Raw genomic sequence first — 141106 nt, 5'->3', positions numbered from 1 at the left:
AGTTTAGGAGGCAATCTTCTAAATTCATCATTCCTGGATTTGTAGGCAGAGACAAGGCTGACATCATTGAAGTCCAGTAACTTCTTCAAATCGGCAATGCTTTTTGTGATTTCAGAAATGGTCTGTGTGGTTGCATCTTCCTGTTTGCTTAAGACAGCCAGGTGTTTGGAGTCTATTTCATTAAGATCAGATTTTAGTTTCTGTATTATGGTGTCTATTTCGCTGTGCAAGTCTTCTCCATGTTTGTTGATTGCTGTTGTCAGTTTTTTGGAGTTCTCATTCAGATATGCCTTTTGTTCTGAAATACTAGATGCAATCTCTTGATATTTAGGATAAATGAATTTCTTAAAATCTTGTAAATCTCTCTGTAAGAATTGTGTTTTGTTTTCTAAAGTTTTTAAAATGCCAACTACATCATGAGTTTGGTGTTCCTCAGAGGAAACACAGAGTTTACAAATAGGAATGTTGCATTGTTCACAGTAACGTTCACATATTTTTGTTGAATGTTTTTGACATTTAGGAAAAGATCTCCGATATTTGGATGGCACCACTTTGTGTAGTTTGGATTTATCAGACAGATGTTTCTCCTTACAGTCTTTACAGAGATGCATTTTACAAATGACACAGTGTAGAGGGGGGACCGGGGTCTCACAGAGATGACACCGTTCCACATCCTGGAGGCTGTACTCAGGGTCCATGGTCAAACAACTTCTTCACAACTGTGGACTATTCTGAAATTAAGAGAACAACCCTAACAATTATAAGATCTTTTTTCCTATCATTATCATACAATCATGCCAAACTTAGCTTCCTGACTCAACTATAATTTGAAGATGAGTTAAGCGAAACATTTAAATATGTCATGAAAGTACTCAGTTGTTTAAATTACTGGAAAAGATAAGATTGAAAAAAAAAGTGTTTATTTTATTTTTTCAAACAATGATTTCATATGCCTAAAAATGCATGAGTTACGTTAAATATAGAATGAACATTATACAGCCCAATAAACATTTTGATGATATAAGCCTTATATCATTATAAGGCTCACAAATTCCACTATAGGGTTTTTCAGCCATATACTTTTTATTTTCATTTTGAAAAGGTCACTGTTATGTACATTTATCGATTTCTGCTCCCATATGACCTAATTAGTGGCCAACTTTTACAACCTTTTCTAAAACATTTTACTGGATAGAGTATGTGTGGATGAAGAAATTTTTCCTGCAAGGGGACAGGGATAATGGTTAAATTGATTACTAAGGAAAGTGGGAGGGGTACAAGGTCTATTTTCACAACTTTAACCTCTGTGTATAAATTTAAGAAGTTAAAACTTCTGTGTATAAATTTCAGAAGTTATAACTTTCAAGAAGGGCCCAGACACTCCCCTCCGAGACTCCCCTTCTAGAACCGTCCATGAAGCCCACAGGAACCTGTTTCTGCATTAAGAGAGCACCAATGACTTCCTTTCATATTTTCAAATTTTCAATTAAAGTCTGGAACCCTGGAGTTAGAAGTGATTAAAAACACTTTGTTCGGCACTTGTGTGTACAATTTGCATCCAAACCCCTTATCTTTATAATATATTCATCTGAGGACAGTTTTTGAAAGAAATTTATGTACATGTTTTCATGCTAGAAATATTTTTAGCTCACCTGAGCTGAAAGCTCAAGTGAGGTATTCTGATCACTTTTTGTCCGTCGTCCGTCTGTCTGTCCGTCCGTCTGTCCGTCCGTCTGTCCGTCTGTCTGTCCGTCTGTAAACTTTTTACATTTTGAACTTCTTCTCTAAAACCGCTTATCCAATTTCAACTAAATTTGGCACAGAGCATCCTTATGGGAGGGCGAATATAAATTGCAGAAATGAAAGTCCGATCTGTATTCAAAGCGGAGAAAACCTTGAAACTGTAGAAAAAGGGGGGTGCATTTTAAAAAATCTTCTTCTCAAGAACTACTGATTCCAATTCAACGTAGTTTAGCATAAATTATCCTTATGGGAAGAAAAATATAAATTGCAAAAATTAAGGTCTAATTCTGTTTCAAATCTGAGTTATTACGAAAATAATAATAAAGGAAAGGCGTATTTCAATCAGTTTAATAGCTTCGGATTCAGCATCCGGTAAAATGGGTAGACAAGACTTGGCCTGGGCAAAACAAAAGATTGGCAGTTATTAATCTGCCAATCTCATTAAAATTTCAGGATATTTGATGGACCAGTATATTTGTATTTGCTGTAAATATTGCTGCAAAATAATGCGTATTTGGAATTGACGATTGCCGATCTGCCCCGGCTTTTATTTTGCCACGGCCCGGGTTTGCGTACCCATCTTACCAAGACTCGTATTCCATACATCTAAAACGAGGTTCTTTGTTTAAAGCAGCCATGACATTATACGAAAAAGGGTCGATCTGACTATGATGAATTTGCTTGTTGTGCAACAGTTCGCAAATGAAGGGAAATTTTTGAAACATGCAAAATATATTGGTGCCGATTTTGTGAAGTAAATTGAGGCTAAATATTTCAATGCATTGACAGTTTTCACACATGACGTTGGTGTTATCTTGTTCTGATTTTCGTTTCGTTTTCATTATTTATGCTTTGTAACCTGGGAACTATCGTCTGTATTTCGTGATTTTTTACGTATCAAATCAAACAGAGACTTCGGTAAATCAAACAGTTAACTGTTTACCTGCGCAAATTAAGCAAAATTTGATGTATCAAAAAAGTACTGAAATACAATTCATTCTATCGGTAATTCGGCATTATATTTTGCGTAATGGTAGATTAATGCAATATGTTTTGTTGAGATGCTCGGCATTTTCTCGAGTTTATTCAGTTTAAATAGAGTTTGATATCGCTGTCGGAAATATGTAGGTATAAACATGTACATGTATATATATGATTCATTTCGAAAACATAAATTGTGTTCTTTATTTGTTATCGTGCATGTTTCTTGTGTTTTAATTGTTTACAATTTCTATTTACTAACCATATTTGAGTGTTAAGCTTCGAATTATAAGCAAGATATAGAGATTTGCTCACAATTCTATGTTTGTACACAGATCTTAAAAACTAAAGATTAAAAAAGTAAAAAAATTGTCAATATTTATTAAGAACATTTTCAAAGTCTCTTCTTCCAGAAACCAACTTTAACAACTTATTGTATTGTAAACTTAACCTTTTTAGCTCACCTGAGCCAAAGTCTTCTTCTCAAAAACTATTAGGCCAGGAAAGCTCAAATTTGAGTGGAAGCATCCTCAGATAGTGTAGATTCAAGTTTGTTCAAATCATGGTCCCCGGGGGTAGGGTGGGGGCCACAATAGGGGGGTCATGTTTTACATAAGAATATATAGAGAAAATCTTTAAAAATCTTCTTCTCAAAAATATTTGGCCAAGAAATCTCAAATTGGCTCAAATTGAAATGGAAGCATCCTCAGGTAGTGTAGATTCAAGTTTGTTCAAATCATGATCCCCGGGGGTAGGGTGAGGCCACAATTGGGAGATCAAGTTTTACATAGGAATATATAGAGAAAATCTTTAAAAATCTTCTTCTCAAAAACTATTAGGCCAGGAAAGCTCAAATTTGAGTGGAAGCATCCTCAGATAGCATAGATTCAAGTTTGTTCAAATCATGGTCCCTGGCGGTAGGGTGGGGCCACAATTTGGGGATCAAGTTTTATATAGGAATATATAGAGGAAATCTTTTAAAAATCTTCTTCTCAAAAATATTTGGCCAAGAAATCTCAAATTGGCATGTAAGCATCCTTAGGAAGTGTAGATTCAAGTTTGTTCAAATCATGGTCCCTGGGGGTAGGGCGGGGTCACAATGGGGGATGAATTTTTATAGATAGAGAAAATCTTTAAAAGTCTTCTACTCAAAACTATTAGGCCAGGAAAGCCCAAATTTGAGTAGAAGCATCCCCAGATCATATAGATTCAAGTTTGTTTAAATAATAGTCAAGGGGTAGGGTGAGGCCACAATGGGGGTGAATTTTTACTTAGGAATATATAGAGAAAATCTTTAAAAATCTTCTTTTTAAAGAATGTTTGGCCAGAAAGGGTTTAAACTTGTGTAGAGGCATCCTCGGGTAGTGTAAATTCAAGTTTGCAAAATCACAGTCCCTAGTGGTAGGGCGGGACCGTGATGGTGGTTTGAATTTTTACATAGGAATATAAAGAGAAAATCTTTAAAACTATTCTGGGAAAGTGTTCGGTTCAAAACTCAGTACTTAGTGCGAAAGCAAAGGTTATGCAGATTTAAGTCTGATGAAACCATGATTCCCTAGAGAAAAATGGGGCCATGAAATGAGGGGGGGGGGGGTATATAGGAATAGAGAAAAATCTTCTTACAGGTACAACAACAAAAGGGGCTTGGTATTTACCAAAAAATTAGAGGTTGATAAAAATTGGCAGATTTTCATTTTTTTAAGCAAGATCTACTGTACTCAGTTGTCAAGATATTTTGATACTGTAATGCTAATTTGATCAGATTTAAGGCAATTGTTGCTCAGGTGAGCGATGTGGCCCCTGGGCCTCTTGTTTGAAAAATATCCGATATTCTTAAGGCTACATTCTGTTTCAATAATAAATCTTCAACAGTGTTGAAAATAACTCTTTCAGTTATCAACAAATGTACATCATACAAATGATACAGAAACAGAACACTTGCTTAATTGTCAGAATTATTCTGCTGTCATGGAAATTTGAAATTTAATGATATATCTTTTATACTGATATGTAATAAATACAATACCCGTTTATGCATACATTGGACCTTTGCCAATTATTGTTATTGTGCTTGTGCCAATAAGATCTTTGTATTTATTGGGGGATTTCGTATTTTCTTATCTTTTAACAGCAGCTTGAACAGTTCTTAGAATAAACAAGTCAGAAATATTTACATTTTTGGACCTCATATGTACATGTACAAGATCCCTCAAGTTTTCTTTTACATATTGATCGCAGCAACAGGTGCTTGTGATTAAAGCCTTATGTAACATAACTAAGGTTATTATATAAATGTAATCCGATATTAATATCATATTCATTCCTAATTAACTTGTGCTTTGTAAATAGAATGTGCCAAAACTACAAACCCCTCTAACATGGCGATCACAGATATGATATTACTTCCTGGTCTGCAGGTTACCGTCGATCGTTTGCTTCGGTAAACACGTTTAGCGGGGTAAAGAATGTGGGCGCTTAAGATGTAGATTCGGCAGGAATCTGGGCGCACAAGGAGAGTGAAAATTTCATCAATTAATTTGAATATTTTTCGAATTATAACCGTTATTTGGTTTCTGTTGGATGTGGAATGAGTGGAAAAATATTTGAAATGCTAAAGGTTTTATTATAATATGGGTCTAAATATAGCAACACGATGCAATTCATGCAAAATCCTACTTATTTACAACTGTTTTTAAATGATTTTGTTGTCTCTGGGTCTTCTCTCCACAAATTTGAAACGTGTAAAGGTAACATATTTCAACATTAAAAATGTCGCATTTTAAAAAAAGATGGAGAGATGACCCAGAGATGACTAATTATGTACTTTTCAAATTATTTTTTGAAGGATAAAAAACAAAGTCCATTGATATGACAGTGGTGTTTCAAACAGTACTTTATAGAGCATATATTGACAAGTCTCCGTGGCTCAGTGGTTTCGTCCTGGATTTAGTGAATACATACATTCAGTGTTTTGGGTTCAAATCCAACTGGTGGTCTTTTTAAAAAAAATAAACTTTTTTGTTTTAAATGTATGTTATTATAACATGATGTTGAATTATAATATACCGGTATATTTAATTTGTTTTTATTGATTTCTAGATCTGCTGTATGAACACTATAAAAAATTCTTTTCTTATTACTAGTTTTTTAGGATAACACAATATAACTTCATTAAATAATGTTTTCATTAACATTTCCAACTAGTTATCGGTTTACCTCTCATTGCCATTTTTTGAAAGCTTTGTGAGTTTTTTAATAACCGGAATAGCCATGTACTTCGACTCTCAACATAATATATTTTTGTTGAAACCTGTACATAGCCTTTCGAGGTTATAGACATTTAAATCCCAATTGATTCGTGTCGAGGATTCCTGCAAACTTACAATCTTGTGCGCTCACTTTCTTTGGCACCTAACAAACTCGGCCCTTGTAGTAAGAAAACATATATTTTAATGTTATTGTTGACTTTCATCGATGTATCTCATTGTCGCTTGATGCAATTATTTTTTAGAGTAATTTGATGCGACAATGATATGACATAAAGCCTAGATAATTGATTTTTCTCTCGCCAATTTAAAGCACGACCTCTGGTGAGAGAATTATGTAATAAAATTACGTTATCATATCGCATCTTATTTTTTTTTTATTGTGCTATATTTATAGATATAACGTTTTGTTTTCTAAAAATAAACAATATGAGGTTATTTTGAATTTCCAAAAATAAGTAGTTAATCACACAAAATTTACATGCTCAAAGATTCCTGCAAGTGCAATATGCAGTCTATACTTCTATATTTACAATGAGGAAATCTATGCGTATTTGATTATGTATACTAATTAGTATGTAAAATAATTTATTAATTGTATAGTTAGCACTTGAAATAATTCTGAATTCAATACAAGGCGCATGATATGGGACACGTCCATAGTGTGACGTACTTCTTTTTGAAATATAAAACAATACAATCGAGAATTATGTCATAATTTTGTTCTTTCTCTTTTCCCTACATATGCAGCTGCAACAACATATGTCTAGGTCCCTATAGTTATAAATAATCTAATCACTTTATTGCATACAATGTAGTATGTTTTCCTAATTTGGTTCTAAACTTCATGAATGCAAAAAGGATTGTATACATTTATAACTTAGAAAACTTGTCAATAAGCACTCAAAATATTTGGGCCTCAGAATTATTTGGAAACCCTACATGAAGAAAATCCTTAATCTTATAGGAAACTAATAGACAAGCTGCGAGGTATTGAAATAGATAACGTCTCAGAAGCAGTTGAACCACCAACTTGGGTCTCCCACTTCCAAAATCTAAACAAACCAAAACCCAAATTTACCAATCGTCAAATACAACTAGAAAATATTCTTGCAGAACTAGCTGGAAAATTTTTTAGCATACCTGATAGTCGCAAAACGATGGTTGAAATATCAAATGCTATTTCAAAATTAAAACGCAGGAAAGCTCCTGGTTTAGACAATATCTCTAACTACATATGTACATGATTAAATGCGGTTAAACTCTTTTATTGCTATCATTTCATAAGTTATTTAAAGGTTGTTTTACTTTTGGACATGATCCTAAACTTTGGTCTGCCGGATACATTACTATAACATCTTTTTACAACAATAATAATATTCCTGACCCAAATAATAATAGAGGCTTTACTGTTACAAATGCAATTAGAAATTATTTCATTACTGATGATTGTCAGATGGGATTAACTCGAAAAGCGGGAACGACGTCAGACCATATGTATATTCTTCAGACAATTGTTGATCAGTATTGTACTACTAAGGATGGTAGAGTGTATGTCTGTTTTGTTGATTTTCAAAAGGCTTCAGTCATAATCAGAAATAAAACTACTCAGAATTGATGTAAGAACAAATTTTCGTAAAGCTATCTAAAGTATGTATTCATCAATCAAATCTTACGTCAGAACAGAACTTAAGATCACAGACTTTTTTCTAATAAAAATGGGTGTAAACAAGGCGACAAATATAGTCCCAATTTATTTAGATTTTTTTATCTATGATCTCCCCAAATATCTACACTCATCTGCTGATCACGTGTTTTTACACTCAAACCCAATAAATTGCTTGATGTATGCGGACGATATAACTTCATTTTCTACATCAGCAAATGGTTTGCAACAAAAGCTCAACATCTTGCAAAAATACTGCAATGATTGGTGTCTCAATAATAATACATCCAAAACTAAGATAATATATAGTTTTCAAAAGATCAAGCAGACTCTCAATTTCTTAAATCTTTAAAAAAATCTCAATTTAACTTTGCTTATGTTGAACTTGAATGTGTCTCTGAATACAAATACTTGGATGTATCATTCTGTTCCTCATCATTCACAAAGTAAAATTATTGCTGCAACAATGCGGCAATATTACAGCAACACATTTTTGCTACCAGAAACCAGATTTTTAGACTAGTGAAGTGTTGCCGCTAGCTGCAACAACTTCTGGTAACATTTTTGCAAAACTGTTAGAGTTATTTCTGTAAAAAATTATATCAACATGCACCTAGAATATTGCCACTAGCTGCAACGACTTCTGGTAATATTCTGGCAATACTCACTATCATACTGCCAGAAATAATTTTCTGGTAACATCTACATGTATTTGATCATTTAAAGTCATGAACTAATTAATTTATACATAATATATATTTCTGGCAATACTGCTCGGCATCATATTTGATTTCTGCATTTAAAATTATAACAAGCTGCATTCCAGCTCGAAATAATTCGTGTTAAATCTTCTCTGATCAGAATGCAAACATGCATTTAAATTAAACCATGTACTTAATTGAAAAAAAATAAATGCATAAGTAATACAATAAAAATTTCATTTTAATTTTTCTAACAATAATAAACATTTGAATTCAAGAAGAAGCCGAGCAGTGGAGGGGGGTTAACAAATTGTCAATTATTTAGATATGATTTAAATTATAACACCTCAAATTTTACAAATTCAGCACAAGTCTAAAACTGTCAATTAAAATTGCATAAATTACTTTTGTATATTTTTCCCCCCAAAATAATAATAAGTCGAAAACATTAAATCTAATAAATAATTTATGATTAAAGTCTTATTCTAAGAAAGTCTTAATTAAAAAATGATATTCCATTCAATCGCATATAACTATTATGCATGGTTACGATGTTTCACTATAAAAGACTGTTTGAATCAACCACCCCCCCCCCCCCCCCCAACTCATGTTTTACGTGAATACAGACCTGTCTGTTCTTTTGTAACGGTATATTCTTTTTTATTAAGTTAAAATATCAGTATCAGTCTACTTAGACTTGAGTATCTAAACTGCTCGATGCATGTTGAATTAAGAATTTTCGTATGCTGTTTGTTTCCACTTTTACTTTTGTTTCAATGTTAAGTTACGCGCGCGTTGATTGGTCGATCAAATCGCTAGCCGCCAATTTTCATATTCGATGCTGCCATGTTGTCTGCCATCACTGAAGATGATAAAATGAATGAAATAAGGGAATTATCTGTAAACAAGGTTAAAAATTACACTGTCAATGGAGTATTTATCTGTGAAAAAATCAACGGCTGAACTGAGGACGAATCTGAGTGAATGAATCGAGTGTCGATACCCCTGCACCATCTGCATGAGCACGTTTTTGAAAAAGTAAGTTTAGCAATAAAAATATATTCATTGAATGGCAGTTTAAACAGGTTTGTTATAAGAATATAAACCATAATATTGCGATCTACCTTTATACCAATGGGTTTAACACTTTTTACGACCCATGCGCGGATCCAGATATTTTTTTCGGGGGGGGGGGGGGTCAGACGGTTATTTGAGTTTGCCAGGGGAAAAGGGGTCCGAGGCATATTAGTGGTAATTTCATAATGTTATTTAAAGAAATTTTAAATTTTGCAGGGGGGGGGGGGGGTCTGGACCCTCCTGCCCCCCCCCCCCCCCCCCTCCAGATCCGCGCATGAGACCAATCCTAAGACAATGATGACGTAATTTTTTTAAGATTATGGAGAGGAACATATACACAACAGTGCTTAATTCCAATGTGGATATTGTTGTGATATTCTGATAGCTGTTTTTGTGATTGTTTATGTGTGAAATCAGAATGCCCACGAGGCTGTCCAAAAAGGATATTTGGAATGCCTAGGACGAATGCCTTGATCAGTCGTAATACAGCAAGTGGTTGTGCAGGACTTGTAAACTACCGGTATATGGTTTGAGCTTTGCTTACGGTAAACTGTGAACTTTTGTCCATATCCGTATGTGCGCGTTGTGTCAATCAAACTGCAATACATGTTTATCTGCAGCAACAAATCGTCACTGATCGGCTGAGTACTTTTAGTCAAGTTTCATCATGATTTGTTCATCATATTTGTGTTTATTGTATTTATAAAATGTGTTGAATTTAAAGATTATTAATTTTAACAGGTGTCTTTTATAAGCATGTTGAAATACCAGTTTCAGATCTTCTTTAATATTGTGTAATCACAAACTGTCTTGTTTCATTTTCGAAAAGTCCAAATTTAATGCAAAATGTTTGTCTTGTTGTAACCTTTTTGCATCTGTTAAAAAAATAAAACTGTAATGGCAATTATAGAATTTTTTTTCATTTTGGTTGTAGATTAATATAATATACATGATTGTTTTACTGTATACATTTATTATTTATAAATATTGCATTAATTGTACCATTGATGCCAGAGCACAGAAAATGCATTGAACCAATATTTCTGCAATGTCATTTTTCTTATGCAAATGTATTGCCAGAAAGGTGTTGCAGCAAAATTTTTGCCGTAACACTTTTCTGGCAATACATGTATGGATTGCTGCAACCTCAAGAAAGGTGTTTTTGCAACAATATGTTGCGGCAAAACTTTTACGGCAACATCTTTCTGGTAATATTGCCGCAATCGCATTTGCATACAAAAAACGTTACAGCAGCAATATTGCCGCAGTGTATTGCCAGAATGTTGCTGCAATATTGCTGTAATAATGCCAGAATGTGTTGCCAGAAGGTCAATATTTTGGTAAGGGCAGGCTCATTCTCGTTTGCTCAAAAGCAGCTTCTTTGAAGCTCAAACTCTGCATCCGAACATCAAAACCAGATTCACATTTTTGATCATACTATGTAACCTATTTTATTGTATGGAGCGGAAATTTGGTGGTATTTTAATCTATTTGCAAGAAAATTCATATCCCTGGTTGTGCAGTTGACAAAATGTATTCCAATACCACGGTGTAGTACCTATTGGTATTGGTATTGTTATATGTAAAAAAAAAACCGCGGTCAATGTTTCTCTTTGAAATTATAAGGCTACTAGCTGAAAAAATGGCTGAAATAGTAAGTATGTTTCTTCGCACATTAAACAAAATGCCCATGTACAGTAATCAAACATTTTAGCTTACTAGAGTAGTTGACAACCCTTACGGAACAAAACACACATTTTTAGAGTAAAATATCAGTTATTTTCTACAAAATAAGGAATTTACATATAAGAACATCATATGTTACCAACTGGAGTTATATTATCATAATATTTTTTTGGCAATTTTATCTTAAATGTTTAAAGGCCAGTATATTGTTTTCTCTAACAATTAAATACATGTATTAAAATGAATCGTGCCATGGTTTTCATCTCTAAAATTCATGGGTGCCAATTTTATGGATTGCAAGATTTTATCAAGTTTTTCAGGTTTATGAATTCACTTCTATTGATAAATGATGAATAATGGTTAATTTGTATAATTTGTAATCCGTACCTTTCAGAGTAAGTATCCTGGGGAGAATGATTTCCGTTGTATATATTTAGAATGCTCTGAATGACACAGGTATCGCTCCAGAAGAATTCAAGTAACTGTAACTATCTAAATAAAAACTCCAATATACTACACGAATTTACAATACATCTTCTTTTTTTGTAAACGCTTCCCCTAGAATTGTGAACCGTTGTTCCTGGGGGACCAATGTTCGTGGCTTTCGTGGGTAGCCCTTACCCACGAATGTTCATCCCCACGAACATTTTTACAAGCATTTGTTTAAATAAATATTTATTTACAAAAATGAACTTGCCACAAACGAAATTATTTCCCCACGAGCTAGCCTAAGGATATTTTGGGGTACCCAATACGACTCCATCGAATAAAAATGATTCCACAGTAAGATTAAGCTAGAATATTGATATTGCAACCATATTTTAGTTTTCATTGCGAATGTTTTTGTCTGTTTGTTTGTGTATAAATTACAGCGTGTTTATACATGTTATGTTTTTTTAAAATATCATATATTAAATTGAACACAATTAACAAAATACAGGTAAAAGTATTGAGATTTTTTAATGAAAATTTCATATGTTTAGCCATTCTGGAAATATATAGCATAATTTGGTGCTTTTTAATATTTTGAGATGACACCTACTAAAAACTAGACGGTAAAATTTAGTATTTTTTTTCACATTTAAGGTAGAAAATGATAATACTATGATCACATAATACAATAGAGGAGGAACATCGCTATAATAATTGCAGTAGTTTTTTTTATATCTGCTTCGAAGTGCAGAAAATGACATTTCTTAAATATTCCTATTTATAGTAAATGTACCTGTATTTTGAGATGGTCCCTAAATAGAACCAGATGGTAGACTTTTTAAAACTTCGCAAAAATGCTAGAGATTGTGTTAAGTACATATGGTTAAACAATACAGATTTTTTTTTTTGCTACTTGAGTTTTTACGCAGAAAAAAAAACAAAAAGTTAATTCACACAATTAAAAAAAGCAACAAAAAACAAACAAATCGGCCTCCTTAATTAATTATTACCAATGACAGTGACAATGACAATTTCTGACAAAAAAAACAGTATAAAAACAACCAACAAATAACCTTTATTTTTATTTATATACGTGTGATAGATCCGTGCACAAAAACTCACACAATTTTCAAGAATTCATTATAAAACATTTCAAAAAAAGGAAAGTAAAAATGTACGTGGAATTAAAATAAAAAAAGAATGTGTATCGATGAGCGTCGCTTTCAGCCCTTGGTGATGACGCAGTCACCCTCCACGTCTATCCCCACCACATTCCCCTCCTCGTCCAGCTTGAGATCCGCCTGGTTGACATTTTTGAGCGGGTTTGAATTGTCTCTCGTGTTTTTGATCACCACGTTTTTGAAGTTGCCGGCGTTGTCCGCCACACTGATCTTGAGGGTGTGTGCGTCCAGGGGCGTGGTTGTCCTATTAATGGCGAACTCCACGAAACCTGGTAAAACATTGTTATATAGCCAATGTATTTAGTCGAGTATTTTCAATCATTTATGATATAAATTAACGTTATAAATTGTTCTCATAATAAAAATATCTGCCCATATCTAATAATACATAAGCTATTTATTCTTTATTAGGAGAAAATTAAAACGTCAGGCGCCTGTGTTGCAAATATAATTTTTTATATGAACATACATAAGAGCAAAACTAAAACGTTAATTTCTGTGTGAACCTTTTAACGGGTCAAGAGGTCATATTTTTGACGTCACAATGATAAGTATAACAATGATAAAAATAGTAGCAATCTTCTGAAAAGCCCTTTGCTATACATATGATTCGATCCGTCTCTTCTTGAATCCATTTGTTGTAAATTTTTAAAACTATCATTCCATGTTTTCACTTAAACCATTAATATACATAATTTTTAACATTTGATCAATGTTTTGTCCCATTGCAACTATCCATTTTTTATTGTTAAACAGCAATCTCAAATAAATGCCAAAGCACCTTGTTAAAGTGACATAGTGATCCCAAAAGATATTTTACTTTTTGGTTAAAAAGCTTCTCATTTCTATTCTGTAAAACATTCCTTTTCAGAGGCAGCCTATCATTTCCATCGTAACGTGACACAAAACATGACTTTGCACTCCACAGCCAATCAAAACAGCGCACTCCACAGCCAATCAAAACAGCGCGTTTCAATAAAAATATAAACCTTATATATTATGATATTTTTCCGTGATTGTATTGTCTTACCTTCTCCGCGGTCAGAAGAATTCACTTCCACCCATTTCGTGTCGTCCAGATTGTGAATAAGGCTGACCATTATTGTTTTCACCACACTAAAAGCCTAGAAAGAGAAAGGAAATCAATGTTATTTGATATATCATAATCAGAACTACGATCACATACTGTACTAGTATTCTGGTACCTCGGCACTACACGGGGTCCGTGAATACCCTAATCCCCCCCCCCCAAGAAAAAACCCCCACACACAAACACACTTCCTATCCCTCTTTCCTTACACTCGCGAAGTAAACACACTTCCTATCCCCCTTGCACTTGCAAACATTTCTAAAGTGAATTCTAAATGTGCAAATCATACAGAAACTTTAGACAGTAGATCTATGTATGATTAGTGGTACATGTATATTAATAAGCAAAAATAAAAAAGATAGCTAGACTTGCAAATATATAAATGTAAGATACATGTACAAACAATCACCGTCTGAGACAGAATGGTTTTGTGTACTAATACATGTCTGTACTGATAGACTGGCAGTCAGAGACTTCTTTGCCTATAGTCGTAATTTCAAACGCTTTCGCCAAGAAATTCGGGATATTTGCATTGAACAGACTGACGGCGAACCAGTCCATGGTATTTTTGGCGTATACTAACGATTCCACTCTATATTCAGAAGTGTATTTGTTGTATTGTGTGAGTTTGGGGAAAACAATTCCAAGCAAGACACGTGATTAGCACTGACAGTTTTATGTGCGTCTGTCTGTTTGCCGGTTTCTGCAAATCTTACATAATTACAAAAAGTAACGGTCTTGATTACCCACACGTGTGTTCGATAAATCAAGCCCTTACGATGATGAGTTTAAATTAGATCCCCGGCAAAACTTTGTAATGCCGAGGCGCTGATAAAGTGCAACCTGGTACAATTCACACAAAAAAACTGAAGAATCTCAATGACTGTCCCACCCCCAATAACTCTCTCTACTCGAGATGGAGAAGTGACATGAGTCTAAATTCACTCCCAGTTACTCATCATTATGTGAAGTGGAGTAGTGAGACATGACGGGTGCTGTAGCTTGTCTATTGCAGCGACTCGGGGCAATAACATTAGGTCTCTACAGTCGTTGACTTTTAACATAATCTCTACGAAAATCTAGTAGATCTGAGGGGGTTTTTCAGATAAAGTTGTAGAAGACAATGTTACGCATCCAATCTTCAAGAGTGACATCTGACTTCGTGAGATACCGCGGTACATCACCCCTTACTCCAGTAATATACGTCCTCACTCATAAACCAAGATCTCTGACCCATAGGTCACTGACACTTACCATTTATATAGTAATTCTCAGAAAGTAGGTCAGTATAGTTACATGTATATGTCGTATATCCCATAGGTGCTACACCATTTAAGATCTTTAATTTAGTTTATCACTGAGTATGGAGGAATGTTAGAAGTTTTATGTGCAATTTGGAATCGATTCTTTTTTTTTTTCGTGGAAAGAATCTTTTTTTTTTACCTTTTTTTTAGGAAGGAGGGGATCAACAAACCAGTATACATGTATTTGAAAATATTGATTACTAGTAAGCGATTTGATAATCTTTTATAAAAAAAAAAAAAATTGGCATTCAAAAGATTTCATTCTCCGAATCTTTCTAAATTGCAAACATCTGGTTGAAATAAGGACAAGTCTAATTCAATAAAGAGCACAATATATCTATTCGACCCTGAACCTGTCGGAAGTTATTTGAAATATTGTCTGAGTTCTGGCAGATCGCATCTATAACTTAAAATAGACATATCCATCGGAATCTTAAAGGCCGAAAGGTTTAAAAGCGCATTTCGCCTTGAAATAATAGCTGGATGATAATATCTAAAGGAAGATTTTTCATAGCAAGGTTTGACTTTTAACGTTGTGGAATTTTCAATTAAAACCCAACGTGGTTTAATTTTGTTTATATGTTTTCTCAACTTATCCCAATAATCCAATTAATCCCTACCACAACATTAGTTAACCCAATCGATATCTTCACGTTCTTTTAATTAAGAAACAACATGGATCCATTTCAGAATGTTATATATATGTATCAAGAAATTACGAAGTTTAGAATAGTTTTACAGACGAATTCGAACAAACTCACAACAATCGAAAATACTACGACAAGCCTTACAGCACCACGTCGTAGTAAAACAATTGTATAAATGTGAAGGGAGAGGGGGGTGGGCCTCAATTAGCGGCGAGTTCCAGGAATACCGATATCTTGTGTGATTGTTTTACTTAACCCGTCTCCCCCAGGAGGTTTGTACACTATGTGTAATGAATTTGAAGTGTTTAAGGTCGCCTACTCACTTGAAAAACTATACAGAAAGATGGCTGCCTGTAAGATGATGGATGCCTTGATGAAGCGCGCTCAGCCTCTTATCTGTAGCCCGCGTCCCTAGTAGCTTTACACCACTTATCAAAGACCAGTAAATTAAAATTCAGATACAGAAAGATAATCCTGGGGCGTGATCTGGTTTTAATCAAAATTTACAACTCACAATGTAGATAACTTTTTTCAAGACTGGAAAATTAAAACGAATGAGAAAAAAACCATTCAAATTTCACCCTACTTCCTTAATCTACAAGTTTTTTTAGAAAGCAGAACAAAAATTTTATTTTCATTTTAGCAACGGATAGGATATACCACATGAAATTACAAAATTATATAGCTTGTTCGTTAAACAATACGACTTCTTGTGAACCAAATGACATTTGAAACATTTGAATCACTCACATTCCAGTGCCCCATCCCTAAGGATATTACCGTAGAATTAGCAGCACTTAATCAAAAAGTTTACAATTCATCTCTATACTTATATTGTATTGATTGTTTTGGTAAATACATCTTACCTGATTTTGAAAAAGAAAACCCACTCCGTACAGAAGTGTACAATGCTATGACTTAGACACCACCGGGAAACAATGGAAATGGACGCTCAAAATCGCTGTTTACTTAGAGGCGTCTAAAAATCGCTACAGTCCGTCAAAGTCAGGAATAATAACTCCAGCGATCGCGGGTATTGCGTCATTAGACGTTTTGAAGGGTGCGGATTGGCTGACAGCGTATTCATTCAAGACATGCTACACGTGTTTAGAATGGTCAGCGTGCGAGATAAGCAGGGCTTGATGTACTATTATCCGGCGGGTGAATGACATAATACTGAGTAATTCCCGTGCTCTGTTTTCATTTGGATTAATAATCAGCATCAGATGGGGTTTAGAGTAGTATATTTACATATGTAAATACAGAGGCCTGCATAGATTACAGCTCGTTTTAGGGAAATCTGTTACGTAAACCCATAAGCAGTGATAACGATCCCGAAAATATATGTCAGTGATGAAGGTGTGCGAAAAACCTGGGGAGGAAATTGATGTGTGATTGATAATGAGGTTAGCGGGTCGTGTAACGTATATGAAAAAAAGAAAGAAAATGTTTGATGTGGTTATAAAATCTTCCTCGTGATATCGGTCAGACGTACATAAATTGAAAATCATTTTTTTTTTACAAAGTAGCGTTTAGATGTTATTCTTCCATAACTAACCAATGAGAATGTAGGCTGTTCTGTATATGAAATAGTCGAAAAAATGTGTAAGACGAAGTTAAAAGACACAACATTATTTTTTTATGCCTGTAATCTGGTGTAGAGCAGAAAAGATAAAAAGTTTTAATTACTAATTGTGAAAAATTAGAACAGAAATTTAACGAAGCGATCGGTTTTTATCTCAATTAAAACATCATTTATATACATATTTAAATCTTTTTAAACTAATTACGGTTGGACTCTACAGACTATGAGTTCTGGTCCCTGAGCGACATGAAGCTTAGACAAACTCACGTGTGAGCCCAGTCACACCTTTATATACTTATTACTCTTTCTGAGATGTCTATTGCTTTGTGGAGGCCTGAATTTAGTCAAACTAAGACACACACAGGACCGCTAGAATTTGCGCCTTCACCAGACAAGAGCGCCAAAACTTAGGTGGAAATCTTTATTATTTTATTATTTATCATGACTTTTATTATTGTTATCATCTTTTTATTTCACATTAATATAAAAATATATGAACGACTATTGTGTTCACTTCTCTTGTAATATCAATCATAAACACAATGCAGCTACACACGATACGCTTAGGAGTAACAGTTATAATTCTTTCATGCATATCCATTATATATATTTCATCTTGATATCTAACTACTTTTAACTAGTAGGATACATGCACATGCAAAATACTTCTTAATCACAGTTTGATAAAGTTTGATGGTCAAGCTTAAGTCTGCTCTGATTGAAACTCGAATCTTCGTCCACGCCTGTCGGGGACCCCCACACTGACATGACCGGTATACTTCCGCTATTTTCAGTACTTCCGGTAACTAATTGTAAATATCCCACCGTCAGTATTAATTGGTAACACCGGGGGGATTGAGACTGGAGCAAAATGTCGTTTAATTATCTTCAGAATTCTCGCCAGATTCCTGCCGTCACAAGAGACTGTCATAATCAACAGCATTCCCATAACTGTACATCCGGCGGAAGTGTAGAACACGGGGTCAATGGCCGACATCGCCAGGGATAGGTGGCCTGTATAATAGATCAACCCCGCCCGTAAACAACGTTTCTTATAATTTAATTATGCAATGTGCAGTCACGAATTGAGGAAATTCTCAAACTGTTTGGAATTTAGGTACCTGTATTCATTACCTTGGCTGACACCATTGAAAGCGACGTTAATGTTGTCGTTGTTTTTAAATTTCAATATACGCGTGTCAATCTCTGCGCGAACTTCAAATTTTATTTTAATTTTAAAGCGAGACGCAGTTTTCTTCCCTCGACGTAAAAGGATGACATCGCGTGTTCAGTCGCAAAAAATATACAAAGGTTATGTGCAATTTAAGGGTTATACAATGTATACACACGTATATAGTAAAAACAAACCGAAATACGTACCCTATTACAGCTGATCTCCTTCAATATATACAAAACTAAGGTATAAAGCCCTTCCAAGTTTTAAAAATGATTGAAAAGAAATAACAAAAATATCAAAATATTATTATATAACATGTATTGAAAAATAACGCACGCATGAGTGGTCCCCCTAGAAGGTAACCGGTCCCTATGACGAGGTAGTTAGTCCCCAGGGTGCTGGACAACTTGTCTACTCCAAACAGGTCTATTAATACAGGGGGTGTGATGCTGATGAAGATTCCTAAAACCAAAAAATATACCGAGCAGTCCTTGATGATCGCATTTTAAAAAGAAGCAAAAAACAAAAAAAACAATTCAAAATATAAAGCATTAACATTCCTTACCAGCTGAAAACCCAAACAACACAGCCCCGACTGACAGAAACAAAATGTCAGAAAAAAGTGGAAAAAAGAGAAAGGACACCGCGTTCATAGCAAAAGATACAGACAGAAAAAGGCGTCGTCTTTGACCGGAAGTGCTGGCGAGTCCCGCCATGATGAATCGGGAGGCAAGGTTAGAGATTCCGCTCACAGATATCAAAAGTGATGTCACTTCCTTAGAGAGTCCCGTCTTTGCGTTTTTGACCGGAAGGAACAGGAAAGGGATCCCATAGGCCACATAGAGCAACAGATAGGCCGCACACACCCCCGTGTACCGCGCCGATCTCAGAAGTTCGGGGTCAAATACGGTCCGGTAAACTTGCCTCATTATGGCCATTGCATCTGAAACGATTTCGATTAACTTGATGACCGATGATTTGATAAGCTAGGACCTTCAAAAAATTTCAAACAGAGTTTGGAAATGGTATAACCTACAGTGGCGACATTAGTTTTCTTAATCAATTTTCGTTGATTGAGTATACTAGTGTATAAATAGTGCCTGTTTAGGAGGGTAAGAGTTAAAATCGACACCCCGAGAAAACCGTTGTCAACCGACGCGAAGCGGAGGTTGACAATGGTTTTCAAGGGGTGTCGATTACAACTCTTACCCTCCTAAACAGGCACTTTTTATTTTATTATACTGAATGTCTTAATTTTCAAAGAAAACTTAACTACTTTTACATATGAATGACGTGAATTCTTTGGCGAACCGTACGCGCATAGTTTACGCGCATGTAACAATTCGTTGTGTTAGCCGTTGCCAAGTGTGTTGCTAACGCTGAGGGTAATAGAACGGATTATCAACTCCGTCTAAACCAATCAGATTTCAGTTTTGAACATGAAAGTATAATAATGATTTTTATCCATTTTTGGGGTACCATGATACTACTTTAGCATGTACATTGTATCTACATATGTAAGATGTGATTTTCTGAGCAATGTTGTACAGGTATGAGGAGTACTCACTTGGTTTGCTGTTAGCCAGACTGACGTCATAAAGGATTGAGAACATGATCCCGTGACTGTTTAGGGCAGATAGGATCAGGAAGGTTCCGTGGATTCCGTACGTTTGGTTCAGGGTTGTAAAAATATGCGGAAACAAAACAATACCCATACCGCCACCTATGACGCTGATAATAAGCGCCAGGGGGCGCTTCTTGTCAAAGTATTCGCTGAGGAGAATGTTTGATGAAACAACCATTAGACTGAAACCTATGCCTGTTATTTGAAAAAATAAGTCAAGAAAAAAAATTAAGTTTTAGCATGCATTATCGTATCGAATTTTGTAAATTTTGAAGAACTAAGCAAGATAGCGGACCCCGTTTTAACTAAACGTCTACCTGGGAGAACTCCTGTACAGAATACGATTACCGGAAGTGATTGTGAAGTCGAGGCTACAAAGAAACCGAGGAAACAGAGGAAAGATCCGCAACAGGAGAGCAGACGACAGGAGAAAAATTTAGTTAACGCCGCTACAACTGGAGCTGGTAAGACAAAACACAGCGAAGGTTCTATAAATCTGCATAATACATGTATTTTGGATAAGGGTTTTTTATATTGATTTCTACTGTTCTAACAATCGGTGAATTAAAAATACTGGCAGATATGTTAGCAAACGTCTTTAGTAATACAAATTCAACAAACCCCTTTTATCTGCTACATTTCAACTCATAAATAAACCTAGATAATACGTGTATTATTAACAAAAACATTATATGGTAAAGCAGCTATTATTAATATGGGACTGATTTTACCTAGACCCCAGCCAAGTCCATTATACAGAGCATTGATGGCCGACAGGGAAGATCCGGAATCTTTGAACAAGCTACTTAGTTCCACCTCCACCAAACCGAGGCAGCTAGCGTTCCCAATGAACAAGAAGAAGGCCGCGGAGCATGTGGCCACCACCAGCCAACCGTGGGTCGTATCTTTGGACACTTTGGGTGGCATCCGAGACGTAGTTTACCTGTGTTATTTGGGCCCCGAACAACGTTATATACCTGCCTCAGCACTTGTTGTTACCTTTATACTGAACGGAGTTAGACTGTATGGTATCCACTAAGGGTCTAGTGTGGTTGTTTTATTCATTTTTAAAGCACCTGCTATATAGATGTGAACAGAATAGAATAGAATAGAATAGAATATATGTAGAATAGAATAGAATGTATTTCCAAATTAAGGTCTCAGGTGGCATGACATAAAACAATAATGATTACTTACTTGTAACTTGTGGGCTCACAGTTCAGTTTGTACTCGTTGTACAACAATATATGTATGTATGTATGTACGTTAGAACTAGGAATATTTATTTACGAAATGAACTCAATGTCTACTCAAGTTATACGAGTATAACCTAGGTTGGAGCAATTTGCGCTTTATATCTGCGAAGCGGATTATAAAAAAGCGTAAATTGCTCCAATCCAGGTTATACTCGTATAACTTGGATAGACATTGAGTTCATTCCTTATAATTTAATTTTCTGTAATTTACTGTACAAATTGAGTCCGTTTTACTTTTAAAAATGATGTTAATCTGTTCAAATTAAAACGTAACGTCAAGCGGATTAGTACGTTTTTGACGTTGGTGCATTGTGACGTGTCTTGTGACATGCAAACCAGGTTATACAAATTTAACAAAAAAAATTCTATCCAATCAAATGCCGCGTTTTAACCAGAATTACATTTTAAACAAACATACTAAATTTTATAGTTATTAACAAGAGATTTATTGTATCATCACTTGTAAAAATAAACACAGAAAACTAATTAACACGATACAAATGTAAAGTAATTTATTGGAAGACGTGTAAAATGTGTACAATCCAACCATGTCATAGAGACTCAATAAATTAAAAACACAAAGCATCGGTATAAGGGTGAGAGTAAAAATGTTTTGGATTGGCCAGCTTCGCCAAAGTCACGACACGTGATCAACTCTTGAGAACGACGCAGTCGCCGTTCAGGTCGATGCCCAGAATGTTCTTGTTGTCAGGGTCAAGCTTGAGCTCGGCCCGTCCCACGCCCTTCAGGGGGTTTTTGTTGGCCAGGGTGGCAGTGAGGGTCACATTTTTGGCCTCGCCGTCGTCGTCCGTAATCATGAAGCCCAGGGTACTAGGGTCCAGCTGTTTCGGGTTCCGGTTGATTGAATACTCAGCGTAACCTGGTGAAAAGTAATTTTGATGTATCAAAACAGTATTAGTGAATATAGTATTTTGAAATGAAAAACATTCGGGGTTGCTCAATTTTCGTGGATTTTGTGTTAATCTCTAACCCTAAAGTCAATATCCCAGACCAATTATAAAGAAAAGCTGTGTCCATTGCATACATAAGCACATTCAATTCATTTAAACTCAACGAGCTTTTAAAAAAATTATAATAGATAAACGAAAACAACATTAATATGTCAATGTTCTAATATTTAATCGCACATTTGCAAAAATGATATAAATATAAGTAATAAGGAATCATTCTTTGAATATTATGAGGTGATAATCTCGGTCGGAGTGTGGTCAAACTATCATTATGATAAAGCCTTTCGGGCTTTATTAGATTTGACCACAACCCACAAAAAGTATCACCTCATAATACTCAAAGAATTATACCTTGTTCCTTAATTAAATATCTATTTAAAATTAAGTACTGTTCCCATGATATAGAAATTTACTTATGGTGCATTGAAAAATGACAAATCAGATTTTAAGCTAAACTAATATAATAATGAAGTTCGTAATTTTGTGATTTTAACCTTTTAATCTAACCCTTAGTCAATACTCGACCAATGTCAGTTTCTATATCTTATCACTTGAATAATATTCTATTCTGAACATTTTATTTCTACAGAATTATAATGTACAGGAAGAACAGTGTTCCGGATATGATCACACTGCCTGCCGGTCTTCTAAAACAAATTAACTTCCGGTTTATAATTGACCTTTGACCTACCGTCCCCTCTGTCGGCGACCGAGACTTCCGCCCATTTGTCTTTGTCAAGGTTGTCAATCAGAGAATCCATTACTAGGCAACACAAAAAGAAACAACATTGAATGAGATTAGTAAATACTAGACGTCTTATGATGGCTCAATGGACGTTGTCATTTTTAGAGTGAATCGATCTTCTTTAGAAGAAGAGCTCTATAAAAAATATCGGAAAATACCCAGATTTCAAAGGTAAAGTATGTGTTTTTCTCTATTTAATAATACTTTATAGCTTAACAACTCAAATCTAAGTTTTGGGAAGATCTGATGGTTTATTTGTTGATATCCAGCCTCTTTAATATAAAGACTGAAAAGAAAAACGGTCAATTTTTCAAAGAATGCATTAAAAAAACATGTGTTTTTCAAAGCAAAACAGACATTTCATGAAAAACCCTATCTGCTGTCTTTAGTATATGAAGGTAATGTGTTATATTTTTATCTGAAGGCAATGTATTCAAATTAACTTTAACAAAGAATTGTGCCATTATTGTTTGAATCTAAGAAACTGTACAACATAATTAATCTGAAGGATTATTCGTACTACCTAATGAGTAAAAAGCAATAAAAGTGAAATTGCTATTTATAATTGAATAACTAAAACGACATTTGAATTTAACCAATTCTTTTTTTATTTCTTTTTAATCGTATATTCAATTTGATTTTTTACATTCAAAAATATTTTACCATAAAAATGGTTGACATTATCTTGTGTTTAATGAGAAGAGTGGAATTATTGCTAAAACTATCTCTGTTTTTCCCCCCAAAAATATTTTTTTTTAATCATATCATTATTCTGTGACTCACAAAGAAATGGTATAGGAAAAGATTCATACTAAATTATTCTAAATTAGAAAAAATAAAAATTATCACAAACTTCACTAATCTTAACATATTTTTGCAATTTCAAGGTAAACTGGCTCAAAGAGTTTTCCCCCAAAAATTGTCTTGATTTACATCTATCTCAATAAAAAGAAATAAAAAACGATTCGAACACACGTGCGTGTCTTATGAGCTGAGGCAGCTTTTCCCGCCATACGGATCAATGATGCGCGTGACTCAATGATCAGCTATGTACACCGTACAGATTGGAAATGTCAAAGTCATGAAAGTGTCTGCATGCTATGTTAATATGTCTCACAACAACTTATGATATTTATCCAGCTGCCCCCCCCCTTTTAGAACACCCACCAGTGATGATGCAATCAGAGCTGTACACAGCTGTTTACTCAAATTAACCCCATCCCCCATCCCCTCAAACGAACTGTTACACATAGATTCCTGTATTGTTTATTTATATGAGTGGTCCGAGTAGTCTGCTGTATTTCATAATATTGACAACCCCCTCTCCTCTTTCCTCCCATAATATTGACAACCCCCTCTCCTCTTTCCTCCCAAACATAATTACAAAAACATACTCTCATGGTTAAATAGAAATGTTTGTGTGATACAATCATTGCGACATAAAGTTAGAATTCTTGAGAACGAATAGCGGTGAAAAAAAAAGAAATAAGATAAATCAGTTCGTAAACTTTAGGTCGACTTCAAAATTTATTCATAACTATTTTCCTATCTACTAATAAAGATGAATTGAATAAAATTTTAAGTTCTGTTATGTTTTGTAAATTTTATTTTTCGACTGTCACTAAATGTACTCTGAAATATTTTACACTGTCATGGAGCATATTTATTACTATGGTATACTGGATATTCTAAAACGATGCGCGGGGTACAGGTAGGTCACCAAACTATAGGCCGATGATCCCCAGTCTGGCGAAATCTTTTGGTCATTTAAACGACAAACGTAATTTGGGAGATATTGATGTAATTAGAGAGGTTGATTTTCAGCTAAAAAATACCACACCGTTCTCTCTCTACATGTAACCTTCCCCAAGAAGAGAAACAATCTTTAATCAAATTATGAAACAAAGTCTACCCTATCACCTCCACCCCGGGGAATAGCGGATGGGGGGGGGGGGGGGGGCGTCATTTTACAACAGTATTGTGATGATAGAGAGGCCGATGTGGCCTTCGAACAATATGGATCTTTCTACCATTAGAACCATCCTGGCATATGTTAACATCTTTTGTTGATTGTTACAATTAGACTAAGGAATGGAGCGCACTTAATTAGCTAATCAAGGGGGTGATGCTAGTTGCTACTCCAGCGTTGTGAATGGTACTCCCAACGATGTAACCTCACGTGTAAATAATGTAACTACACGAAGGAGCGCGTGCGGAGTTACAGCATTACGAGGATCAGATAGACTAGTTGATTGCAATGGATACGCTCCATTCAGCAGGGGGCAATCATGTCAGGGATAATTGTTATCAGATTGGAAATGTGGAAAATGAAGGTCACCGGTATACAGACAGACGGTGGAGACTAATGTGTGTGTGTGTGTGTATGGGGGGGGGGATGCAGCAAACCCATCAGTGACAGATGTCAATCAAACAGAGAACATTGCTATCTACTTTAACGTTTTAATTTATGGTGAACCAAAATATGTATTAACTCTTGCAATCCCTTCCACCCCCCCCCCAACAAAAATGATTAAGCATTGATTGATTTATGTTTTTCATTTATTAAAGTTTTGAATTTTCAAATATTCCTCAATATATAAGCACTTCATAGGCACACAAGGACGTGTTTATATCGTATAAACGCAAAACGAGACATCGACCTCGGGCTCGGGCCTCGCTCAAAGAACGACCAATTTTCACCTCTGATGTCAAGCAACTGTCGGATGTACCTTTATCGCCTTTGTTCTAGTGTTGGCTTTAGATTCGTTTTCTAGCTTAGACGTACTTAATCTTATTTAAACAGAGATCTGGAGATAATGATATAATTATTTCTATAAACACTATATTTGGCGGACGTAAACTGATTTAAGGATTTTCATGTTTGCAAAATCTTTAGATATTTATTATTCCTATAATCAAGAGGTATTTTAGTGTTTTGTAGGGGGAAAAAAGAAAAAAAATCTTCAATTCAAATAAAATTTAATTAAAAAGTAATACACTTATTACATTAATCATAAATGTCTACAAAACCAATGATTCAAAAGCGACTTTGTTATATACAGTCAAAAGTAAACTATGCACAAACTGCAATTTACGAGGTTTGAAAATTTTCAGTTATCTCACGAAAAGATGACACAATTTATTTGATATGTAAAAGCAAAAATTTTATATGCAATTAGAAATTAAATGAGTTATAATTTATGTTTTTTCACTTTATTTTCTAATACATATCTTTTTACATAAATAGATACTCCCTAGCCACTAGGCACACCGACTTGTCGCATAAAAAATATTTCCTAAAATTGATCACACAAAAATAGAAAAATCATAAATATATTAAATATTGTTAAAGTTTCTAACTTACTGTGCGCTATTCGGTCCTTATCTCCGGACTGATACCAGTTTGTTCGTCAGCTAGTCTGTAACAAATAATTTCTGTCTCTGAATATATAGCCTCCCTAGGATGAAGCCAAAACTAACACAAACAATGCTACGGAATAGAACATGAACACTTGTAGAAACTATACGTGTCGGACACAAACAGGCCCTGGACGTGCGAAGACTCTGACAGTAACATCGTGCGCGTGCAGTTTGAGAGGAACGGGGGTGAGGTGTCTTCAAAGATAGGTATCTAAAAGGCACCTTTTTGTACCCATCGGGTATATAAAGACAAAAATTCGACTTAAAATAAATGGCCGTTTTCTTTAGAGAGAATAATTTCATAAAAATTTAATGCTAAGACATAAACGAATGCTTTTTCAATTTGTTCAACATTTGTTACCCACCTCAAGTTTGTCTGAAGACAATACGATGTATAGTAAGCATATTCACAAAACGTTTAACAGAATGGTGTATGCTAACAATAAATGATGCAAGCATATAAATTGATGTTTTCTTTTTCAATTTTTGAGTCTCTTTAAAATTTTTCCATGAACTTGCATTAGTGTGCTCATTTGAGAATACTGGGCCGAATAACTGCTCTTTGAAATTTGTTTGACTTTGGTAAAGTGGCTTTTTTAAGCTAGTGCTTGAAAACTGATATAACTGAAGTATATACATATTAGAAAAAATGTTGCCTTTATTGCATCTGTTGTTTAAAATCAAGCATACATAACTTTCAAATAAGTCAAATTCTTACTTTGAGTACCGCCATACATATTTCTAGGTTAATTACTGGTAGATTCTCAATACTGCAACACTGAACCAATAAAGAGGTCACACCTGTTTATCTATAGCTACCTTTTACCAAGAATTAGATGGCATTGCAACATGCACGTCAAGCAATTCATGAACAAGTGCATAGTTTCAAACACCATTTTCCTAACAAGGAATTTGTAAGCATGTTTGGTAAAAAACCAGTAATGATAGGTCAGCTTTAACGGCCTTTTAGCTTCTGAGACAAGATGTTCATGTGCTTCATATGATTTAAGCGCATAGATCTCGGTCATGATGATTGACCAAAAACAAAAAAATCCCACGCCGACAATTAGTAAATACCGCGCAATGTCTTGTTGCTCTCTATGAATTTCTCGACTTGTTTGATATACTCTTATAAACAAATATACACTGACATGAGTGTTTCTCTATTTTCTTTTCTTCTTCATCATCAAAATAAATACACTGTTAGCTCACAGCTGAAGACTCTAAATCACTCCCTTCCTTTCCTCCTCCCATTCTCTATTCTGATGTCGGATTCGATAACAGATTCAAAGATGACATTTTTAAGTTACAGCTTTTGAGTCCTTTTTGATTTCGTCGTGATTAGATTTTTAAAAAAAAGCAAAACAGATAAATATTTTGTCGAACACATAAGTCTACTTGAAATGCTTTGAAAATCAAACGTTTCTCTAACCCTGTTACGTAACACTCCGGATATTTACGGATATCAATCCGTCTAATATTCGAGTTTTGCCTCCGCCGAATCAGATGAAGATTGTTCGAGGCTGCTTTTCTGTTGATACCCAGAGTCAGGGCGGACCAATGTGTATCAGACAGCCATTAGATTCCCATTCTTCATTTACTCAGATATAGAATCAATTATGTAACAGGTTTTGTTAGTAATTGCACGGATTGCTGATATCGGGATAAAATGATCGCCTCCCAGGATGTGGTAGATTTCATTCAAAGGAATCAGAGATTATACTTACTTAAAATGAAGATTCAACAGGAAATGGGAATGAATTACAGAAATTTTATTAAATTCATAGACAAGGTATTAATCTAACACCCCCCTCTCCCTTCATGAGCAGAAAAATACGCACAATATACATTTACTTTAAATCAAGAAACAAAAACTTACAAACCGCCTCACCACTCTCTTTCGGAATAGAGAAGACATGCAATTTTAATTGCAATCTTTTTGCACCCTCAAATACAATTAAAAAACCCATTTTTTTACAAAAAAAAACACATATTAGCCGCTCTTTAAAAAAAATTATAATAAATTAAAAAAAAAACGAGAACAATTTGCCCTAAAACTCTTAACTCGACCTTAAAATTTTATTTTACCTTATCAATCCCATACGCCTGTGCTCACAAACCAACAAAAAAATATAACTAATAAAAAACCTGTTTATATGTTTGTCTTTCTAAATAAATCCCATGTATCACACTTTGTACAAAAAAACTTGAACTAGTATGAAGAAGAATGGCAATATTACAGGAAAAACGAAACAACTGAATTAGAAAAAAATAGATCACAAAATACTATCAAATAGTTAAAGATAGACCAATCTTACCCGTAGAGGCGGCCTAGGGTGACTGACGATCTATATTCCTACTCCCGCGATTTTTGTATAAGAAAAGTATGCGTGTGGGGTTATCCCTCTGAAAAGCTAAATTACAGAACTATTAAAGAAACAGCGTCATATCAAAAGATTCAAACTCTACGAAAGAGCAGCAATTTGTCTGCGTATCACAAAACACGATAAAAGCCGGATTCCGAGTCAGAAAGTAAACATGCATGACAACAATTTTGATTGGTTTGTAGATCAAGGTCCTGGCATAAACCAGAATCCTCTGTTTTGAAGGCGTGCAACAATATTCCTTTCACTATATGAAAAAAAAAATGTTTCTTGGCAACTGAAAGCTAAATTTTGCTTTTTTTTTTACAACCTTTCTGGTACAATCTCATTAATCAACTCGTAACACACATACAAAACCTTATTTATCAATCACATGGTTATTTTATTTCCTTTCGAGAATATTTAACTAACACGGAGAGGTCATCAAATACGTTAAAGGATGAAATGTGCTTGAAACTCTGAGCAGTGATGAAATATTTTTTATTGTTGGAAATATTGTGGCAAATAAAGAACCTTAGTTTGAAATTACCGAGAGCGTTAACTCCTGGTCAGATTAAATCGGAAACTTATGCGACCTTTATTAAAATAACGATAGTTTATAGTTGATGAGCTTGTTATAATGAAGGAACAGTCGATACTTAATTCAAAGTAGGTGTCAGCTGCGACCAGGAATTGAACACACAACCTTTCTATTTAATACAAGGACGAGTTTATTTTTTATCATTACATCACTTGTTTACACACAACAGATCCATTCGACGGTATATTTTTGTTTGTTAGCTTTGTTGGTTGGTAATTATGATGACTAATAAAAGAACCTGCTGAATGTAAGCGTCCGGATCGTCATTTGACTGGAAACGAACGGAACGAGAGGAATTCACACAGACACATTAGTGATGGAGTTATGATTAGAAATAAATACTCTCAGACAAATGTGGGTATCAGATAATAGGTTTCAAGGGCTGGAATGATAGAAAAATGCCATTTGTCTGGCGAATACGACACACAGCATTAATAATATTTTCCTCTTTTTTATCAATGAGATCGAGAAAGAAAGACCCTTGTTATGTTTTGTAATAAAACTAATCTCTGTTTATTATAAGGTAGGTTGTTTTATTGACATACATAAATAAAACTGACGATTATACAAATCAGTTCGAATTCATGAAATTTTAGAACCATTTTCATCTAACATGTTTCACAATTTCAAATCAAAATGTTATGTTTAATATTTACATTTGATTATATAAGCCGATTTTCTTTCTAGAACGAAAGTATAGCGTTATGCAGCAGGTGCCCCAATCGATGACGTGTTACTCAAGGCGTAAACGTCATCACTGGAGGGCTTCTTCATCACCGGTTTTTGTATACTAAGTGAATGTCGGACTTTGGTGAATAATAGGACCGCGGCCCCAAGGAACATTGCCACTCCTGCCGTGTAGAAGGGAAAGTCGGCGTTTTGGACCAGATCTGAAACGACACCTAAACAATGGAAATGACGAAACAGTGAGACAGGCACGAGAGAGAGAGAGAGAGAGAGAGAGAGAGAGAGAGAGAGAGAGAGAGAGAGAGAGAGAGAGAGAGAGAGATATCAACAACCCACGTGTACACTGTCTCCCTTAAACTTACATAATTTTAATTTACTTCGACTACTTTATTAATCAAAATCAACGTATTCGTACAAATAAAGGTAATAACCTGTGTTCTGGGAATTAAGTTATAAAAGACTTTCCATTCACAACAGATGTTGCTTAGAAATACCGATTATTTTCTTTTCTGTTTGAAGGCTTTAATATGACCACGATTATGAAGCCTCATTAAAAACCAAAGATAGTTAGTATAATTTTTTAGAATTTCAAGATTTATAGTACATGCATACTTGTTAAAGGGCCAGCCACCAAAGAGCCAATCCCGAAACTGAAGTTACTGACCCCAAAACTGGGAACGAACATCTCGATCCGGAACAAGTCAATGAGCATGACCGGAAGCAGACTGTACAGGCAGCCTACAAAATAAGATGAACACTTATTGCCACTTTCAACTATTTTGTTAATGATTATATTTTATAGAAAAAAAGTAAAATTTTAATTTTTGATGATTAATGTAAAGTAAATGTTATTTCCAAAATGCAGCATATCGTTCATAAAAAAGTAATGATAAAATACCCTTAACTTATTTTCTAAAATTTGGTTTAGATGATATGTATAGTAACATAAAAATATATATTACGAATATAAAGTGTAGATTTTTTAAGAATTAGAAAAAGAGATAAATATATGCTCAGAAAGATTTTTTCCCACTGCATCCTATACAACAACATACATTACAAGCAACAAGTACATCTCGGGGACCAGTGATGTCTATAACGCCCTGAAACAAACCTAATGATTAGATTCATAGCGAGGCATCAGATACAACGATCATTTGTTTTGAAGAAATGGAATATCAGAACGTTTTACCAAGCGAGATAATTCATTATGTTGCGTCACGTATTTGATATATTTATTTTCCATACCTGTTGAGATGCCAAACAAACAACTACCAATGATAAAAAACAAGGTAGGAATTAGCAAAGGCATAGAACGCCATTGATGCAGAACAAACTATGGATGCCGTGATGAAAGACACGAATCGTCTGCGCCGAGAACTCCCGGTCAGAATCCCGATCCCGACTCTTCCGACTAGACTTGTAAAACCAATGGCCGAAATCAACATGGCGGACAGTTCTAATGAGAAGCCCATGCGTATGGCCTTCAAATGGAGAAACAGGAAAGGGACTGTGTCGGAGAGGCCAAACATCAGGTGTGTTAGAGTTAAAGATATTGAATGGGGAGATCGAAAAAATGCCTTGTCCCAAACCGCCTTCTTTATTTCCATCATTATCGTTTGGTCTTCTGAAAAAGATTTTAAAGACACTTCGTATGATACTTCATGAACGAAGACATTCATTGTAGCTGGAGCGATTTGTATGATACATGCATATGATAACAATACCATTTCTGACTGGTGGCTTTTGAATTTGCCGGTACACAGCCCCGCACACGATACCATTGAGGTAGAGGGAGGAACAGAGAAGCAAGGTTCCCCGAGTTCCATAAACTTCCAGAAGGGCAGCGAAAAGGACCGGAAACACGATGAAACCGAGGCCACCTCCGGCCATGCTGAGAGCCATAGCGAGGCCGCGCCGTTTTTCAAAACAGCTAGTGACCGCAAATGTGGAGGAAATCACCATCATTCCTAAACCCAGTCCTGTAAAACCAAGACAGAGCAAGTTATAAACCCAGTCCTGTAAAAACAAGACAGAGCAAGCCAGCCACTTAAAGTAGTTTGATAATTGCACTACGTCACAATATGGATTTAACAATTATATTGGTTTGACTTTTGAATAGTGTTTTAGATGTCCGACAATGTTACACAAACCAATGTAAAAATGACCAGTTGTCATGGAAACGTATGCACAAAATAAGAGATGAAAAATGATTGATGTTGATAAGTAAAATAGAAAATCGACATTACAACACGTGTAACTGTTGTAAATTGATACATATTTCTTATACACAGTTTACCACGCAATCATTACATACATTTAATTATGCTTTTATTGTCTTTCTTTTAAAAAAGTTTCCTCCAAGTTCAGTTAAATTTTAAACACATGTTAGGTATTGTTGACAGTGTAAGACATGCTCCTTAATAAATACATATAAGGTGTACTGATGAATTGTAACTACATGTACACGAATTGAGTATTTTCTTTAAATGGGCATTTTGGTTAAAATAAAAGTTTAAAATCGAAGATTTCTAAACTTATCTACAACAATCAGATTGTTATAGATATTAAGTTTAGAAATCTTCGATTTTAAACTTTTATCGTAACATTTTCCCCCTTATTCATTTTTATTCGTTATTATTTGAAGTATATTTTGAAATTCTCTCCATTTGTGTATATTTTGTTTGCTTTAAATTTGAACGCCCATTAGACCCCTTCTTCCCTTAAAAAAGATTAAATACACTATTTATTTATTTATTTATTTATTTACATACCTACTTACAGCAACACGTGCTATAAGTATCAGTGTAGTTTGTAGAAGTACATTGCTACCACAATATTGAACAAACTACTTTGTCGATTATTGTAACTGTCAGTTCTATTTCGAACAGCCACGTGAATTATTGTACATAATGTGTAGATTATCGTTACCTGGACAGAGTCCTAAGCAGACGAGATAAACAGGAAGTGATCTGCTGAAAGCCACCGTCATGAATCCAGCAAAGGTCATGACCCCGCCAGCAGACGACAGGACGCCGCACGTCGTGAATTTCGTCATAGCGGAGATAAGTGGCGCTAAAATATGAAATAATCTTTTAAAAAATTATTTGCCATTTAACCCATTTTAAGAACGAGGTCTTTCGGCAAAGACGAGTATAATTGATGATTGAGGCTGCGTTTGCTGTGAGCGTAAGAATATTGATGACGTTTCCAAAGCAATATAAAATACTCTTGAAATGAGTATTTACAATGTAAGCTACGAAACCTGAATAAAATTGGGAAAAAAACAAATAGTTTACATGCCTAGAAGCAGAGGGACTGCGTTAACCAATGCCCCTGTCCACTCTAGCCCTGCCGATCCGTCTTCCAGTGTTTTCTCCAGCTCCGCTTGAATGATACCCATACAGCTTCTGGTTCCAGCGAAAAGGAAGTTGGACAGGAAGCTAGCAATAACCACCATCCAACAGAAGCCGCCATCTTTGGTTCTGTTTTGTGGCCCTCCACCATATTTACCCCTTGTTACAGTCTCCTTGATCAAGACCGGATCCGGATCTTGGTTAATCACTTTCAGACGTCCATAGTCCTCCTCGGAATCTTTCGCGACTCCTGACTTCGCAAATCCGGTCTCTTCATTGCTGATACAAAAAACAGTCGAAATAACTTCCGGTCCTTCCATTTCCGGTTCTTTGTTTTCTCCATGTCGATTAAGATTTTTCTGGAGAGATTCATTAACGATTTCTTTTTTGGTCTCGACTTTCAGGACTTCGGACTCTTTACCCATCACCTGCCTGTGTGGTCACAATAAGTGCTGGATTACATGACGTGGCACCAGATTCTTCAGTCATTATATATCCAAGGATCGTCTTAAGTTCGAGGACAAGCATTTTGTTTGTATCTATTTGGCATGCCGCTGAAGGGATATATTAGGTTCATGAGCATGAACGGCGCAATGGATAAACTACGCCTCAGAATAATAAACAATTCGTTCAGTTTCTTTTAAAAATTATACATTTATGCAACATGAATTATTTTTTCAGGTCAGGAGCTAAGTTGAGTAAAAAAAACCCATAAAAATCCAATCGGATTTTTTTTAAACCCATCAACATGAAATTCTTCGGATACACCTGTTGTAAACAAATTGCAACATGCCATCCGAAAAAAAAGAGGATGAATAATGCTATTCAGGTCTTTGCTTTTGTAAAAACCATTTTTATCAGTAGCTCCTAAAAATATAGACGAGAGTACGTTTACATCTTTCAAAACCAAATAGATTCATATTTTCAAGACAAATGAAACATATAATAGCATGCTTTAATAAACAAAGCAACAAGTTTGACATTTGTCTCGTTTTTTTTAAATAATTACTATTTTGCGATATAATCAATTTAAAAAAAATCCTCCATCTCATGAATTTTCTCTCAAATATAAGACTTAACTTATCTTTCCTGTTAACTTATATTAAGGTGGCTCTATACACCACTTTTTGATGACGCAGTACGCAAAAAAGTAAATCTGGAAGCATGCAATTCCGGTACTGGCTGATTTAAACTGATGCGAATTGTATGGGGGCCGCTCTTTTGAAAAGTTTGTTAAATGAATAGATTTAATTTGATAATTGGAAAATTCATTACCTACAAGTAATTTGGTATGTGACAGCTGCACGCTGTGTGGTATTATTTATCGAAAATAAAATTAAGTATAATTTTTTAAATAGTTTCATTCCCATCATCGATATGTTACACCGTAGCGCATTGGGTTTGGGGGTTCACTACAAACCTGTAGGCCACGAGTTCGATTCCCGTTGAGAACAATAAATTTTTTAACTTTTCAAAATTTTATAAAACGTAATTTTTGGTTGAATACTGTGAACAAAAATTCGAAACCGGTGAAAATATTTCAATCATAATTTGAATAAACTTTAATGCACACTAATATCGACACCTTAAGGGGATAGGAGGGTTGCTTTGAATTTCTCTCAGGTTGGGATACATAAATCCTAGAAGCCTAGTTAATTTCCCCCTTTATTTGATTGACTTAGTTTTGCATTAAAGCGAATTTATTCACTTATACAGGCCTATAATAAAATATGTATGTATTTATCATTCTGACATTATATTTAAGAAATTTTCTTCAACTCAGAAATGAAAAGTCCCCAAGGTGTTTGGGCCTTGGGACTTAGGAACGATAACCCTTACCTGAGGAACTTTCATACCAAATAAAATTTAAAATATTTTTTGTGTTTATTTTGAATGATTTTCATTCATTTTTTTTTATGTCACATTTATTTAAAAAACATTTTCTTATAACATCAAGCAACTTTTTCAGATGATTTGTCAACAGAGTAAGAAAATATGAAAAATTATGTTTTGGGGAAATACTAAAAAAATTGCAATAATAACATTTTTTATGGTAAAAAGTGTAATATTTTTTTTATGTGTCCGAAGGAACTATCCATCATATGACAAAAAAATTCTCTCAAATTGTTAATTGCTGTCTTTACAGAAACACGAAAAAACTTATAAAAATTCTATAAAAATACCTAGAGTATCCCTATCATCATTTTAATATTTGATAAGTATATGTTTTGTGGTCTTCTATTGAAAATTGGAATAAACTGTGGGTGTTTTGAGCCACCCTAATACATTAGGTTGTACTCAAGAGTGATCTCCCATAATCTGATCAAATAAAAGATGTATCCCGTTTCCATCATGTTTATATGCAACTGTGAATTGAAAATGCAAAAAATTATTTTTTTTAGGTCATATTCCCTTCATGTGATGAACTCTATGTTTCTTTACAAAAGAGTAATCAATAGTTGCAAAGGCGTCGAGAGCAAATTGATTGGGGGGGGGGGGGGGGGGGCGCACTCATTCGATTGGATTGTAAGGTAATTTGGTGTGTTATAGGACCGACGATATCCAAATATATAAGCATTCAATACATTAATTTATATTCATATCATTTATTTGTATGAATTATTAATTTTGTATATCGTCACTTAAAAGCCATTATACCTACTCTTAGTCTGGGATATGAAACATACATGGAAAAGCCATATTTACATGTTCTTTAGTTCGCTTCCGCGACCAAAATCTGGTGCCAGAAACTTTGCAGAGTAGTTCATAAGTGCATATCAAAACGGTTATGTTAGTCTGAACGTTTCATTTAATGTTATACTCAAAGCGCGTGATGACGTTATATTTGTGCTCACGGCGCATAGATAGGCTAAGTGTATTTGTCCCCTTCTGTTTGCTTTGGATATCTGCGACTTTCAATTTCCTATGAATACACTGAATGTAAATATACCAGTATGCATTGACTTAGTCCAAGTATATACTTTTCTTAGCTGGTAAATTTTATTCCTACCCCCACCCCCCCCACCCCCCCCCCCCCAACCATCCTTTTTTAATAAAAAAGAGTATTATTCCCCTGTTCTGAGAAACCAGTATTTACAACTGTTCTGTATGTGTTGTAATATCTTTTGCCTCAGGTTAAGGCTCCTTCGTTATGTACTAGATATAACCGACCGGATATCTCCGGATTGAACCAAACTTCCAACACTTCGTCCTTGTGAAACTCGTTCAGAGTTGACTACATGTTTTTGTGGCCGTGCATATATTGTGACTTGTTTACGGCATACCTTTTTCTATTTTAAGCTTTATACATGTTTTATCATTTATCAGAGTAAATTATTTCTCTTAAAACGCAACTGTTTAGACATGACACATCACGTCCTTCAGACGCGGGGTGCTTTTTTTTCTTTTCTTTTCTTTTTTATTGTTCCAATATTCATGTGTTTGATTTTATATCTAAAAATTGTACTAGATTAAAATTACTGCCGCGGCTGTAAAAAAAATGTGTTCAGCTTGTGTAGTGCTGCCGCCCCCAACCCACACATATTTTGTCCTCCATGACTAATAGAACTGTGGCATTTTATTGTTAAAAGGCTTTAATTCCTGACAATATTCTTTGAATATCAGCATTGTAATAGAAGATGCTTTGATATTGAATAAATCAATATTAATGGGGTTTTTTTTTTTAGCTTTTCATTATGTTTAAACCATGTTTAAACCTTTTAAAGGTCTGTGGACATTGCCTCTCCAGCTTTTTGGCAAGAAATAAATTGTTACTACTCCTTTTATCTTAATTAAACCCCGTCCTCTTCCACTCACACAATTATAATCAGAAACATCTTCTCCCAAATATTTCTTTTAATTAAAGTTATCACCCTTCCATTTTATAGTATTTCAATCATATGTTCAGGCCCGACCCCTCCCCACCCTTACATGTACATGGATGTATTTTAAAATCCTTGTTCCGGATTGATTTCTTAAGTTTTATCGGCGTTCTATTTGATCATTCTGAAGAACTGTATTTCCTGATTTGGTGTATGGGTATAAATGAATAAATTTTTTATGAGTTTTTTTTTTAAATAAAAAGAACATTGTAAAAGTTCCCGGATATAGATATATTTCCAAAGAGATTGCTGTGGTATTTGTATGTCGTATACACATATAAATATTGCCATCAGTGATAAATGAAAGCAAGACTAAAGAAAATAGTAAAGATATATAATATATCATTAAATTTGATGGAAAACAAATTTTTAAGCACTTATTTGGTCCAATTTGTAATATCCTCTAGCATTGTATAATTACAAAAAAAAAGGTTTTTCTATACATGTTTTCTTGAAAAGAATTTATATCAGATTTCATTAATGACTGTAAATGAAAATCTTATTCATCCAGCTTTTTTTTTTGGAATATCCGCATTCTGCGAATGCTCTTCATTAAGTGCATTGAGGTTCTGCAAGTCCGCGGAAATCCCAAGTGTGTATGGAAGACTTTAGCTTAGTATACATAGTTGATAAGTAACCATTCAAAACAAGCCAAAGCGAAACAACTTGAGATTGTGAAAAACAAGTTAAGTTCAGCAGATTGTCGACATGTTCTGTGGTTGGCAGACTGTCGACATGTTCTGTGGTTGGCAGACTGTCGACTTATTCTGTGGTTGTCGACATGTTCTGTGGTTGGCAGACTGTCGACATGTTCTGTGGTTGGCAGACTGTCGACTTATTCTGTGGTTGGCAGACTGTCGACTTATTCTGTGGTTGCAGACTGTCGACATATTCTGAAGTTGGCAGACTGTCGACATATTCTGTGGTTGTCGACATGTTCAGTGGTTGGCAGATTGTCGACTTATTCTGTGGTTGGCAGACTGTCGACATGTCCTGTGGTTGGCAGATTGTTGAGATATTCTGTGGTTGACCAGCATTCTGTAGCAGTGATTCACAGGAAATATTAGTTGTAAAGATCGGAACTAGAGAGTGATCAGCCCCCCCCCCCCCCCCCCCCCCCCGGAGCCTTTGATTCCCTCTGATATCAATAATCTGTCATACTAACATGTAATTTTACATTATTTACATGTTCTGATGTTTTTTCTTCCGAATGCATTTCTTTTATTTCATGTTCGTATATCATAGGTTTATTTTTGGAAATTATATCATTTTTGTAGTTTATGCCAATTTATATATTATTTATATGTTGTTTTTATGCTTTTTATAACATATAGTTTAACTTTTATTTTTGATATGACTATTTTACGGATTATTTTTCAGTCAGAATTACATACTTGTATTATTTTTTGATTACATATTAGGGTGTGTAATTCATTTTTAGATTCGATTTGATTATCTGTTAATTGCTTGTCGGATTAATAATATCTAATTACAATATTTGTTGATTATTAGTGTCATACTATATTATAATCATTTGTTGATAATTTCTGATCATGAAATGATTATCAGTCTATTATTTGGTTATCATATGCTTATATATTTATTGCTGGATGGTAACTACTTAATGTTCCTGATCTAATAAAATGAAACTACTTTATCCTTTTAGATGATTGGAGCTCCCAAATAATAGAATTACGTCACTAGTTTTCGACTCCATTTACGGTAAAGAAATCCAATATCAAATCATTATTTCCTGATTTCTGTCAGTCATAAGCAAGTGGAAAACCTGTTATTAATTGAACAAATTTTATTTATATTCGGACTATAATTGATGCGTGATCAAAGAGAAAAATGCAAGGGTGTTCGGTGCATGGTGAAACTACCCTCTTTTATTATTTATGTAACAGTGTATGTGCGATTTCTACACAGTCGACTGATGTGGGTGTGAGGGATAACAAAGAAACAACGATATAAATCTTTATTTGTTGCGGCCATGTCTCCAATATATATATTTGTTTTTTTTCTTGAACAATATTAATGGTTGAAGGTTTGTGATTTAAAGACAGAAAAGAAGTTTCGCATAATTATAATATGTCAAATTTTCTTGTGGTGAGGCAATTGATAAATGGTCTTATTTAATTCATCTTTCTTGTTAAAAAAAATTGTTCTAAAAACAAATACATATAGCTGAACGAAGAAAGGAGCGGATTGACAGTTTTGGACAAAGGTTGTGTCGTCACGTGGAGAGTCACCGTAGTACGATACAGACATTTTCCAGCCAAATAAATAACAAGGTAAAAACAAACAAAAATACATATTGTGTTATCGTCTTTTAATTACTCAAACTTGACACTTGAATTCCTATTGGAAAACCTTCAAAGCATTAAGTTTACAATGTAGATTTAACATTTTATATCATGTCAATCCCTCCTAATAAGTGAGTCTTACAATGCCACGAATCGTTTAAGGCAAACCCAAAAATATAACAATGCCATTGCATGAAATAACACACAACACAAATTGTGTATAACTTTCCAAATGCACACACAGAGTGTTCGATAGAACATGAACCTAAGCGGCCGTCGGTCCAGTTTCCGCCATGGTCACGACAAATACTTCCGGTTTGGGGACTTCTGGGAGTATGTGCGGTACTTTGGGTGTCTGTGGTTTCCTTTCCGGTAGATACAGGGAGAGGGTGAAGAGAACCAGGACCAGGGCGCACACCACGGTAGTGAAGACGAAGGCGGCGTTATCACCCACCCTCCGACAGACCGCCTCTGTCATAAAACAAACAGGGACAACTCAATACCACGATTACGCAACAAATAAATGGGGAGAAAAAACCCCCAATAAAACGAGCTCAAATCTGAACACTAGAGGGTTTTTTTTGTTGGAAATGACAGTTGTTGTTTGTTGGGTTTTTTGTGGGGTTTTTTTGTATGCGAACGTTAATTGTTTTCAATTTTAAAGGGTATGTCAAGGCAGTTAGATTGATTTCATATTAACTGATAATTTTAAAAATGAAAAAATAAAATTGAAAAGTATAGTGCCTTGGTTTTAATCTAAACGGTGAAATTCAATTTGCAAATATATTGGGATTTAAACCCAGTTACCACACTGCTTATATTTGTATCATTTGACAATATACTAGTACGATGTGTGCCTAATGATTTGACCCTGACCTGCAATAGGGATTCCCACCAGCGACCCGATGCCCTGCTGTAGGTAGGCCACCGACAGGCCGTTAGGGAGGTTGTCGATCCCGATCAGCCCAATCAGGAAGCTTGGAATTTCCGTGTGTATGATTCCTGGTAAACAGGAAATTTGACAAACTAAGTGCACGGAAACAAGGGAAATTGAAAATTCGCATGCCGTATGTTGTGAGACCAATGACGTCATAGAAATTGTTCTGAAAATGACGAAATCATGTTTTTTAAAAAGCCCTACTCACAATGAGTGCTGTAAAATAAGGTTTACTTACGTAACAAAACCAAAAACTCAATCTGAACTTAATGATACGAATTTTCTTTCCTACTGACTTCCTATTCACTCAAAATTTACTCTCGGTAACAGTATGTTGAAAGCTGAAAGAAAAGAAACAGGGAAAAATATTTCTGTCAGTGATCAGAGATAGTCCACGTAAACTGACTGCTGTGCTGGAAATCAGAATTTGTTTTAAATTTTACTTTTTTCAATTTTTAATGTTGCAACATAATTGTGTAATGGATCAACTTACAATCCAAGGAAAATTCAAGCAATTTTACAATTGATAAGCGTGCATCAATACCATTAGAAATATTTTCTTTTTTTTTTTAAAAAGGCTTCTGAAATTGTCATGGTGAATTTCATTCACTCACCAGAGGTCGTATTACACAAGCTCTACTTACACCTCTGTCAACACCAGAAAATAGTCTGTCACGTGATCAAAACGAGCATGGCGAGCACATGGCACTGTTGATTTGTTTCTCGTGTACCATCAGCTTGAATACAGGATATTAATGGACAAAGACTTTGTTAGCAAAACTTTGTTTTCAAAAATATGTCAAGCTGGATCATGTGATCAGAATTTTTACCTCCGCAAAATAGTTCCCTTTTAAAATCAAATTGAATAAAAGTATTACAGATTTAAATTGAATTACTTGCATTCATATTAATAGATAGAACAAGTAAATACATCGATTTTGAAAATATTTTGCCCATCACTTTCGATTGTACAAGAATTTTGTACATCGGTAGTTAACAGAGCAAAGCGAAGCTTGTGTAGCGCGACCTCTGGTGAGCTATAGAGTGGATGTTTGCACGACACAGATTTTTTTTTTAAAAAGTCGAGAAAGATTAAGCATTAACTTTCTAAAGAAATTTGCCACATTTTTTGCTGTATGTGAACTTTACCTGCGCATGATCCAAATATTGTCGAGCACACCATGATTAGCGAGTAGGAGCTGGTGAAGGACACCGGAAGTAGGGACAAAGTCGATAACACCATGACGACAAGGAAAGCTTTCTTACGAATCAACGGAAACTTCCCCGACATCCATCCAAATAATATCCTACCAACCGAACTTCCGGCTCCGAGAACTGTTATAAATAATGCGGACGACTGCTCCGAGAACCCCGTCTCCTCGCCCTTGATTGGCAGATACGTGAAGGGCACTGCGTAAGCGATGTTAAAGATAAGATGACCTGTCACAAACATGACGAAGGTGTACGATTTGAACAAACTAAAGTCAAACAGGTCCCCTAGGGAGAGGCCTTTTTCCATGGATTTTTCTAGAACAGATTGATTTCAAATTATTAATAATACTGGAACCTGTGAAAAAAAAAACTAGGGGAAGAATTTAGATTTCTCCTCCGTCTAGGCAGTTTTCGTTTAATAAATCATAAAAATCAAATTCCAAATTTTTTAATACTGAAAAATAGAACTTTACACTATTTTTGCATAAAAGTAAAAGAAACTATAAAATAACGATGACAATAAATATAATCTTTGTTACCGTAAATTAAACTCTTGTATTTCCTTAAGTTAACTCTGTGATAGAAATATATCTAAGCATAAAACTGAGACATGTATACGTGTCTCACTCTGAGATTGAGTCCTTGTTGGTATAGTCAGTCCAGAGAAGACCACACTGTTCATACAGATGGCGGATACGATGAGGAAGCTACCCTGGAGTCCAAAGGTCACGTGTAGATAGACATAGAATGGCGGGACACTGACCATGCCTACCCCCACCCCCGCCAGACACATGCCGTACGCCAGGGGAAGCATCTTCAGGAAGTATCCCCTCAATATCATGATGGAAGAGAAGGAGATTAGATTCATACCGATACCTGTTGTTAACAAATCAGACACAAATTTGAAATGAAACCATATACTAGACTAAGTACTAAATACTTAGTCTAAGTTGATCTATGAAGAAAACAAATTTAACTTGATTTTAATAATGTAAAGCCCCAAACGAAAACCAAAAAATCAAGTGGTATTAAGAATTTAGGCACGATATGTAAACCGAAATTCTGTTGTTTACCAGGAAGTATTCCTAGACACAAGAAGAGCACCGGAACTGACGAAGTGAAGGCTGCGCAGAGGAATCCCAGGCTCATTAGTAAACTTCCGGTGATGGCAAGAATCCGACATGGTATAAATTTCGTCAAGATTGATATAAATGGTGCTAAAATGTAAAAAGAAATATCCCAAAACAGAGCAAGTTTTAAATCAGGTAAATCAAGTACACATAAATGTACACATGGTACCAAAATAATGATGTAATCATTTTGGCACTTGTAAAGATTAATCAATACATGTAGGTAGATCATGAATGCAAAATGCACTCAAAATGGAGAACAAAAGTCACAATGATTTAAATTTTCTTTAAGACTAGAGGAGATGGGTATTGAACAAAATATTCCTACAGCTTTAAACTTTAACATCATTTGGAGAGGAATTCGAATCCAAGAACTAAATGGAGAGAGAAAGGAAGGAAACATATAAGAAAGAATGAATACTTGTCAATCACTCACAGGACATGGTACACAGTCCAATCATTAGAGAACCAATCCAACCAATCACAGACAGGGTATAGGAGGTCTCGCTGACCAGCTCCGTGTGGATGATTCCGACTGATCCTTGAATCCCCGCCATGATAACATACTGGAGAAATAGGACGGACACGACCACCCACCCATATCCCCCCTCCAAGGGGACACCACCGGAAGTCATCGCACCGCGCTTGCTCAATCGAATAAATCCAGGTAACGGACCTATTTCTTTTATAGACGTCCTGTGCACCCAGGACATGCTTTGAATATAGAAATTTAATTTTAGGTAGAGAAATGTAGAAAATGACTAATTTTTAACCTTAAGTTGTGCTTGTTTTTTTTCGTGATAATGAGAATAGTTATGCGTCAGACATGAACTACACCCAGTTATAATGCTTGTACCTTGGTACGACCTTGAGGCAAGTCTAAATAAGGTGTACATGTACACCATAGAGACATCTTGCATTGTTAAGAATTAAGAATATAAAACATAAATTGAAGTTAATTTGCTTAAATTCTACATGTCTAGCCTCTTTTGCATATCGCTGAAATTTCACAAAGTTTCTTAATTCATTAAAAAATACTTCTTTTAATACCCCCCCCCTTTAAATGAACGGAAACTCCTCTGTACAGTAAAACCTTCAATACATGTGTGTTACATCGTTTTCTTGATACATGTATTGCTTGAATACTCGTTATCATGTTTTACAATATCGAATATCACTAACCGTTCTTTTGACAAACTGACCATGATGACACTAACAGTAGTAATGCATAATAACGGCCATTTATCCCGTAAACAAATGTATACACATCATTACCGTGATATATTTTTCTATACAATTTTGAAATTTCGCGGGGGTGTTAAGGAAGCATATGGAATCTGATGCCACTGTCACCAAATTTTTAATCCCTCAACTCAGTCCTCAACTGAAATACTCAAAACAAATGTACATATATTTGAGGTCAAAACTCAGACTTGAGGTTGAATATTCACTTGAGGAAACTTGGTGACGACAGGGCCTGAGTTACATGTAATTCCGTGAAATCACAAATCTTAATTATTATGTACATATTCAAATATCTAAGCAACGAAACGTAGATCAAAAACAAATAAAAAATACTGAAGACAATTTTTTTCCAGAAATTAGTTTGTATTACGTAGATTTACACATTGATGACGTCATGACTAAAAGTTGAATGTCGTGTGAATTTGATCGGAAAGCATTGTAAACATATTCAAAATATAACTAATCTAAGAACTCTAATAAAGTATTGTGGTGTGATTTATTGAGAATTGAACATAAGAATACTGAGGGAGATGTTAGTTAAATCAATCATTCGCTAAAAGGTATGTAAATTTGCTTTTATTTCTCGGCCAGGCTTTCCTCTGTCGTTGTTTACGATATAAAAATCCAACTAGAACAACACTACCCCGTATATATTGAACTTGAAATTTTATACGTTTCGTTAGTTTGATCAATGCTTAAATTGAAAAGTGCTGCTAGAATCCCAAGTTGTGTGTTGTTTTGATGCAATTTGCCGTTTTCCGTGCAAACTATATAAAAGTGGGGAAGGTTTTACGAGAACCGGATTAATAACTTTTTAATGAGGAAAACACAGGATTCTAGCAGCGGTTTTGATTAAACTGAGATGTTTTGCTTTCAATTGGTATGTTTATTTTATTTTTTAAACCGCGGGGTAGTGTTGTTCTATCTCATTTAATGTTAAGGAATATACGTAAGCTATTTATAGTTGTCACGTGATAATGCACCAATGTGGCAGTAATGTACTACCCGATTTTATTGCACTGACATCTATTTTAAAGGATAACACTAATTTTTTGATCTTATTCAAAATAATTATTTAATTTCACGATTTTGAATATAACAGTCAAAATAAGACGTTAAATTGTCCATATGCTTCCTTAACACCCCTGCGTTTTTCTGCAATGCTTTGTTCTCTTTGATTATTCAGAATAATATTTGATGTACTCAGTAGGATTTTTCGGGATAAGATCCTGGTTGCAATTGCTAAATTGCTACATGAATCTTTTGAATGGAATACACCCAAAACAAAACCAAAAATGATGTATGCGTTTCTTTTATAACGGTGGTATTATAACAGGCTTGGTATTGAAATTATAGTGAGATTAACAAGAGTCCATGGGCCACATTGCTCACCCGAGCAACCGCGTATTTTGACCCAAGTATATCGCAAACTAGCTTTACTTTGTATTATACATGCACCACTAATATATAGTGGCATATTTTAATGCACATTACTTTCCAGTAACATAACATATCAACCCTTTAAATCTATATTTAACACTTTCTGTTGATGATTCTTTCTTAGCCATCATAGCTAACCACCAAAAGTTCCTTTTTGTAAACATGTACAAGTTTTATTTTGACTTATATCTGTTGAATCCTGTGTCGCCTTCAAGTCTCTAGGGAACACGTGATTAAAATAAGAGCTAACATGTATTTATTGATAAAATAATCATTATGTTAATCATACTAAAATGATAAAACAGTAGACCATATTTAATATCTGTAAGCTTTATTTCGTGAGTTAAACTGGCTGCCAAGATGCAGCCGAAGTTTACAGTAACTTAAGCGGCCGGGGTCCCAACAGGTTCAGGTAGGTCAATCACAGAAATGTCAATAGCCTCCATATTGGATTCAACATCCGGGATCTTTTTGACGTTATCGTTCGTCTGGAAGAAACCTTCCGGTGTTTTCATGCAGTTACAGACGACAACTAAAGCAGACGACACGAACAGACAGAACCCCGCCACGTGGAAGGCCCATTGATTGTCGCCTGCTGCCTCGCAAACCAGGGCTGTAAGATTTAACGTTATATTAGAAACTGAGATCCACATCAAAATAAAAAATTTAGCTTCTGATTGCAAATACATGTACTTAACAAGCTATCTCTATGCATTCGTTGTTTTCTTTCTCTCTTTCTCACTCTATTTTTAATTATCCTTTATTTATATCTCACTCTTCCGGCTTTATGTAATATAAATAAAACAATGAAAAAAAACCATTACATGCAATAAACACTGCACGTTAAGTACGTGTCACGCTGCCACCTACCGACTACTGGGACCCCTAGCATGGAGCCTATCCCGTATATAAAGTAGATCAGACCCAGGCTACAGGCGAGGAGGTCGGTCCCAAACATGTCCACCACCAACACTGGAACGAGGCTGTTAGCGGCCCCTGATATCAGAGAGGATAACAATGCAAAAGCTATCGTTCATGGAGAATACAGACTAAAAATATAGATTAATAGTTACCGAAAGTGCAGTAAAAAATTGCAAAATATTTTACCCGTTAAAAGCATAAAGACCGCTCCTAGGAACGCCAGAGTGACGTACGACTGCGCAAAGGGTACAACATTCATGACAATACCGGAAAGGGATATAAACAGAAGCAAGAGCCAAGGACGTGCACGAGGCAGATTTCCAGCTATCATTCCAATCAAGACGCGCCCAGTCATGCTGGTAACCCCAGAAATCGACACCAGGAGAGCAGTGAGCGGAAGGGAAATTCCCAACTCTGTTGCTCTCAGTGGAATGTACGTAAACGGAACGGAGAAGGCAAAAATATACAGGAAGTTGAAGAGAAGAAAGATGGCGAACTTCCCCGATTTTACTAGTTTTGGATTGATGATGCCCTCCATTACTGTTTGGGTGGGTTGTTCTGAAAATAAGACGACAAAAGAATCTGCCACATCATGTTTTATTCTATGTAAATCTAATGTTACTTCGACAATACCAATTCTATGAAAAAATAAACATCTAAATGTCTTTTTGGTAATACATGTGACAGATACCAGTTTTAAAACGATAACATTAAAAAATACATTAATTATGAATTAGAGAGGATATTGTAGGTCAATAAACTTTCACGGAAATAAACTTACGGACATCCCTCTGACTGGATCTGAGAAAGATACCCAGGACAGCGTTGTTCAGAAAGAGGCCGGCTGTGATCAGAAAGAGGCCGCGGAGTCCGTACATCTCCAGCAGCAGTGTGTACACGGGAGGAAACACAATCATCCCGGCCCCCACCCCCGCCGTACACACGCCCAACGCTAGGGGGCGCCTCCTGGTAAAGGTGTGGCCAATAACCACTACTGTGGCAAAGGTAGAGATCCCGAACCCCAGTCCTGATAAATATAATACAAACCTTATCACCGTGTGTTAACTTTGTCCGCATTTGTTACTTTAATAGGACACGAGAGTCGTGTCCATGTTTATACCTTATATATATATCTAATTTCTACGAAATTATCGTTTTTTGTAAATTAATTTATTTTTAAGAATTAAAGACAGATTTGACGGATGATTTGTTGACCAGCTAGCCTCCTTGACAAACATGTCTGTATAAGTACAGGTATTCTTACCGCTTAATACGCCCAGTCCAAGATAGAGGACAGGAAGTGACGTAGAGATGAATCCAAGGAAATATCCAGTGCTGGATAGCAGTCCGCCGACCACTGCTAACGACCAGTAGCTCCAGTATCTCGCGATGATCCCAACGAATGGAGCTTTTTGATTTAAATCAAAGAAAGGTTATTAATTTCTACTTAAACCAAAGTTAAAACAGAAAATTTCATTAGTATAGCTCCTACAATACCCCACCACTGTCTAAGCTAAAACCGATGAAGAGAGAACCGATCCAGGACAGAGTCAAAATTTCCGATCCCGTTTCCCGCTCCAGTTCTATATATAGAAGTCCGAACACACTGCTGATACCGCTGCTGCAGAAGTACATAACAAAACCGGCCACGACGACCAGCCAATTCCCGTCTCTAACCTCTTTGTCAACATCTTTTGGCTTTTGAGTTTCTGAACATTCGCCGTCATCCTTCTCAAACTCTTTCTTTCCCATAGAAGGGACGTTATTTAGAGTCTAATGATCTACGGACGATCTCCCAGGTAACTCTCTTCTGCTTAAGCTTCATGTTTGTTTCATTTTTATATGTTTTTAGGTTATGCATAGGGATGGTACCGGTGTGCGCGTGTTGTATGCGTATAAAAAGTATATACTGATTTTGAACTCGGTTTTAGACAAAGAGTTTCTTGACTTTTGAAGTGTATTTCTTTATAAAGAAGTTGCAGACCGGTACATACCGGTTTTATTTGCGAAGTTCATCTATTTTGCTCTTGGGGTAACCAAACGTTCGCGGTCGTTCGTGCGTTTGCATTGATATCATATTACAGAGTAGACATTGTAACATACCTGGGATTTGATAAACATGAATTTGAAAGGGACTTAGACACGTTTTGAGCACATAACTTTTAATTTTATTTTTCCATTTTTAATGTTTGGAATGATTAATTTAGGTAATTTATAATGCTTTGTCAAAATTTGAAAGTCAAATTTTGAGTTATAAGCAAAATACAGAGTTTGACATTCTTTGATTTATCATTTTGTCAAAGAAATGGTAATTCCATACATTACATTACTTGTAAACAAATATAAGACTTGAGCTTTGTTTACATAACATTGAATTCTTATATCTCTCTATATGTTGATTGCTAATTTTTCAAATTTTGATCAATCGTTTAAATTGCGCAAGTAAACAATTTTATACATAAAAATTGAAAAATATTATTTTTATCTAAGTCCCTTTAAATGTTAAGCTATTTTTTTGATCAGTATTTAAAAAAAAAAAGAGGTGTGGAAATGAAAACAGCAACTGTCATGTATATTAAAGTAAATTCATGATCATATTCAGTTCGATACAGAACATATCAGATACATGGACACATTTTATACATGTCGCTAGAATTAAGAAATTCAATTGTCGTTGCTATTTTCATAGGCTAAATTTATCTCCTTAAGAAGGAGATCTTTAAAACAATATTCAGAATTCAAAGCTAATATATTATATTGAACTTTTCTTTACCAAGTACAAGTTTATAGCTCAAAACTTCAGTTTATTAATATAAAAAAAAATTAAGGTAGAACTGATGGTTAATATGTTGATCACACAGCCTCCTTAAATGTTGACGGGTTAAAAAAAGATGTACTATAGTCTGTTTTTGCTTCCACCACTTTTTGTTGATTTTTGATTAAAAAAAACCTCATACCTGTGAAAGAAATGCTGTTGAAATCGATAAAACGTAAAATATCTAAGATATCTTCATCGACAAATTATCATTTTTCACTCATGAAAGTTCACAGGAATGAAAATAATTTTCTTACAGAGATATATAATGTGAAATGTTCACATCTTTTCTCCATTCGGAACTCACTTGGAATACCTCGCACTATTTTTTAACGTTATCATACGGGCTTAATCATGGCTAATGCAATGCAAAATCCCCGTAGACTTTCTTTTTTGGGGATGTGTATTGAAACCTGAAGCGGTAGAGGGGGCGTTTCAAAACAGATAATCTGGACATTTTTCATATTAGTGGATAAACGTAGTTTTAACACAAAGGTACTGTATTTTAGTTATCGAAATATCAAGCAAAAAGCGGTGGAAGGAAAAGCCCGGGACAGAGTATAGTATTTGCTGAATACAAAATAAATGTTCTTTATCGTGTTCAATTTGACTTAATTTTGACTAATATCTGCTTTTATTGAAAGATTTTATACAAAGATGAGGAGTATAATACAATATACAATATTCGGACTGTTCACTTTTCTCCCCCTTGTGATTTCCAGATAATTCAAGGCGTGAAAACTTTCGTTTATTCCATGGGATAATTAATTCATGGTGCAATCTTAGACAAGGACTACAAATGATAGGTGATATGGGCACGATTTAACTATTTCTACATTTTTTTCCCAATCTTATTAATATCATGTACCTATATAATTTTTAACAACAAATAAACTATGATTTCCTCTTACGCTCTTACGTTTGTTTTTCTCATACCTTTAAATGCGGCGGATTTGAAAGTCCCTGAACCCCTGGTCCTTTGTACAAAAGCATACAATGACTAGTATATATAATAAGATACATAAAATAACATGATAATAACATAATATTGAGTGATAATTGGAAAGGTATTTCAAAAGTTATTAGTGAAATAAATTAGTTTTTCATCAAAAAGGTTATATTTCACAGGTAGATCGAAATATATAGCTTTCTAGGAAATTTTATTGCATAACTGGCCTGCAGGTAGTCTACATATATTCTGAATAAATTTAACACAATTGGTACTGGATCAAAACATTTGTGTGACATCTGTTGTTGGACATGGTCACCTGTCCTGATTGTTACCCGTAAGTTACCTGTTAGTTACCTACCTCTTAGTTACCTGTTAGTTACCTGTACTTGTCTCCTGTGTGTCCCTGTACACATAATACAGTTAATCCTTTACAAAACACACACGTTTTATCATGAACGTCAGGGACATTTGAACCGACAGCTTGATATCTTTAAATGACACGGAGTACTAATAAATATAATGAACACAGTGATACATGTAAGTTTTCCTATTTGTAGAAAATCACAAACATCAAGATAATGAATTTCGTTGCTGGAGATCTTGAGGTCGTTTGTAATGTGTCTGACACATTTGATCATCAAATTGAAATACAGTATAATTTTGTTATTTGCCATAACTGATAATTAAAAAACAACTTATTGGTCATAACTGATAGTACTTTATCTCCTCTCTCGAGCACGTGAAAATGAGATACCACACATGTATCTTATAGATTTAGAACTATCTCATTCATTTCTGTATGATAAATTAACCTTTAATTCCAACAACCAAGGAAATATTAAATATCTAAAATATTACATATAATATATTAGACTGAGTACCTTCGACGAATCGTCATCCTCAATGTCTTCTGCCGCCTTCAAAATATTGTCAAAACTGCTGGTAAATATTTCTGATTATCCGTATAGAAATGATTAAATCTTGATTTTTTTTAAATAAGTAACGACAGATTATGTTTTTTCCCTCTGTTATTTGTGATCTTGAATCATGGTACATAGAACGATAGATGTTTTCCATAGACTTAATTTTGCAGGAGTTCCCCCCCCCCCCCCAAATCGGTGGCCATGCTGTAGGTGAAATCTGTGGACCTGTTGTCCAAAACTTTTGGATAATTGGCTGTGTTAGATGTGACCAAATTTGAAACGTTTAGAACAAAGACTGATTCTACCATTCCATGTATACCATCCGGCTTATAACAACTCTTTTAAACACTTCAAAATTAAGAAACATGATGGACATTTTCATCTGAGGAAATAAGTGGCTGCTATATCTAACACTTAAGACAGTAATTTTGGATTCTTTAAGTAGATAATTATAGCAATTAAAGCCGCTCCTCACCAAGAGGTTTGATAACTCTTGAATCCATAAATATTAGTTTCTACTTGTTTCACAGATATATAATGATTTATTTAAGACATAAGAAACCATTCTTTGAGTATTATAAAGTGATCAGATGTGGTAGGGGGATTAAATCCCATGAAGTCTGAAGGTCTTTATGATAGATCTGACTCGTGTTCGCTCACCTCAAGGTCTTTATGATAGATCTGACTCGTGTTCGCTCACCTTAATATCAAAAGAACGATTCCTTATAATTACTTATATCTATATAATTTTCAGCGATTGTACGATTACATTTTGAATGCTAGTGTAGTCATTGGTGAATTATATTGGACAATAAATTAAAAATTCATTCGTAGTGTTAACACAGACAAAGACACTGAAAAATGTAAATATATGTAAGTAAATATTTAGTTTTTTAATACATAGTGTTTCCATTATGTACTCGTCATCAATGACTGTGGCGGCCCTGGTGTAGTGGTAACGATGCATGTCCTTTATATTTGAAGTTTGAAGTCCATCGTTTTCCAAAAAAGGACCAGAGCTCCTTTATTGCAGCTAAACTTGACATAGAGGCAATAAGTCTTGAAGTCAGCCGAGAATAAAATCCATCTCTTTATTATGTCAAACAATACAATTCTACCGAATAACAAGTAGAAATATGTCAAATCAATAGTTGATAACGATCTAAGTCCAAATCAGATTCATCGATAAATCAGTTAGGAGCCCAACGTAAAGAATGAATAAATAAATCAATCAAATAGTCAATGGATAGATCAATGAACGAATCAAAACATAAACCAATCAATGAATTCATAAATATATCAATCAATGATCGGGTAGATTAATCAATCAGTGCAATAAAATCAATCAATCAATAAATAAATAAGTAAATAAATGCATAAATAAATTCAATGAATGACCAAATTAGTTGATAATACGCATAAGATATTAGAAAGCAACTGAAAAAGAAACCTATGGCCGACATGAACTTGATCAGTGAGTTCTCGGGCTTATTACTGTGTATTATTGGGGACCAGCTGCTGCACATATGGCTGTATAGCCCAAAACAGCATGAACGAAACATAACGATAAATACCGATGTTCATGTACGGAAGAATAGTCAAACTACAACAAAACAAAATCACGTTGTCCAGTTCAAAACTTAATAAATCATCATATTGCTCTCGTATATAAAAAACCAAAAAAGTAAAAATGACCAATACGAACAAAACTATGTCCGCCATATTTACCCACAGACTGACACACAGACAGACACGCACGCGCATTCGTTCTTGATTATTCACTACAACACGTCAACACAATTTTACCATTAAGTTAACCCTATAGAATAAAATAGTAACACAGTCCTAACGAAAACAAATCCAATTAGATACACACACATTCTTGTCAATGAGTTTGTAGTCAGAGAACAGCAGGAGTTACGTTCCGTGGTATTTGTGTAGAGGGCAGCACTGACGTTGTGACGTGACGGAAATTGACGAAGACATTTTGCATTTTTGTCGTCCGTTAAGTAGCACTGTTTGTAGCATTGCTCCGAAAGACTTGGCACCATATCCGATGATGGATCTACAAAAGTTTACACACAATTTTATCACACGTTCCTTTCAAATAACACACTTATACATTTCTTAATGAAAGTCGTTTTAACAGTATATAAAAACATATACAAAATGGGACTGCAAATACTTGATATGAATTTAATCAAACTTGACTTTACCTTCTCAAGCCGATTTTACATGACATAAATGTTACATCAGTAAACAAGTAACCTTAATATCAAAACCAGTTCTTAATAACTTGCCTTTCAGGAAAAAATACCGGAAGAAAGAACATCATTTATGCACAAATTTTAATTGCGTACAAACTATTGCTCTGAATTAGAATCTAAAATTCACGTCTTTTTAGCCAGATTTTTTATCTCAAAATTGTATCGCATGTCTTCGACCAATTTTGATAATAAAAAACGGGTCGCTTAACACCAAAATCCACGAAAAATAGACTAAGTGCTCATCGTAAAATGACGAAACACCTTTTTGTCATCGAAATGCATGCCGTTTCGGCGCACCTTGTGATATGCGATATGGCCAAATTAGAGTTATCTTTCTTAGCATAATGTATTTGAACCTAACGATAACGTCTGATGCAGGAGGAAAGAGGAAAATAACTGTTATTGACAAACATAAACAGTTGGTTGTTCAATTAGCAACGGACACGTGTAGATTACCACCTTTTTATCTTGCAAACCAACAACCTAAATATTCCAACTACTTGGGTTTCGTAATCCTGCAGTTCCCGGTCATAAATCTAAACATAAATATTCATTATTCGTTGATATTCTCATTCATGAATACAGTTTGTTGTACCAGAAATGCATGCTTATCGGCCATAAAAAGAGAGGAGAGATACTCAGCTAATAGTTGCTGAATCAGCATTGATATATTAATTACAAATAACTGCTCTTTTAGATGTGTCATGTTTAGAACAATTCTCCCCTGCAAAAGCATTTCCCATCTTTTTATCTTAGAAAATAATTAACACGAGGTATGTAAATGAGCAAGTATTTGCGGGTGTGGGCCGCTTATGAGTGAGTATTGGTGGGTGTGGGCCGCTTATGTTTCCTGTCTGTCGGCATTAAACGTGCCGATTCCAGGTGCGAAAATCTTAAACAGTCAAAGGTGTAGATAAAACAGCACGAGATGGGGTGATGGTGATTGGTTTGTAATGTATGTACTAAATAAATACAGCATGTTAATTAGTATGACATATAATCGTATGCAAATCAGTTGTTTATGTTAATTAGACTGTAAATATTGGTATGTGCCTTCTATATTCCACATTGCACAAGTCTATAGGATAGCCGACTTAAGACTTCTGTATGCAAATGCGGAACAACATAGATAGGATGTCAATCGGCAGGATAATGAGTGTGAATGAATATGTTAATGAGTTAACTTGCCAAACTTTTATTGTTTAATATGCTATTTTTAGTGATGTTATTTACATGTAAATGAAGTGCATGTACATGTTTGACTCGATACGTTTTGGGATGCCAGAAATTGAGAAAATCAGTGAATAATCAAACTGTACCAAACACACAGTAGTACATTTATTTAAATGGTAATTTGGTTATTGTATCTGAAGTCAAAATTCATTATGCATGTTATATCGACATGTAATCAACATGTTTTTAATATCATTTTATTGTTGTATCAATTGATGTTTTGCTTTTAATTAAAAAGGTTTTTTTTAAATGCCTTGTCTTTGCTTCGTACTTTAGACCTAAATTTCAGCTGCAAAATTGTAACGCACGATTTTTATTATGTGAATTCTAAACTCCATCACAGAATGTCATATGAAATTTAAGTAAAAAAAGTGGTTTTTTTGCGAATTCCTGTGAATCATTGCAATATTGTGAGTTTTGAATTAACTGGGCGGGTGTAGCCACAAAATTTACAATGTGACAACCAGTTGTCATATAGTTGTGAACCTTACATTTATAACCCATCTAATTAAACTTACAATTTGACTTGAATATCACTTGAACTTCATGTAAAGTGTTTTACATCTGAAGTTTACCCAAAGAGCCCAAACTTCAAGTGTAAATGACCACAATAGGGTACAGCTAAATGTACCTGTGTTACTTGGGTTTGCAAACGGCCGGTAGACTCTGGTCCCACCGTCGCCAACTTTACTCAAGGCAATACTCAGCCTCAAGTCTGAGTTTTGAGCTCAAAGTCATGCACTTTCGTTTTATAGATTTGAGTTGAGTACTGAGTCGAGTGATTTGAATTCTTGGTGACAGTGTGGCCGGACAGCGTAGCCGGACAGCGTGGCAGGACTTACCTTTGCATATAAAACTAGGTTCCCCTGCATAGGTTGTCTCCGTCAGGGGTCGAAGAAATGGACACTTGTGTTCTACTCCTGAGCAGAAATCACCACAGGGGGGTATGCGTGAGGGCGGGGAGTTCCGGCTAAACACGGGAATATGTTGTGTGCATAGCCAGTCCCTGTATGCCTTCTGAAACAATGGAATAATGGACGAGTTACAACAGTATTCAATGCATCAATACATCCACAAACATTACAGAGAACTCTATGAGTTACAACGTCATTCTACCCATTAACTATAATATGTGTAAGCATCCTTAAGTTACAAAGAATGGTAAAAGCTACATAATATATATTGCATCATAAACGATCTGTAACCCTAAGCCTCTTGATGTTACAGAGAATTGGATGAGATATATACACATTGATTCAACTCATCAACAGATACGTGTAGATAAAGTTACAGGAAATCGCTTTATTTACATCCTCATTCGATGTCTAATACACATGTATATACGAATACCTCCTGATGTCACAAAGAACTGTTATTTTATATATGTTTACACAGTCAACAAAGATCTCATTTTAATGTCAAACAAAAAATTACCATGCAAATATAAGGGTGTCATACTATATGTGTGAAAAGAATTTATTTCTTAACATTCTACAAGAAGTCATGAATAGAATTTGATATTATGTTTTGTAATTTTTATCACTTTTGTTATACAATGAATCGTTATATCAATAAGTACATTGCAATTGTGTTAAATACATGTATTCCATATACATATGTTCCGTTGATTTTATTTTTCCTTTAAGCATTCTGCATCAAAACTCAATTATAATTCGTTATGTTAATTTACGTCATGTAATCATATAAAACACGGGACGACCGTACCCAATCTGCGTTTTATGTCAGTGTTTGTACAAATTCAGTATAAAGTAAGTGGTAGAGAAGTTCTATCGATCGGTGAACTCACATCAAATACTTGGCCATATGGACTCATTGATTTCGTGGTAACGTACACAGAAGAGAACTTAAAGGCAATATAATAATCATGGGGTCAAGGGGTCACTAACGGGGTTAAAAGGGTCATTGACGGGGTCATTGGAATATTGACGGGATCATTGGAACTTTAAATAGTTTTACGGGTCATTGACGGGGTCATGAAGACTTTGACGGGGTCAAAGGGTCATTGACGGTCTAAAAGGTCATTGGAACTTAAAAGAGTTCTACGGGTCATTGACGGGTCATGAAGACTTTGACGGGGTCAACGGGTCAATCAAGCAAACACAGAGAAACACGCCGCAAAATGCTTCCTTTGATGCCACGGACACAAGGCATGACGTGTATCTTCCTTCGGAAAAATGTAGCAATCCTTCAGTAGAGCACAAACAACTTATTTCTGCATCCAAAGATGCTTTGTGACAACTGATCAATTGGTTTTGGAGAAGCCGAACTGAGGAGCGGGTACAGTTTGAATAAATAACCTCACTTGAGTCTTCAATGTTCAGGTGAGCTAAAATCCAGCTCGAAGATGTTTGCAATATATTTACTATGTTCAAATACAAGATTGAAAATAAATACAAGATTTTGAAATGTTATACTGTGGTTTCATCAATATTCGTTGAATACCAATTTTCGTTGATTTCGTTGTTAAGTTTATCCTTGAAATTAAATATTCATTGAACTGCAATTTCTACTAATATTTTGTATTAATAGGGTCATTGGCCACGAATTTATGTATCCTTGAAACTGTGATTTTCACTTTATCCACGAAAATTGATACCCTTGAATATTAATGAAACCACAGTATCTTTGATTGGTTTTGAAAAGACTAATTCTTCATGTATTTTTTATCCTTTATAAGCTTAACTTTCACTAACAGGTCGTAGACGTAACCCTCTCGTTAGGTTCTAGATTAAGATTCCCGCTGAATTAACGTTTACAAACCAGGTAAACCTTCTTATACCGAAACCCTTGTAATACGATAAATCCGTGTCCCGGCCTACAGCATGAGTTTTGGTGCCATGATAATATTCAGTTTGACATTCTGTTAACAAACATTTCGGTATAGACAGGTTTTACAATATTCTATAGTGTAAACTATGCATTGTCATCAACAATGTCGTATCAGTGCATACAAATTGAATCAAGCACGCTCGCTATGGACAGCAACATAATAGGTAGACAGACATACATAATTGAATCCCCACCTGCCTCATGTACATGTATAGTGTATACAGGTAAGACCATTGTCAGATCGATTTGATAGAAACATATTAATTCTAATACATCGATAAGCGATAGTTTATATAATAATCCATATCCATCGCCTCCTTCTATTCGTTGATGTATTTGTAATTGTCACGTGATCGTTTATCTAACATTCGGGAGGCCGTAGATCACGTTAATTGGTTAATGCAGACCGGAAGCATTGACGATTGGTTGATGTTTGACTTAATTTGGAGTCGTTGATTGACCGATCGTGAGAGTGGGTCATAAACGGTAGGAGATAGAGATCCCGGGTAGTTTACACCGAGGGCTGAGACCGAGGCATGCTTATCAGGAAAACCGATTACGTCATTTTGTTTATAATTACATGCGTGTGAAATCTAAAAAGAAAATGGTGAGCTTTGGAAAATTATGTACAATATCTTTGTACAAGTAGAAGATATTCATTTTATTTACGGATGTCGATTTGTTCTTTAGCGAAAAAACTATAATTATTATAATAGCAAAACTCTTTCTTTTTAACAATACCAACTCTAGTATATCTGCGAAGTTTTAAGAAAATATTCCATCTGGTTCTTTTTTTGAGGCCATCTCAAAATACAGCTACTTTTACTAAAGGAATATAATAGGAAATTGCTTTTTTCCACATTTCGAAGCAGACAAAAAAATATTACAGAAGCGATTTTCCTCATATTGTGATATGTGATTAGTGACATCATTTTCTACCTTATATAAAAAAAATACTAAATTTTACCGCCTAGTTTTTAGTGGGGATAATTTCAAATATACATTAAACAGTGTCAGTTTTGTAAAAATTCTGAAACTTGACCTTTGGTAAACACAATATAGCAAAACCTTTTGACCATCAATGATTAATATATCTATATTAGTATATATCTATATTAGTATATATCTATATTAGTATATTATCTATATTAGTATACATAGTATCGAAAATTATGTCTATGCATGACCAGAGAAAAATGGTAAAAACAAAGTTGATGAGCTTATTATCTACACAGACATACACAACAATAACTTGAATTTAAGTAAGAAATGGAACAGACATGTCAATTCGTTGTGTGAACTTTGTCTGATTGCTGAACATACTGAAAACTTATCTCTACGTAGTTGGAAATATACTGGACAAAAATGGAAGGAAAAACCTATATTATTACATCAGTTTTTAATGAAATTTATGTCATTTGTTTTTACAAATTCTGAATATATAATGGACTGTAACATGAAAAAATCATATCTGCAGATAGTCTTAGAACTATAAGATAAATAAATATACAATTGGTTTACAAAACATGTAATTCTGAAGAAGGCTTGTAATATCAATGATATGTTAAATCAGGCACCAATATTAGGCCTGTGGTCTATATATCCACAATATTTATGTATTTCGATGATAATTATACATTTGTGCACTGTTTATTAGAGAGTTAAAAAGACTAAGTATAAAACTGGGTGGTGTGATTACTGGACTAAATTACATTATACGACTGTAGTATTGTACGCATTATACGACTGTAGTATTGTACGCATTATACGACTGTAGTACTGTACGCGTTATACGACTGTAGTATTGTACGCATTATACGACTGTAGTATTGTACGCATTATACGACTGTAGTATTGTACGCATTATACGACTGTAGTATTTTACGCATTATACGACTGTAGTATTGTACGCATTATACGACTGTAGTATTGTACGCATTATACGGCTGTAGTATTGTACGCGTTATACGGCTGTAGTATTGTACGCATTATACGGCTGTAGTATTGTACGCGTTATACGACTGTAGTATTGTACGCATTATACGGCTGTAGTATTGTACGCGTTATACGACTGTAGTACTGTACGCGTTATACGACTGTAGTACTGTACGCGTTATACGACTGTAATACTGTACGCGTTATACGACTGTAGTACTGTACGCGTTATACGACTGTAGTATTGTACGCGTTATACGACTGTAGTATTGTACGCGTTATACGACTGTAGTATTGTACGCGTTATACGACTGTAGTATTGTACGCGTTATACGACTGTAGTATTGTACGCGTTATACGACTGTAGTATTGTACGCATTATACGACTGTAGTATTGTACGCATTATACGACTGTAGTATTGTACGCATTATACGACTGTAGTATTGTACGCATTATACGACTGTAGTATTGTACGCATTATACGACTGTAGTATTGTACGCATTATACGACTGTAGTATTGTACGCATTATACGACTGTAGTATTGTACGCATTATACGACTGTAGTTTTGTATGCATTATACGACTGTAGTATTGTACGTGAGTGTTGAGAAAACTATTTATTACAGTGGCTATAGCCCAATCACAACTCCCAAGCCCTATCCACCCCTGTATAGGGGCTGTTTCGATTGCGTCATCTTGCTATTACAGAGGACATTTTATCAAAGTGTTAAGCGGCGCGGGAACGAGCGCATTAGCAGACAGGTTGTCCTGGAAATGTAGAATCACGTTAGTAACTAGAGTCTTCGAAGAATGCATGATATCAGATTTTAATTACTGAGCATTTAATCGGAAAACAGCCATTAAATCAATGGAGTCGTGGAGAACATGTTACACTAGGCCTGGCTTAGGCTCGCCGAGGTTTGAGCGGAGGTTGTTTTAATCCAGAATCCAATGAAGAAATCACTGAACCGCTTCAAAGCTGAATGAGAAAAAAACACTCCCTGCTTATTTACATAAAAAAGTCGACAACTCACATGGTTTGTAGCTGATTGACTTTGGGCCCGGGGATAGGAGCATTTAATTGGGCATTCTCTCCGATTCTCGGCTCATTTTACATTCATATAATGCAATGAATGATAACCGCAGGGAAATTCCGAACGGTTTTTGACAGTTTTAATATTGATCAATGACAATGGGCATTACACCAGTGTAGCGTTTTACAATACCCCGGTGTATGTTTTTTGTACAGCTTTATCTTGGGAGAAACAACTGTAAAGCAACAGTTATTGTTATAACCTTAAACAGACAACAAAACATCTAACTAAAAAAAATTACCAGGCACAAAAAAACCAGATCCATAAATAATATAAAACCGGAAGCAAGTATAGAGGAATTAGATGGGGGTGGTGGTTGCTTTGTATGAGATCCATTGAAGATCATTAACCCATACCTCTTTGTTTTTGAGGTTTGTTCATACAAGTGTCGATATACACCTCGGCAGGCCCGACTATCCTAGTCATGACGTCACAGACGTAACACCGGGCACTCCTACAGACTCCTACACCTACAGTAGGAGTCGGGATTACCCTGTGGTTTTTCTTCTTGGTTGAACTTCTTTATAAAATGTCACAAAGTTAAAAAGAATAGATACATTACAAGCATGAGTTTATCTATCTAGTAAACACCTGGGATTATTGGGCGACATGTTGTTCATTTGTAACACGTCGTAAGATAGATCTTTGGTAACCTTATACATTGGATATCCTGTACTGCGTAATGATTTACCATTATAACAACACGTCAGGGGAAACACACAAAAAAAACTCTGAAAGGTTACATCATGTGTAAACCATTTACTTAACTCTACGCGTTATATAACTGAGGAAACGATTCTGTTACCAAATCAGACTTTGAGATATTCCCCAGCCCCCACGAGATGTGTAGATAACATCCGGAGTGTGCGTTCCGTTATCGCTACATCCAACAAGTGCGCCGAGATCACTACGGGAATTTTACATTCTCCCTTTCATCTTGTCTTTTATAAGTTGTGTACAGTCAACAAAAGCCCACAAAGTCTCGGCGATGAGCTTAATGGTCGGCGTACGAGATGTCAAAGAGAGAGAGAGAGAGAGAGAGAGAGAGAGAGAGAGAGAGAGAGAGAGAGAGAGAGAGAGAGAGAGAGAGGGTGCAGTTCTTGCCCGCCGTAATTTGTACATCAAACAGGATAGGTACCTTGTGTTAATTAAACAGACTGATTAACATTTAGTGGATTCGTTTAGAGGGTAGGCGTTGTTTATTGTTTATGTGTCTTTATTTATCTTGAGTATGGAGGAAGGGGTATACTATTAAGAATCCAGAATATGAAATAGTTAATTTGAAAAAGAAGCCAGTTTGGTATAACTCAATATTTATCAACAGATGTGAGTTCATAATTATGGAAAACCTTATAGAAAACTTGAAGATAATAACTTATGCTCATATTCTATATTTAGAATTCGAAAATTGCATCAAATTCACTGTTGAAAAATAAAGAAAGAATACAAAATAATTTTGTATGAAACATTCGTAGCTCTTTCATGTAACACAACTTTAAAAGCTCTATGGCCTTCAATTCAAAACGAATTCCACCCAGTTTCATTTTTTCAAGAACTATAGGAATACATGTATATCATTTCAAATAATGATAAAACATTATCTTAGAAAAATCCTCATATTTTTTCTATTGATGCTTAATTAAGTTGATTAATTGTTAGACTTCATTTCGAGTTCTCGAAAAACACTCTCTGAGAATCTAGGCCCCGGGTCTAAGTTTTGCGGACCAATGTTCTCGGTTTAATTATTTCTAATTCCCTAATGCTTCATGTAATCAATGATAGAAATAATGCATACAAAGTATATCCCTGGAAATCGAAGACGATGGCAAATCAAATAAACAAGTTAGGAAAACAAATTTGAAATGATTCGGTAATAAACCATTTAAGTGTTCGGGAATAATTACATGAATGGATCAGGATAGGGGGAGGGAGGGGGCTGGTGTTGGATCGACCCTGTATTCCTCTATGATTACATCTAACCTCTCCTCGGGCATAAAGCTATTCTATTCGATAAGCTGGTTGCATAAGATCCCAATCTCTTAGAGACGCTTTCTGCATACGAAGCACGGTTTATCAGACCAGGCCACGGCAGAAATCAATACCCCCCTCTCTGTCCCCGAGAGCTCGGCTCTGTCCATAGCAAACACACGAGGTTAGCCATCACTGATTGTGACGATCAGTCAGCCATCTTATTAGAATCATTTATCAAAAACGCAGCTATCTCGAGCGAAATACCTCCACCAGCCGCGCGGGTTTTTATGTAATTTCCATGTATGGCGGCTCCAAGTGTATGACAACGTGGGAGCTTTATTCCAGGAACTCTTGCTCATGAATTACCAAGAACAAACTATTAAGTTTGGAGAATTCACGCGTTTTTTGACGCAATTTGGCGTTCAATACGTCATCAAGGTGGCTAATTTTCCTGACAAATGGGCACTTATTTTGCAGAAAACAAAACTATATTTATATCCTTGAAACATGTTTTATAGACATATCAAAAACGAAATATAAAAACGATATTGAAATTTTGGGGTGAGAGGGAAACTCGACATGTTATCAAGCCGGTGGGTTTTCTTATGGCATAACAAGTTGATAGTAAAAAAGGTTTAATTAAATGGTCGCAAAAGTACAAGTCTAATTATTCTACATGCATGCTAATCTATTTAAAAGTTTAAAATTAAATGCATTATATAACAAGAACTATATAATCAAAGTTTTATCGTACATTGAAGTGGACTTCTAACAGGTTCCAAAAACTATGAAAAATAATGAAAGCAGGGAATGTGATGAGAAAAACGAAACAGTCAATTAATTGTTAATGATAAAAAAATCAACATAACAACTTCACCTTTAGATTTCTATAAACGTTAATTTGTAGGATTACATGTATCTCTTCACATAATTCTAGCAATATTTCTCACTTGCTGTATATATTTTCCGCAATCTTTACATGTTGATTCGGAATTCCCGGATAAGGTCATGATACGTATGAAAAAGTCTTCTAAAAGTGCTCTGCCCTACCCAAAAAATGTAAACATGTTTAAATGTTTGAACCATTTGCTAAGATGGTCTTATAGCACGAATTTAGATTTCTCTAAAGCACCGTATATCCTATAATTTTTGCGATGATCTGATTTTTGCAGAAATTCGCAGTAATTATATCCTGTATTATTTTATATTGGAAACTTTTAAAAATAGCAAAAATGATTGACACAAATTAAAAATGCTTCATATTTTCCCAAGTTTCGCAAATATTGTGACACACGAAAAAAAAAAAACAACAGATATACTTTATGTCCCAATTTCATTTTTCCACAGGTACATGCTTTGCCTTCTTCTATTACTGCAAGAGTCGAACTGTATGTATATACAATTAATATCCCAGGAAATTACAACATGGGGTATTCATACGTACGAGTGGTGCGTATGTTCATTATTGATCACTACATAATAATACAACTATCGTCTGCCATGTAATTGTTGTAGACTTTGAATTGGTCGGGTAGCAGTAAAATAATACAAAATCAAATTTTTATCTGATTTGATTTATCTAATTTGTGTTCTGTCTGTAATATAGTAAATTTAGATCCATTGCTGTCCCAATCGTAGCTTCTCGGGCCTCTCCGACAGAGCTCGGAATTTCCGAGTCTGCCGAAAAGGCCCGAGAAGATGCGATTGTTGCTGTCCTTCAGTTGTTCCCTCTCCTCCGTCCAAAACCTGTACTTATTTGTGCAATATGAAAGCTGTTTGTAGAGAAATATTGGCATCAATTTCAGAGATTGTGCTCTCGCGGGTACAACAATTACTGCATCAAAGATAGGACAATCCGTAGTTAAATATACTCAGTACACGCAGGTCGAAACTGATTGCATTTAAATACTTGTGGGAAAAGCTTGATTCAATTGAAGTGCCTAATTGGTGTCAAAAAGCTATTTAATCAAGAATTATAGATTTTCATCAGCATCAGCAATCAGAATTCATACAATATTAAAAACGTGTTTGATTATTCAAGTCGAGGGGTTTGGCTAATTAACGGTAATTGTTACAGGGAGAATATGATCCCAAGGCAATTGGTGAACAAAAGAAGATTTTTTTTTTATATGTAACAAAACAAATTCTACAAACCAGGTCATAAAAGGGGAAAATCTTTGATTGAAAATAAATGTTATATAGATTTCTAAACGCTTTACAATCCGAATTTCTTTCGAAAGCGAGCTTTACATGTACAAGTAGGCCTATAGTTCAACGGCTCTGATATAACATTCGTGTAATTTTATTTCGATAGTCTTTGCAGAATAATAAGCAAAAAACTTGCAAAGTATACAAAACTTATGTTGTGATATATTTTAAAATCAATAAAATCTATTCAAATCAATGAAAACGTAAATCGTAGGCATTTTTCAAGACCCAGTTGCAAACAGCAATAAACGGTTATGTCTCTCTGCCCCCCCCCCCCCCCCCCCGTCCTCCCCCCCCCCATTATCACTGCGCCACAATCGTATCTTTTTCTTAACTTTGTGCCATTTGAAAGTCTCTCAAGGAAAACAGATTTCAACGATCAATGCATATGAAAAGTACAAAATTAAACCATATCTTGGCCTCTCTAAACCCCCTTAAAATTTTCAACAACGTTCAACATAAATAACGTCTTCCTTGAAGAAAGCGCGTCATGTCCCTCAAAATCCCACGGTTGTAGCGAGCTATCGTCGTATTCCCCAAAAGCTTTACCAATACCACGTCAACAGCAAACAGCAAATAACGTTTTTTGGTACCACTAAATATTTATAACATCTTCAAATAAACTATTTGACCCATTTAATATTCATTGTAATACTAAACATGCTTTTTTTATCGTTATCCTCATTAAAAGGTGAGAACTAAAAAAGTTGTCAAAATTCAGACCTTCGACTGTCTATTCTATTAAAAAAAAATGTTCAAAACCTTTTTGTCCACTTATTGTACTATTGGTCAGTGAGGCCCACATTCCTATGGCAATAAAATGACGCCGATATTCAGTGCTTTGAGCGGCCTAAACGTCTTAAGAATTCAAGAGGCAAATTATGTAACGTTGAGGACAACTTAGGAGTACTTTTCTGCGAACCTCGTGAAGAGCTTCAATCTGGGCAGCAAATGTTTCGACAGCCACAAAACTGCCAATTGAGTCACTTTACTAAGAGTGCATCCGCCGTCCTGCACTTTTTAGTTGTTTAGAATCAGACTAAAATTCATTGATGACGGTGGGGGTCGAGGGGAGGGGGGGGGGGGGGGGGGGGGGGTTCGTGGGATACATGTGGAGGGGAGACCTGCAGATAAATCACCGAGGCATGTAATCACCGACTTGTGTGTATCCACGATAAATGGATTCCACAAATTGCTCAAATACCGATTATGAGAATGCAATGCCAGTCTCTTAAGCATAGTTTAATTCAATGAAAATGTCTGCTGATCAGATTGAACGTTTATGGAGGATTTTTTTTGGTTGCTGTTGTAATGCTGTGTGATAGAAGAAATAAATGTATCGCAGTAACCCGGTGTGACAGCTGCTTGAATGAATATCTGCCCGGCATGCAACACGTGGCGCGAGTCGATACCAGCAGGTGATTCAAATTGATGAAGTTCGCGAGTCGCACCTGAAGAACAGGTATATACTCGCGGTAAACACAGACCGCTTGTCAATTTGTTGTAATTAGGGTGGCTTAATTGAAATTGCACGGTAGATAACGACATTGGCCGATCACAATGATTACATCACGGGCCGGGGATCGATACATAGCAGGCCGCCAGCCTCTTAATACGGCCTCCTCTCCACGATCGAATCTCTCCTTCCTTCTACAATACGCCGTGCCCGATACGTTAACCATAATGCTCTTTGTTTGTAAACTCTGAAGCTCCAATCTAAGCAGCCAGTTTTTACTTACCTTTGTAAAAATTAATATATACTTTTTGCTCATGTGGTACGAGACATTAAAATGTACGTGTTAAAATACATTTAATAATACACGCACTAGTCCGAGATTTCTTCTGACACAAATCCCTGATTTTATATGTCAAATTTATGTATAATATATATTTTACGTGACGTAATATGAGAGCAGGGGTCAAAGGAATCTGAGATATTACACATACGTGTACGTGCACATGAACACACACATAGTGAATAAGAATATTGCCCTGTATATTGCCCTATCTCTATATTGCCCTGTCGATGATCTCGGATGTAAATTAACGCACGACGAAGCAGATAAACCGGGATTAAGGTCAGACGACATTTATTTAACTTTTTCCAGGAATTTGTTAATGGATTACTACTACTTTGACAAGCTTTCTTACAAAAATTTAGGATACCTTACCAGGCATTTCTGCAAAATACTAGAATTTGCAATCTCCTATATATTCTTCTTGAAAATACACTTGAATTGCTGATATAAAAACAAATAATTATACAGCACAGCGGTCGGGCTTTGACCTCACAACTTCTATAACCTATGCTCCTGACAGTGAGCGGCCACGGCTCCAGCCACTCGGCCACATAGTCATACATCCATAGATAAGTAAATTCTAATCATTTAAAAAATAAATCAAAAATGATAATTTTATTGGAACTCTTCATTACGAGGAGATACAAAAAAGATGCTCGAGGAACGTGTCGTATGACCTTTTTTTATGACGTGGACCTTTAATCCACCCAATCACATCCCCGGCCCGTTAAATTCCTGTAAATGTTTGGAAATAAAATTTTATCAGAATTAACAACAATCAATTGGGCCAGACAAGGATTTGAACCTAGATCCAAATCAATCTTTTAAACATAAAATTAAACTCTAAGTTCAACCTCTGAAAAGGCACGCCGATCATGCAAATATGGGTTTGTCCTTCATTCTCAATGTCTCAATAGTCGAGATCAAAATACAGTACAATATACCCACAAGCCATGTTTTTAATTTAATATATTGGTATCTGCATTGTGGCTGGTTTTAATAACTTTGCTCAGATCGAATTACAAATTACAAAAGAAGTTCTGTGAAGGGGTTTAAGATCTCAAGTCCAATGATTGTGGACAGATGGCGCTCTAACGGAAGTCGAATCAAAATAGGATAACGCCAAATAAGCTTTCAGAATCTACTTAGCACCCTAATTCTGCTATTCTGCTAAGGGCAGAATTTCTACCAATCCTCCACTTCCTGTTGCCTGTGTTTGAGCCATGCTGACCTCTCCTCAGTTCAAAGACAAATGTTACTGTTATATCTCATCGCCTGCATCTTGTAGTTCCTGCTGTTGTGTTCTGTCCTAGAACCGCGGCATCTGTCGGCCTGACCGGTAGGTGAAAGTTTAACACAGGTAGAACCAGCACCAAGGCCCGGGTTATCGGATGCTGTGGCCTTATCTCGAAGAATTCCCCAGATTTTGAACACAGCAAATATTCGTGTTTAGATCCTCGAATCTCGGGAGGGTTTGCCTCAAGGTCATGGCATGCATGTGTGTTATGTTGAAAGAAAACCACAAAGTTCAGAGCGGGAATGAGCAGATGATGTATTGCTGGGGTTTTATCACTAGCACATATTTTTGAAATGCACCTTCAAGAGCAAGTGAATAGACTGAACTTTCTCTAGTATTACAGTATTTTAAAAAGCCTTTAATTGATAAATCCTCCTTTTTTCTGCTGTGAAAAGCACAGCGGCATAGCCCATTAGACCTTGTATTTCATAAACCTACAACTTGATACAAAAACGGCGCTTGAATTATGATACTAGTAATAACAGGAAGCCTATGTCTAATATTGTGTAAGTTAAAAAGACTTTAATGCCAAGTTTTATGGATATTGCTTAAAGTAAAGTCCCCCGTGTCCCTCGGCTGTCTAACCCCCCGAAGATCCGGTTTCAAGCGGACATATTCTTCAGACCTTCGTTTCCAGAAATCAATACAATATTTGTCAGTCGAGAACAGTTGGCCGCAAGAAATAATAGCATCTCCCCCTCCGCCACTCCGATTTATCCTCAGTATTTAAGATATTCCCTTATTCAGTTTGGAATGCATTAGTGAAGAACAATGAGCGTCCCTCGTTATGTGGCTCTGTCCAATACCTCCATTTACGGCTCCGGAGTGATGCATGAAGCAAATAAATGCTTACTTCCGCGCAGTATCGCTGTGTACACTTGTCGCGCAGGCTTTGTTTGCACTTCCTGTTTCTGTTACAGCGATACAATATTCCCCTGTTGAGATTTAATTACTTGAGTGAAAAAAGTGATTTGTCAACAACGTCCAATGACAGAAACGTCTGTTTTTGAACTTGTATTTAATTTGATCAAACATTCTCCATACTATTTCAACATCACTTTATGAAATATTAATTTTTCTCAACTGTCGCCGGTATAATCTGGCCTGTCAGAGATTTATGTTTGGGTTTTTTTTAACTGAAATAAAATCTAATAAAATGCTTTTGCTTAACAACTTGCTCATTGTCTATAAAGTATAAAGCTCAAAAACATGTAACCAAATTTAGAATACAATTGAAGACAGTTTCCACAACCCTCTATTCTTTGTTTAGTCAAATTGCTGGTTTCCAAATACAAAACTATCGTCTTTTCTGAATGACTATATGTAGACTTCTACCTGCTATTTTCAAGACAGCAGCAGTGACCACATTTAGACTATAGTATCAATATCCCTTGATAAGAAGAATATCTGTAAAAAGATGTAGGAGAATATTGAAATTCTAATTTGAATTTTCTTTAATTAATGACAGTTTACGGTTAAAACCATCTTACAAATGTATCATAAACTCTAGGGTCGAACTGGTGGGTGATTTGATGACCCTCCAGCCTCCTAGATCAAATGACGTAAATTATAGTAGTACCGCATCGTCCGTTCTATGACGTCATTAGGCTACTTGAGTAGGTAAAACTCCTACATTTTTAGTAGTTCCGAGGTGGTCATTTTACACCTTAAAAAATAATAATTCAATGTGTAAAAAGTACCATCATCTCCGTTCTATAATTGTCTAAGCACGATGGAGATTTGTAGGTGTGTGATGACGTCAGAAGAAGACATCGGAACCCAAGACGACGGAACTGACGACTGTACATAACTAACAGATCGAGCTCAGCATCAAACGGCTGGGTAGAATAAAGAATAACAATGGAAGCTATGCTTAGCGCTTTGAAAACCATCCTTGCCTAGCAGGTATTTTTCCTCCCCCGCAACTAACATTTGTACCAACTTGACCTTTCACCCTTGCCAACAAAATCCAATGAACCCCTCTACCATACAGTGGTTTTATCATTAACTGATACGTCTTCCCGTTCCTGGGCCAAAAGAACAATATCCAATTTCAGGAATCTATGGGAAACATGATTAAACGCGAAATTATACCGGTCTTGTACTGTTGCTGATGATGCTTATTTGATTTTTGGAGAACCGTAATAATTTGATTTTGAGCAAAAAAAGTCTGTGAAAAAAGAAACAATTGAAGTTTGTAATACCAAATAAATCTGACACTTAGTTTATCTGCAGCCATTCTTTTAAAAATCGTTATGCAGAATAAGAAAAAGAAGGGGCAAATGAAATCAGACAGAAGAACTCCGATTACTCCATAGAAAATATTAAAGCAATCTTGTTAATATTCCATCAGAACCATATATAACAACTGTCAATACAAGGATTAGCGGTCAAAAGCAAACAAATTCCCCCATAGAGCTCCATCGGGAAGCCATTGTCGGCAATATTTCTAAACCCTCGCTTATCGCTACGTGAAGTCAGAGGAGCAGGAAAAGAGGGGGAACAGATGGGAGCATTGAGCTCACGTAACATCCTAGTCCCACAGACGGGCACTGGGTTCGTCTGCAGGTCCTATCCTTTTTTTTTTTTGGTGTAACTGGAAGTTGGAATGGGAATCGGTTTTTCTATCAAAACATTAGCTTGATCTTGAATTAGGTTAAACACATCCATGTAAGAACATTTAGTACCGGACGACTAATGAGTGAAATCAGCAGACAAGGAAGTAGAACGTAGACGGTAACTCCGGCATTAATCCTTGAACCAGGTGTAGCATGGAGACAATGGATTAACGTCCGGGGGGAGAGTCCCCCTCACACAATAACATAGTACAGCGACAAGGAAATAGGAATTCCTGGAATCAAGTCCATCCATTCATTATCTCTCTGTGTCTCTCTAATTAACATCCACCTTCTTCTCTGAAAATTAAGTTGGAAGGCGGAGGTGTTGGGGGGGGGGGGGTCGTGCACGGTTTATATGGGTTTATCATGCCATGTTATTTCTCTCTCTCTCTCTCTCTCTCTCTCTCTCTCTCTCTCTCTCTCTCTCTCTCTCTCTCCAGAAGATGCAAGGCTCCTTATATATTTCCTTCTCAATCGATGTGATTGCACTTAAATCTACAAATCTACAGATGACATTATGGCTTAGTATAATGATCAAAACTGAGTTTCACAAAGAACTTTTCCACAAATGTGGTTATCTTTTTTGGAATGGTCTGCGACGAACTAAATTTCAATAAAATTCTTGGATGGCAAATATTACAATCACCATAGATATGATTTCAGGTATTCGGTTAAAAATAGGTAGATTGAAAAAATGGACTCAAATTGTGTTCTGAAGTCGTGAGCTGTTTCCTACAAGGTTTCTTAGAAGACCATCTATCAAACGACTTTATGTTTGATAAAAAAAGCCTCACACAAGCATGCAATCATGTCGACAACACCCGCAGCTGAGATTCCAATTTATATAATCATATCGGCAGTTTAATGAAGTGTTCTCAATACTTTGGAACAAGACCGTATTTTGTCTTTCTTGTAGACTACACAAACACGGCTGTCAAAAACAGCACACTATACTACTCTTTCCCCTATTGTATTTTTGTTTATCGTCCATATTGTTTATTTACATGATTGTACAATCATCCTGTTGCCCATTGAGGGCCCCTAATTGGTTGATAAAATTGGTTGTATATATAGTATATACAAAGATCTCAAAGACGTCGTGTTTTGGCGATTCTGTCAATAAATATAACCGTTTCTCGTTTGAGTTTCAATACCCACCCCCACCCCCCCACACACACACACACGTGCATTTTGTTAGTTTAAAGGACACAAAGTTGCATTTGCAATTCAAACGACATGCAGGATGCAGATACCCGGATGTTATCGAGAAGGGGTTCCCAGGAAGGTCTCAAACAGATCAAATTAAAATCTGCCTGGTTTTATCATTAAAAATTCCAATGAAGAATTGGTTTTCATTCTTGTTAATTCAGTTTTCAGGGTGAAAGGATGACAGAAGAGAGAGTAGATGATCAAGGGTTGGTTAACTTCACGTGTTTAACATACATGTGACAAACATTATTGATATTGAAAAAAATGCAATTAAATGAGTACTGCGACCCCATACGTGTGTTTAACATTTACGTAATGTAATATAATGATACAGATTACGTAATTGTATGTCTTCTACAGTTTTTTTGTAGATGTATCAGTTATATACATTGTATACTTAAAACTTTTATGTCACAACAAAATTTAAAATTAATCCGTTGTTAGTTTTTCCAATTACAATAGTTTGATTCTACCATTTCTCTTTGCTGCACTTTTTCAATTTCTTATAACCATCTATTCAATCTAAATATTTTTGGAGCAACAAGAGCAATATCTTGAGTTCCTATATTTCAATAAGGAAGACATTCGACCGTTTCCAATAAACATACAACAATTTGATCATTTCCAATTGTTTCGTAATTTCAGTGGATGGACTCCCTCTACGACCCCGTTACGATTGCAGTACATACATCACTGCGACTACACAGGACTGCCTGCGATAATTGAGTGCTCTCATTCCAGTGTGTCTCGGGGGAGCAGCGTTGTCCCATTTCTGGGTTTAATTTAAAATCAATAACACTATCACCGGTGTTTAATTTTCCTCGGGACAAACTTCCATTAACTCCAGGCTGCCATGCTGCAGAATGGTCATTTAATCGCAAATTTTGAAGAAAGAAGCAACTTCTAAATTGATTTCTCCAATGCCTGATGTATTTTTGACCCAGTACACAGAATGCTAGTGTGTGTTTTGTCTCTCGTGAAAAATAAACCCATTCAGTACTACATACAGTAGGACGGCGGGCGCAGAGTCAGGATCAGTCGAGAATTGATTAAAACAATGCTATAATAACTGCAAAGAAATTCAACATGGTGGTGTGGGAGAGATGGGGGTAGATGGGGGATGGCGCCATCTTTGTCACGAGCAGACGATCGACTATCACTCTAAATATTAACTTCTTTCTTTAAGTAATAGCTGGTTAGGTTATTTAAGTATATTTCTTGATCTCATATTATTATATACCTGAAAACGATTTTCATTTTTCAGTGATATTCCATTCTTACCACAACTATTGAATATTTAATTCCCCTCAACGTGTTTTAATAACTGTGAAAAAATAACATAAGATTAAGAAACCGGTCAGTGACCGCCTGAATCCCGGAATTTCAGCTGGCGAAGTCTGAGCTGGCTTTATATCATGTGCCATTCAGCAATGGCGATGGACAGCAAACCACAGATTGGTCCTGGCATGATCATGCTAAACTGACATCTTCCTGGCCCATCTAATCAGTCGGTGGTTGCGCTAAGACGGGTAATTTTCGGATCATTGAGGGGAAGACTCTCGTTGTCTAGATCAAAGGCAATCACGGTTGAGGACTGGATTGACACAGAACCCCGCGGTAATGTCCTCAGACACAGGGGACGGTGGCGAGGGGTGCGAACGGAAAGAGGGCGATACGGAAATGGATTAGGCCTTGGGTTTTTATTTTATTATCTTTGTAAGTTTTTTTGTTCTTTATCTATGTAACGTATACATATAGTATAGGATGGTAGGACTATATTTCATAGTGTTTTCTGAGAGAGAGAGAGAGAGAGAGAGAGAGAGAGAGAGAGAGAGAGAGAGAGAGAGAGAGAGAGATTAATTTCCTTTGAGTCACTCCTTCACAGTGCTGAACTTTGCTACGTTCCTTAAAATCAGCCATTTTTTTTTCTTGAAACCACCGTATCATGTATAATGCATAAATCTGATAAGGCATGTGGTCCTGTGTATACAGGCAATGATGGAAACACGCGCTGACTGAGGCAATGAAGCTATTATCACGTTAGACTTACTTTCAACCTTAATTGACACGTGTTTTCTACAAATCCTTCATTAAAACACATACACACGAGTCGGAACTAGGTCGATCTTAACATGGCGGAGGATCTGCGATTAAAGCCACATAAATGCCATACAGAGCCCTCCGTCAGCTGGAAGCAGATACGGCAGATAATTCCACTCCCGAGACGTGCCCCAGAGTAGATAAAGTGCCATTTAGAATAATTTGGCTACACTGCCAGATGCTTGCGCTACCGATTTAACGGTCAGCTGGCTTTTTGCTCGGAGCAAGTAAACCACGGTGGTTTGTTTAAAAACAAATAAATCGGCGGGTTTGGTTACATGTAAATGATTTATCTGTAGCTGATCTAAAAAAAAAAGAAAGAGAGAAGAATGAATGAAATGTACTCACCTGGCAAATGCTGCACCCCCACGTGACGGAGTACACACTATCACAGTCGACTCTCTCCAGTAAACTAACAAACAGTTCAAACTCCTCACGAGCTCGGTTGTCACTGTTCACCAGCTCTACCATCGTCTCATTACATCCACCACCCACCCGCCTCCCGTCCCACGGGCTGTCTTGAGGTAATATGTGGTTGAGGGTGTACTTATTGCAAAACTTTAAGTGAATCGGATTATTGGGAAGACCCAGGAACGTCCGAGGGGTGTCACAGATATTGCGTGTCAGTTGGTCATCAAGATAAAGGCACTGGTTCTTGAATTTGACGGGGTAAAACAGGGGTCCACAGACATTGGAGAGGTCCGCGAATCCGGACCCCAAACACGCTTTAGTAAATAGCATGATGATTACAATTAGAGCCACACAGCGAGAGTAAATGCACCCAGCGGCTGGCCAGACGGTCGGTTTGTGTATGTTCTTAACGTATGACGTATTCCCATCCTCATGACTTAATATCATAGTTCAGAAAAAGAGCACAGTTTCAAGAAATTTAGGAAAAGCATGAAAGGTTATTAATATTTTTTTCTCGCTTAATGACTACATTTATCCAAAAGAATTTGATACTCCTTCGTTTAAAAATACACTTTCTTCCCGTTTTGGCATTACCTTGATGACGAGGCCGCTGAATCGGTGGCCAGAGTAGCCCTCAACGATAGACTGAATAAAAAATCCTCTTGCGAGCTGGCAAAACTCGATTGCATTCCAATGAAACATGAACAGCCGAGAAGAAAACGGCATCACTCCCTCACACAACACTTGTTTTGTAATTTCCAATCATTCACACACTTTTAGAGGTAATATTCCAAAGAAAAATACAAATTTAACACATGTTGAATATCGAAATATAAGTAAGTCACCGCCATCTTAACATTCCCAGCAATTACTCGCATCAGCAGCGCATGCGCGCTTCAAAGAACTTGTTGATCTATTTCGTGTTTATTTCTCTGATAAAAGAAGCTTGTCCGGCTCTCTCTCGCCCTGATCTCAGGAAGTGGCCATACGGGTTCCCCGGTTTATATCTCTCCAGTGCAATTCTATAGGAAAGCAACACATTAATACAAATATCTTTTAACCCATTGAATAAATTTCACGGAATTTTCCCTTTTAGACTCCCTTTAAGCACATCCGTCAGTCGGTCCCATGTAGAGCGCCATATGTGACATATTTGCGGGCTTTTTTTCAATTACACTCGTATATTTATGTAAATATACTGCACCAGTTGTAGAGTCGGATCGATACGATAGAATTTCGGAGCGGCAGTGTATATGTGACAATATTCAGTGGTATGGCGAGTTTAACTCTTCGCCAGTAATAAAGCAAAACATGCTATTGATTGCTGGACGTTATCCGGGATTTCAAACAAAGTCCGATCCGCCGGCCCGAGATGTGACCCGTGTCTCCTACAGGCGATCGCCGCGGTGGGGCTGCGCGGTGAGAAGTTTCGGAACCCCCGCAATGAAAGCCTGGATTACACACAATTTATGTAAATTATTTTTTTATGCGGAAATCTTAACAATCCGGGCAGGTTGCCTCGGTGAGTAATGGTGACCGTCCACGGGTAGTTACGTGTCAATTTGGCGCCACTTACTGGCGCTAGTGACTGCCTCTGTGTGTCGTCAGAGGGACGTACAGTTTGCTTATGAACAATTAGCACGGCGAAGATGCGCTTGTGGCTGACGTTAATAAAATAACTAAGACTGATCGAAGCCGTGGCTAGCTCCTCGGTCTGTGCTTGCGTTAGTTTCACTCAGAAAGCCGGGGTTCCAACTATAATGAACAGCTATCATTCGATCACATCAATATAGATTCCAGATTAAAGAACTTAAAATAATAGGCCACAGAAATTGTACAGTAAATAAAGCATGAAGTGTCATCAATGATTTGAATTGATTCATCTGCTGGACTCGGATGTATTGAATGCAGGGCTCGGACACGTCAAGTGAAACAATACAAGCGACCCAGGAAACAGAAGGCAATAAAATCAATACGTTTGGCAAATGACATACTGTATTTCAAAGCTCTTAAGTTTACCATAACAACAGAAGGAGATGGTTTTATACCCCACCTGTGTAAATTTGATTTCCAATGAAGGGGTTTTTCTTCCGTCTTTAAAAATATTCTATTAGGATACTTGTATATTGTGAGTACTAATTTAAAACTAAACTGATGTTTGTTTATTCATTCTAGATGGGAATAATGCGATTACTTTTATTTCATTCGGATCCTTCACAGTCTCAAAATGATGAATCGATCAAACAGCTGATTGGTCACGTGATCGATTTTGCATCTTCACTTTAATGGGTTATATATATCTGGTTTTATTTTCAATAAAATCGCCAATGAGCTCCAGTAGGGTATCATTAATCCTTCTTGAATGGAGACGTTAACAGTCAATTAAATTCCGTCGCTCACCCTCTTACGGATACATTGCGTGCAGGAAGGGCTAGCAAACATGTCCACAGTTCTCGCAATTTCACGCCGAAATCTCTTGATTGTTGTCACGTGATGTCACGCCATTTTATGTTTACACAAAACCACATTATCAGTTTGTCTGTCTGTAGGTATCACAGCATCTCCGTATCCCCCCCTCCCCCCCAAAAAAAAATTAAATCGAAACAACAGAAAAACATGAAGTGCATAAATCTGGACGCCAACGTTCAACTAAGTCACCAAAAAGTTTTTAAAATATAATTTTTTTAAAATGCAAAACCCACCTTCGATTCAATTTGCTGTATTAAAGCAATTTGAAGTATTTTCGAGAAGTACATTTAATAATGTTGATGCAATTCAGTCATGTATTCTCAAGATAAACATATAGATGTATTTGTAATCCTATCATCAGTTTTTATTCAAATGAAATCCTAATTTTTTAGGTTGCACACAAACAAAGTAAACATAGTTAATACCACATGAGAATTGACAAACATGGTGTTTAGAGAGATTGTAGACGGCGTCGATGGGGTTTTCTATCGCTTCTCCTAACGAATCAACCGGTCCATTCATTAGCGCCATTCGGGGCTAAACTGTTGCTTTTTATCGCCGAGAAATGAATAATTGAACAATACAAGTTATGTGCACTTGGCGGTGTGGACTGAGGCTCCCTTTCTATTGGTGGTGATTAGCGACCGACAGATGGAGCTGTTTCACACCTTGGTCAGTGTACTACCGGTGGGTCAGCAATGGAAATCAATCGATGAATTATCACATTCTCACAGAACTGCAAATTACCACTCTAAAGTTATACCTCTGTTCCCACATGTTCTTAGAAGTGGCGGCCATCGCTGCACTTGGACGCCCTTTGTACCTTGATTACCCAGTGTTTTTGTCTTAATGAGCTAATACCAATCTTCGTGAAAGATAATACACATTCATCAATTTTTTCAATATTGTCAATATGCATTATAGACAATTTGTTTTAATCAAGTGTTGAGACATGCCATAAAAGCTTCGATTTTGCTATGGCGTAAAAAACTTGTCGATATATTCCCACACAAGTTCGTATTGTAAGACAGGGTATTTTCGATATTTTACACATACAGTGTAGATATATCATATGAATTTGGTTTGGAATTTATTAATGATTTGATGTTATAATAATTCTGCTCATTTTTGACGTCTTATGTCTTATGATATATCTGCAATTTTTCAGAAGCCAAGTTATTTGATCATGCATACATGAATCTCTGTCTGTCTGTCTGTCTGTCTCTCTCTCTGTCTGTCTGTCTGTCTCTCTCTCTCTCTCTCTCTCTCTCTCTCTCTCTCTCTCTCCGTTCACCACCCCTCCCCGTTTTCTTTGTTTTTTTCCCATAGGGCAAAATAACCGACAGAGACCAAACAAGACCCCCCCCCCTCATTGCTGTCACAACTATCAGCCATCTCTCCTTGCGATGTACAGTATGGAGCCAGGGACAGACGTTTTGTGCAATGTACAGTCGGCAGCCAGGGACAGACGCTCTGTGCGATGCACAGTCGGCAGCCGGGGACAGACGCTCTGTGCGATGTACAGTATGGAACCAGGGACAGACGCTTTGTGCGATGTACAGTATGGAGCCAGGGACAGACGCTTTGTGCGATGTACTGTATGGAGCCAGGGACAGACGCTCTGTGCGATGTGCGATGTACAGTCGGGAGCCAGGGACAGACGCTCTGTGTGATGTACAGTATGGAGCCAGGGACAGACGCTCTGTGCGATGTACAGTATGGAGCCAGGGACAGACGCTTTGTGCGATGTACAGTATGGAGCCAGGGACAGACGCTCTGTGCGATGTACAGTATGGAACCAGGGACAGATGCTTTGTGCGATGTACAGTATGGAGCCAGGGACAGACGCTCTGTGCGATGTACAGTATGGAGCCAGGGACAGACGCTCTGTGCGATGTGCGATGTACAGTCGGGAGCCAGGGACAGACGCTCTGTGTGTTGTACAGTATGGAGCCAGGGACAGACGCTCTGTGCGATGTACAGTCGGGAGCCAGGGACAGACGCTCTGTGCGATGTACAGTATGGAACCAGGGACAGACGCTTTGTGCGATGTACAGTATGGAGCTAGGGACAGTCGCTCTGTGCGATGTACAGTATGGAGCCAGGGACAGACGCTCTGTGCGTTGTACTGTCGGGAGCTAGGGACAGACGCTTTGTGCGATGTACAGTCGAGAGCCAGGGACAGACGCTCTGTGCGATGTACTGTATGGAGCCAGGGACGGACACTCTGTGCGATGTACAGTATGGAGCAAGGAACAGACACTCTGTGTGATGTACAGTATGGAGCCAGGGACGGACACTCTGTGCGATGTACTGTATGGAGCCAGGGACAGACGTTCTGTGTGATGTACAGTATGGAGCCAGGGACGGACACTCTGTGCGATGTACAGTATGGAGCCAGGGACGGACACTCTGTGCGATGTACAGTATGGAGCCAGGGACAGACGCTCTGTGCGATGTACAGTATGGAGCCAGGGACAGACGCTCTATGCGATGTACTGTCGGGAGCTAGTGACAGACGCTTCAGAGAGAATAACATGCGTTGTCATGGTTAGCCCGTTCTTCTTTTTGTATTTAAATGAAATGCAAATGGCATGGTAGCATTGATTGTGGCCGTCTCCCTATCGACAAAGTGTCAGAAGACGAAGCCCGAGATCACGTGTAAACTGGCGGTCCTGTGAATCAAGGCTCCTGAATCAGAGGCATTCTTCACTGCTCGCCGGCCGCTCCCAGGTCTGGCGATGCTAAGTCACTGTCTAAGACATTGGCACCAGACCGCAACGACATTAGTACCAATTAACCTGAACCCGAGAGTATGTTGTTTGAGTTTTCGGCGCATTGTTGTCAGTTAATTTCTAAGTTTTTCCCTAATTTCAGCACTTTGGTAAGAAACAGTTAATTGAGTTGAGAGTAAATCACAGGTAGTTCACGTCTTAGAAAATCACAGGTAGTTCACGTCTTAGAAAATCACAGGTAGTTCACGTCTTATACCAGCCGTGATTTAATAGTTTGGATAGACGCAGTTAATTGAGTTGAGAGTAAATCACAGGTAGTTCACGTCTTATACCAGCCGTGATTTAATAGTTTGGATAGACGCAGTTAATTGAGTTGAAAGAAAATCACAGGTAGTTCACGTCTTATACCAGCCGTGATTTAATATACTTTCAGCATTTTGGTTAGAGACAGTTAATAGAGTAGACGTTAAATAATAGGCATTTGATGTTTCAGATTAGGTCAACTGTCTACAGACAGAACCCTGTTAGACATATAGCTTACGTCAGATTGAGATAAGCCATACCTTTGGTGGTTTGATGATAGACAGTTAATTAAGTAGGCGGTGAATTGTGGTCAGGCAGTATCAAGTTTAGCCCTTATTTTCAGGAGTTCGACTGAGGACAGTTAATCGAGCTTGCATTTATACATTTTTACAAGTTTTTTCTTAGATTAGCAATACTTTGAGCAGTTTGCATTGATTATAGACAGACTAATGAGTTTGTAGTAGTCAGACTTTTAGAAGTTTGCATTGAATAGAGACAGATTAATGACTGTAGTACCAGTAGTCAGACTTTTAGCAGATTGCATTGATTATAGACAGATTAATGTGATTGTAGTACCTGTAGTCAGACTTTAAGCAGTTTGCATTGATTATAGACAGACTAATGAGTTTGTAGTACCTGTAGTCAGACTTTTAGCAGTTTGCATTGATTATAGACAGACTAATGAGTTTGTAGTACCTGTAGTCAGACTTTTAGCAGTTTGCATTGATTATAGACAGACTAATGAGTTTGTAGTACCTGTAGTCAGACTTTTAGCAGTTTGCATTGATTAGAGGCAGATTAATGAGATTGTAGTACCTGTAGTCAGACTTTTAGCAGTTTGCATTGATTATAGACAGACTAATGAGATTGTAGTACCTGTAGTCAGACTTTTAGCAGTTTGCATTGATTATAGACAGATTAATGAGTTTGTAGTAGTCAGATATTTAGAAGTTTGCATTGATTATAGACAGACTAATGAGTTTGTAGTACCTGTAGTCAGACTTTTAGCAGTTTGCATTGATTAGAGACAGACTAATGAGTTTGTAGTACCTGTAGTCAGACTTTTAGCAGTTTGCATTGATTATAGACAGATTAATGAGTTTGTAGTAGTCAGACTTTTAGAAGTTTGCATTGATTATAGACAGACTAATGAGTTTGTAGTACCTGTAGTCAAACTTTAAGCAGTTTGCATTGATAAGAGACAGATTAATGAGATTGTAGTACCTGTAGTCAGACTTTTAGCAGTTTGCATTGATTATAGACAGATTAATGAGTTTGTAGTAGTCAGACTTTTAGCAGTTTGCATTGATTATAGACAGACTAATGAGATTGTAGTACCTGTAGTCAGACTTTTAGAAGTTTGCATTGATTATAGACAGACTAATGAGATTGTAGTACCTGTAGTCAGACTTTTTAGCAGTTTGCATTGATTATAGACAGACTAATGAGATTGTAGTACCTGTAGTCAGACTTTTAGCAGTTTGCATTGATTATAGACAGACTAATGAGTTTGTAGTACCTGTAGTCAGACTTTTAGAAGTTTGCATTGATTGTAGACAGGCTAATGAGTTTGTAGTACCCGTAGTCAGACTTTAAGCAGTTTGCATTGATTATAGACAGACTAATGAGTTTGTAGTACCTGTAGTCAGACTTTAAGCAGTTTGCATTGATTATAGACAGATTAATGAGATTGTAGTACCTGTAGTCAGACTTTTAGAAGTTTGCGTTGATTATAGACAGACTAATGAGTTTGTAGTACCTGTAGTCAGACTTTAAGCAGTTTGCATTGATTATAGACAGACTAATGAGTTTGTAGTACCTGTAGTCAGACTTTAAGCAGTTTGCATTGATTATAGACAGATTAATGAGATTGTAGTACCTGTAGTCAGACTTTTAGAAGTTTGCGTTGATTTGTAGTACCTGTAGTCAGACTTTAAGCAGTTTGCATTGATTATAGACAGACTAATGAGATTGTAGTACCTGTAGTCAGACTTTAAGCAGTTTGCATTGATTATAGACAGACTAATGAGATTGTAGTACCTGTAGTCAGACTTTAAGCAGTTTGCATTGATTATAGACAGACTAATGAGATTGTAGTACCTGTAGTCAGACTTTTAGAAGTTTGCATTGATTATAGACAGACTAATGAGATTGTAGTACCTGTAGTCAGTCACTGTCAAAAGTCAACCATATACTGTAAATCATACTTGAAAAGTTGACTAAATTAAGTCGTCGATACACTATAGTTAATTAATGTCTATGATTAACTATGCTTTTAGCAGATAGACTTTGGGGTTTAAGGCAGTCAACTGAGAATTTAGTATCCAGACATTTAAAGATAATATTGAGAATTAATGATACGTTTATTAGTTGACAGTTTATTGTGTTAATGTTCATTCTAAGTGTCATAACTTTGGCCTAATTAGAACCATTTTAACAAGACCTTGGACTTTCAGTAGGACGTAGCTATCTTTTTCTTTCATCAAAATAAGTTGAATATGACGCTGGTTTCAAGTGAAATATACACAGATTGCATAGTCTTAGCTCAAAAGCCAGACAGATCTTGTTGATTTCAAAGAGCCATGGCTGAGTAGCTAGCAAGGAAATAGACATGCCTACGTCAGATTGTTGTTTGACACAAATACCCAAAGTCCAAGCTCTTGTTAAAATGGTTCTATTTGTAAAGCAATGAGGGATTCGTCTAAAATGAACGGTCGTGATCTTATTGTTTGGATATAAATCAGTTGTAATTTATATCCCTCAACTGTTAATTTAGATGTGAGAGTATGATGGACGTAAACAAACGAGATGACAGTATATTGTGATCAGTACATGTATATAGTAATCGATTATCTTATCTTCAGATGTAACCGGAGATTTCTACTTTAGTTGAGAGTTTTTTTGCATGTAGTCGGTAACACATTACTAAGCTACTCCAAAAGATATTTAGCTAGCGGCAGATAGATAAGTGGGGAGTATACTCGGTATGTTATCAGGTTCCCTGACTAGATTTGTTATGTAGTCAGGTTCCCTGACTAGATTTGTAATGTTGTCAGGTTCTATGAAGTAGACTAGTTCAGTAGTTGTATAGTATATAACTATATGTAGTCAGGTTCTATGAAGTAGACTAGTTGTGAAGTAAGATTCTATTTAAAAGTAGAATAGTGTTGGTGTCAGCTTCTATGAAGAAGACTAGTTCAGTAGTTGTATAGTAACTATATGTAGTCAGGTTCTATGAAGAAATCTAGCTAACTAGTGAGGTTCCATGCAGACTAGTTATAATAAGCTCTATTACATTGTAAGTAGACTAGATATGAAGTCTTATTTTAAGGGTTGGACAAGGTATGAAGTCTGATTTTATGAAGTAGACTAGTTACGTAGTCAGGTTTACTAGAGAGTTTACTGGTGTAGCCTGGTTGTATGTAGTAGATTAATTCTGTAGCCAGGTACCATGAGGTAGACTGGTAATGTAGTCATGTTTTATAAAGAGACTACTGGTTTAGTCAGATTCTGTGAAGAAGACTGGTAATGTTGTCAGGTTCTATGAAGTACACTAATTATGTAGCCCAGTTCTATGAAGTAGACTAGTTATGTCGCCCAGTTCTATGAAGTAGACTAGTTATGTAGACAGGTTCTATGAAGTAGGCTAGTTTATGACAGGTTCTATGAAGTAAACTAGTTATATCGCCAGGTTCTATTAAGTAGACTAGTTATGTAGCCAAGTTCTATGAAGTAGACTAGTTATGTAGACAGGTTCTCTGAAGAAGACTAGTTATGAAGCCCAGTTCTATGAAGTAGACTAGTTATGTAGACAGATTCTATGAAGTAGACTAGTTATGTAGACAGGTTCTATGAAGTAGGCTAGTTATGTAGACAGGTTTTATTAAGTAAGCTAGTTATGTAGATAGGTTCTATTAAGTAGACTAGTTATGTAGCCAGGTTCAATGAAGTAGACTAGTTATGTAGATAGGTTCTATGAAGTAGACTAGTTTTGTATACAGGTTCTATGAAGAAGACTAGTTATGTAGACAGGTTCTATGAAGTAGACTAGTTATGTAGACAGGTTCTATGAAGTAGACTAGTTATGTAGACAGGTTCTATGAAGTAGGCTAGTTATATAGACAGGTTCTATGAAGTAGTCTAGTTATGTAGCCCAGTTCTATGAAGTAGGCTAGTTATGTAGACAGGTTCTATGAAGTAGACTAGTTATGTAGACAGGTTCTATGAAGTAGGTTAGTTATGTAGACAGGTTCTATAAAGTAGACTAGTTATGTAGCCAAGTTCTATGAAGTAGACTAGTTATGTAGACAGGTTCTATGAAGTAGACTAGTTATGTTGACAGGTTCTATGAAGTAGACTAGTTATGTAGACAGATTCTATGAAGTAGACTAGTTATGTAGACAGGTTCTATGAAGTAGACTTGTTATGTAGACAGGTTCTATGAAGTAAACTAGTTATGTAGACAGGTTCTATGAAGTAGACTAGTTATGTACCCAGTTATATGACGTTGATTAGTCGTGTTGTCAGGTTCCATAAAGTAGAATTGTAATGTAGTCAGGTTCTTTTAAGCAGACTTGTCTTGAAGCCAGACTCTATAAAGTACAATAAGTATAAAGTCTTGTTCTATGGCGTAGATTTGTTGTGTTGTCAGGCTCTTTGAAGTAGCCAGGTTTTATGAAGTCGAGACGTTCAACATTCGTGTTACTGTTCTAAAGTTGACACTTTATCATTGTGGTCATATTTTGCCAAAGAATTGCTAGCAACATTGTCAAAGCAATAGTTAATTATAAGTAAGTTAAGCTGACTGAGTGGAAAGAATAGTCTGAGTTGACATTATGTTTTTGTCAGCCACTGTCTAAGCTAGATAGTCATAGTTTATGTTGATAGACAGTTGATTGAATTGATCTTTAAAAGATTTTGTTTACCAAATAGACAGAATATTGTAAACAGTAAATGTAAAAAAAATCATCGTTTACCTGAACTAGTGTTTATGTTGAGTTAAATTCAAAAGACGAAAATGCGAACATCTTAAGGTAGTCCATCCATAACTAAGGTGAATTTAACAATTTTGATTGATCTATACTACATCAAATACATATTTTAAAGCTTTTATGAGACTGACATAAACCAAACTTGGGTATAGGTATGTAGCCAATTAAATAAACTTTTTTCACTTAAAACCTTTTTAAGAGTTGTCTGCCCTTTAGGAAAATTTAAAAAAATCATTTTCTGAAAGAAAATATGTATGGTAAACTATGAATTATTTTAGCATATTCGAAGACGGAGAAAGCTTTTGCAACTTTTTACCAAGAGAAATGTGAGAAAATCACTTGTACAAAAGAAATATATTTAAAAATACTTTTCCCCCATATACTTCAATGTTAACTTCAACATATGATAAAGTTATTAAAATCATTTTTTTTTTAAGATTTCAAAGGTGAAACTTTATTATTTAATAAACTCATCAAAATCACTCTAAGAATTTAGTGATCAAACTTGCAATCTATTAGATATGAAATATGATAGTTATGGATGGAATACCTTAATACAAATTTTGTTGAGTGTATATATGCAAACATCGTTATTGTTTCAGTTTCTTGATAACCATGCTTGTTATCACAGAAGTCGTTCGATTCATCAAAAGGTCTTAAACATTGCTGTTGATCAGTGAGGGGTCTTATCAGGACCTTAAGCAACAGCTGCTCACGCCCAGCACTTTGAAACGCCATATCATATTGATAGATTCTTTGTTGTTGAAAGTCCCGTCGTGTTTTTTAAAGCTCAGAATCCAACGATATCAGCGCAAGTGAAGAGTTTTAAAGAAACTTGTAATTTGGAATCGAGGGCTATATACAGCTTGAGAAATATGCATTTCCGAGTATCAGATACACACAGGTTCGAGTCTTGTCTGACAATTTGTTTACCTAAACCTCAAACATTCAAGTCTTGCAGGTAAATAGATGTTGCAAATTAAAATGTATAAGGTATGTATTGGAGATCTTGCAAAAGTTATGTCAAGAACTTTAATATGACTTTTTTTTAATATGAAAAGCTGTAGGTACACGTTTATATAAGACAGTGGCGTAGCTAGGAACAATACATTTGTAAGTTGTGGGACTGCATTCACCCAGAAGCAGAGCATTTTGACAGCATCTTCAACCTAATATTATTACAACAAGCTCTGTTAGATATATAGAATCCTAGCCAGGAGTGCTGGTTTTTCTTTTTTCCAATGTTTTCCCCTTTTTGTCTTCATAAAATCAAATACCTATGTTTTAAAAATCAAAGAAATTGCAAATCAAAACGATTACACGTTAACAGATACCAATATGTCCAGATCATACATCTCAAAAACTAAACCATGCAAAGCTTTTATAAATGAGGCAACCACTTCTGACAATACAGTGAAAATGGTACTTTTGATTAGAGGTTTTGATGACTACAGTTTGTACTTGCAGTATTTCACATAGCAATTTTATAACGGCTATTTTTTCGATTGTTACATGTACAGTATAAGGAAATGCAGGTTAGTTAACTCGTACGGTATGGGTCTAAATCTGGAGAACTTACGATTCAGTCAATATTTGTAAAAAGAACAAGTTCGGGATGTTTTAAGAAAAGTCTTGGCACCAACACAAAATGTTGTCAGCATTTGCAATAAAATGATAACACTGTTTTAAAAGGTGAGATTCAGAATAAAGTTTTAAGGAAGGGATTACAGTACTTCAATGTAGCTTCTCCATTTATAGTAACCGCGGAAATTACAAGTCCTGGGTTCAGGTGTGAAGTTTTTTCACAAGCTGTTACTCTGTATTAAAAGGTGTATGCCACTGACTGACAACGCATTTTGTAAACTTTGTTTTTAAAGTCAATCAAATATTCAAGTATTGCAAAATCAGTAACTCGGACTTTAAATTATTGATGTTTAATATAAATAGCTCAAAGATTCGATAAAAGCTGCAGGTCAGTTGCGCAAGGTTCAAGTCGTGCAGGCTGTGTGTTATGTCAACGTGTGACGTCAGTGAAGCTTCTGATATACAGTTTGCTAGACTAGAAGTTACTCACAAAAAGCTAATATTTAGAGAACTTGAACCTAAATGTATGAACTTTTATTATTCTAAGATTTGAACCATTGCCTTATTAGAATAAAACGCGAATGATTCGGAGAAGTATAGTAAACCTTGTTTAAAGCGAAGTTCTGACTCAAAATCAGTTCGCTATATCCATAAATTCGTTATATTCAAATTCTTTATAACTTTGAAATTTTACAAAGATTTGTTAAGAATTTTACCGGGGACTCTATATCCGAGATTTCGCTATATACGTGTTCGTACTAAACGAGTTTAACTGTATGGACGTGAAGAGCTTGCAAGACTTAAACCAATGAGTATCTTGCATAATGCTTAAGAGACATAAACTTTCTCCCAACTGACAGAACGTGCAAAGTGGCAACCTTTGAATAACTTCAGCTTCAATTTTATGACCAAACATGGTTAAGTAAAACCCGGAATAAGCAGAATGTAGTAAAACATACATAACGTGTGACAGACTATAAAGAGCTGCATAAGTCGGGCTTTGTGCTTTATTCTTTAAATATCATAATTAACAAGTCGGCCGCAGAGATATGGAGAAATTAACAGTAAGAAACACTAGTATTATTCTGTATTCCTATAACATTTTTTTCCAACTCTAACTTACGAAAATAGATGAGTGGATTTTTCCTTTTTTTAAAAAGTAGCTGTGACAATCATATTAAGAATATCGAATTCTAATACACGTGTTTTAGTTTCATCAAATCAAGAGGAAAATATTGTTAACAAAATCCATCGTGTCAGCATTTCTGTGACCTAATTAGGCATCCGTACGCTTGTGTGAGCGCGTTCTCCGCAAGCGCTTCCTAACCGCAGACGACAGGAGTGAAGGTCGTTAGACTGTGTACCGGAAGCGGTTAACAACTTCGGATAGCTTCGCGCTTGGGCGGGGAGGAATTTACAAGATAAACCCTGAGGCATTTCGAACGTCAAACAAAATTTGATCAATACCAAAAGATCAAAGCTAAAAAAACGAGAAAAAAATATTGTCGATCTAAACTTTAAGAATGGAAACCGACAATATCCGTGTTTGGACCGAAATAGATTTGATTAAATATAACCTGCCAATAACTGTGTTTTCGTTAATCACGATTGTATTCCTAAAACAGGCGCTCTATACACGGTCCAAATCCGCGTCCACGATCGACCACTGAGGCCGTTTTGTTTAGTTAAGAAGTAGATGTGACTTGGGAAGTAATAATGGAATTTATCGATTATTTTCATCAGCAGAAGTTCAAACGGACAAAACCAAATAATACAAGTTTAATTTGACTCATTACATTGATATAATTTTGGGTTAAAACAAAGCTCCGCGAGGCTCGATTCATCCTTTCTGGGCATAACTATATCCAGCCGTCTTTAGCGAACGGAAAGGGGGAGTCGATGTGTTTATAAGGTTAATAATGGAACTACGTCAATAGACGGAGAAAATTATTGGACAATCAGATTTTACATTTTTGGCGAGGTTAATATTAAATTAATATCTTTCTCTTTCTCTTTGCTCTATCTGTCTAGCTGCATCCCCCCCTCTCTCTCTCTCTCTGAGAAAATAAAACCCGCATAATTGCATTCACAAAAACGTCGCAATCATTATGCCATAATCAATGAGACTCCTCTCCGGGTCCTCCCTACATAACAATGTACCTGTAAGAAGGTAAATATAAACATTGTTTTAACGATATTGGACCAAATGTTTTCTTTTTGTATGGGAAAATGATATCTTTGAAAACACAATTAAAAAAACTATATTTTCACCTCAGCCGATACTAAAAGATGCCGGGATAATTTATTAGGATTTGTCATGACGATGCTGCGAACAAAATTAATTTAGCAACGACTTCATTTTGCGATTCATCAGTAATACTGTAAATATTTATTTATATTCATATAATAATATTTTCGATGCAGGTTTTTTTAAATGGAGACAATAAAAAACAAAAATAGTCCGCGGCAAGAAATTTTCACGATGGCAAAGTTCTTGTAAATATCTTTATAATTCGCGGGCGAATATTAGTTGGTTTATAATCGCAACTTCTCGGGCCTTTCCGGAAAGGCCCGAGAAGTTGCGATTGAGTTGGTTTACAGTATTTTCTCACATTGGTACACATGCCCAACATGTTTTATATCAGTGCACGGACGTCGGTGAATTGGAGAATAAAACTTAGTCCGAACCTTCTTGTCTGTCTGGTCATACCAAGACATAATCCTAATTAGTGTCTTTAACGCTTAATTAGAATTTTCTTTGAATATTTTTTTTTTTACTTTTGTTGTCCTTTAAAGCGTACACAAGGTATGTTTTTTTTTTCATTGCCAGATGCTGTTTGTTAATTAATCAGTAAATGTTTTGGCATAATCCGGCTGTTATTTTCTATCCTGATGCAATAAAAACCATACTGAGAATTATTAAACGGTGCAGAAGCCTGCTCGCTGGGAAGCCGATTATATTACCGCGGTATTTTACGAGCCGAGAGATCGGCTCTAGTTTACGAGAAACCTTTCATCCAATTTCATTCATCCAGTGTACTTCAGTCTCCTCTCAAGATGCTGTTAAAGGAAGTTAGCCTTTTGCTTCTCTATCAGCCATGTTTTATTTAAAAGATAAAACTTAGCCCTAATTAATCTCCATAGAAATGTTCTCGACTCATCCAATGCCGGGGACGGCAGCGTTATCACACGGTTTTGTTCCAATCAATAAAAAGACATTTTCATGGTTTTTTTTTCAACAAATGAAATGCTTGTTGAGTCTCTCTCGTGCATACTGTTCGGGAGGACTGTCATGGTATTGCAGGAGAGGGAAGCAGACCTTTTTTTAATACTGTTTCATTTATTTGTTGCTGCTGTCCAATTAAGACCTTCAATCGATCCACAGTCAACGTCCGCGCTATGACAAAGATGTTTTTAAAATCTCGGCGACCATTTAGTTTCCTAATACCGCCGCGTCTTTTTTTCCCCTTCTTTTTCATTAATTACATTCTTGTCTTGTTGTGTCTCGAAAGGACGCGTGATATAGAGTCCTTGAAATGACGCGTGATATAGGGTCCTCCAAAAGACGCGTGATATAGGGTCCTCCAAAAGACGCATCATAAGGTACTCGAAAAGACGTATTATAAGGTACTCGAAAAGACGTATTATATAAGGTACCCGAGAGGCTAACGCAAGTGTTGTTTTTGGGTGTCTTTTTTACTTCAATGAGAGAGAGAGAGAGAGAGAGAGAGAGAGAGAGAGAGAGAGAGAGAGAGAGAGAGAGAGAGAGAGCATACAGACAGACAGTGTCAAGTTACTACCGACCGTTTATACTAAATTAATGTTTGATATCATATTTCAGCACCATTGAATCTTCTACTTTTTGCGATTGACGAGAATAACGTTTATCAGTTGAAGAGGTATTAATAAATCTGACTCCGCTAAATTGAGTACGTTTTTTTTTTTATTTTTTATATATAAGTGTCCATGCAGGGGGATAATGGAAATTGACCATACAAAACACACACATTTATATACGAGGAAAACGTATCTAATTGCTTAGTATTGAAAGGAAATATCTGAGCGAAAATCGATATACGTGAACATAGTTTTGTATAGAATGGCTAAAGTTATCACTTTTATATTTCGTATACATGTTGGAAGAAAAATGAGACCATTATTATATATATATGTATGATACAGCGTACATGTAATTCTATATATTGCTTATTTTCCTTTTAAACTATAGTATTTCAGCATTTACTAATGGTCAACCTGATATGTTATGTACAAAAGTAAACATGATAAAACAGTCAAGAGGTGGACAGCCTTTCAAAAAAAAAAATCTGGGTCCGCCATTGTTCATTATTAGAGAATAAATAAATCGAGCGTGTATAAAAGATAGGCCATATTTATATGCACCGATTTTGATATGGAAGCATCATCTCGTTCCTCCATAACCACACACGACATTGTTCAGCTGTACAGTAAAGGTCTCCAATTGAGATTAAGTCATTAAGATCCAAGTTCTACATTACAAATTCCTTATCTCTTATGAAATACAAACCTTTTAGTTATTCCTACATAATATGGTCTTTGAAATTACAATATCTATATAAGTAAAATGGAGTATGCTTATATCACTAACAACATACGCGTGCATGAATGATTTAAAGCTCATAGTTACCTTAATGTAAAATCTACGCACTCACCCCCCCCCCTTTTTTTAAATCCCGATTAACATAATTCACAAGCAGTTCAGTTGTTTCCCTGTATATATTTTTTTTATTGAAAAAGACCATATTTAAAAGATGTCACCTTTATAGTCCACCGATATGATAGAAAATTAGAGTAAATTTGAAAAAATTTGACATACAATGCTTATAATGAAAATAATTTGCGATCACTAAATATTGTGTATGGAATTCAAACACATCCTTACAATATCATTTTTTAGGTGTTGTATATCCATAATGCTAAATTATTTTTATTACATTTAAAAATATTTACGTGTAAACAGTTCTAACATGCAATGTTTTAACAGTGTAATACCGATCTAGAACAGGATCGTCTTCTTTTTTTTTTTTATAACAATCGAATATTTGAAAGAATTGTGAAGTCAGCTTTAGAAAAGTTGGTATTCAACAGACAACAGCAAAATATATAAGAGAGTACACAAGAGAGTAATTTTTGAATGATTTTGTAGCTTTGATTTTCCATAGTTTTTACTGCGTATGTCTCCCACGAACTGGCGAATCGGCTCGGGTGTCGAGAAATTTTTACCCAGTCCCTTATATCAACTTTGTACGACTTGTCATTCACGCTCACACCGGAAGTTTTCGAACTGAACAAACGATACCTCGAGTTTGACCAGGCCGGGTACACTTTGGAGATTTAAACTGAATATAACATCCACAAAGGCGCCATGAATCCATTAACGTATATGATTTTGTATATTCTTAATTACAGTTGATTAATTGATAGTCAAGTCATCCTTTTGAATTTAAAGAAATCAAAGCAGAGACAACTCAGTATTTGTTGTGTTTGAATAAATTTTGACAACAATTTTAAATAATCCTATCATTATGGTAGCAGGATAGACCTAGTGAGTTTTGGATATCATTTGAAACAGTGATGCTTAATATTTTATTCCCCAATTATACAGATTTGAAAAGTTCTAAAAGATTTTGACTAATCAAAACATGCATGGAACCACATGCATAATGCAAACTAAGTTACAATTTGAAAAAAATGATAAAATTAAGGTTATGTTAGATTACATATTGTATACATAAACACATCTTTTTTCAACTGAACACTTAAATTAACCTATTGCACTGTACCTATTAATATTACAGCAACATTAGGAATACGCAGAAGATGAATGAGCGCGAGTTGGAGCTGGGACTGATAGGGAAGAAGTCCTGGCATGACCAATACAAAGACAGTGCCTGGGTGTTCATCGGAGGCCTGCCTTACGACTTAACAGAGGGGGACGTTATAGCTGTCTTCTCACAGTATGGTTTCCATTTCTTTTTCAGTTTATCTTATTATCTTAAAAGTTGCAATTTTTATAATGTTATGTAATACAGTTTTAATTAGATTCACAAGTATTTTTCCTATTTTTAGCCGCCATAAATTTCATTCATTTCAAAGTTGCAATTACTTACATGTATAATATTGGTTAGAAAAAATCTATTTCACAATTTTATTATATTCTAGCTGTTTAATCATTTCACAGATATGGAGAGTTAGTCAATATAAACTTAGTTCGGGATGGAAAAACAGGAAAGTCTCGGGGTTTCTGTTTTCTGTGTTATGAAGATCAAAGAAGCACAGTTCTGGCTGTAGACAATCTGAATGGCATCAAGGTTTGTACATTTGGACAATGTCACTCTGATAAGTTCACTCTCACTTAAAGGTATAACATATATTCCCGTATATTCTATGTAGCATTTTTGGTTAAAATGCAGCTTTTGCTGTAGGACGATAAATGCATTAGAGATACATGTGTTGATAGAACCATTTTAACAAGACCTTGGACTTTCGGTAGGATGTGACTATCTTTTTCTTGCATCAAAACAAGTTGAATATGACGCTGGTTTCAAGTGAAATATACACAGATTGCGTAGTCTTAGCTCAAAAGCCAGACAGATCTTGTTGATTTCAAAGAGCCATGGCTGAATGGCCAGCAATGAAATAGACAAATAGACAACAGGCCTATGTCACAAGGCTGTTTGACACAACTACCCAAAGTCCAAGCTCCTGTTGAACCTGTTAAAATGGTTCTAAATAGGAACTTTCAGAAACACTTTAAATCAAATCTATGCTAACTTCCTGAAAAGTTAATTCTGCTAAATATCATAGATGCTAAATATTATAAATTTACAGTCTTATTCTTTTACAAAATTTGAATGTTCATTTTGTCCAACAAAGAATGAATTTCTTTGATGGCTTTTGCCATAAAAATTGTCGATATTGAATTGAAATGCATCATATACAGGAAGTTTTTTCTACAAAATTTCTGGCAGTTTTTTAATGTTTTGATTTTTCAAAATGCAGCTCCTAGGTAGAACAATTCGGGTAGACCATGTGGAGAAGTATAAAGTTCCCAAGGAGCATGGCGATGAGGATGAAGAGACCATGAGGGTGAGGATGGAGGGCATCGCCCCGAAAATTGAGGAAGGCAGCAGCCATTCCGAAGAGGAGGATGATTATGTTGTTCCCATAAAAAAACACAAGAAAGGTTTGTTTAAATGTGACTAGTGCTTTCAATAAGTTATATAAGGGGGAGGCAACAGTTGTCTTTCTGTTTCAGTTACATGTATTAGAATTAAAGGAAGTGAACATGAAAAAAATAACTCTTTTGCAATTAACTTGAAAAGCCCTCTGAAACTTGATAATGAAAGTTGTAGCTATTAAATTTATTTATTTTGAGAGATTTTATCAATTAAACACTCTCAGTGAAAGGTTTATGGAGGCCATCAATTATTTCCCAGCATGCATCTGTGCTCTGACGTAGATGAGACACATTGCTGCTGCTGACTGGGTCAGTGTTACAAACTGATCGCACTACGGGAAAACATGCCTGAATGTCAAGCAAAATTTTGCACTGTCAGAAGGGGACAAGGATTTAATACATTTTCTATTCCTGACCCTAAGCGTGACTATGAATTGTGCAAAAGATGGATTCATAATTTGGGGAATGATAAATTAAACATAAAGACTTTTGTGTTTGCATATCATAAAATTGTATGTGAAAAACACTTTGAAGAGGATTGCTTTGAAGATGATCTTGAGGTAGGAATTTGCTTTAATGTTTTCAATTTAAGTTAAATATGCATTTGATATACGAATGATTTTCAAATACAGACAAAATATAAATATTTTGATAAACAATCTTCAATAAATAGCCTATTTCTTTAATAAAGGCACGCCTGATGAATTTCAAACCAAGAAAAAAACTGAAAAAGGGGGCAGTTCCTACTATTTTCCTTGACAGCAAAACTCCAAAGAAAAGGGAAACAAGTGAAAAAAGAATAAAAGAGAAGGAAAAAGTGGAAGTGAGTACAGGGTAATTTTAATAACTAACGTTGATACAGTCAAATTCATGAACAATGAATCTGTGCATTAAATAAAAGCCTTAATTTGTATCATTCTTGAATTCACAGCTACTTGAAAATATTCTTGTCAATGCTGAAGATGATGACAATATAGATGAGTCAGGCTGTTCTTATGATACTGGGAGATCGGGGCAGAAAAGGAAAGGAGAAACAATTCCTGTGGGAAAATCAAAAAAACCAAAGGTAAGAAATTTAAAAGTTTAATGTATATATCTATTTTGTAAAGTAAAAGCAAAGGCATTTTACATTTAAAATCATACTGTTTTGTAGAATTCAAAGAACACTGTTGATGTTGGAATTCAGTTTGAATACATGGATGAAAGAACTATGAAAGATATGGGTACACAATGTGACATAAGAACTGAAAAATCAACAGAATTCTGTGTCAACTGTAGATCAAGAGAAAACCCTGGTCTAGCAACATCTGATCACGGATATTCAAAAATATTCCAGGATATTCCTTCAACATCAGAAACTGACACTATTTTTCTCTCCTCTACACCTGTGAAATCTGCACAGTGCTTCTCGCACACATTTGAATCGGATGAATTATCACCTGTCAAATCAATTACTACCAAAACTGACCCAGATTTCTCTTTCATTCCCTCAGATGAGTCAACAAATGAGTTATCAAATTTATCAAGTGATGAAGAGCAAGATGTTAATCCTACTGAGGATTCAAAATTTATTGTCTTTTGGTCATGTATCAAATCTCTTTTCTGTATGTTAATGTGCCAAGTTTGCAAACAACCGTTTGATGCCAATGCTACAAACCATTATGTCAATGGGACAGGATTGTCTGTGGAGTTTAATTGCCTGAACAACCATAAATTTACTTGGAAATCACAACCCTTTGTAGGGAAACAACCAATTGGTAACATTATGTTATCAGCAGCCACATATTTTAGTGGATTAACTTTCTCAGGCATTTCAAACTTTGCTAAGTGCATGAATTTAAAAATAATATCTAGAACAACTTTTATCAATAACAGCAGAACATTAGTGTTACCTGTCATAGATATGTACTACAGAGAACAACAAAATGATATTCTTAAAAAAATGAAAAGAAAACCCCTAGTAATTTGTGGAGATGGTAGATGTGATTCTCCAGGTTTCAATGCTAAATACTGTACATATACAGTCATGGAGGCCATGACTTCTGCAATTTTAGATTTTAATGTTGTTCAAGTAAGTGAAACGGGGTCATCTTCTACAATGGAGTTAGAAGGATTTAAAAGATGCTTGTCAAAATTAAAACAATCCAATATATCTATAAAAGCTTTAGCAACTGACAGACATGTACAAATACGGAGTTTTCTTAGAAAAGAACACCCTGGTATTAAGCATCAGTTTGATGTTTGGCATTTAGCAAAAAGTATATGTAAAAAGCTTCTGGTAGCATCAAAAAAGAAAGGATGTGAAGATTTAGCTCCTTGGATAAGGAGTGTAAACAATCATATTTGGTATTGTGCATGTCGATGTAGAGGTGATCCTGATTTGCTTGTTGAAATGTGGAGGTCTTTAGAACATCATATTTGTAATGTGCACGAATTTCCTGGTAACAATTATACAAAATGTGGTCACCCACAACTCTCAACAGAGGAAACGAGAAAGAAAAAATGGCTGCAGAAAGGTAGCAAGGCCCACAAAGCCCTATTGACTGTTATTTTTCACAAAAGACTTCTAAAAGATATTCGCCAGTTGAATCTGTTTTGTCATACTGGTGAACTTGAGGTATATCATTCAATGATGCTGAAGTACATTCCAAAGCGTCAAGAATTCAATTATGAGCAAATGGTAGCCCGTACACAATTGTCAGCTATTGACCATAACTTCAATATTTGGAGAAATCAAAAAACTGATGATGAGGGTCAACCAAAATTTTACAGAGCTTTCTCAAAAGTTACTGGAAGATGGACTGCCAAGAGACTCTATGAAGAAAAAGATTATGGATTTAGATTAGACTTGATGGATATGGTTCTGGAGCAAAAAGAATTAAAATCAAACTTAACAACAATGCATCAGACAAAAAAGAAAACACTTCCACAGAATATAGCTAAAATTCCAGCTCCCCCAACTTCTGAGCTTGTTGAAGCCCATATTTCAAGATTTAAAATTAATTAAATTTCATCCACTTTATTCAAGTGTTTGATATATAGATATCAAGGTAACTGGGTTGTTTTTTTTTATCAAATGGTATTTGATACTGTCATGTCATTTTTACAATGAATACATGCATTCAAGTATATAGGTATACATTAGGTAAATATCTGTATTCTTATTTACAGTCTTTTTACACTGATAAATATATGTACTTATTCAGAATCTGAATCAGTGTCTGAGGCTTCATGAAATCCTTCATAATTTCCATGCTCATCGGGAAATGAATTCCTTATTTTTGTCACTACACATGATGGAATAACAACTCTGAACTTTTTCCCAAGAGGCTGACCTCGCCTAACCCAATTTATAAACTGTCTGTAGGCCATAAATCTTGATTGTCTGTAACAGAATTAGATTGTATCAGATGTATGTGCAAGTGATTATACACAAATGAGATGTTGTTGAAATATTTCAAATAAATATTGATTGTATTTGAAATCATTCTTTGGGAGTCTTACTTGTTATTTAAGTGCTCTGGGGCTCTTCCTCTCTGGCTTTTACCGGTATATCTTAGATAGATAATATAAGCTGTCTCGAGGATGACAGGACTAAGACACACTGTATCAAAATCTGGGTGCTGGGATATGCACTTTATGTGCTCGTTAATGTAGTCCGCCACATAATGTTCAAATTCATAGCAACAAAGACATTCCTTAAATGTAGGTAGAATTGTACAGTTTTCACAAGTACACCAATTTAATGATGCTCCTCTCTCATTCACATTAACTGCAGGTGGAGGGGCATCATTCTGGGCTTCAATTTCTTCCTCTGTAAACTCTGGTTCAAATTGATAGCCCTCAACTTCAATTTCATTGTTTAATTCACTTTCTGACGATGACATTTTAACTGCGTAACTGAGTGCTGATTAACCAATGTGCCAAAATGCAATGTGTCTCACTGACGTCGGCATCAGTGCTGCCCTCTCTTAGATGCTTAGAGATAACCCAGCAGGGAGGTAATGATTTTATCAATATGGCGGCTCCCATGGATTGCAAGAATTAGTTACTTTTAATGGAATATCTTCTTACTGAGGAAAGCTATGTCTAATTGGCTTTACAAAATCACTATATACATCAAACTGACAAATTTGAGCCCTTGATAATTTTTTCATGTTCACTTCCTTTAACCATTTCAAATTTCATGATTGGCTAAGTAAGTGATTAAAATGTCTGTAAAAGAATCTGAACTTGCTTCTTTTCATGATCTTTTTATTTTTAAATAATTGAAAGCTATGAAAGTCTGTACTCAGTATTTAAATATACATTTAAGAAATAAGGTATCATTTTTGGATGTCTATCGGGATATAGATACGGGTTGGTCACGTGATCAAATCCCATAAAGCCCGAAGGGATATACATCCAAAAATGATACCTTATTTCTTATATTTACATTTGTTGCAAATTATGACACTAACAATGCTCCATACTTTCTCTTTTGTGATGACATAGAAAGCCGCTTCGATTAAAATGACGTAACAAAAAATAGTGCAACAATGTTGCAAGCATTTGATTATTGTGATAAATGAATATGACACTACTTTTGAAGAGACAACACTTATTTAACATTAAAAGGGGAAACAGAAAAGAAAATTCACTTGTACAATTGAAAAAACTGATTGAAGCTTGGCGGAATAGCACCACCTGTGTTGAAGTCGCAGAGCGGTTAGAAATTTAAAAACAAGCGATTGAAAGTTGAGTTTGAGTATACATAGGCATTTTCAGGGGGGGGGGGGGGGGGGGATCTATCGCAGAATCAGATTCAAGAGCATAATGATTTCCTCCGACATTATAGAGGAAAGGGAGTTTAACTTCGATGATCTTTTTACGGAACAAATCAGACAGAAAACACAAGGAGTTAAATTTGACCGTGATCCGTGAATGTACTACACACGAAAGGTCTGTAATATTGCGTTTGCAATTTTGACCGAGGCTTGTAATAAAATCAGAAATGAATGTTAACTGAATTAACTCCTTTGACAAATTACGATTGTAATTTTCAAGAACGCCTCGTAACGATGTCGAACCATAAACATTCTGTTTACATGCCTAACGTGTTAGGCCTATCTAACATGAATCATTTATCCCCACAATTAATGTTATATTTTTTATGAGAATGAATGAATAAAACTTCGTATAACAAAATACAAATACGTTAATTTTTTATGCCTAAATTATGTTTTCATTACGATATATCTAATAGGTGTGTTTCAGCACAAGTCGATTAGTTTGTGTACATAGAAAAAGTAGTGACCTATATTATTCATGCGCTACTTTGACCTCTTGACCCATAATGATGTTATGCAGAAATAACAGCGGATTGCTCAAACAGTGTTATATAAGGGAAAACATTTGCAAGTGTAAATATTGTATGTGCAATTTGCAATTCTTCTTCCATATCTTGAATTTTAAAATTAAATGAAATTATCTTTGAAATCTGATTTTTTTTTCATATCAATTAAAGCTTAATTTTTTTATTATTTCTATTAAGGGAAAAGGAAATTACAAAATACAACAATGAATTCAAACTATATTTGGCACCACTTATTGTTTTACTTTTAACAGAAAAAAAGGCAAAGAAGAAGAAAAAGAAAAACAAAAAGAAGGAGAAAAAGAAATCAGCCGGTGACAGTGATAGCTCCAGCAAGATCTCCAGCAAGATCTCCAGCAAGATCTCCAACAAAAAAACGAGTCTCGGAGATGAAGCCATCGGCGGCAAGAGAAAACATAGTGAAGAACAACAACAAAATCAAAGGCAGCAGGCAGTTGTGGACAGGAGAAAAGAGGGCATTAGAGATTACAGAGAAGATAGAGGAAGTAGAGATCATAGAGGAGATAGAGAAAGATCTCCTGTCAGACAGAGAGAACATGGCCGTGATAAAGATTCCAGACAATCGTCTGATAGACAACGAGTGAGAGATAATAAATTCAGGGACAGTTCTCCTAGACGGAAGGACAGGGAGTCCCCTAAGCGACGGGCTCTCTCCCCAGAGCGAGGGAGGGACAGGGACCACTCACCACCCACACGATCCCGAGATCTGTCACCAAAGAGATATAGGTCAGAGCGTTCCCCGCAACGAAGAGATCAGTCTCCTAGAGACAGTTACAGAGATAATTATAGAGACAGAGATAGAGATAGTTATAGGGATAGAGGAAGAGACAGGCGGAGGTGATAGTGGTTAAAAAGTGATTATATCACACCTAGAGACAACGACAGAGGCAGATCGAAGTGATGGTGAATAGATACCATAATACACATACTAGAGATTGATAGATCCAAGTGATCAACAAACCAGAGACCATAATGCCAACACTTTTACAAAGTTTTTGGAGGAGGATTTCTTTTGTTTGGTTTAGACAAACGAATGGTGTCTTACAGGGAAAATTGTCTAATGAATGTGTCTGAAAGAATATTTGTGCTAAGAGCGAGGTTGTGTTTGAGTGAATTATACAAATGACTTTAAATGTACTTCATTAAATGTAGAAATGGAAGTAAAGGTATATACATAAAAATGGATCTTATTTTTGATGGGGAATTTGAATATTGATTTGGAATACCATTAAGGGACGGAAATAAGTGAAGAAACTAATTAATGTACATGTATGTGTAAAATAGATTTACATGAATCATTTTAAATTTTCATCCCATAGATTGAAAGTTATCATACAAGGTTGAGACAGATGAAAGTCATGTGTAATTGACAATTTTCCAAACAGAATCAGTCATTCATGACCCTGTTTGGTCTATGAGTCGTAAGAATAGAATGAAATATATGTAGCTACTCATTTATTGGAGAAATATCGAAGTTTGTGGTATATGCTCTTTGTTAAAAACTTATAGGATGTGAGAAAAGATGGATTTGAACCTAGTCCACCAGATTCTTTAGTCAGGTGCTCTTGTAGCTTGGCTACATATATTTGGCTCTAACAATCAAAACCAGTCTAATGATCACACAATCAATGGATGAACCCTCTTGTGAAGTGAATCGCTATTGAATTCATTCCAATATCTAATTGGTTATTGGACTACTGACACACATGTACCAGTCTGTAGGAAATATCCTCCACTGAAGTATGTTTCATCAACAAAGAGACCCAGTTGAGAAATAAGGGGGATGTGCCGCCATCTTGTACATTTGAGGATGAGAATGTAAACATTTCTTGAACTGGCATGTTTCTGCCCAAAACTGGCCAAAATGTTGCCAAAATATATAAAAGCAATAAATATGGAGTCTTACATGTCATTTTGTCAATCTGAAAAATGTGAAGGGGGTTCATTGGTGTCCTCTCTACAACCATTTGTTGAGAAAAATGTCTAACCTTCCTTATTTAAGCTATAATTCATATATTATGTATACTATTTATAAAATTAAGTTTATATCTTTTGGCAACATCTTTGGGCAGAAACAAGCCAGTTCAAGATATGTTTACCTTCTTATCCTCAAATGTACAATGAAAATGTTGACTTTAAATGAATCTAAATTTGAGGCTCTTATGTCACCAGTACATCTGATACCTATTTATTTTATTTTCTCAATACAAAATTAAGAGAAATGCCTCTTTTACTTTTTAACAGTAAGACAATTGGCCAACTTTGATACTCTGAAGCAATGTATAACAAAAAAAAAACAACAACCCATAATGATATTTATCGAATGATTTCTTTAATTGTACAACCATACAGTAACAATTTAAGACATGATTTCATACAATATCTCATGAAGGAAACTTCAACAATGTGTTAATCATACAACCCAAGTCTCCAATGCCTGTACAATTACAGACACACAAGCTCTGATTCAATCATACCATCACAGAAAAACAAAGTATAATTTATGTACCAGACATACAACTCCAGTCGCCCTCTGTCATCACATCGTACACCAATGGTTCTTGCACACTACACAACATATACCATAGTTATAAAACAGAGACTGCAGTATAAAGAACTCAGTTAAATTAGGCAATTTTTACTTAGTTTGAAAAAATAACCAGATTCGTTAAATACAGTTTAAAGGCATGGTCATCTGGGGGCTTGGTAGCTGACTTTTTTTTCAGCAGCAAGTCATTTCTTTCAATAAAAATTACTGCTACCCATCGAATGAATCTATATGCAACATTCATACCCCATTCTCCAACGATATGATAATATATATACAACAAAACATGAATACTTTGAAACACATAACAACATATGACTTTTGTAAAATGTTTTGTTCAAAAGTGAAAAATGTTAAGTTGGTATGGACATGTGTTGAAATAGGCAAATGTTTGGCTTTTAAAATGAGCTTTAAATTCTTTTTGAAAGAATATTTATTTTTAATGCTCTGATGAATGACAAGTTTTCAATGATAAATTGAACAATCTAAAGAACATGAGATATACATGCAAAAATAGAATCTTGCAAAAAAAAAATCAAAACAAGTTTTTTGGTGACAGGGTGTGTGGAATAAAAAAAATGCAAGCACATATTTTTTGTGGCAATATCTCCACATCTTGGGGAGAATCAAACAAATACTTCCACTCTCTGTTTTGACAAAATATTGAAGATTACTTTGACAATTAACAAAGCACCAAGCATAAACCAGTAGAAAAAATAGAAAGTCTATTGTGCCTGCAAAAAAAAAAAAAGCTACTGTCACCCAGAGCCTTGCACCAAACCATGGGTACCAGTCTAAAACAAAATAAATACATACATACAGTTTTACAAAAATAGAGACGTAAAATTCTCATTTACCAGTAGATAATGATAAAAAATTTGAAACCAAGAATACAGAGTATGTCCTAAAGTTTGGCAAATGTGTGACCTTAAAGGTCAAGAGTACAGTTTATGTCCTAAGGTTCGGTCCATTCTGAGGGGTAGAGTGCTGGAGAGAGCCGACACTTCCCAGTAAAGGCTGCGGGAGAAGAAGAGTTTGTACAACATGGCCACCGCGCAGCATTGACACAGCACCACACCCATTGTAATCAGCTGGAAGATAGGCACGGAAACTTTGTAAGAATTATGCAAAAACAGTTTGTATATAACACACAATTGTAATCAGCTGCAATACAGGCACAAAAATACTTAGTGACAACAGAGTACTGTAAACGTATTATATTTAGTAGAAATTGATTTTTTAAACAAGTCAATGTGGATTTAAAATAATGTATTTCTGAATGTACTAATTTATCGTAATTATATGCATTAGCATTTCATTTAGCTACATGTATTATGTACTTGCATTTTTGATTTAGCTGAAGCCACTTTCTGCCAAAAACGCTAAAAATTACACATCCAAATATAATACATTTATAATGTAATACATCACAGCATACAATGTGAGAAATGATCAGTCCAAGTTCTCCATGACGTACAACAAAGCATACATTATAAGAACCAATCAACGTATTTCACATCTGATCTGCTAAATGTTCGTTCAACTGAAACATCAACAGAGACTGGGAAATATGAACTGGTAGGTAAAACTTATACTCTGCAAGATTCCATCACATTAGAACTCAAAGTTTAATCTTTTACCTGCTAAATGTATGAATGTTAAATCTTGTCGGATAATAGAGTAATATGATTACAAGGATCACAGGCTTGATATCATTCCATTCACCGAAAGATTTACCTGGTATCTGAATGTTATTTGTTCAGCAGGGTGTCTTTCAGAGCAAAACCAAAACAACTGTTGTTTTATATGCATACCTGTACATACCTTATAACGTAGATATTCATAGAATATCCAGGACATCACAACAAGCAAAGGATAGCACAGAAACCACAGCATGCAGCTCTGGAAGAGAAAAGATAAAAATTTGGCAAGAGTTACTTCCCTTCAGTTGCAATGTTGGAAGTCATTATTATCAACTTCTTCAACTATTCAACCTATTATTCAACCTGACATTTTAGCTACTAACTGCAGAAACATTGTTTTTTTAAAGAATACAATTGATAATATTCAGACTTTTAACCCACTCGTTGATCAACCAACAAGGAAAACACCTCTTAAATACATGTAACGGAAAGATTGTTGTACAGAACACCTGATATTCATAAGGAAAAGCTGCCATCAAAAGGTTACATAATGAAAAAGACCAAACCTTTCACAGAAGATCTACATTTATTATATATATAAGTTTACTGCCATACAAACGGTAGATAGAATGAAAGAACAAACCTTGGTAAATGATTTATAGAACTCCCGCCGTAGAGCACTGCGTTCTGATGACACGGTGACGTTCAGGTTCCAGGCAAACAGAGCTGCCAGAAGGATCCTGAGCACCACCAGAGCCACGCCAGCAAAGCTGCGGTGAGCGTGGTACATGCGGTGGTCACTGTCCTGAATCTGTTCCCACACAAACAGCACCGCCTGAAACCACAGACATGACATACACCACCTAATATCACAGAATAACACTCACGCTATATGAAATCAGAAGATATAACATACAATGTCTGATATCACAAGCCATTAGTTCAGCAAATGAAACAATAAATTTAAATACTAGTATCAAGTACAATGTCTGATATTACAAATTACATGTATGTCTAAAATAAAAAAATATCACATACACTGTAATAGGTAAAAAATTACCATTAAAGAAAAAGGGCCATAATTACATTATGGCTATATGAAGATCACTATGTGAAACTTAATTCATTTAGTTTTGAATAGATTTGCCACTTACCTGCAGGATCCCCAGCGTGCCGACCACTTTAGCGGCGGGTTTGCGACTGACCATCTGTAGATGAGCGAAGCGATACGACGTACCCAGCGTCCAACCCAGACTTAGACTGAGAAGCATGTATAGCATGGCAAACTGAGACAGAACGTCAAAGACTGAAACAGAATGTGTAATATATGTACAAAATAGCAATCTAAGAGAGTACATCAAATATGAATTCATTTGCATTGAACAATTAGGATGCTTTTTATTGTATATTTGTGCTGGAACATGTATAATTGTATACTTGTATTGTAACTTACATTCAGCAAAGAACTCAATGGCCGACGACCCCATTCCATCTTTGGAATACCTGAAAATACCAGAAAAAGAATTATACAAATGAGGAATTCAGCTTGCTGATGATCATGAAGCTGTAGTTTTCACGCTGGATATTCACCCCATTGTGTCAATGCCCACAGACTTTAATGTACTTGAAATTTTGGCAAACTGTTTCCCAGACACTGTGAATATTTACCACCATAAATGACTCAGTATTACTGCTTAGAAATCAGTTTTGACAAAAGAGGAAATCTGATTTGAGGATATAAATTTTCACAACCAAGCCAGAATTAGCCAGTTTTACCAAATACAAAAGACTGCTTCACAGCGATTAATATTTTAAATTATGACAATGAGGCTCTCATTCGCAAATAAAAGTTGAATAAATGTATATTATATAGGTACACAGTGTTGGTTACCTGGCCAGGTGAATCATCATGATGAAGGTACCTGTGGCCTGTAGACAGGTAGAAATGGTCAGCAACACGATCACCAGCTGCATGGGGCCGCCCTTACTGAGGGTCTCGTGGAGGCGGGGCGCAAATATACAGCCCAGTACAAAGTAGGCCAGGGTCAACAGCTGGTAGAACCGAAGGAGACCTGTTACAAAATGTTACAAAGATTAACAGAGCATAGAAGTGTAGAAAACCTGTAAAATGATGGACAGAAATAAAGGTACACATAGATACATGTGTATATCTGTGTGTGTTCACTGATGCAACAAAGAAACTGTTAGATTTGTTGATCTGTCTTTGTTACTTGGATGTAGTCACCTGAAGAGAGTCTTATTTTAAAAACATCTCTGAATTCTGTTGACATAAGTATCAACATGTTTTTTTCACCAAATCACTTTAAAAATAAACTGACATAAGAATCTACCTGTCTCGTCGTCTCCGAAGTGTTCCGTCGGATTTCCGAGACTGTCTGGATTTAGGAGTTGGATTGTGTACTGGATTTCCTGGGTCTCTGTACTCCCCTCCCCCTCCCCCTGGGAGTCCGGACCCAGACAGGTGGACTGGTCCACAAACAAGACATGGTACAGGTGAGGAGTCGGCTGAGCATTCACACTCACATTTCCTGTTGTATTCTTCAGCTCATCTAAACAATAACTCAACATTTGATACATGTTTCATACAGTTCACATCTGAAATGTGGCAAAATTTTTTACGTCTGTCATTTTTCATATACAGCTGTACTATTAGTTTTCAATAAACTTGTTTTTAACAAAGTATATTAATTGTGCATAAATTTCAATAAAGGAAGTTACATTGGTTGTAAGTTTCTTTTATTTTAGAATTAATGATACATTCCGAGCTCCTAACAAAAAACATATTGTTTTTGAAGATAAAAATCATTAGGCCTACCGTAGAATCCTAATTAACTTGAGGAATTAATATTTGTGTAAAATCATGAGAAGCACCCCCCGTTGATTTTAAAATCTTGCTTTTATTTTTTTGTGAGTTCAACTCATAAAAGTTCCACATTTGCGATTTTATATTATCGCCCTTTGATACAAACCACCAGAATCACAGAATTGAGGAATCTAGAGTATACATATGTGCATACTGAAAATCATCATATTTTGAGTATATTTGTATACAATTGTGCTTTGTTATACCGGTAATCTTTTTTCTATTTTATTGCTTATAGAAAAAATAAAATAAAATTTATGTAAGATAATATATTTATCATTTTTTTTATGTATAATCTTCAGGTAAATAATAATTTGTATATGAACACATTCGATTCTTGCAAGGTATCAGTTCTTGCCACCAAGTTATCTTATGTGAGTAGTTACATGTATATATGTATTAGTATGATCATGATGATGTTTCAATGCACTGGCAAGAAATGCTACTTGGTGAGAATTGATTCTAGGCCAAAAGCATTGGTTTTAGGCCAATTCCTTTATTTTATATTGGGACTGGGGCCTTTCAACAACACCTGAATTAGATAACCGGAAGCCCTGTTTTATGATTATGCATAACAATAACATGTGAAAACCCAACAACCTCCTCTAGCAACTTAGACATGTAAGGAGAGTAATCAACCCTTACAAGTGAAGGAGGCTCTGCTGAGTTTATCCTGACAATCCTCCTCCTCTAGATCCTCCAAGTCTGCCTTTGTGAATAGAAGCAGCTGAGGGACTCCACCCGTCTCTCCCTCCAAGGTATAATTGATCAAGGCATTTCCTGAAATGGATATTAATGAAGAATTTACTGGAATCTGTTGGAAACTGGGCCCTAGCTAATTTCTCCTTTCCATCACTCAAAGAGATTTAAAAAATGAAGTTACATTTATACTCTGTCCCAAGATATTCTTGATTCACATTTTGCTTAGGTACTCAATATTTATTAATACCTCAGGGTACAAATGATTTTTTTTTCAAAAGTGTGTAAAATTTCGCAGATTTCTTCATTGGCCATTTTGGAATCCCCCACTAGCATATTAGTTTTCAATAAACGGATTTTGTACAACAACAGACCCGGATGATAACGTTGAAAAATTGTACAGGGTATTCCAAGTGACTTCCGAATAGTGAAAAGATGTCAACATTACCAATTATAAATCTCCGTTCCTGTGAATTTTCCTGAGTGATAATGTGTGAATGAAATTAATTGTGCTGCATAAATATCTTGGGACAGAGTTTATAATAGAATCTTTGTCAGTGAATGATCAGATATTCTTTTATCATTAAAACTGGATTACTAATCCAAACAATACAATATCTATCCAGCTATAGGACAGCAAAACTATGTAAAATATACCGGTTGATATTTTTAATATTTAATCTTAGAGATTGATAAAAGATTACTATATGTAATGATAAACTCTCTCTCTGTCAGTCTCTCTGTCTGTCTGTCTCTCTCTCTGTCTGTCTCTCTCTCTCTGTAAGTCTCTCTGTCTGTCTGTCTCTCTCTGTGCGATCTGCAGCTACTTCTACTTACCATGAAAACAAAATGTTGTCACATACTGCCCCCAATCACTAAGAGATACTTTCGATGAGAATGTTCCCGATACTGTTTTAGCTTGGCATTTGAACACTTGGAGTAAAACAACAGAAAAGCAAAACAAAGCTCTCATTTTGTTTTCCGGGGAACATTTTTGTATCATCTCATCTTGTAACCCTTTCTATCGGTCGTTCTGTTTTCCAGCTGCTAGCTGCGAAGACCGGCGTCTGCCTCCAACGTGGACAGTTTGAACTACGGTTGTCGTAAAATGTTGTCGTTCCTATATCAACTAAATTTAACACAGCTTTTGTGAAATTTACCAAGAAGGAGAACAGTCGATATATTAAATTGTGAAAAGTAAGTAAAATGGGCACCTATTTGATAATTTTGTTGCAAAATAAAATATATATTGATAACAGCCCGAGGGTATGGGTAAAAGTAGTTATTTTGAGACCGAATTGTGTTTCCTTTAGGTACTGAAAGTACTTAAAGCTCGACTCCTTGATGTGCATTAAGTCTGAAAACTTGTGATAACTATGTTTTTTCAGATCTTTACTGTGAAAAAAAAAACTCATAATAGTTACACATTCTTAAATGATAGAAAACTACATGTAAGTTGCACAGTAATCACATGGACACAATTCGAATGAAGGTTTCGAAATTAAAATACGCTATGCTTTAATATTTTTCTCCTTTGAATAATCTTCCCTAAATCTGTTTCTTTTAATGTACGCTGATGATATGGTCCTGTTCTCTGAATCTGTGGAAGGTTTACAATGTCTTTTGAATGAACTACATAGCTATTGTAATACTTGGAAAATGCATGTTAATGCGGAAAAGTCAAAAATTGTGGTTTTTAGAAACAATGGCAGAGTAAAAGATAGTGAGTGTTGGCATATTGGTAATGATTTTTTAGAAATTGTACAACAATTCACTTACTTAGGAATACTTTTCAACTTTAACAACAAATTTACCAGAGCTGAAAAACAATTATCTGAACAAGGTAGAAAAGCATTGTTTGCGCTTAGAAAGAATATACGGGGAATGTCATTTAATATAGAAACTTTATTGTCGCTTTTTGATTGTTTTATTGGTGGAATTGTTAATTATTGTTCAGAAATATGGGGAAATAATATAGGTTGCAATATCGAGAAACTTCATACAGACTTCTGTAAACAAATTCTCGGAGTGAAGAAAAGTACAAATACTGCTTACTTATATGCTGAATTAGGCCGTGTGCCCCTTGTACATTATAGAATGTTTAACATTATTAAGTTTTGGAAAAATGTCTTAATTAGTGACAATTGTATAATTAGACATTGCTACGAAGTTATGTATATTAATTGTGAAGAACACGGTTATAAAAACTGGGTTTTCGATGTAAAGAAAATTCTCATTGACCTCGGTTTTTTTGATATATGGTCTAACCAAAAAATAAACAATGGTATTTTACAACTTGTAAAACAAAGAATTTTTGATCAGGCAAAACAAGATATTTTTGCAAATGTTGAAAATTCAAAAAAATGTTCTTTTTACAAATATCTTATCGATGGTATACATCTTCAATACTATTTAAGAAAATCTATTCCCATTAAGTTACAGAAATATATAACTAAATTACGACTATCGTCACATCGCCTGGCTATTGAAACTGGTAGATATAATAACACAAATAGAGAAAATAGATTTTGTCCACATTGCAAATCTAGTGTTGAAGATGAATTCCATTTTTTATTTGTTTGTCCTCTATACAGAACATTGCGCAGATTATACATGAAAGAATATTATTATAAAAAACCTTGTATGTTTAAATTAATTCAACTTTTTAATACTGACAATGTTAAAGATCTCTGTAATCTTGGCAAATTCATCTCAAAAAGTATGTTATTAAGGGACAACTGTATTACATAATTGTAGTCTTTTGTTTTCTCAACCTGTATATGTAACATTAAATGTTATTATCTGTACGTGCACAAGTTCTCCTGTAAATACACTACCACCTCATGTTATACATATGTTATACTGATAAGCTGTAAAGCTTAAAGAAATAAAGAATTGAATAAATGATAAGAATAATTATATATTTTTAAAGCCATTATTTAGCGCAGCTGAGAAAATCTCAATCATTCACGGATGTTTAATTTAAACTTATTTATTAAACCAGGTAAATCACGTGATCGTAAACAGTGGCGTGAGAAAATCAATTAATACTGGCACCAAAGTGTTGAATGGAGTCTATGTATTCTATAATTTTAATTCTATAATAACGAGAAAACAAAATTAATGTAAATGGAAGAACTACTTCAAGCCGTAAATTATTAATTAAGGATAGCATGGTACATACACATGGGTATATCCCTCTAACTATTTTTAGAATCGGTAGGGGTATATCCCTCTAACTATTTTTAGAATCGGTAGGGGTATATCCCTCTAACTATTTTTAGAATCAGTAGGACAACAAAGTAGTGCCTTTAAGCAAAATAGTACCTATACTTTCAGAGTGTATATACATTTATTGGGACATTTTAAATCAGAATGCTTGACACATGTCAGAAAAGAGGATTTTCAATTTTAAAAACAAGTGTCAAAATTGAATTATCATTTGAAGAAAAGAATTGAAATTGTTTGATGTACACCCTTTCCTAAACTGAGAAATTCCCTACTTTTACTTTCATTTTCAGAGTTTTTCAATACAGACGCATTTTGCCGGAAAACGCATCTGACTTCAAACCACGAAATTTTAACAGGAAAGAGACAATTTGGTGAGCTTTTATTGAAGAGGTCCCTCGTTGCTGAACGAAAATTAGGGCCGGTGTAACGAAGAATATTGACCCGGGTTGAAAATTGACCCGGGGGTCATTTTTCAACGTTGAATATTGACCCGGGGGGTCATTTTTCAAAGTTGAAAATTGAGACCAAAATCGTGAAATTTATACCCGGGGTCATTTTTCAACGGTATGAGAAAGATTTTTCTAAACTCTGATGACATCGACACGTTGAAAATTGATCCTGTTGAGAATTGACCCCAACCTCAGAGTTTTGATCTGAACTAGAACTTACTCTACACAGTTTAAATGTACAATCATGCACATATTTGAAAGTTTTAGTTTAAAATGTTCATACTGTCCGATACATATGCGGGCGGGCTAATTTCTTTTAGGTTGATAGGTCCAATTAATCATTTAATTTTGAGACTGAAAATATGATATCCATTTATTATTACTAAACTATGTAAATAAAGCTAAGAAGATGACCGATTGCTTCGGAATGGAACAGGCGAGTAGGGCTAGAATACTTTTTGACATAGATGACATGGTTTTCATTCCCTCATGTGACAGAATTTTAATTTTTCAACTTGTCATAATCTCTGATAAATATATCTAACAAATGTATTGCCCGTTATTGTCACGTTTAAGGCAATTCAACAGAGCTCTATTCGACAGGCACATGGCGTTGTATTTTCTAATAATTGAAAATATAACCTCTATACTGTTTTATTGGGTAAAGGGTATATATATTTATATCAAGACAAAAGAATATAATGTCAGATACCTATGCTTAATTTGAAGAAGTCAGCATCCCTGACAAAAAAATAAATGAATGGTTGTCATATTTTTATCTTTTTTTATGTATACTGTATTATACATATATACTTAACAATAATTTTTCATAAACTTGTCGGATTAACTTTATTGAAGCACCATCCAATTTTCTGCATATGCAGAGTCATAGTTCTTTTTTTAAAAAATGCAATTTATTTCTATCATTTTGAGTTTTCAATTCCATTAATTACCAGTAAATTAGAAACACAGGCAACTGACATAATATATTTCCTCAAAATTAAAAACATATAGCATACAGTAAAAATGTTATCAATTCTTTTTTAAAAGTAGGTTTGCATCTAAATACTGTATACAGTCGGAGGATGGTTGATCTAATTATATTAATGATATACAGGCATGCATGCAAAAAGTTTAATATATTTAGATTACTCAAGCATACAATTGATAGATAAACACTTGTTAAAATTCGGCTTTTATCAGACCTAGATTGGAATATGGTGATGTTGTTTGGAGCAGCTGTATCAAGGAAAATCCGAATTGCTTAAACATGTACAAATTGAAGCAACCAGGACAGTGACAGGGATCAGAATTAATTCTTCTAAAATCATTTTATATTGTGAGCTTAATTTGGAAACCTTAATTACAATCTCGAAGGGAAAAACATAAACTAATTACACTCTCCAAGATTATAAATGGTTTAGCACCACAAGATATGTTAGATTGAATTCAATCATATTTTCTAACTGAACATACATATAATCTTATGTCGAATGAGCTTTTTTACTATCTACCACTATATACTTATTACAATAGCTTTGTTCCGTCTACATGTAAATTATGGAATAATCTTCATGCAGGAAAGAAAATTTCATCAACTTTATCTTTCTTTAAGTCAAAACTTAAAAAACAAAATATACCTAAAGCTTACAAAAATTTCAGTTAAGGCGATAGGAAATATTATTTTACGTCAATTACGGAATAAAGCTAGTAAAGCTTACTTTAAGGATTTTTTATACTGATGGGAGTCGATGTTAATAGTGTAAGTCTGAATCTGAAGGAAATGTGATATATCAAAGATATACTCAACAAAGAGACGAACTTTTTAAACAACTCATTGACATTAGTGTACCTTTTTATATGTACTTTATGGTAGTTCTGATTTTTCATATAGATAAAATTGTAAAATTGTTTCCCATGTTTATATTTATATAAGAGCTCCAAAGCGTTTTTGATTCTCTTAGGTTACACGGTTTAAAACTATTTAAGTATTATACATTTATATTTACTTAATATATAGTCCCCTTTTATTTACTGTTCTTTTCAAATGGGCTGGATCATGAAAATGTCATTCTTATGTTTGTATCCCTGCAAGTATAAATGGAGGTGATAGGTTTGTTAATGTAGGTGTGAGTCAACATGTATACCAACAATAAGTCATACAATTATATATGATAAATATTCAGATAATTATTTAATATTCAAGTATCCCCTGTCTTATATGCACATAATATCAATAATATTCTGTAAACTTGTAATACTATATTCTTATGACTATAGATTATTTCTTCTTGACTTTGTATGTTTGAAAGGGTTTACATAGGCTATGACTCTTATCCAATCCATTCAATAATTTGATCATTCCGTTCAATAAAACACGTTTAAATTGAATTAATAATGTAGATGGCTGTGATAGGAGGGTCAACCATCTACTCCAACGCTGCAATATGGTCTTCTTCTACATATTTCTATTCAAAAAATGCAATTTACCTATTTATTGACGAAAACAATTACTGTTAATATTTATGATAAATTTTTGTAATCAAAGCAATTTAGAAACTATGAAAGCAAAATGCGCACTCACTCACTTAAACCCGAAAAACCAGTCTAACACATCCATTCATTCACTGATCCACCCGACAAACGTAACCACGTGACCTCTCGTACTACTATCATACTATGAATGATTGTATGAATGAATGAAGCGGTGTGAATGTAAACAAATTAACAATGGGAAATGAAAATATGAAATGTTGAAATAAGTGAACGCAAATATGAATACTAATTAACTAAGATAATTAATCCTGTGACATATACAAATATTCTTTAAAAAACATATATTCTTTTAAGAAATATATAGATATCATACAAAACAGCTATTATACGCGAAAAGTTTATTATGAATAAAATAGTTATTACATATTTAAAGTGATTATATGTAAATTAAAAAATATTCATTAAAATTTTATAAAGTCTCATTTTTAACAACCCCCCCCCCCCCCCCCCCCCCCCGTTGAAACATATAAATATAAAGACTGAATAAATATGTATAAACTGATAATTTTTAATTAAATAAACTCAATTTATAATATTGATTCGTTATTTTGTGCTTCTTTGCTGTTGAATTTTGAACCGGTTTCATGATCAAAATTCCACGATGCGGGTCAATTTTCAACGGATTAGGGTCTTTATTCAACACCTTTCGTCTCATTATTCAACATGAAAAAATGACCCCCGGGTCAATTTTCAACCCGGGTCAAAATTCTTCGTTACACCGGAGCTATGAACCCTAACGTTAACATTACCGCCTATGGAAAATGCATTAGTGGACTATACCCACATATAAGAGAAATGATGATTGCAGGGTAGCTTAGGGGTGGTATCAAGATTGCAAACAAAAAAGAGGAATACTAAAGACCATATAATAAAAAGAGCAGAATGCAACTGTTTCGCCAACAAAACAGTTAATGCAGTTGGGAGAAGAAATAAAGGAAAGGGATGTTCCTAGGCCTGATTCACCTTTTTTCGACGAGAGAGTTAAAATGGGATATGGAATGCTGGCTGAAGTTTTTCATACATACCGGTATTGTTGGGCCTTAATAATTCACCGCATTGTCTACGAATTTTAAATAACACTCGGCTGATGCGACCGGTCAGCAGAGGATGCTCACTGCTCCATGGCACCTGATTCTACCTCTAATTTATTAAGGTGTCCGTGGTTGCTGAGGTCCCGTTTTGTTTTTTTCCTTTGGACTTTTGATTTTGAACACTGTTCATTACATTTCATATCTACCGTTATAAACCTAATTCCTACCGAAAATAATTATTTTTGTAATACAAACAAACAATCAAAACTTACATTTGTTTTGTTACAAGTTTCTCTTTCAAGATTGCCATTTGCCTTGCATTTAAAAAAAAACCCATCAAATCTTGACAGCTTTTTTTTTTAAACCAACGATGCTTTTTGCCGATCACATTAAACATTGGCCAAGTGGCAAAAGATTAAAATATAATATGGCTTAATATGGCTTAAGCTAAGCAAAAGTCTTGTAAAACTTCAGAAAGATGTTTATAGCCTTTACATATTTACCTCCTAGTAACTCTGTGTTTTTTAAAGAAAATGATGCAGATTGATTTTTTGAATTAGAAAAACATTTATGTAAGTATATAGATTTTGGTTATGTGTTTCTATTTGGGGATTTTAACAGTAGAACAAAAAATAAGCCTGATTACATTGAAAATGATGCTGTTCATGATTCTGTTTCCGTGTTGTCGTATTCAAATGACGATCAGCTGACTGAGCGGATCAACCCAGATGTAGGTCACAACGAGTATGGAACACGGCTATTGTCCCTATGTAAGGCCACAGGCGTGCGCATTGTGAACGGGCGACACAAAGGAGGCTATTCGAATGACTTTACTTTTAACGGTGCGCGTGGACTAAGCACTATTGACCATCTCTTAACAACATCTGACATGTTTGACACCATTAGTAAATATATCGTTGGCAAGTTTACAATGTTTTCTGATCATGCTCCACTACATATTGAACTTCATTGCTTTTTGGATGCATACGATATTGTAAACAATGATTTTTTAAGATCCCGTGATGTTTTTAAATGGGATCCTTGCTACTTAGAACTGTGTAAAGAATCACTTTTTGCATGTGAAAATATCAGCAATACTGTAAATTTTGAGTGTATTACGTCACAAGACGAACTTTACGAACGTTTACAAATACTGGTTAATTTGTTAGACTCCTCTTTTGGCCAACATTTTAAGCTTCAATCCAAAAATCCAAAACAAACAAATACAGTACGAAGTACCCATAGACGTACAGTATACCTATCGGTTGACAATAAGCCCTGGTTTGATGGGAAATTAAAATCTTTGTATAAGGATTATGTTGTCGCGTTGCGCAAATTTAACAGTTTTAAATGTAATTCTAACAATGCGGATCTTTTAAGTAAAAAACGTATCTACAAAAAACACGAAGCCAAAGCCAAACGTATCTACAAAAATACTGAAGGTGACCAAAACAAAACAATCCAAAACAATTTTTCGCCAAATTTAAGAAAAGGTCTAAAACTTATTCAAATATTTCTTTGGAAAATTTTTACGAGCATTTTAAATCAATTGCTTCCACACAGGATGACGGTGACATCGAAAGTGGAAATGAAGGTTTAGATATCAATTGTATTTTTGATGAGTTAGATAAAAACTGATGAAATTAAAGAGGCTATCGGTAATCTAAAGCCTGGAAAATCCCACGGTGAAGATGGAATTTTGAACGAATATTTTATTAAATTTCAAGACTATTTTTTACCTATACTACATAATCTTTTTAATTGTATATTAAATACTGGTATTTTTCCCAGTACGTGGTCTTCCTCAATGATTATTCCAGTGTTTAAAAAGGGTGATTCTACAGACCCTAACAACTACAGGGGTATAAGTCTTGTTAGTAATATGTGTAAGTTATTTACTTCAATTTTAAACAAAAGGTTATTGGAATGGTCAAAATATAATGATGTTATAACGGATGCACAATTTGGTTTTAAACCAAGCTGTGAAACACGTGATGCTATTTTTTCTTTACATTCTATTATTAGTAACAGTCTATGTAAAAAGAAGAGGTTCATCGATTTTAAAAAAGGGTTTGGTTCTATTGATAGAAGACTTTTGTTGCTTAAACTTTTAAAGGTTGGCATTGAAGGAAAACTATTGGCAGTTATTAAAGCGTTGTATCGTCATGTGAAATCCTGTATTGGTGTTGATGGATTTTTAAGTGAATATTTTTGTAATAACCTAGGATTAATGCAGGGCGAAGTGTTATCACCCATTTTATTCAATTTATATGTTAACGATTTCGAAAATAGCTTTTTAAATGCCGATTGTTTGTCTTACGAGTTATCTTCCCTAAATCTGTTTCTTTAAATGTACGCTGATGATATGGTCCAGGGGCCCGTTTCACAAAGCATTCTTAGGACTAAGTTATATCTTAGGAAAGAACTTTTTCATAAGTTCATTACTTATCCGTTTCACTATTCTTGTCTTATCTTATGAAATTCCTAAGTTATGTCTTAACTTTAAGACAGGTAAATCGATGTCTTAGGAACAAACTCAATATGGCGACTGTTTATTTTGTATTGAAATGAAGTACATTAAAGAGAAAATGAATACATTAAAGTTGAACAAAAATACGAAAATACACAAATCATTAGGACTCATTCACTTTACTTCTTAAATGAAAAATATAGATCTATCAAAATATACATATATTTCTTCAATTAACATCTCTCGTGTAAACTTTTAATGTCAACATTTTTTAAAATTATCTGGTCGCACGCCCAGATGGGTAGCGGGTATTGTTATAGCTAGTGCACTGATGATAATGAAATTAGTCATTCACAAGAATCACTGATATCTTAAGCGGTTTGATAAAAACAGGAATAAATACTAAGTAAAACTCAATTACAGAATGGCTGGATGATTTGCCCTATCCCTCCACCAAATAATTTTCTCTTTTACGAAAGAAATTTGAGGTGTTTTCTTTGCGGTGGGGTGAGGGGTTCTTTATTTCAGTTTTTGTTAGGAGGGGTAGGAGTGACCGGCAAGTGGTTTAGGTATGCCGATGTTAAATCATCCATGGGATTGCTGTTTCATTAAGAAATTGTTGCCTTTTATCCTCACTTCCTCTATCAGCCAAGATGCATTTATTTGCGATGCTTCCTTTTGTAAAAAAAAAAAAATCTTATATCAACCATTACAAGAAAACACGCATTACATTAAACTTAGTTTGAAAAGTTCCACATCTTTTCATTCTAAATCTTACTTGTTATTGCATGTGAGTATTGTATTCCATTTTGGAATATACCGTATACTGTGATTAAAAAAATACCGTTTTCAAAGAATATACGGGTATATTACATTATTTTTATCTACTCGTATATGCATGTGAATGTAAAATGTTATACATAATTTCAGTACATGCACAGTACATAGGCACTGCACTAATAACACTCTATTTACACGTTTTAATTTTTTTCTTTCTAATTTGTTTCTAGGTGTATAAGGGAATGAATTTTTACGTTTACTTAAAAATGTTTACATCCGTGCCATATTGAAAAGAATTTACATGATCGATGATGAAATGATTTTAAAAAAGTGGCTTACAATGTATCTTAAGATAAGATTAAGTCAGTTAGGCTAAGAAAGTTCTGTGAAACAGCTATGACAAATCTTATGAACTTCCTAAGTTATAACTTAGGCATATCTTAAGTTCTATCTTAGGAAACATCTTAGGAAATCTTTGTGAAACGGGCCCCTGTTCTCTGAATCTGTGGAAGGTTTACAATGTCTTTTGAATGAACTACATAGCTATTGTAATACTTTGAAAATACATGTCAATGCGGAAAAGTCAAAAATTGTGGTTTTTAGAAACAATGGCAGAGTTAAAGATAGTGAGTGTTGGCATATTGGTAATGATGTTTTAGAAATTGTACAACAATTCACTTACTTAGGAATACTTTTCAATTTTAACAACAAATTTACCAAAGCTGAAAAACAATTATCTGAACAAGGTAGAAAAGCATTGTTTGCGCTTAGAAAGAATATACGGGGAATATAATTTAATATAGAAACTTTATTGTCGCTTTTTGATTGTTTTATTGGTGGAATTGTTAATTACTGTTCAGAAATATGGGGAAATAATATAGGTTGCAATATCGAGAAACTTCATACAGACTTCTGTAAACAAATTCTCGGAGTGTAGAAAAGTACAAATACTGCTTACTTATATGCTGAATTGGGCCATGTGCCCTTTGTACATTATAGAATGTTTAACATTATTAAGTTTTGGAAAAATGTCTTAATTAGTGACAATTGTATATTAATTAGACATTGCTACGAAGTTATGTATATTAATTGTGAAGAACACGGTTATAAAAACTGGGTTTTCGATGTAAAGAAAATTCTCATTGACCTCGGTTTTTTTTTTATATATGGTCTAACCAAAAAATATTTTACAACTTGTAAAACAAAGAATTTTTGATCAGGCAAAACAAGATATTTTTGCAAATGTTGAAAATTCAAAAAAATGTTTTTTTTTTGTTTTGTTTTTTTTTTACAAATATCTTATTAATGGTATACATCTTCAATATTATTTAAGAAAATGTATTCCCATTAAATTACAGAAATATATAACTAAATTACGACTATCGTCACATCGCCTGGCTATTGAAACTGGTAGATATAATAACACAAATAGAGAAAATAGATTTTGTCCACATTGCAAAACTAGTGTTGAAGATGAATTCCATTTTTTTTTTGTCCACTATACAGAACATTGCGCAGATTATACATGAAAGAATATTATTATAAAAAAAACATTCAGTTGTATGTTTAAATTAATTCAACTTTTTCATACTGACAATGTTAAAGATCTCTGTAATCTTGGCAAATTCATCTCAAAAAGTATGTTATTAAGGGACAACTTTATTACATAATTGTAGTCTTTTGTTTTCTCAACCTGTATATATAACAGTAAATGTTATTATCTGTACGTGCACAAGTTCTCCTGTAAATACACCACTTCATGTTATACATATGTTATACTGATAAGCTGTAAAGCTTAAAGAAATAAAGAATTGAAATTGAAAAATATCTTTGACAGGTCTAAGCAACATCCGTTTTTTGGAGGATAGATTTTATCCTCCCAAATTTGAAGATAAATGCTTGCGCCTCCGGGTGGAATTTTTCAAAAAAGGGGTATTTTTTTTTTTTTTTTTTTTTAATATACCATTTATTGATTCCTTATAAACAAGTACATAATAACATATCAGAAAATAGCATATGGTGAAAACAGATTTACAATATATATCAGGTTTTTATAAACTAAAAATGTACACTGTATATGTATATGAGATAATCAGAAAAAAGGAAAAAAATCAAGGGGTATTAACTCTTCCTATACAAAGGAAATCAACGATGACATAAGATATAATTATTAGACAATAAAGAATCACCTTATTTTATAGCTGTCATTAATTATAATCATTGATAATATTTTATAAATATCAAAGTTTAATTAATTGCAGGGCTGATTTTAAAGAAAACATATTTTTTTTTCAGTCGAAGACTCTCACATTTTTTCAATAAAGATATGTACGAATCCCTTGAAATGCTATCCTCCAATCAAAGTACTGAAGTACTGACGGGAGTTGATTTTATTGAATATTTTTTTTGCTAAAATCAACGAGATGTTATTTTGCTTGGCAAGTAGCCCCTCAGCTGTATATGAATACTATATCAAAATATAAAAGTATATCATTTACATACAGTTTCAGGTCATTCAGGTCTTTATAGTATTTTCACTTCCGGTTTGCCGGAGTAACTGCATAGGAGAGTTGATTAAAATCAACTCCCAAAAATGAAGGATAATTTCACCCACAATGCAATGCGACTTTCCATAAAGGGGAAATTCTGATCTGAACAAATCATCTGAACCTTCAGATTAGATTTATTTACAAATCATTTAAAAGAACTTCAAAAAAGAAGTTCTAGCATAGGGAAGGTAATGTCATATTGAAAAGTTTCAATTTGATGATCTTCATTGCAAGTTGATAGCAAGTAAATGTTTATGATTTTGAAACGATTTTTGAAATGAGATATATTTTTAACTGTCATTAACCACTTTCCAAGCAACCAGTCTCAAATAAGAATAAAAAAGACAAACAAGACTTCACTGAATGCATGCGATTTATAGAACTAAATTTATTCATAAACGATATGATACTAATTCCCTTCTTTACATTTATTGTTTCCCCAAAAAAAATCCTAAATATAAAACACAATTCTAATTCATATTCACATAATTATACAAATCGATTGATAATAACAACTCCACTTTTAACTGTTGAAGAACTAAATATATTCTGTTTAGAGTCGACACCTGTATTATACAAATGTATGGAATACCACCGTTTGGTTATCAATTGATGATTAACAATTACACAATTAATTGATGAAGAAAAAGACGTATTCTGGTCGCACTTGCTCCGTGTAGTTTATGGTATGATTTTTGTCTTATTGACTGCTGATAAGACTGTAACGCCCCGTGAAGGTCCCCCACAACGTGCTGACAGATCCCTAGTATGTGCCATGCGATGTCTCTGTATTCTAAGGGTGCATATGTCCCGTTATCACAGAGAAGCAGTGTATGTAGGTCTGTCAGTGACTGTAGACACTGGGATCTGTTTCCTAGTCTGTGATTAGATAGCACATTCAACATGTGAAACGAGACATGTAGCGGAATCTGTGGATCCAGAATGCTTCCTTGACACATACTGTGCTCTAAATCGAATTCAGATAGATAGGAGATTGGAAAGAACAAATCATTTACCCAGGCTTTCTTCATTCTTTCGCCCAAAGGATACATACCAATATTTTCGATATATTGTTGCATGTCTTTGTCACGATCATCAAATAAGACAAAGGGCTGTGAGAATCTCTGCTTAAATATTTTGATTATATCTTGAACTTTGCTGTATCGAGCTGTGTTGTAGAAATAAACACCCAAACAAAGTACTTGGGACAAGGGTCCTATCCTAGAGGACAATCGTAACATGTTTTTAGCCATTCTGTCTGTTTTGCACCATGCTTTATTCATGTTGCTTGTAGAACTACTTGCCAATATAAAACCAGTCTGAATGAGAATGTCTGACATCGCATATTGTGTAATGATAAAGATTGGACCTGAGTGAGTGATAACTTCAATAAGTTAGATGCCGTTTTCAATGTTAGATAACACTCTTTTTTTGACTTCATTGCATAATGAGTTATTTGTAATTGAGCATTAATAGATAAATCCATATTAGCAAGTGGCAAAACATGCCCTTCTGTGAAAGGAAATGAAAAATTCGGATTACACAAAGCTGGTACTAGGATGGAATTGAGAATTGGACTTTGCATCAGACAAGTCACACCCATCTCATAGTAACTTATAAACTGGGATAGCAAAACTTCACGCGAAGAACCAAACACTTTGGTTTTCTGGGATGAAAAAGTTTGGACAGTAAGCATCAAGAACACCCTTACACAAACGTTTAAAATACACCCAGAAACAAAACAGTAAATTATAAGAACACCAAAATGCGTCGTCCGGATTGTTCTGAATCTCCAAGAACAAAATGGTCTTCATAAAATAGGAACATATTAACGATGCCTGTGTCTCTAACTCAAAACCTCTTTTAAAAATAATTTCAACATTCCATAACAAAGAAATTGAGTATGATTGAGTGAATAAACGATGTTTTGTTCTGCTAGAGAAAAAGAGTCTCCATTCTAGTTCACTGTCATCATCAATTAATTTACTTCCTATGGGCATAACGTGACATCCATTGAATATATATATATATATATATAGTATTTTCCCTAAGTAAGGTCTGGGTTGGCCATTGCTTCAGCTGACATCTAGCGATCAAAGGTTGGGCTGTTTGAGGCCAATATTCACTAGCTACTAGTATACATAAACTATAGTCCATCTCATGGCCTCCCCAATAAAAATTGGAACAAGGTCCATGCAGTCGCAATTTTTCGGTAAAAACTCCAGAATTTGTTAAAGTATGGTGCATAGTGTTCCTGAATTTTGTACTTGATATGTAGTAGTTATTCATATGCATGACTACGGAACATTTAATTATAAAACATATTGCTGGAGTCAAAAGCTTTAATTTTACAAAACCCGGAGGAGTAACGAAGTGTTCCATGAGCATTGTACATGGATAAAAATCAACAGAATTTGAAACATCACAGATAATATTATATCTTTTACACCAAAACATTATATCTTGATCTGAGGACTTCAACCTAAATCCTTCTCTGTGGCTACTACTATGCATGCATATTGTCCCCTCATTTACTCCTTTTGAATTCCGTATTATCTCTTCCATATCCATCAACTCCCTCCTGATGATCACTTCCGTTCGTGTTCCTATATGAGAACACAGACCCTCGTACAGGACTTCTGATACTCGTAGACAATCATATGCATCCATCTTGTCATCTGTAAACATGAACAGGATGAATACAGAGTGAATACATGAGCAATTAGTATTTATCAACGATACAATTGTTATTCAGAATTATCAAAAAGAAACACTGCAGTCATGTTAACAACAAGTTAAAACTGCTTGGTCCGATTTATTTGTTATTACAGTATCAACATTTTTCATACAAATTAATTAACCATTTATCTTAGAAATTATGGACTTTCTCCTATTTACACCAGCAGTCTCCTTTCAAAGTTAGAAATATTCAAAGTAAATAAAAATAATTTCTTTTTGGGCAAACGAAAAAACAAACCATAATGCATCACGGGAATGTTTAGAAAAAGAAACCGTTTGGTTTCGTCCCCAGAATGATTGAGGTCATTCAATCCGCATGCTATGCATCGATAACTTCAGAAATATTAGCGAACAACGTACACGTGATTATTTGTAATTTGTCTGATCATTTCGACCTTTTTTCAGAGCGACGACAAACTCGTAATACAACCATACCCGTCTCCTCGTCAGGGGTGAAATTTAACATGAAGCGAAATAACGCGGTACCATTTTATGTCAGCAAATTTTGTACGTATTTTTCTTCATTGAATGTTTGCTTAATTGACTGGGAAACTACTGCAATGTCTATTATCATAGGCGTCGGAACCGGGGGGGCTAGGGGGGCTTAGCCCCCCCCCCACTTTTTTTGCTAAGTTATACCTAACCATTACAAACAGAGCATAATAGAAGGTTCAGCCCCCCCACTTTTTGTCGTAGGAAAGATTATTGTTCCTAAATTTACCTTGAAAGATTGAGAAGTTAGATTCAGAAGCATACTATCCTCCTCCCCCCCTCCCCCCCCTCCCCCCCCCTCCCCCCCCCCCCCCCCCCCACGGATTAGGAATTTCATGATTTTGGAAAAAAGAAATTTGGTAAGTAATTTTTTTTTTTGGAAGTATAGGTATACCCCCCCCCCCCCCCCCCCCACGGATTAGGATTTCCATGATTTTTGGAATTACTTTTTTCTCAATATTTCTGAGGATTAGTCTAGCCCCCCCACTTTCAATTTGCTTCCGACGCCTATGATTATTATACATATACGTAGCATAACCATCGTTTAAAAGCGTGCATAAAATTTGATATAAAATCGGACCAAGCAGCTTTAATTTAAATGTGTAATCACGAAATCATTTCGATCGGTATAGGTTTTACTAGATAATATAACCTTTTATTCAAGTAAAATGTTTTGGAATCGATATCGCTCAACATTCAAAAAACATATAATACAGATGTGAATCAATAGCTGAGTCCACCGGGCCTAAATTAAATATGGTTCGTACCATGGGATTATGATACGTTTGATGTTTTATACTCTATAAATGCAAAATTTATTTACATAGGAAAAATAAATTTTATGGATATTTTCTTAGACTATTGAATCTAATATGTTTTACGGTGCGACCGTTGGGGCGAGCGCAGCAGGTAATCAAAATTGAATTATGATAAATCAACAAAAATCAAAGTAGAGACGAAATTAAATGAATTGGAATGCAAAATAAAATAAATATACCTATTTTTCCAGTAAATTTTCATTATGCATGTCATAATTCGTAAGATTTTTTATTTATTTATATACTAATCTGATTAAAATCAGATCTTTGTAACGCTCCGAAATTCTGATAGTCGCTGAACAAAGTGTAGCGACATCAGAATTTGTCGGAGCGGATCAAAGATCTGATTTTAATTAGATTGTTTATATACTGGTCGCACGCCAATATAGAATTTATCTCAGATAAAATGTTGTTGAATAATAAAGATTCTTGGACGTTCGTTGATACCTAAATAAAACTATAAGTTGACAATGATGCAAGGTATGTGTAATTATTGCTGCGCTCGCCATAACGGTAGCACCGTAAAACATATTAGGCATCCTCTATGCAATGATTTGTGAAGATTTTATTTTAATACGATACTGTTTAAAAATCGGGGGCAGATATTTGACCAAACCGCACATAGTCCTTTGCGCTTTAAGATAAAAGACAGTGTAGGATTTTTCCAGGTTTGGCGAATTCAGTAGATGACTACCTCCCCCTCTCCATTATAATAAATTGATGCCATGTGTCGGAACTGGGTCCGAACTTTGAACTTTATTGTGATTTAATCATTTAAAACAAGATGATTTTTTTTTTGCAATAAAATTGTATTTGGGTGATATATCTTTAATTAAATGAAATGTATATGTGTTTTGAATCCTTATCTTGTTAAATAGTACGTGTAGTACAGGCATTCTTCTCGAATAATTTGAGTGGCTCTGAAAAGAGCCGTTTCTTATTCATTATTCCAATCCTTTTGTGTTATTTACACAATAAGATATGTTCAAATCAAGTCTTATTCATTGTTATCATTGTGGTCGATCGTTAAGATAATGCGACATGTTGTAAATCACTGGGCCATATCGTATCGATCGCCCTCCTCATCCTCGTCACTCCTGACTTCCTACATCTCCTGAGCTTTGATCATGGCGTATTTAAAGTAAACGTACGTTTTAACGCGTTGCGTAGACCTTCGATTGCAGCCAAGCGTAGACGTAGCGAGTACCAGAAAGAACGACGACCAGAAGCGTGCGCCATTCGGTATCGTCTGCTGGCAGAGGAAAGTTTCTCGTTGTCTTGAGCATCACAATCTGCATGGAGGCAGGCTTTCTTAAAGTAAATCTCGGGGTGGTCCAATCTCTTGGCTGACTGCATTACGTTGGCGGAGGTCATTCTTCTTTTAAAACTGCTCTCGCTGTCGACTTTATGGAAACAAGTTTAGCTTTTTTAAAAAAGCTTACCGTCTTTAGAACAAACCCTAAACAGCAATTAGTTATCAAAGACAGTTTAATTCTTTTAAGATAAATGTCACCTTCCTCTACATAGCATGGCGAGTGAAACATTTTATGTCATTTGTCGTTTAAGCCTTCGTGTCTAAAATTGAGAACTGCGTACCCGAGCTTGTAAGTTGTGATCGACTATAGGGTAAAAGAGATCGTAGGTAGGGTCGTAGACTCGTATTATTTTGATAAAATCAAACTTATCCCACTGCATTTATCTATCTAAGGTGCAAATAACTTTGCCGATATTAGACATACCGCATCAATTTTTTTTAATTTTGTATAAATATTTGAATGCTAAAAGAAAAATAATAATTTTAATAGATATTATAGAATATTACTTTCAACTAGTTGGACCTGAAAACCAAAGGCTGAATTTCATTCATAGCAATTTTGTATTGCTTTTTCGTTTTCTCACTTTTTAAGATTTGAAATCTACGAAATTTGTTAAGTCGTACATGAAAAATATCATCAGAAAATTATCTCCCTTGCTCCGAACAGTATTTCAACCAATGAAATAAATGTAAAATTTCACATCATGTATTTTCTACCAATCACAAAGGAAAGGAAGTGCACAACCCGGAGACTGTAAATTATTTCAACTCTTTATACCGTCTTTCAAGGAAGACGGTAATAATGAGGATTTTTGTGTTGATATGGTTTTTATAAGGGAGATGTCGGGCCCCTTTAATAAAAGGTTTCTCCACCGAGCGGTTTGACGTACCGCGACAAATGGCGCCGATGTCGGCATAGCGCGCGGTATCAAAGGCGCTATGTTATCTGTGAAACGCTTTTTAAGCAATATCACTATATATCTTGAGATAAAGTTTGTTTTTACAATAATAATAATAATAATAATAATAACGATTATTTTGCAATATCTTAAGATATGAGAAAAAAAAAAATGAAATGAACCCATCTCAGTAAATGTTTATATATGTAGAAAATTAAAACATTGGTCTGAAAATTTTTGACAAAAATTGAAACCATCTGACAGGTATGCAAATTGAAATGGGTTAGAGATTCTCAACTGTTATGTACATGTTGGTTTTCTCTCCAATTTGATTGAAATCATATCCTTGGTGTTCCCTTTTATAACTAATAGGTCGCCTTGTAGCGAAATACAAAAACCATAACAGAAGCATCGAAGATTTTAGTCAGATTATTGCTGTTGTCTCAAAGTTCTTCGATCGACATTTTTCGCTTAAAATTTTCATTTCTATGGATCCGCGTGTGAATATAATACCATGTGGTGTATTAGCATATGTAATCATGAATTTATGTATTGGAAAAGCAAAATACTGAAATTCAGTGTATTTATATATCATGTTAAATCGATGATTTGAAATAAAGTTTTTTCGACAAAAAGTTTTTTTTCCAACAAATGTTGGAAGGAGTTGAAAGCAAAGAAAAGTTAAATGGATTATGCGAAAAATACAGTATTACTATAGTATTACGCTCCAACTGTATTATATATAGTCACTGGAGTCAATCATTCAAATGGAAAAGAAGGGGGGGGGGGGGGGGGGGGGTGCTGTACATTTCAAGCCGGGTTCGGAATACAGACTCGGGGACCAGTCGTCAGGGCAGGATGCAGATGGTATAAATGCCAAGTTTTTCTGAACGTTTTCATATGGAAAAATACTAGCTACGTCTAAGAATTATATTTACATCGTTTATTTAATGTTTCAACACCTCCTCTTTTCATTGTAATCACAGGGACATCGTATCCGCTCTACACTATATGACATATATATATAATAATACACAAGGGAAGAATCGAAAGTAGGACACGATTTGTAAACAATGTCAAAAAACAACTTACTTCACAAAAGTTACACAAATCCTCGCACTTAATGTTGCAAATGTTGTCAAAAAACACGTTCACACTCAAATATTCCTAATAAACTCGGTAAAAAAGCGTTTTTATCCCATTAAAACCGCTGTCTGCTGCAGAAACCCAATCTCTTCGCCCAAGAAAAGACAACTCTGTACTTTCTCTCTCTATATGTTCAGTAATGATAGTAGAAATTTCGGCGGTAAACTGTAAAATGTCTGGGAAAATTTTAGATATTTTTTTTCTTCTCTAAAATGTTAATGAAAAACTACATTGGTGTTCACATAAAAAAAATTATATGATTTTTTTTTTCAATAATTAAAATACTCATAATTAATTTTTTGTCTTTGCAACCCATTAAACCTTCAAAATTACTATTGTCGTTGCCTAAGAATTTCAGCATTGTTTTAATTGTCAATATCAAATTACTAGCCTAGTATATTAAATTTACATTTCTGTTAACATTCGTTCCGATATATTTGGCATGTACTTTAATTAGCGTAATTTAATATGCAATTGTTTAAAAACAAATTAATATATTTCCTATCATTTAATCTTTTGTAGAAATTTTTTCACGGTAGTAACATACGACGAAAATTTCCCCAGACATTTTACAGGTTACCGCCGCGGCCGAAATTTCACTCTCATTACTGAACATATAGAGAGAGAAAGTACAGAGTTGTCTTTTCTTGGGCGAAGAGATTGGGTTTCTGCAGCAGACAGCGGTTTTAATGGGATAAAAACGCTTTTTTACCGAGTTTATTAGGAATATTTGAGTGTGAACGTGTTTTTTGACAACATTTGCAACATTGTGTGCGAGGATTTGCGTAACTTTTGTGAAGTGAGTTGTTTTTTGACATTGTTTACAAATCGTGTCCTACTTTCAATTCTTCCCTTGTGTATTATTATATATATATGTCATATAGTGTAGAGCGGATACGATGCCCCTGTGTTGTAATTTATCAAAACTCGTGTATTGTTGAAGAATGAAGATTTATGCAAAATTATGGAGAAGTTGGTTTTTAGATAATACAAATACATTTAGATATATCACAGTCTATTTATAATCTTTTTAATTGGAAATTTTAAAAAAAGCTTGCCTGACCTTTCTTGACAGCTAGATGCTATTTTTAAATGTAATTATATCATGCATAAACTGTTAAAGCTGTTGTTTGCAAGCAAAACAATTTTTTAAGATTCTCAGAAAAAAAAACAATTCATTAAAAGTCTGTTGATTTTTACATTTTCGATAAAAGAGCTAGTACATAGACTGTCGCCAGCTAGGATGGCGTCTCACCCGACACATAGTAAACTCAGTATAGGGGGTAGTTAATCAATACATGCCGTCACAATGCAAGTAATAGACTGTGGAAACTTTTGTCTGCTAATTACCTTGATGTCAACCAGTTGGCAGCATGTATTTTTAAAAGTACGTCTCAATATAAGTGAAAACTTTGTTACTTGTCTTTATTATTCAATTCGTTCATGATACTTTTACGTATGGGTATATTATAACAAACATGCTCATTCATATTTTACATGTATTTTACTTGTTACAGTCATCAAATAGCAGTCAAATCACCTCAGATATCGCTGTCAGCCCACACTAATATTACTGCACTCGCTGAGAGAGAGAGCCTCATACCTCACTGCTCCACTGACCACAAATAGGCAGTATAACTGCTGCTTCAACGAAGACAAATTGGTACCGGTACTTATATGTGCAAATTTTGTTCTTTTATATGTTTTAATATATTGTAATTCGTCCCCCTCTTTTAAATGAAATTATATGTCAGGAAGACAATTGGTGCTCATAACGCTACAGTTCTGATCTGATGTGCCACTATATTGTTCACCGCCAAATTTAAAAGGCTACGTGCTGATATTAAAGAAACCATTGATATTGTTTTGTTTAAAGTTTTATTAATGAAATAATCGTCAAGTATTCATAAGCAATATTATTATATATATCTATGTCAATATACTCATTGTCTAAATACATTTTCAGAATCCTTTGATCAGTTCTGCAAAACTCCAAGATAGAAACACGAAGGGACAAAATATTCCACACAAGGATTCTACTAAGTTAGAACAGAAGATACAAGATTAGCAGAAAATCAAACATCTACTCTAATTCTAAAGGTTTAAAGGTAAGTCACAACAATAGCATTATTCAATGTGAATTCTGACTGGGTTAATATACTGGTATCACTCCTCTATATAAGTAATGGGCCTCAGTCCCTTTGTGGCCTCGCTCCATTGCTGGTAAAGATTCGAGTGCTATCTGTCTGTTAACCCATTATGTGTAATTAAAACATGTCACACCGAGTTTGCTGATAACCACATGTAACAAATACAGTCCATTCATTCTAATGGAACAAACACAGATTATAAACACAGTCAAAACAGTCACTTTATATATACATCTATAAATAGAAAAAGGAGTTTGTTTATATGTAATATACATGTACATAGAATCACTTGATATATATATATGTATAAACATGGTCTGTTTCCTTGAGATTTGATATGCAATATTAAAGAACAATTTGTTTACATACAAACATGTGATATATAAACAAATAAAGATTAAAGAAATGGAATGATTGACTAATGAAAACCTCACATAGATACAGTTAGACAGTCTGTTTACATCTTGTAGACACGGTCAGTGTATGTGTGAAACATTAAATTATCCACACACAGCGTCATACACAGCTGATACACACCGTATGATGACATGTCATGTGTATAGTTTGTTTACATTATATCTACACACAGTATGTAATAAATACTTATACGCTTTGTTTACTTATAATTTATACAGTTAGTTGATTTACATGTAATATTGGATTTTCTTCACTTTTAAATTACCTGTGATCAACTCAGCCACAAAGAGGTTGTCTCTGGTGTCCACACATAAACCCCATGGACCGTGTAAATGATGTCGGTCAATGTAGCGGAGGAACTGTCCGTCCTGATCCAGGATGTGGATACGGTCGTTGTTACCGTCTGCTGTCAGGATCCTACCCTGGCTGTCTGTTGTAATGCCGCGTGGATCAAATAATCTCTTGGTAGTAGAGGGAGGACCAGTGTAGGTAAACCGGAGTTTCCCGGCCTGATTGACCACCACTACTGCACAGGCTCCATGGTCTGACACACAGATATCTAGGTTCCTGTTCTCACTGATGTATTTAGTGTTATACCCACCAGATGAATAGAGAGGTTGTCTTTTGTCATCATACTGAATACTTTGTTTCTCTGTGGAGCCAGAGTAACACACAACTTTTGATTGTTTATAATCATCACTGTCCATGACAACCAGGAGGTCACCAGAGGAGGTACTACAGACACCATGAGGTCTCCACCCCTGTAGTCTGATCACTGTCTGTATCTGTGTATTCTTCACTATGTTCACAGTTCTATCTTTGTAATCAGTATAAACTAGATCCCCACTCCTTGTCACTGCTGTGTCCTGTGGATCGTTCCCTGACTTGGTTTGGATGGACTCCACTAGTTCCCCCTGCAGGTTGAAGAGTTTCATCATGTCGTCATCACCACGCGTCCATACTTCTGTGTCATTCAGACATGTCACACCATATATATATTCATACCCTGTGTCTATAGCTGTGATGACCTGGGGTACATCCATCAGTGACCGGTCTGGGGGAGAGGACTTGGCTCCCTGGGGCGGCATGCTGTAGTCTTGTTCCTCTGTTGTAAAAGATAATGCGGACAGAGAACCAATCTGTTTAATCAGCTGATCTGTGTGGATTTCCTGAGGCCTAAAGTTTGGTAAGGACACTTTGAGTTTAGGAGGCAATCTTCTAAATTCAGCATTCCTGGATTTGTACTCAGAGACAAGGCTGACATCTTTAGAGTTCAGTAACTTCTTCAGTTCAGCAATGGTCTGTGTGATTTTAGAAATGGTGCGTGTGATTTCATCGTCCTGTTTATTCAGGACGACCAGGTGTTTGGATTCCATTTCCTCCACGTTAGATTTCAGGTTTGTGATAATGATGTCTATTTCTCTGTGCCAGACTTTTCCTTGTTTGTCAATTGCTGTTGTCAATTTTCGGGAGTTTTTACTCAGATCAGCTTTCTGCACTGGGATGTCTAATGCAATCTCTTTGTATTTAGCATAAATGAATTTTTCTAATTCTTGCAAATCTTTTTGTAAAATTTCTGTTTTATTTTCAAAGCTTTGGAAAATGTCAACTTGTATATGACCTAAATGTTTTTTAGTAGAAATACACTTTGCACAAATAGGAATGTCACATTGTTCACAGTGGAGTTCACATTGTTTGGTGGGGTGTTTCCTACACTTGGGATAGTTCAGAGTGGTTAAATATTGTTTAAGTGGCACCACTTTATGAACTTTAGAAGAATCAGAGAAATGTTTCTCTACACAGTCTTTACACAGATGTATGTGACAAACTTCACAGTACATGGGGGCCACAGAGTGCTGACACAGGGTGCAACGTACAACATCCTGGGCGCTGTTCCAGGGGTCCATGGTCAGGGAACTCTTGTAACTATAGGGGAACTAAACCTGAAAAGTAATATTCAGTATGTATATATGATGTATACGTTTATTATCTTGATTTGAGTAATTCTATCTCTATACATGTATTAGTAGGAATTAGAATTTCCATTGCATGCAGTACACTTTCATTTTTGGTCATACAATTTGAAAGTAATTTGCTTTTTTCTTTACTATTTATGAAAAAATTATGAATTTAACAAATATAAGGCATAAAAATCATTAGTCCAAAGATTTTAGATTATTTAGAAAACACAGTAAGAAGGTGGATTATAAAACTTACCTAACGCTACCCCATTGGTAAACTACAAATCTTCACGATCCAACATGGCGGGCGTCAGGTGTTTATTCTTCCTGGTTGGTTGCTACCTGTGCAAGTTACATGAACAAATTAAATGCCAGTAACAAACTTGTGCTTGTATGTGTGTTGGTCCAGAATCATGGTCACCCATTGTTGGGAAGTTTAAATATATCTGACATTCTTTATCACCGCTGAACTATAGATATATTCAATTCAGCTTTAAAATGTAGGTTATTCATTTTGGTTTGATAATAATTGGGTTTTGTCTTAAAATGATGTGGTGTAATGGTGCACACATTCCTTTGAGAATGAAGAGTGGGTTCAAATCCCACCATCAGCTTACAAATGTAGTGAAGTATAAATGTATTTAAATGTGTAATGTGTGGATGTTTATATGAAGAAAAAAAAAGCGAATGTGACCTTATCACCAATTAATTATTAAAGGTCATTGTGGTGAACAAAATTTGAACATTTTTACTGAAAATGCTTATCCAATTATATAACTACATGGCATGTAGTTACGTCAGAGCGGATCGAGAGAAGGAAATGGAAGACAAGCATCAGGATACCCCACCCCTTGAAAAATAAAATTTACCAAATGAACATGCTAGACTTGTAAAAAATAAGTCTTAGACTACCCATCCCCACCCCCTGCAAGCAAGATCAGTATTCAGACCCACCATTCCAAAGCAGTTCTTGGTACATGCGCATCTATTCATAAACGAACCATCAGAAGCGACACATAATGTATCCAAAGATTCGTCTGTTTCTAGATCTACAGCTGAATTATGCTCATTCTGTGTCTCCACAAACTCGGACATTCGAAGAGCGATCGTTGCGTCATGGTCAACATCTTCATTTTCATCTTCATGGTCACTTTCAGAATGATGATTATCATCATGTCGAGTCACATTCAAGCGCCCAAAATGTTCTTCAATTTGTCTGTCTAATTCCTATTAAAAAATAACTTACTTAAAAACCAAAAAAAGTTCCCTCCTGCAATCTCTCTCTCTCTCTCTCTCTTTCTCTCTCTCTCTCTCATGAATGTAAATTTTGTAGTACATTAAATTATAGTATGTATATTGTACATGTTTAAAATACATGTATAGTGTATTTTAAAAATGTACAATTATTTTGTGTCCAACTTCATTTTGATTCGGTTTAATATCAAAATCATTATTTATTTTTTTGAAATTGTGTTAAATAGACATTTCAATTTTTTTTTAAATATCTAATTAAATTATTTTAAATAATTAAAATCATATAAAGATAAATAAACAGAAGACTTCTAAATTAGACTTTGTGTCGTGTTAATTTTGATTAAATAAAGAATTAAAAAAACAATAATAACTGTTCAGGCACGTAGCATCATTTTTGAAAGTGTGGGGGGGGGGGGGGCAGACTCATCCAAAAAATCTTGACAAGCAAAAAAAAAAAAAGGAAAAAAAAAAAAAAGGAAAATTAGGTATTTCCCAAAATCTGGCGTAGTATATAACTTCAATTTCAATCCTAATTTCCCTATTTTCATATCAATTCTTTACATACTCCCCAAAAAGTGGGGGGGGGGGGGGGGGGCAACTCCTTGTTAATTCAAATTTTTATATGTGGATTTTAAAAAATTTCTTGTTGCGAGAAAAAGGGGGGGGGGGGTGGCTCCCCCTGCCCCCCTCCCCCCCCCCCCCCCGATGCTACGTGCCTGCTGTTTAAAAATTAAATTGATAGTCATTTTTAAATTGATACAGATTTCACGTCCTGAGCCCCAAGTTAATGCATGACTGAGTTATCTCTCTTCTATTCACTCGTACGTATATCGTAGTACTGTTAGATTTCACTACTTTTTCTAAAATATTAGAATCGTTTATGTAAAACTATAGATTAATTAGATACAGTTAACTATATTTTCTTGCAAAATACGTTTCGCTACTAATTACATGTAGCCTACAACAACATGTCGGATGGTCGTCTGTCACAAGTCGGCGGATCATTATTAATTGATGTAAATATAAAAAAAAGTTTGATTTCATAATGAATTCTTTGAAATAAATGTGTGCACATATTTTCTATACCTCAAACTGATCCATGATACAGAATGAAAGCAGTGATACAGAGCTTGCTCTCATAATTTGACTACAAATGTACATGTATTCTTGAATCCACTCCTCGTAAGTTTGTTTATCGTCGCCATGGTTGTGTAGTATTTAAACCAAAACAAAATCCGAAAAACAAAAATCGATAAATAAATAAAATATAAGCGAAAATAAGACAATGTTTCATACTTTTACAACAACTTTATTCTTTATTCAAAATAGCCTAGCATAAACAATTTTATTCGTTCATTTATAGTATAACGTTACATGTGGCTGGAATACGGCGCTATGATTAAACATCCAACGTTTATGACGTCGTTTCTCTGTTTTGTAAAAAATGACATAAGGACCCTTTTCTCATGGGCGCAATCATATATATATATATATATATATATATATATATACATATATATATATATATATATATATATATATATATATATATATATATATATATATATATATATATATATATATAAATATATATATATATATATATATATATATATATATATATATATATATATATATATATATATATATATATATATATATATATATATATATATATATTGTTTAGGTAATAATAGAAAATATATGAATCTTGTATTTTCTATCAGTCCAAACTGTTGTACTTAATACATGTATACAATTACATTACAACAGAGAGAGAGAGAGAGAGAGAGAGAGAGAGAGAGAGAGAGAGAGAGAGAGAGAGTGTGTGTGTGTGTGTAAAATTATTATTTTCAAATGGTTCATAATACTGGAAGTAATTTAATTTTTAAGCTTCAAGAGATCCTGGTTGGACAGCGCATTCTTTTTATTGAATTCGTTTTTGCTTTTAAGGGTGTATGTCTGTTCTCCATTCTAATGTAGCCAATAGAAGGGTGGTTATTGGGGTGTTAGCACCTCTTTAAACAATAGAATGTTTTGATACTTAGAACAACACTGTGTACTGTTGACACATTCTTCACAGTAAAGAATTCATTGAATGTACATGTACAACTAATTGGAGTACATTTTTCAAATGATTTGAATTTCTTAATAAGACACTCTTAAAATGTTATGAAATTGTGTTGATATAGCTAGTTATATTGACAATTTAAGAATGGATTTTTTTTAACATGCTTAATCATACAACTAAAATATTTTTATCTCAAGAATTATTTTTCTTCTTTCAAAACAATTTTTAATCAAATACAGTTATTCAATTCATCACGATTTTACAAATAAACATGCATAGAAAAGCATACTAATGCAAAGTAATGCCATGTAATGCCAGCATTATACTAGATTTTGGAAGTAATGCATTACATTACCATTACGTGTAATGCTTAAATTACACATTACTAGCATTACTTTGAAAATATGTAATGCATTGCATTACATTTAGCATTACCCCAAACCCTGGTGTCCTGGGATTTGATTCTTCTGAGTTGTGGAGTCAGTAAATGCGATCTATTTTCTATGTTCAATGTAATCTGCTTAAAGTACAATACACTAAAGTGCAAGAGATATGACAATGGCCCATTCCAGTTCATGTATTGACGTAAGTATGAACTGAGTTGAGTTTCGTCATAATATAAAACTTATTAGTAAGACACTTTTCAATATTCGACTTGCATTACAGATTGACTCCGAGCCAGGACCGGTGTAACGACGAAAAGTGACCCCCGTATAATATTGACCCGCGGGTTAAATTTCTAAGGAGAAAACTGATTCAGAGTCAGTGTGTTCTATGACAAGTAGGGTCCTTTTCCTACAGTAGAAAACCATTCAAGACCTGTAGATCTACGACCCCCACACGTTGAGAGCTGACCCCCATAGAATTTGACCTCACTTACATGTAAACTACATAGAAATTAAAGGCGATACGTTTAGCATTCATGTTTTGTAAGTGTCCTGGGGGGGGGGGGGGGGTGCGACTCCCGATTTACCCTTTTACATATATAACATCACTTTGAAGTTTTTATCTTGAAGTACTTGTCAGCTTGCCTTGTGGCGCCCCTTCGCTAAGCCTTTTCAGCCCCCCCGGTGTATATGCATTATGATGTGCTCGCATGCGCTCTCTTTCTGCATTATGCTCGCTTTGCTAAATAGGCCCCATTATTATAACAGATGATTTAATAGACAAACCTAAACTTCATGACTACGAATTGCATATTTTAGAAGAAGAAAAATAGAAGACGGATGTGAAATTTCGACAAATAAAGCAAATTTAGTATCTGTTCTATTTAGCTCAATCTGATACAATCAGATCCTCGATGCTCCTAGATGATTTTAATCAGATTGCTTGAAACCTCTTCTTTGACCTGATCTTAAAGACTGTTCAAGTCCCCAATGGTTCTTGGGAAGAAGGAAAACTTGAATACACGTCTCGATATGTTGGTGGCTGACGGTATTTGCTGACCCTTGTCCTATTATCACCTAGTGTTATAGTAAGATGTTGCTGGACGCTATCGACTTGGTACGTCGTTGCTGCATGCTGATGCAAAAAACCTTCTCCAAAGCTTTCAGACACTACTATTTAAAAAAACTGTCAAAAAGTTTTTAAATGTACCATGAATATTGTTGCATTTTTCAACCCCTTCATTTTGAGGTCTGCAGACCTATTCTGAATATTTTTTCGTTAATGCAAAACAATGATATTAGAATCCTAGGGCTATTTTTAAAAGTAGAACTTTGTATACCCCCCCCCCCCCCCCCCCCCCGACTTAGCATGCCTCGGGCAGGCTTAAGGTATCTCACTCCTCATGTTTTGATTTCATTGCGCAGATGATCATTATATTTAAAATGAATATGATTTTATTTATTTAATCATCACAGATAGATTATTATTTCATAATTACACAACATTCATAAAGAAAATCCATTTGAATTCAAGAAACAAACAAGTTTTTGAGGGAACTATTTTTTCGTGCGGAAGGTTTTTTAGATGAAAATGACAGAAACAAGCAATTTTATGAATTTTCAATACACTTTTCTTTTTATTATACTTTAATCATTATTCACATTTTTAACATTTGATAGGTTTGTAACATATTTTATAGGTTCTGTGTGACATGTACAAAATCAAATCTTGAGAATGTGATAGCCGTTTAGCATAAAATCATGCATATATATAGAACTGAATTTTTTTAAGCCAAATTTTGCGAGAATTTTACCTTTGAAGCCCTATATCTAAAATTTGACATCACTGACCCCCATGTTATATTATGTCAAAATGATACTGAATACATATTTAGGCAAACTGGATTAGTCTTATAAAATTCTTGATATTCAAAAAGTTTTTATTTCAAATCCAATTGTAACTACTAAAGAAATTATCTATTTTAAGTGCAAAAAGGTCACAAAAAAATTTATGCAGCTTTGTACAATTTTTTTTCGTAATCCCTCGATTCAGTGTGACCATTGTGCATAATTAAAAACAATATTTGAAGAAATAAGTTTGCTTAATCAAAAATACTGACAGCAAATCCTAATCAGGATGAAATTGCATTTTAGGTGCAAAAAGATCAAATTAAATGGGCCATAACTCAGAGGGATGGATACTGATCCCCCATTATCTTTGTATTTTTTAAGTTTGTTTTGTCTACAGATTTCAATGATATACTTCTCAAGAAAATCTTGATACAACAACATTGAGGAGTGGGATACCTTAATGGTATTTATTCCGAGACTCTCATCTAAATAAAATCTGGATCCGCGCATGTAGTCAACAGAAATAAATTATCCGGGAATCATTTCTGTTCACATTTGTTTCTACATTTAGCTTGCATTTATTTACTTCCTATTAAAATAGTGAAAAAATCGAGAAAACTACCTCAAACCACAGGGGCTCGTCACGAAGTTTTTTCAACCTTCTATATCTACCACCTCTATACAATAAAATACACTAGAGGTGGTAGATATAGAAGTGTGGTAGTATTTATTTATACTATAAAATCAATACATGGATTACCAGGTTCCCGGCTTAAGTGGATCAGTTCTCTCGTCTGCTCCGTACGTCTCGATCTCTCCGGCTCCGTACTCAACTGGTTCCCTCTATATCCCGAATTACCTCTATGTGCTGCTTTGTTAGGTCGTACGTCGGTCTAGTCGGTCGAATAGCTTAATACACTACACTTTCCCCCCTTTTAAAAAATGCGGATGCCCCTGCATCCCTTGTCTATTTTAAAGAGTTTTCAACATGATAATATATATAAAAATATTCCCGCGTAACCGGGAAACTACACAAAGGAAAAAAATTATTAAAGAACTAGGCACCATTCCCTATGAGCACCTCCATAAACTGGGTAACAAAAAATACATTCTGTCATAGTTATGAATGACGGGGGACTTCGCGAGGTGGTTCCTTACCACTTCCCCCTGCCAGGGTCCTAGCGTTGCTGGAATGCAACAGGGCATAAGGAAAGACCGAGCTCTGGACATTGTCTTAATTAGACATAAATGCATGCCCAAAGTGGAGGAACTCCAACCTTTAGGCAGGCTCCAGGTTTTCCGCCATCAGTACCTGGTATCTCCAATGAATTAGGACGCTAGGAGAATTAATAGGTCTTAATTGGAACTGCCCTGGGTCCACCCATCGCATCCATCTTGATAGGCTCCTCATCTGTTGTTGTGACTGGTCCAGGATTTGAGACTGGACGGGCACAAGGGGAGATAATACTTCCTCTGCCCACCGAACGAGATCCTCCACCCTTTCTGATCCAACTAACGCTCTTGAGAGGAATAGCAGGAGTTTGTACCTCCCCTCTGTCCATTCCCCTAACTTTTCCTCCTTTATGGGCGGCTGGGGGTTATCCCATACGATTCGAGGCAGGTGTTCGCTTTGGACGTGGAACTTTAACTTCCGGCCCACAAAAGGGCACTCCCTGACTGGGCATCCGGAATCTCTTGAGCGTGCACCGGGAGCCCTACTAATCCTGCTACTACACTGTTGTTCGATTGTTGGCTCTGGGCTCGAACGAATCGGTTTCTGTGGAGAGGAGTGGTGGGACCAATCAGACTCTGATGTGATGTCTTCTGCGTCTGCCAGAAGTTCCTCCATACTTGCCCGCTCTTCACGATGAAAAACCAGCTCCCCATTGTCACCATACTGCACAAAGGTATCGTCCTCCTCCAACACATCACTGTCACTTGACATTCTTAACCAAATACACAATACACCGTAAACACGGTTATCACAAGTCAGACCTTGACCTTCAAAAGAAAAAAAAAGAAAAAGAATCACTATACATCCCTATACATCTAATACACTGCTTTTTTGCACTGATTTTCTCTGGCAGGCTGGACAGAAATACTCTGTCCACTTATCTGCTTGCTCTGCATTCACACCCACACAATCACCATGATACCACTCATCACACCTGTCACACTGTATCATGAACGATCCATTATCCCCTTTTCGACAGAAACAGAATATTTCCAAATCACCAGTATCCAGATTTGCCGGGACACCATCAATCACCTCCTTCTGTTTCTTTTTTACCCAATTGGGTGTCTCGAGGTCACAACATCTTTTCATTCGGTCGTGATTAATGACGGTTGTCATTTTCTCTAGCTGCACTTTGTAAACATATGATGTTATTTTCGCTAGGACTACTCCCGGCCCTTTCCACGGAGATTCTAACTTTTTACTTTTGCCTTTCCGATTTGCCATATTCAAAATATAGACTTAATCTCCTGGCTTATATTCCACCTGGCGTATGCGAACGTCGTAGTCCCTTTTCATATAAGAATGAGAGGTTTTCAACTTTTGTCTTGCAATCTCGTGAGCACGAATGATAGCTTCCTTTAGTTTGCAGACATATTCTGCCTCATCTGTAGTGGTATCGGAGGCTGGAGGCTGAAAAACCAAGTCAGCTGGCATGTTAACCTTTCGTCCATACATCATCATATTGGGTGTTAGGCCCGTCATCCTGTTCACTGACGATCTGATTGCCCCTGCCAGTTGAGGAAGGTACTCATCCCAATCTGTCTGAGAGTTGCTAACAAAACATTCCTGTATGTATGGTTTTGGCACAACTAACCTGGTCAGGTTGTTCTTTGACCTATTACGAAGAACTCCATCACTATCCAAGAAAAATTGCTCTCTATTGATATGGTAATTCTTGGCAGCTTGATCTGCTAGAAACAGGTCCGTCTCTGCTGGTTCTTCCTGGTTCTTCAGCCAATGTAATACCAGATGCAGATCTTTGTCTTTAGCTTGTTCAGCAGACAAGTGATCGGTTGTATACTGGATACCATAACTTGTCGCAACTGAGTTTATGCTTACTGCCTCCTCAGTTTTGATTGTCTCTGTGTTTGTGGCATTTGGTACATGAATAACAATTTCCTGTACAACAGTAGTGTTTTGATCCGCCTCTTCTGTTATTTCCCTATTCTTTTTTTCGGCTAGTGGGATAACGTTATCAATTTTTATAAAATCTTGCCACTTCTCATGAACTTTCACACAGTATTTACATCCACCGCACGGAAGAGATGAAGGTGGGTTAAACATGGACATCTCCTTGCAAGGTTCATTGTCGTCCAGCCTAGATAAAACATCTGCGTTCACATGTTTTTTCCCAGAACGATGTTGAATTTGCATGTGATATTGGCTGAGGACCTCCAACCATCTCGCTAGTTGCCCTTGTGGCTCCTTAAAGTTCATCAGCCACTGTAGACTGCTATGATCTGTGCGCACCAGGAATTCTCGACCCAGGAGATAATGTCTAAAATGCTGTGTGAAGCGTACTACTGCCAACAATTCTTTCCTAGTGGTACAGTACCTCCTCTCTGCTGCAGATAATGTGAAACTACCATATGCGACAACCCTCTCTTGTCCATCTTGTACCTGTAAGAGCTCCGCGCCAATGGCATTGTTCGAGGCATCGGTGTCCAAAATAAACTTGTCAGTTGAATTTGGCAATGTCAACACTGGAGTTGTTTGAAGCGCACTCTTCAAGGTATCATATGCTTTTTGTTGTTCCTGG

The 141106-nt window shown here is 35.3% G+C and overlaps 11 protein-coding genes and 2 pseudogenes across 14 annotated transcripts in view; 2 read left to right on the top strand and 11 right to left on the bottom strand.

Annotated features, from left to right (window-relative positions):
• The window catches only part of LOC128181960 (probable E3 ubiquitin-protein ligase MID2), a gene marked incomplete at its 3' end in the record, with an annotated part of 1671 nt that extends 946 nt beyond the window's left edge, over positions 1-725 (bottom strand). Inside the window, exon 1 of the mRNA XM_052850545.1 lies at positions 1-725. This exon is cut by the window's left edge and continues 946 nt beyond it. Coding sequence (XP_052706505.1) covers positions 1-698 — 698 coding nt within the window.
• Positions 726-17794: 17069 nt separating this feature from the next.
• Positions 17795-21263, bottom strand: LOC128181965 (monocarboxylate transporter 12-like). Of its 3 annotated transcripts, XM_052850551.1 has the most exons (7): positions 20892-21262; positions 20478-20621; positions 20104-20355; positions 19102-19479; positions 18873-18998; positions 18740-18757; positions 18267-18373 (listed from the first exon to the last, which is right to left on the bottom strand). In XM_052850551.1, exons 1-6 carry the CDS (start codon positions 21085-21087, stop codon positions 18744-18746), a joined length of 1110 nt encoding a protein of 369 aa, XP_052706511.1. In that variant the 5' UTR covers positions 21088-21262; the 3' UTR covers positions 18267-18373; positions 18740-18743. The 3 variants fall into 3 exon arrangements, with proteins under 3 accessions (XP_052706509.1, XP_052706510.1, XP_052706511.1); XM_052850549.1 differs by lacking the exon at positions 18740-18757 and having other exon boundaries at positions 17795-18373; positions 20892-21258; XM_052850550.1 differs by having other exon boundaries at positions 18239-18757; positions 20892-21263.
• A 650-nt stretch (positions 21264-21913) lies between these two features.
• On the bottom strand, positions 21914-34065 carry LOC128181970 (monocarboxylate transporter 13-like; annotated as a pseudogene).
• Positions 34066-39753: 5688 nt separating this feature from the next.
• LOC128181962 (monocarboxylate transporter 13-like) lies at positions 39754-43696 on the bottom strand. The gene is made up of 6 exons (XM_052850546.1): positions 43462-43696; positions 42969-43112; positions 42523-42771; positions 41833-42210; positions 40623-40748; positions 39754-40217 (listed from the first exon to the last, which is right to left on the bottom strand). Exons 1-6 carry the CDS (start codon positions 43658-43660, stop codon positions 40012-40014), a joined length of 1302 nt encoding a protein of 433 aa, XP_052706506.1. The 5' UTR covers positions 43661-43696; the 3' UTR covers positions 39754-40011.
• A 2328-nt stretch (positions 43697-46024) lies between these two features.
• LOC128181963 (monocarboxylate transporter 9-like) lies at positions 46025-48467 on the bottom strand. The gene is made up of 6 exons (XM_052850547.1): positions 48134-48467; positions 47896-48039; positions 47413-47658; positions 46818-47189; positions 46581-46706; positions 46025-46323 (listed from the first exon to the last, which is right to left on the bottom strand). The coding sequence occupies exons 1-6, from the start codon at positions 48381-48383 to the stop codon at positions 46094-46096; spliced, it is 1368 nt and encodes a 455-aa protein (XP_052706507.1). The 5' UTR covers positions 48384-48467; the 3' UTR covers positions 46025-46093.
• A 3931-nt stretch (positions 48468-52398) lies between these two features.
• LOC128181968 (NALCN channel auxiliary factor 1-like) lies at positions 52399-76556 on the bottom strand. The gene is made up of 3 exons (XM_052850553.1): positions 74254-76556; positions 55664-55838; positions 52399-53386 (listed from the first exon to the last, which is right to left on the bottom strand). Exons 1-3 carry the CDS (start codon positions 74761-74763, stop codon positions 53130-53132), a joined length of 942 nt encoding a protein of 313 aa, XP_052706513.1. The 5' UTR covers positions 74764-76556; the 3' UTR covers positions 52399-53129.
• Positions 76557-91684: 15128 nt separating this feature from the next.
• LOC128181966 (RNA-binding motif protein, X-linked 2-like) lies at positions 91685-100276 on the top strand. Its single transcript, XM_052850552.1, has 5 exons — positions 91685-91816; positions 92236-92394; positions 92619-92748; positions 93440-93623; positions 99225-100276. Exons 1-5 carry the CDS (start codon positions 91803-91805, stop codon positions 99830-99832), a joined length of 1095 nt encoding a protein of 364 aa, XP_052706512.1. The 5' UTR covers positions 91685-91802; the 3' UTR covers positions 99833-100276.
• Positions 93774-96638, top strand: LOC128181959 (uncharacterized). 2 transcript variants are annotated; one of them, XM_052850543.1, is made up of 4 exons: positions 93778-94177; positions 94309-94440; positions 94549-94683; positions 94771-96638. In XM_052850543.1, the coding sequence occupies exons 1-4, from the start codon at positions 93962-93964 to the stop codon at positions 96622-96624; spliced, it is 2337 nt and encodes a 778-aa protein (XP_052706503.1). In that variant the 5' UTR covers positions 93778-93961; the 3' UTR covers positions 96625-96638. The 2 variants fall into 2 exon arrangements, with proteins under 2 accessions (XP_052706504.1, XP_052706503.1); XM_052850544.1 differs by having other exon boundaries at positions 93774-94177; positions 94549-94877.
• On the bottom strand, positions 96816-97504 carry LOC128181969 (uncharacterized). The gene is made up of 2 exons (XM_052850554.1): positions 97122-97504; positions 96816-97002 (listed from the first exon to the last, which is right to left on the bottom strand). The coding sequence occupies exons 1-2, from the start codon at positions 97502-97504 to the stop codon at positions 96816-96818; spliced, it is 570 nt and encodes a 189-aa protein (XP_052706514.1).
• Positions 100277-101301: 1025 nt separating the features above from the next.
• LOC128181964 (integral membrane protein GPR180-like) lies at positions 101302-107837 on the bottom strand. The gene is made up of 9 exons (XM_052850548.1): positions 107603-107837; positions 106712-106846; positions 105534-105752; positions 105074-105254; positions 104636-104685; positions 104337-104488; positions 103826-104017; positions 103364-103441; positions 101302-102630 (listed from the first exon to the last, which is right to left on the bottom strand). Exons 1-9 carry the CDS (start codon positions 107766-107768, stop codon positions 102475-102477), a joined length of 1329 nt encoding a protein of 442 aa, XP_052706508.1. The 5' UTR covers positions 107769-107837; the 3' UTR covers positions 101302-102474.
• Positions 107838-120206: 12369 nt separating this feature from the next.
• On the bottom strand, positions 120207-121988 carry LOC128180498 (uncharacterized; annotated as a pseudogene).
• Positions 121989-128909: 6921 nt separating this feature from the next.
• Positions 128910-132142, bottom strand: LOC128179312 (uncharacterized). Its single transcript, XM_052846711.1, has 2 exons — positions 132025-132142; positions 128910-131750 (listed from the first exon to the last, which is right to left on the bottom strand). Exon 2 carries the CDS (start codon positions 131712-131714, stop codon positions 130035-130037), a length of 1680 nt encoding a protein of 559 aa, XP_052702671.1. The 5' UTR covers positions 131715-131750; positions 132025-132142; the 3' UTR covers positions 128910-130034.
• Positions 132143-139371: 7229 nt separating this feature from the next.
• LOC128180497 (CXXC-type zinc finger protein 1-like) lies at positions 139372-139791 on the bottom strand. Its single transcript, XM_052848619.1, has one exon. It carries the CDS (start codon positions 139789-139791, stop codon positions 139372-139374), a length of 420 nt encoding a protein of 139 aa, XP_052704579.1.
• Positions 139792-141106: the final 1315 nt, after the last annotated feature.

The sequence above is a fragment of the Crassostrea angulata genome, chromosome 4 (genome assembly GCF_025612915.1).
Source record: "Crassostrea angulata isolate pt1a10 chromosome 4, ASM2561291v2, whole genome shotgun sequence".
Classification (NCBI taxonomy): domain Eukaryota; kingdom Metazoa; phylum Mollusca; class Bivalvia; order Ostreida; family Ostreidae; genus Magallana; species Magallana angulata.
This window is presented reverse-complemented; position numbering and strand designations above follow the sequence as displayed.

What these genes read in the sequence shown, in the direction of transcription:
- LOC128181966 (XM_052850552.1), top strand. An exon ending in GTTATAGCTGTCTTCTCACA is followed by an intron (nt 92,395 to 92,618) that starts GTATGGTTTCCA and finishes ATCATTTCACAG; the next exon opens with ATATGGAGAGTTAGTCAATA. An exon ending in CATAAAAAAACACAAGAAAG is followed by an intron (nt 93,624 to 99,224) that starts GTTTGTTTAAAT and finishes TACTTTTAACAG; the next exon opens with AAAAAAAGGCAAAGAAGAAG.
- LOC128179312 (XM_052846711.1), bottom strand. Translation starts at nt 131,714, where the DNA reads ATGGACCCCTGGAACAGCGCCCAGGATGTTGTACGTTGCACCCTGTGT.
- LOC128181969 (XM_052850554.1), bottom strand. Translation starts at nt 97,504, where the DNA reads ATGTCATCGTCAGAAAGTGAATTAAACAATGAAATTGAAGTTGAGGGC. An exon ending in CCAGAGCACTTAAATAACAA is followed by an intron (nt 97,003 to 97,121) that starts GTAAGACTCCCA and finishes ATTCTGTTACAG; the next exon opens with ACAATCAAGATTTATGGCCT.
- LOC128181959 (XM_052850543.1), top strand. Translation starts at nt 93,962, where the DNA reads ATGCCTGAATGTCAAGCAAAATTTTGCACTGTCAGAAGGGGACAAGGA. An exon ending in AAGAGAAGGAAAAAGTGGAA is followed by an intron (nt 94,441 to 94,548) that starts GTGAGTACAGGG and finishes TTGAATTCACAG; the next exon opens with CTACTTGAAAATATTCTTGT. An exon ending in GAAAATCAAAAAAACCAAAG is followed by an intron (nt 94,684 to 94,770) that starts GTAAGAAATTTA and finishes ACTGTTTTGTAG; the next exon opens with AATTCAAAGAACACTGTTGA.
- LOC128181963 (XM_052850547.1), bottom strand. Translation starts at nt 48,383, where the DNA reads ATGGGAAAGAAAGAGTTTGAGAAGGATGACGGCGAATGTTCAGAAACT. An exon ending in TGGACTGGGCGTATTAAGCG is followed by an intron (nt 47,659 to 47,895) that starts GTAAGAATACCT and finishes TATATTTATCAG; the next exon opens with GACTGGGGTTCGGGATCTCT. An exon ending in GCTAGGGGTCCCAGTAGTCG is followed by an intron (nt 46,324 to 46,580) that starts GTAGGTGGCAGC and finishes TAAATCTTACAG; the next exon opens with CCCTGGTTTGCGAGGCAGCA.
- LOC128181962 (XM_052850546.1), bottom strand. Translation starts at nt 43,660, where the DNA reads ATGACTTCCGGTGGTGTCCCCTTGGAGGGGGGATATGGGTGGGTGGTC. An exon ending in GTGTCTAGGAATACTTCCTG is followed by an intron (nt 42,772 to 42,968) that starts GTAAACAACAGA and finishes TGTTAACAACAG; the next exon opens with GTATCGGTATGAATCTAATC. An exon ending in AACAAGGACTCAATCTCAGA is followed by an intron (nt 42,211 to 42,522) that starts GTGAGACACGTA and finishes AATCTGTTCTAG; the next exon opens with AAAAATCCATGGAAAAAGGC.
- LOC128180497 (XM_052848619.1), bottom strand. Translation starts at nt 139,791, where the DNA reads ATGGCAAATCGGAAAGGCAAAAGTAAAAAGTTAGAATCTCCGTGGAAA.
- LOC128181964 (XM_052850548.1), bottom strand. Translation starts at nt 107,768, where the DNA reads ATGATACAAAAATGTTCCCCGGAAAACAAAATGAGAGCTTTGTTTTGC. An exon ending in GACAACATTTTGTTTTCATG is followed by an intron (nt 106,847 to 107,602) that starts GTAAGTAGAAGT and finishes TATCCATTTCAG; the next exon opens with GAAATGCCTTGATCAATTAT. An exon ending in GCACGCTGGGGATCCTGCAG is followed by an intron (nt 104,018 to 104,336) that starts GTAAGTGGCAAA and finishes CTGTGGTTTCAG; the next exon opens with GCGGTGCTGTTTGTGTGGGA.
- LOC128181965 (XM_052850549.1), bottom strand. Translation starts at nt 21,087, where the DNA reads ATGCCACCCAAAGTGTCCAAAGATACGACCCACGGTTGGCTGGTGGTG. An exon ending in CTGTACAGGAGTTCTCCCAG is followed by an intron (nt 20,356 to 20,477) that starts GTAGACGTTTAG and finishes TTCAAATAACAG; the next exon opens with GCATAGGTTTCAGTCTAATG. An exon ending in GTTGTTTGGGTTTTCAGCTG is followed by an intron (nt 18,999 to 19,101) that starts GTAAGGAATGTT and finishes TTTTGGTTTTAG; the next exon opens with GAATCTTCATCAGCATCACA.
- LOC128181968 (XM_052850553.1), bottom strand. Translation starts at nt 74,763, where the DNA reads ATGATATTAAGTCATGAGGATGGGAATACGTCATACGTTAAGAACATA. An exon ending in GGGGGTGCAGCATTTGCCAG is followed by an intron (nt 55,839 to 74,253) that starts GTGAGTACATTT and finishes CCATTGTTTCAG; the next exon opens with AAGGCATACAGGGACTGGCT. An exon ending in ACCTAGTTTTATATGCAAAG is followed by an intron (nt 53,387 to 55,663) that starts GTAAGTCCTGCC and finishes AAACTTTTGTAG; the next exon opens with ATCCATCATCGGATATGGTG.